Source organism: Haemaphysalis longicornis, unplaced genomic scaffold, assembly GCF_048455015.1.
Source record: "Haemaphysalis longicornis isolate Haplotype H1 unplaced genomic scaffold, Haemaphysalis longicornis Haplotype H1 scaffold_2, whole genome shotgun sequence".
Taxonomy (NCBI): Eukaryota; Metazoa; Arthropoda; class Arachnida; order Ixodida; family Ixodidae; genus Haemaphysalis; species Haemaphysalis longicornis.
The window spans coordinates 211,500,822-211,645,000 of NW_027526295.1; the positions used below are offsets into that span (position 1 = coordinate 211,500,822).

At 46.9% G+C, this 144,179-nt stretch overlaps 1 long non-coding RNA gene across 2 annotated transcripts; it reads left to right on the top strand.

Moving 5' to 3' along the window:
* Window positions 1–10,797: 10,797 nt before the first annotated feature.
* Window positions 10,798–77,144, top strand: LOC144167617 (uncharacterized). Of its 2 annotated transcripts, none has more exons than XR_013322064.1 (4): window positions 10,798–10,913; window positions 17,335–17,370; window positions 58,521–58,610; window positions 77,075–77,144. It is a non-coding gene; the product is annotated as an uncharacterized LOC144167617 (long non-coding RNA). The 2 variants fall into 2 exon arrangements; XR_013322065.1 differs by lacking the exon at window positions 77,075–77,144 and adding an exon at window positions 71,208–71,321.
* The last annotated feature ends 67,035 nt before the right edge of the window (window positions 77,145–144,179 follow it).

Sequence of the window (144,179 nt, forward strand, 5' to 3'; positions counted from 1 at the left end):
CTCACGCCGTTCAGAACCGATGCGCTCAGGACTTCGAAAGCTGCTTGTCAAGGTGTGTTTAACTTAATGGGCAGGGGTAGAAGAACGCGACAGCGTCGGGGGTCCGTAAATTGGGAACAGAGGCCCGAACCAGCAACTGAGTGAAAGTATGTTGCCGAGTCAGTTCTCGTTATTTGAAAAGGCTCAACAGCAAAGCAGATATACCGCCTGCGCGCACGTGACTTCTATGGTCCCGGCGATGCGTACTTCAATGCGCACAGGGCGCGCAAAAAGAACACACAATTGAAGTGTCAGGCATGGTTTGAAAGAAGTGCGGAAGGATTCAAACAGCATTATCATCGCGATCAGGTGGGCCTAATTGTTGTCTTCTAACCAGCTGACGCTACTTTGTAATGTTATGGATTTTACACGGGTATCCTTGGTGCGCTCGAGCTTCTTTTCTGCGCAAAAGAAAATAAACGACAGAGAAGGCAGTCATTGTACTCCTTAAAGTGGACCAGTGTGTTGATTTTTCGATGATAGGACAACGAAAAAATAGCGATACTTTTGTGATGCCCTTGAAACGAAATGCGGATGGCCAAAATAATTTCACTTCCATTCCCCCAACAGCCTTGCTGATCTAATCCGTGCTTGGAATTCTAGGTTTTTTGAAAATAGAAAATCAGGGCATTGTTCACCTACGGCAATCGGAGAGAAGCTAACCCGCACGTCACGTTCGCGTTGCCATTTCTTCGTTTCGGGCCCACTTCAGCAAAACAAGCTTTTGTTTTCGGCGTCCTCGTGAAATCAGTCGTTTAATGTCACCATTATAAAAACCAGCCATGGTGATTAGTCGAGCTTTACGTCAGAAGTCATAATAATTTGTAGGCTTTTAGTTCTGAAAAATGTTTTGCTAAAAAGAATGTTCACTGTGGGCGTCGACACCACGCTTAAAAACGTCTCCTGCACCAACTGACACCAAAAGAAATGTTGAAGTTGTCATTTCTTTTCCAGCGATGCTGTTGTTGCTATATCTTCCGTGCAGTTTTTGTGCGCTAGCATCCAGTTGCTGCACATGTCATTGAAGCAGGAGACGTTCCACTGCATGGGGCATTCGTGTGTGACCATTTTCTTGTGTGTTAGTTTGTGTGTTTTCTGGCTTGTATTCGGCTCAGCGCCAGCTGTAACTTGACGGGTTGCCGTTTTCTATTTCGAATTTCATGTCCATCTTCTCGTCGTAACAGGGGGTCCGCATAGCGCACCTACGAAGAGCGACGGCGAAAACAGATACGAGAGTACACTCAGCGCCGGCGGGCAGCACACAACAATGAAGAACATGCAGAAAACGGAAAACGCAGGCGGCAAGTCAGACAAAACGACCAATGTAGCGGGTTGGGGAACGCACAACGAAGACGCAAGGACCAATGCTGCTAAACTAAACTAGGACACGCCTACACACACACACACGCACCACACACACACACACACACACACACACACACACACACACACACACACACACACACACACACACATATATATATGTATATATATATATATATATATATATATATATATATATATATATATATATATATATATATATATATATATATATAGTTTGAAAAGATAAAAACTCACAGAGCGCGAAAAAAATAAGGTTATTAGAGACAGAGACAAACGAGAAAGACGTAGCAACTAGAAATAAGTTTACTGACGTTTCAGGGAGAGGACTCTCTTTCTTCAGAGGAGAAAGGGAGAAAGGGAGTCCTGAAGAAAGGGAGTCCTCTCCCTGAAACGTCAGTAAACGTATTTCTATTTTCTACGTCTTTCTCGTTTGTCTCTGTCTCTAATAACCTTATATATATATATATATATATATATATATATATATATATATATATATATATATATATATATATATATATATATATATATATATATATATATATATATATACAGTCGAACACGGATACATCGAACTCCAAAGGGATCGCGAAATAGTTCGATATATGAAAAATTAGTTGACAACTAATGACAACTAATGACAACTAATTCCGCACTAACGACGCAACAGGATGCTTTATTTGCGTGAAAAGAAATAGCTGATCTTGGCCTGCTTCTTCGTCCTGTACATGGAAAAACAGACGCTGGTCTCGATATTCTCGAGGCTATCCAGGTGTGACAGCCCAGTTCTTCCCATGTCGCTGCAACTACGTAGAATCAAGCTGAACGCAGCCGCCAGTTCACCGGCGGAGTACGATCGCGTAGCCGCCTCCTCGTCCGGACGATCTTCGCCACTCAAGCTATCAGCCTGGGTTCCTGCAACCGCAGCTACGATATCCTTGTCACCGACGCTCGCAACAGCCTAAACATTGCTGTCAGCGTTCACGAAGTCGCCGGCAGACTGTCCGGCTGGAACAGCAGCCGGGAAAAGGGACGACAGCTCGCGAAACGTGTCGTCCGTGACCTATTCGTCGTCGTCGCCGTCTTGGTAAGCTTCCGAATGTTCGGCCGTCACGAAGCCTGCCTTCCGGAAGCAGTTGGCCACGCTCTGCTTTACGCTTTTCCAGGCACCCGTCATCATGTGTATGGCCCCCAGCTGGTCAACTTTGAGCTCGGTGCCCACGCGGAGGTTCATCAAAAGCCTATCGAGGAGTCGCCTCCTGTACCCAACCTTGAACGACTTAGTCGAGTGGTCAAGCGGCTGCAGCCTGGCTGTTGTGTACGGAGGCAGAAACTTGAGCTCGATGTTGTCGAGCTCGCAGGTGGTTTGGTTGGCCGAGCAGTTATCCATGAGAAGGCAAGCGTGACGCTCCGACACCGCGGCTTCTGTCCCTCTTGTGTTTCGGCGAAGGCACTAAGCGACCGCGGAAATCGGGGGTGCAGCGACCGCCTAAGAGCACCTTCCAGCTCGGGCGGTGTTCGATATACCAAATGTCGGGAAAAATACCGTTTGATATAAACGTACGAATTCCTATACTTTTACACAGAATTTTCAAGGGGATAATTCATGAGTTCGATATAGACAATAATTCGATATACCCGTGTTCGATATATCCGTGTTCGACTGTATATACATTCTGAAAGCATTTAAGATTTAGAAAAAAGAGCAGAAATCATGCACCCCTCCGTCTAACGACGATGATGGTTGAACGCGAAGCTTTCTCGTGACGGATTCTTTGGTTGTCGTCTGAGTTTGTATTGAGCTTCGACCATGTCGAAATGGAGGAATTGGCTAGACACCGGCTTCATAACGCGAGGAACCGACGTTCAATTCCAGCCACTGAAGCGTCTTAGGGGCGAAGCACCTTAAGGCCGAGGTTTGTCCGGCGTCTGTGCTCACAGCACAGCACCATGTAAATCAAAACATCTGTGAACAAAAGGTTAACAAGAACAAAATAAAAGGTTCACAAAAAGATAGAGAGAGAGACAGGGGAGAGAGAGAGAGAAAGACGCACAGCACCATGAAAATAGAAACGTGTGAACAAAAGGTTCACAAAAGGTTAACAAGAACAAAATAAAAGGTTCACAAAAGGTTAGAGAGAAAGAGAGAGAAAGAGACTGGTCCTGGAGAGCCGGGCTGCGCATGCGCGAGAAGCATTGAACTGTATTGAATAAGATTTGGATTTGAATTTGGATTTGGATTGGATTAGATGGGATCGGATTCGATTGGAATTAATTGAATTGTATTAGATTGGATTGGATTGGAAATCATTTTGGCAGCAGTAAGCACTCTCACGGGCGATTTACGATAACAAAAATCCCCAGTGCTTCGCCCACTCGTCATGATTCACTTCGTGGAGATGCGTGAATTTTTTTTCTTTCACTTCACTCAGGATCATTCATCATTCATCGTCTTCGTCAGAGGAGGTCGACTTTCCTGCAGGGTGTCCTCGTGTTACACACGCACTCAGCGAGAAAAGTAAGCTTCGCTTTAAAAACGTGTTGAAGGGTTTTTTTAAAGGTGCGTGTGTGTGAATGTGAGTGCTGTATACTGTTCTTAGCTTGGTGTAGAGCCGATCATATCCTTTGTCTTATAAAGGCGTGCGCTATTTTTATTTGCTTAATGATACAGTTATGCATATATTTTTATTTATACATTTTTTTTTGTTGTGCATTTTCATTTGTGCGGGCAAAGTTGTACAGGAAATGCAATTTTCACCCTATGACGCGAATGACGTATGAAGCTTTCAGGTTATGCGATGGACATGGCGAAATCAGAAAGTCGACGCGTATACCACCACAGTTGGCCAACATTTGCGGTTTCTTCGTTCTATTGCGTGCTCCATGAGTCATTCCTTGTGCGCGAAGTCGAAGAAAACAAGCTCCGGAACAGCAACAGGAACAGCCTGCACTGTGCAGGTCCAAGTGAAGAATACAGTTTAACTTCTACCCTGTTTTTTCTTCCGCGTTGTCACACTGCGGGTTCCTTCTCGGTGCCCCCGTTTAGTCATCTCCGGTAACCCGCGGAGATCGTTGGGGCGCACAAAGCCGAATAGACGAACGAAGAGTGTTGTCTGTTTTTACGAACCGGAGTGGAGAAGGAATGGCGCCAGACTACCTTTCGGGAGGAGTCTGTTTTGCCTACCTGCATGCTGCACCCTCCAGCGCTGCTTAATCTAGATTACCAGCCTGCCTTTTTTGTTCATCTTTAGGATGGGAATTTACCGTTTTGCGTCTATGTGAGAGGATTGTTCTTGCCTTCAGGAATCTATGTATGTTTCATTGCTGGTCGAGGGAGCAAAAAACTGCTGATACAAAGAAACTGGGAGCGACGCTCGCTCGCGTAGAACGTCCTTCGTTTTCACTTAATGAATGGCGAGGCGGCCGCTTGCATTCCAACCCAATGAACTGAGAAAGAAACAACGCGAATGAAGACGAGACATTAATCTTTGAGATGGATATCTATAGCCGCGTCTCACCTTGAGACTTAAGTCAGAATTACAAAGGTTTGCAGTATAGGTAGCTGCGTTCTAAGTCTATATTTTATTTTCAAATTTTGTGGTTTCCGATATATCTTAAAGCCTGTTCGGATATTGCTGGCTAACAATGAAAGTTAATATATTCTCCTGTTCCTCACTTTTTTTCTTGTCTCGCGGCCAGTTATAGGGACAAAAACGATTAACTTTTATGGGCACATGGTATACCCGTAAACATTTTTATGCCTGTATTTCACTAAAAACGGCAAACTATAAGATAGCCAAAGTGTTCAGGAGGCGCAGGTTTACCTCCCAGTATCGTGTAAATGATGGAAAACAGGGTTATAAAGACACAAAATACTAACAATTAAAACCTGCGCACACGTCGCGGGGCACCAGCTGTGTAAAATCGGCCGCTACGCATCTTGGAAGCCCGCCTGTCGATGCTTCCACCACCACCTTCAACTTGATCAGAACTGTACACGTTTTAACCATCATAAGGAACTGCATATGCCTTGCTTGCTGCATCGATTACATTGACAGAATTCGGCAAACAGGATGGACCTGGCTGCGGCTTGTTCAACGCGGGTTACGGTCCCAGTGGCGCTTGATACGATCGTCAGCGATCCATCTATGCGCCGCTGCCACCACACGCGCATTATCTCGCTTGACATGCAGCTTTATTGCTGGTCGTTGCTTTGTGTTTCGTATCAACCCGCTTGTCGCTACACTTGTTCGCGCACACGAGCTCGCGCGCTTCTGTTTACATATTCTCACAAAGTGTGGACCTATGGGGGTGATTGTCACCTTTCTGCAACGTTCTTATTTCCCCTGAAATAAATAAACAAAGAAACATCCTCATCAACTAGTGTATTGGTTTCATTGCGCACCTTTCTGATGCCAACCTTCACGTTCTTGCCTCCTTGAATGTACTTACTCGGGGCTATACGGTGTCCGTCGCTCAAAGGTATGTGGGACCCAGCAACGCCGCTGTTTTAGCATGACGCTTTTTCGGCTGAGTCCTGAGAAGTTCGTTTTATTCAAAAATTCCTTTCAAGCCCCGAACGTTGCAGCGTCCAAAAACTCGGACGCTGCCCGGCTGAGGCCCCCTTCTTCCAGCTGCACCATCAAGCGCGAAGTCCGCCGAATCGCTTTCTAGAGCTCACGTTTCGATTCGGTTTCGTGTGGTGAAGTATTAATGTGTCAGGCACCTGGAAGCTACACGTCTATACTGTACTATAAACCGAAGCCTAACTTCTGGTTTCTTTGTGTGCAGGCGATAGAGGACCTCCAACTTCTTTCGCACTGTTCTTTTTTTTTTTCACCTTTCTTTCTGCTGCAGCATCGGAACTCACCCGAGGAACTGCAGGCAGCTTCCGTGTGCAGGAGCTGTAGGGGCACTGCGCAGTAACTAAGATAAAGTTATAGCCGTGCTTTACTTTGTTGGGGATTTCCCCGTCGAGCATCGTTACCTCAACCAAGCTGGTTACCTTCTTTTGCGGTAGAAGGAATTTGTCCGAATAAGTTGGGGTTTCAGTGGTGAAACCAAACCACTACCAACTTCCAGAAAACGAGCCGAGAAAGGCGATAACGCTGTGGTTGGAAACGATCCACAACGCGGTGAGAACTCGGTTGATCACGGCCGCTCTGAACGCGCTCGCGAGCTCTCCGTCCGCTCGCGAGCACGTCCCCATCTGCCGTGGTATGATTCCTTTCTGGTTCTCTAAACAGCTATTTAACTTTTTGTATCGGAGCTCCGGGGCCCCTTTTGTTCCTGGTAATACTGAACATTTTGTCCCTGTTGGTACTTACTCTACAATAGCCGTACTAGATGTAATAGAACAAGAGGGTAAAAAAACTTCTTTCCATGCGTGTTTTTCATTTCGTCGACTGTCTCAAATGACCGAAAACAAGCCTAGAACACACCCCCGAACATTCTAAGTGGCTACAAAAAAAAAAACGCTCAATTACAATCACGTAGAACCGGGAATAGTTGGGCACATTGTGTCGTTTCTGTCATCCTCTTTTCAATCTGCGGTATTATATCAATGCGTAGCATTGTGTGCCGAGTATCCCCATAGTCAGGACCGAGTAACGCCCTGCATTTCCACCAAATTGCAAATATTTCGAAAGTTCCTCCTGTAATACTAACAATAGCGTAAATGTTGATTGATTGTGGGATTTAACGCGCCGACGCAACGCAGGCGATGAGGCGCGCCGTAGTGGAGGGCTCCGGATTAATTTTGACCACCTGGGGATCTTTATCGTGCACCGAAATCTCGTACACACGGGCGTTTTTGCTTTTCGCCTCCATCAGAAAAGCGGCCGCCGCGGCCGGGAATCGAACCCGCGACCTCGTGCTCAGCAGCGCAACGCAATAGCGTAAATGTAGATAATTTGGTTAAGCGAATTTAGAAAAAGTGAGAAGTAGGAACATATAGGAAAAACACGGAAAATAGCGAACAGCGTACCACCCTCCATTTCCCCAATACTGAAGATTTAGCGGAAGCTACACCTGTAATCGTTATAATTGCGTAAATGAAGATGATTTGTCGAAACGAAATTTTTAAAACTAAAAAATAAGACAAATATAAAAACAGCGGGAAATGAACCGTGTAACGCCCTGCATTTCCAGAATAATGCAGATTTCGTTGATGTTCCACCTGTTATCGTTATAAGTGCGTAAATGAAAATAATTGGACTAGGCAAATTTCGAAAAACTGCAAAATAAGAAAATATCAAAATACGAAAATGGCGAAAAGGGTACTATCCTCTATTTCCCCAAGAATGCAGATTTCGCGGAAGCTACATCTGCAATCGTTGTAATAGCGTAAATGGATATAAATGATCGAAAGAAATTTTGAAAACTTAAATATAAGACAAATATAAAACAATTGTGGAAAATTGCGAACCGTGTAACGCCCTGCATTTCTACAATAATGCATATTTCGCTGAAGTCCCACCTGTTATCGTTTTAATGGCGTAAATGGAGATAATTGTACTAAGCAAATTACCGAAAAACCGAGCAATAAGAAAATATAAAAAATACATAAAATGGCGAACAGTGTTTCACTTTCCATTTCCCAAATAATACAGAATTCGCAGAAGTTACACCTGTAATCTTTGTAATAGTGTAAACAGAGGTAATTGGTCGAACGAAATTTTGAAAACTGAGAAATAAGACAAATATAAAACAATTGCGTAAAATGGCGAATCGTGTTACGGCCCTGCGTTTCCACAATGATCCAGATTTCGCGGAAGTTCCACCTGTTATCATTATAATTGTATTAATGGGGATAACTAATCGAACATGAAAATGAAAATCTAAACAACAAGAAACGAGAAATGGCTAACCGTGCAGCGCCATATATCTACAAAAAAAATGCAGATTTGGGGCAAGTAATACCTGTAATCGTTATAATAGCGTAAATGAAGATAATTGGTTAGACAGGATTTAGAAAAATCCAAACAGTTGGCTGTAAGGAACTCCTACACAAGAAAATACGCATAAAAATGCTACAAATTAGTAGACAATTCTCTGAATTTCTGCAGATCTTTTTGTTGCCGTTTATCATTCATTCTTTACTTGTGCAAAATGATTGCGAAATAATCCATGGGTTGGGTTGGTGGGTCTTTTTTATAGAGAACTCTGTTTTGTTTACTTTACCCAGTCTGCAGATATTTTGTTCCACATATTTTACAATTGCCTAGATTAGATGACTGCTGAATTGCTTTTTTTCGGAACCTCCGAGTGGGACCTTGGCTCTGCGTCCTCTTTTAATCACTAAAAAGGCTTTGCGCCCAAAAGGGACCCGATCTCCCTTACAAAATAGGCAAAACAAATTGTGTGCAACAAAACAACATCGACAATGGCAGCCATGGCCGCTGCAGATTGGTTTAGAGTAGACACTGTTGAGTGTCAAAATGACACGAGTTACGTATGAAAAATTATTTGGTTGAGGTCAACGATCTGACTGAAACGACAAAAAAAGATTGGCGGCCTGTCTGCTTATTTCGCTCCAAAGGACATTAAAAGACCATAAAGTTCGGGCAGACCCTATAACAAAACACAGCCTATTCTCTGCGACTTGTAGCACCCCCCCCCCGCTTCCCCGCCCACGCATCCTCGCCCTCTTTCTTCTCCTATTCGCTTTTTTCTCTCTGTCTCTCCTCCTGTGCTGTGTCTCTCCTCTGTCTCTCTCCTCCTCTCCTCTGTCTCTCCTCCTGTCTGTTTCTACGGGGTATCGCAACGGCGTGACTTTTTCATTTCACCCCTGCCAAAACCCTCTCCCTACCTACCCCTCCCCCCTTTATTTAAGGGGGTTCCTACCAACCCCCCCCCCCTTTATTTATAGACTTTTTCGTGTTCCTAAGACAGTGTTCACTCTATTCATCCTCACTCTCTTTCCGACTTTGTTGCTTCTTTTTCGGCGCATTGTTACCGAGCTCCGGCAGGTTCAATTTGGCAATACGTAGCTCCTTCTCACTTTCTTGGTTTCGCCTTCGTTCTGTCATTTGGCACTCACTTCTCATTTGAACGAAATCACACCCGATGCCTCCATCGATGCGCGCGACCAGCACTCTAGCCGAGTGAAAGAACGCGCAGTTCGTTTTCCGCCTTCCGTGTACGGGAACTGCACTACGTTATCGGCGCAATGCCGCGAGCTCAGAAATCAATGCCACGAACACGGGCGGTGCAGCCGAGGGAACAAAACGCATTGCTTATGCAGCGTGTCCTCGATCCCGAGGTATGGATGCCCCTAGTGCATCACCGCTATGGCAAACGCATCAGGGTTCTTTGGTCGCGTTCAGTTCAGTACTCTTTTTTGAGTGCAGAGCACTTCACGGGCTCGCCTTGTCGTCGAGGCTCGCTAACGTGCGATGCGACTGCCGCAATCAGGCGTCGCAGCGGGATAAGGGACCCAAGTACTGCCTAATGTACCGTAGTCAGGGCGTCATGCTGAGGCTCCGAAAACCACACGGATTAAAGAGTCATAACCGTTCGAGCATCGTGAACCTCTGGCGCGTGTCACGCATCTCCCCGTTGTTTAACGCAGAGAAAGCTGCAGGTACATTTCAGGCAAAATTTATGTATATCACCTGCAGCCCCCGCGTTCATTTAGTTAGGAACACACGTTTGCTTAGGTTTTGCGATAATAAGCCATAAAAGCGGCCCTGCAAGAAAAAAAAAATGGCGCTTTCCAAATGACGCAGAAAGGCTCCAGCCGCACAAGGAAATAATGGCGCGTTCGAAATGACGCAAAACAGCTCCAGCTTACAAAATTAAAACAAACACAAAAGGAACAGAACTCCCGTTGGCGCAGTTTCAGGTGAAGGCGCGCGAGCACTGCGAAAGCGGAAAATTTGAAATGCTTTGGGTGGCAGCAGTGAGCGGATGACGGCGCTGTATACATATCCCATTATGGCAAATCACTGCTCTGCACTTCTGACAGCTTTGCCATTGAGTTGAACGGGTTTAATCTTTTTTGCTAGTTTTATCATTCGTCCGATTCTTCTATTCTTGTTGCCTACGCCAGGGTACCTGCTGCGACCCCACACGCCAGCTCGGGCGCTTGGTTGTGCTTATCCCTCACGGCTTTCTTGCGGGTTGTAAGCCCGAGCCACAACGAGCACTTTTTTCAGACGCAGAGAGTGCGCCTGCGCGGTTACTGTTTATAGATCGCCGCTCGAAGGTACAAGCGCTGAAGAAAGTAAGACATGGAAAGGGGGGGGTGGTGGAATAGAAGCTCAAAATGGGTGCCGAAACGCACTTTTCCACACGTGTTTTCTTCCATGTGTTGGTAGCTATTATGGTTGTACTTATAAGAGGCTCTTGAAACAAATGGTGGATGGCAGGATAGGTGAAAGGAAAGGGAACGGGGGGGGGGGGGGGGGTTCGATATTGACACCGACGCAAAGCGGCGCAGGTTGCATCAGGGTGAACGCTGAGCGTTGCGCTGAAAACCGGCTGCCTGCATCATCCAGCAAAAAAGCGAGGGAAGCATCCATGAGGTAAGCGTGACTAGTCTTGCTTTGGTAAACCGAGCAAAAGCGGCAAAATGCAACAGTGAGGTGGGGCAGAGCACGCTTCAGCTTGGGGAATTATTGTATTCGTCGTTCTACTTTGGCCAGAATTCCAATTTTTTGTTGACATTTTGGCAGTTACTTAGGACAGCCATTGTAACTTTTATCTCCGATGTTTGAAGTAGCCGCCTTTGCTTTCTGTTGTAGCTAACCTCTACAATAAACGAATATTTCAGTCCTCCTTACTCACGCTGTCTAGATTTTTTTTTTTTCATTTTAATGAAGGAACCTCTTACTAATTCCATAGCCTGGGACAAATGTAGCGGGTGAGTGGTCAAGTTACGTTAAGAGCGGACCCCCAGCATGGCCCGAAACGCGGAGTGTTAGTGAAACTTGCCCCAAAGAAGCGACGAATCAACGAGCACATTGTTGCGTACGTGTGCCGTATACTCTTCGAAAGGAGGATTAGTTGCTCCTTCGCAAGCAGAGAGTGTGGGCTATTGCTGAATTCTGTGCTTACCTGATGGTGTAACAGGCCATCTCGCCCTTTGCCGACTGTTGTTTGTAAAGGATCCAACTGGTCGCCACATCCACAGGAATCGTCGCGCTCAAGATTATGGCACGCATGATATGCCGACCCGGTGTCATGCCCAACGACGGAGATGATCTGGCCCGTTCTCCTCTTTGCACGAATAAGGCCGAAATTACCGCCACAGCTGATTCCACCCCGATGCATCTACCATTGAAGGCCGGGGCGGGACGGCAAAACGGCGGAACTAACTATCTTTACTTTGCGGCTACGTTTCTACCCAAATGGGGCGAAACCCTTCCCGGGCACTGCAGGGATAGGCTAAGTACTTTGCCATGCGATGGGTTTCTTTATCGCCGGAGTCACCTCTCCGAAAGAGGCAAGTTGTTGCTTGTGATTCCTCGCGACTTGCATTCCGCAGTCTGGGCTCGTTTTCACGCGGAAGAGTAATGTGAACAAGAAGGCGTACATACACATACCAGTGATTGCCGCGGCCCTATTTTTGGCCGGGAATGTATACCTTTGTGATGCCCACGGACCTTACTGAGCCGCAGAACACTACAGGCATGGCGCCTTGTTTCTCGTGAACCATCCTGCCTGTTGTGCACCACTCTACCCTACCGACCCGCTGCTCCTATGTGCACGACCGTTTCTCAACTCTGTAGCGACGCCAGAGGGTGTCGCCAGCATGCCCCCGCTTTCCCTGGGAAGCCAAATCTGATCTGATTGTGGGGGTTTAACGCGCCGACGCAACGCAGGCGATGAGGCGCGCCGTAGTGGAGGGCTCCGGATTAATTTTGACCACCTGGGGATCTTTAACGTGCGCCGAAATCTCGTACACACGGGCGTTTTTGCTTTTCGCCTCCATCAGAAAAGCGGCCGCCGCGGCCGGGAATCGAACCCGCGACCTCGTGCTCAGCGGCGCAACGCCTTAGCCACTGAGCCACCGCGACGGGTTTGGGAAGCCAAATCGCTCTAATACATCGACGTGATGGTGACAAATAAAAAGTAGCTTTTCTTTTAAATGCAGAGCATTTCTTTAACTCACGATGTCACCCGGCGTTGGCGTGCCTCGTTGTCCGCAACAGCCGTTCCAGGCGCGCCCTCTCCCCCCCTCCTCCTCGCCTGCTCTCCGCTGCTCCTCGCGTGTTCTCTGCGTGCTCGGATTGCGTTCAGCAACAGGTGGGGCGCGCATGCGTCGTAGTTTGGCGCGGGAGCAACAACAGTTGTGGCGTGATCGTGACGTAGTCGTGACGTGGTCGTGGCGCGGTCGTGCCGTGATGGGGCGGTTCTCGGCGTTCGCTCTCGCTGTCAATTTCTTATGAACCAGATAAAATGCCGCAAAAGCGGCGCGAAGAACGCCTTTACAAGCGCGCGACTCCGTGCCAGAGAAAAGGAAAAATAGAAGACCACTTGCACGCACAAAGTGTCCAGCCTGGAAGCGCTACGCTTTAAAAACAACCAACAGCAACAACTGCAACAACATTAACGTAACCCAACCTACTTAACGTCGTGCGCCCCCCGAAAATGCTCCGCATTTGACCATGCCCCTCGCGAGGGGGATGTTTTTTTTTCTTCTTCGGGCTCCCGTATACGAACTAGTAGCCCCTTTATCTCCAGCAAACTCCTGTCCTGGTACCATGATCTATACCGCGTAGTCGAACGTACCTCGCCTGTAGAATACGTTGGGTTATGCGCGACACATCAAGCATTATTGCGATCCAGTCATCGTATCGCGCCTGCAAGTCGCCAGGGTAGCATCCTTCCCCCATACTATTATTATATAAATGGATTCACGGTAACTCGTCCCCCACTTCAACCGTTTTCTATCCATTCATGTTCGACAACTAGTCCCTTTTCTTGTAATTCTTCAAAAGGAAACGTGCTTTTATTCGGTTTCTTTCATGTCCTCACCGCTACACCTGTTGTCGCGGAATTTTCTGATCCTCGGTGTGTACGTCGCAGGGCCCAAATAACGCTTGAGACGGAGTTTTTCGAAGGAAACTAATGGCTGGCCTACCACTCGGGGCGGGGGTCGGGGGTGGGGGGCGGTGGTGGCAAGGATGCTTATAAAGTCGTGTTAGGAAAACATAAAGCTCCGGAAGCAATGCCAGGAAGCTTTCGGTGGTTTTTCTCTAATCCTCGCTGCCTTCGTACCGGGATCCTCGGCAAAGTTGGAGCCCGAGGATAGGGCGCAAAAAGAAAGTAGAGGGTGTAGAAGCAGGTAGTGGCAACGGCAGGCAACGGATCCCTCCGCCCCTATTTCTTGTACACAATACGCGCTCTTTTTGTACACTTCGCCATCACGGCGGCGGCGGCGACTATGATGTACACCAAGCGAAGGATCCTCCAGCGTTCTTCCTCGGGGTTTGGCTGCTTGTAAGCCGCTTGGGAAACCGTGAACGAAGCCGATTACGAGGAGGGCCTGCTTCGTCCCCCACACCGTGCCTGCGAAGCTCTCGCAGAGAGGGCCCACGCATGAAGGATGCGGTGCTGGTACCGCCTTCAATATCTTGCTGTCGGCTTTTAACTTCCGCTTCAGCCCAGTTGCAGCTGCTTACTTTTAACACTAAAGAGGGAGTCTGTAGCGCTGCAATTTGGACGTGTTACGAAAATTGCGTTGAATTTTACAGCCAAGCTGCAAATACACTCAAACCTCGTTTTACGAAGTTGAAGGGGAGCCGTGATAAGTTCTGTATCGCAATTATTCCGCTATATCAATTATAACAGTTTACGACAACGTAAGCTCAGTTGTGTGCACAACTACAAGCTTGCAAAGAAGGAAACCGGCTCGAGTCTGTGTTTGTAGGCGGTGCCATTTGCGGGCGTCGGTGATTGTGAGGGAGGGAGATGAGTCGCCGTGAGTTCCGGTAGTGGGCTAAGATGTCGCGGTAGGTTTGGGGTTGGGGGTGGAGGGTTAGGTCATCATGGGCCGGTACGCCGTTCGTCTCTTCTGGGAAGGCCCGGTAAGCGAGCTCGCGGGCGGTGGCGTGTGCCACCGCGTTCCCAGGAAGAGATGTGTGGCCAGGAATCCACACTATACAGGTCGTTGGGAGCGCTGGTCGATGTGCTAGGATGTTAGAGCTGATTCGAGTGATGCGTCCCGTGGCGTAGCGGCGGCAAGCTGATTGGGAGTCGTTCAGTACTATGATGTCCAATGAACGTGCGTTGGTGATGGCCAAAGCGATTTTAGCTCCCTCGGCGGTATCAATGGATGTCGTCAGTATTGTGGCAGACGCTGTGATGGCGTTGGTTGAGGGGATTGCTGCTACAGCAAGGGCAGGGTACGTGCGGTATGGGGCTGCATCAGTGAAATAGGCATAGCGATTGGCGCTGTACTTTTTGAGGAGTAGGCGAGTGCGATGTTGGCGGCGACCTACGTTGTAGACGGGGTGCATGTGTTTAGGTATTTGAAGGACATGAATGGCAGCTCGGGTTGATGTCGAGAGGCTGCAGAATGTTTCGGGCGTTGGCGCCGTAGGGTGGCGCAGACGTTTAAGGAGCTGTCGTCCTGTAGAGGTTATTTGAAGTCGTTGAAGCTGACTGATGTCGTTGAATCAGTTCCGAGAGGGTATTGTGGAGCCCAAGATGGAGGAGGCGATCTGTGGATGTGTAGGCTGGTAGGCCTAGCACTGACTTGTACGCTTTACGTATGAGGATGTCGATCTTTGCGCTCCTTGTGGTTTCAAAGCCAGATAGGGTGCTCCGTAAGTGATGGGACTTGTGAGCATGGCTTGGGGTATGCGAGATGTCTCTGCCTCTTTGAGGCCATGGCGGCGAGAGCACACCCGTAGGTGTGTGAGTTGAGCCACCGTTTTCTGCAGACATGGGAGGAACGGTGCCCCCAATGAACCATGTTCGTACAGCACTACCAGGATGCGTCGTGTGGGTACTGCGGGAACTGGTTGTCTATCGATTGATATTTAAGGGTCTGGTGTTGGTTGTGGTGGGCGGCCCCATGTTCTACTTCAGATTATTAGGAGGAACGACTTGGTTGGTGCACAGAGAAGTCCACATTTGAGGAGATGTGAGGTGACGGTGTCAGTAGCTTGCTGCATATTGTCTTGTTAGAGGCCCGGGGAGCCTTTGTTGGTCCAAATTCTAATATCATCTGTGTAAAGTGCGTGGGAGAGAGCTGGGATGTTTGAAAGCAGTGGTGGGAGTTCGGCCATATCAATATTAAAAACAGGGGGGAGATGACTGACTCTTGTGGTTTTCCGTTGGCAGGTGTGCTAATGCGATCGGATCAATGGGGGCCAGTGCTTATCGGGGCCGTACGATCGGTCAGGAAACCATGGACGCGGTTGTAGTGGACTGACCGCAGCTTCCAGTTTGTAGCGACTGAGAATTGCAGTGTGGGACACGTTGTCGTACGCTCCTTTAATGACCTGTGCCCATATGGTGCTTGGGTGCGTCTTGCTGAGCCTATCAAGTATGCTTTACGATATTCACCTACAACTTAAAGCATATTGGAAAGAAATAAATTAAAAAGAAATATACCTAAAATTGCTACTCCAGATTAGAGATATAAGTTTTCATGAAATGTTGAAGGGCGTGAAAAAAACAAGTTTTTCTTCGTGTTTCTTTTTTCACAAAAATATGAAAAATTGAAAAATGACTATTCCGCACGGAACCATAAAATTACGACATACTTCTTACGGAAGAAGCCTAAGATATCTCATCAAACGCGAAATGGCACCGTTGTCACTGGCAACTACACGAATGAAAGCAAATTACGACTGATGTAAAAGGAAAATCTATTAATAAAAAATACATATAGAAACATTTTTGAGTTCGAATTGGATTTGAACCCGGGTCACCAGAGCCGCAGTCAAGTATGGTAACTACAGCCGTGCCCCTGTATCGTGCCAAACAAAAATTATCCAGACGCGTGCCGCATGACAGGTGAAAGTGACGGCACCGCAAACACGATGCAGCAGTGAAGAAGTTTTCGATAATAGATGGCTTTCACCTTCAACGCACCTAAAAGGTTTAAGTGCCCAACAAATTTTTCAGTTTGCACTGAAGAGAATGTAATTGTTTTATGCTACATCACAAAAGTCCCTGAAGAGCTTCATTTCTCAAATTGTGCGCACGATTTCACGTCAAATCATTGATATCAGAAAGCGCTTCCATCACTGCATATTTTTCGCATCCCAACCAATTTCCACGGAGAAGCTCTGTTTGTATTTTTCAACGTTACCCTGGTTGAACAAAAAAAAAAAAAAAAAACAACGATTAACTTTAGTTTTTTCTTCTAATGTTTTTGTGTTTGTTTTTTCAACCACTCACATCTCTACCCCAGACCCGTGTCCGCGCACATGACATACGAGACACGCGAATTAACCAAAAAATTGAAAGGCTGACAGCGTGATTCGTTGTTAGTGAACTTACAGAAGAGTTTGCACATTTTGTTGTGCACACTCACAAGCTGCGATCCCAAAGGCAGCTTTCAACTTCCAACTTTAGATTGGTCGTTATTAACGGACCCGCCGCGGTGGCTCAGTGGCTAAGGCGTTGCGCTGCTGAGCACGAGGTTGCGGGTTCGATTCCCGGCCGCGGCGGCCGCTTTTCTGATGGAGGCGAAAAGCAAAAACGCCCGTGTGTGCGAGATTTCGGCGCACGTTAAAGATCCCCAGGTGGTCAAAATTAATCCGGAGCCCTCCACTACGGCGCGCCTCATCGCCTGCCTTGCGTCGGCGCGTTAAACCCTACAATCAATCAATCAATCTTTAGTAAGGAAAGCATGAAAATGACTTTCAGCGTAACCTTTATATTATAACTTACTCTGTTTTAGGCTTTACCACCTGACTATTAGGATTTAAGTGTGTATCTGAACTTTATCTCTTCAAATATCTTACAATTTTCCTGTCTGTGCAGGTTGCAGCAGGTGTACCAAAACCATGTGAGGCACCGGTAAGTATTTATTGCCTAAAAATCTTCAAACTAGTCACGAAAGAACTCATAAGTAGCCGGGCCAAGTTGGTCACGTTTATTGACGCATTTACACCTAGTATAGCATCAACAGCGTCTCACGATCGCTGCCTGCTATTTGAATGCGCATCGGGGCTATACAAACCGACGCCCGAGCAACGCGCTTACTCGAGCACGCCGTCAACGAATGCTGATTGCAGCGCAGAAGAGGCGTCATCGGTAACGGTTTCACATACGCTTCTTATATTTACATTCGCAAGAGGACCGCGAGGAAGCAAGCCACTAACGAGCAAAAAACGATTCGGGCAGGTGGCGTGGTTTGTTTGCCGATCAATGGTTAGCCAGGCCTATCACGCACCAGCGGTTGGGCCTCTTTTGCGAACCAATATGCTGCCTGCCCAACCATAGTGGTCGCCGTTGGCGCCGCATTCGCAGATAGCTGACCAAAGCGCGACCTTCTGCCTCCCTTGTTTGTGACAGCGGAGCGCACACATAATATTACGAAAAATTCTGCGGCAAATGCTGAGAATTGTCTACTCATGCGTAGCTTTGTAACACCAATTTTGTACTTTGCATGTTCTTTGCAGCCAGATTTGCCCATCGCTACCCAACCACGTTGGTCTATTTTATTTATTGTTTTGGAAATTTTGTTTTCTTTCTCTTTTTGATGTGAATGTACACAATTACAGTTATTAAGTACCTTTACGTTGCTAATTGTGTATTTTTCGCAAATACAAGGTGTACTTCAGGATTGGCCCGTTTTCGCTTTTTATTTGGGTTTATACGTTTTTTTTTTGCTGTTTTGCTTTAAGCCTTCGTTATGAGGGGAGATGTACAAGATTGATAATATTGATTTCGTCAGTTTATCTTTGTAAAAAATTTTTCTATTTCTTTGTATGCCCTGGTTTCTAAAAATTCTGTTCGGCCACGTATACTCATTCCCGTTATTACAGTGAACTCCCGTTAGGACGAACTCGGTTAAGACGAATCCTCGCTTATGCCGAACAATGCGGAAACGTTTGTTTGGTTTTCCGTAGGCCCAATGCAAAAAAAAAAAAATATCCGCTTGTGACGAACATCCTTGCGTTTATTCTTGCATTAAGACCAAGAACTTTTGGGGTGATCACCACAGCTGGCGATTCTGCGTAGCGAACATGGGAGTCTTGGCGGGGTGCGGCGGGTCATTCACGTGACCAGGGGGCAACAAAAGTGAAAGAAACCGCAGCGCGAAACGAATTGACGCTGCGAAAGAAGTGAGGGAGCGAGAAAAAAAGACATGCGGATAAAACTATCACTTCTTCCACCCTTCGTTCCGCGGAGCCAGCGGCAAACCAAAGAAAAAAAAAGAACGAGGGCGAGTTTTGTGGTCGCTCTGCTCTGGAGCTGAGAGGCGCAAAACTAGGATGATTGAAAAAAGTAAAAAAAATTCCGAACCATTGCCACTAACGTGAAACCTGGAGAGGCGCGCAGCATGGACTGTAGAGGTGGTATTCATTGAAAAGTTTAGCTGTCAATTTCTTCGCTTGGCAACACTGAAATGGCCACGGGCATGGCCGAAGCGCCACGGACATGGCGCGGCTTGTGCCACTGCGGCCGTACGCCGAAGAAAAAAATGACACCGGCGTGCGTCGTCTGCTCCGTTTCAACCCGATTCTCAACGGTGGTGTCAACAGAGTTGTTGTTAATCACACTTACATTGGAGTCGAGGCATTACTTTGCATTCGGCGGGCTAGAGCTTTGAATGTCCAACCCATATCAAGCGCTTAGCCTGGACAAGTACGGCCATCTAACGGAGCCCGATGTAACCAGTGACGGCGCACTCACATGGTTGCCTGTATCGTGCCCCGCTATTGAATACAGGCTATTGTATTCTCGGCACCTCGACGTTTTTGCCAACGGAGATGAAACCGTTGGGGGGTAGAGGTATACAGCTTTGTTGTAAATTCTCTTGTCTTTGAAGCACGAAGCTCTGTAGCAGGAGGCGCAAACGAGTGTCCGGTGTTTTTTTTTAGTACACGTTACGAAGCGCTTGACCGCGAGGCGTAAACGAGTGTCCCGGTGTTTTGAGTACGCCTTACGTTCTAGCGCGAGGCGTAAATGAGTTTCCCGGTGCTATTTTTAGTACGTATTACGAAGCGCTCCAGCGCGAGAAACCAGTGTCCCGGTGTTTTAATGCGTAGCATTCTTCCCCGAGTACCCCCAGAGCCAGTACCGTGTAACGCCCTGCATTTCCACAAAAATTCAGATATCGCGGAAGTTCCACCTGCAATTGTTATAATACCTTAAATGGAGAAGTTTGGTCGAACGAAATTTCGAAAAACAAGAAAATTAGGAAAAATATAAAATAATACGGAAAATAGCGAAACGTGTAATGCCCTACATTTCCATAAAAATGCCGATTTCGCGGACGTTACACCTGTAATCGTTATAATAGCGTAAATGGAGATAAATGGTCGAAAGAAATTAAAAAAAAAAAAAACAAAATTATTAAGACCAATAAAATAATACGGCAAATGGCGAACCGTGTAATGCCCTGCATTTCCACAATAATGGAGATTTCGCGAAAGTTTAAAATGTAATCCTTATGGTGACGTAAATGCAGATAATTGGCCGGACGAAATTTTTAAAAACTAAAAAAATACCAAAAATTTTAAAAAATTGCGCAAAATGTCAAACCGTCTATACCGCATGGAATTCCCACAATATTGCATATATCGCGAAAATTCCAAATGTAATCGTTGCAATAACGTAGCTGGAGATAATTTGTCGGACGAAATTTTGAAGAACTAAAAAATTAGAAAAATATTTCAAAATTGCTGAAAATGGCAAAACGTATAACACATGGCATTTCCACAATAATGTACATTTCGGGAAAGTTTAACCTGTAATCGTTATAATAGCGTAAATCGAAATCATTGGTTGAACGAAATTTTGAAAAGCTAAAAAAATAATAATAACAAAATAATTGCAGAAAATAGCGAAGCGTGTAACGCCCTGCATTTCCACAATAATGAAGATTACGCGAAAGTTTCCCCTGTAATAGTTATAATAGCGTAATTGGGGATAACTGGTTGGACAGGACTTAGAAAAAACAAAAAAATATGCCTGAAAAAATCTCACAGTCAGGAAAGGCGGCATAAGAATGCTACGCATTAGTAGATAATTCTCTCAGGAACTTCTGCACAATTTTCAAAATCCCTTATGCGCAAAGTTTTTCTTTTCGGTCATCGCTGAATGTAAGGGCCTTAATATTTTCCTTTGTTTGCTCACTTTGCAAACGACTGCGCTTACACGCGGCATTCTCGCCGTTCCCGCCTAGTGTATAAAGAAGAAAAGCATCTCAGTCACGTGAAGAATCTCCAGCTCGTATCTTTCGCTTGGGGGACGCTCTGAATTTAAACGTGTAGTCCCGACATTGTTGTCTCTTCTGGCTGTACTATCCACAACAACAAATGCGTACGCTATATGGACGATAGCCCAACGCGCACGTTCTCTATTAACTTTATCGTTCGCATATTTCCGCAAAATGCCTTTATAAACCTAGCAGCTGCAAATCTTTCTTGGGCGCAACGAAACTGTTCTTTGCTGCTCGTGTTTAGGAGAATAAAGTTGTAAGGTGAGAAAAAAAATACGGCCGAAACATAGAGGGATGCCTAACTTAAATCTCTATCTCATTAGATGTCATCAACCGTTATGAGACTTGTGGTGAGTTTTCGAGCTAGCAGTCTTGTTTCCCCGACGCTATTTTTATCGGTGCAAGGTAGACGCGTCTTGCATTTGTTTTTAGAATTGTACAGCACGTTTTCAACATCGCACGCCGCATACTCTCATCAGCTTGTCCTTCCGTCTACGGATTCGGACGTTATTCATGCGTTACTTCCCCGTGGTGCCAGCTGCTTTGAGCAGTTGCACTGTTTTTCCGCTGAAATGAACACTGTCGGTAATGTGTGCCTAGCTTTGAACTATAATTATTTCGCTTACTAGAAGAAGCCCCCATTCGTCCACCATACCATGCGCTTTTCCATTAGCGGTTGCGTGTGGACCGACGCGGTTGATTCCTCCTCTATATCGGTACATTGCTCCTCCTAGCTGATCGGATGATAATCTCTCATGCTTCTTGGAGTTTTGATAACGTTGCGTCTACACGCCTTATGTCTGATAAAGGGCACTCCCGAGAAAACGAGCGGCATACGGGCCGGAATCTTTCCGAAAAAAAAATGGACACGCAGTTAGTAGCAGTAGTAACTTTATTAATGGAGAGGAGGCACGAGGGTCCTGGGGAGGGAATGTATGGGATAAAAAGGATGCACAGGGAATTCTGCTTTGGGGTGGATTGGAAAGGATGCAGGGTATGCCAAATGATGTCTGTGCTCAAACAGACGTCAGTAGACAGACAACTCTCTTCAATCCATTCGAGTAGCGGATGATGCGCCATGTTTACCCGTGGGAAGATAGGGATGATAACGACATTCTCTTCATTCCGCTCGATTAGTTGATGGCGATGTCGATTCTTCATGATGGGAAAATGGCTGATTGTAGCAAGGTATGTCTCATCTTCTGAGATTAAATAAACGTACCCACCTTGCTGCACAGTAGGTGCTTCCTGTTGCTGAGTCGTTTGGCTGCTGAGGCCGGCATTATATAAAGGCCCAGCTTGCTGTTGATGTGGAAGTTAATACAAGGGAAAAGCTTTTTTGTTCACGTGATAGCATTGATGTGCATTAAAATTTCTGCGTTAATCTGAGTCATCGCATAAAAATTCCCTCTTATGCGCGTCATGCGCCATAAGCTGATTTGTTTTTGCAACACCGAACATATGTTGTACACGGGACAACCCAATCAGTCTTGAAAATATGGCCCTTTTTTGTAGTCTATTTTAGTGTGGCAAAGAGTGTTTACGGGGCCACGATGGAACGGCCGAAGCAGCATCATGAATACAAGCTGGGAAAAAAGGGCAGTGGATGAGCACTAAAAACAGTTTTGATAAAATTATTACGTGCTGAGCTGCCTGTTTTGATGGTATCGTAATGGTGGCCGTATGCAGTATCGAGCTACCTACCGCAACGTACAAGGCAGCGTAAATGAACTCACACACCTGAAACAAGCGTCACGGATAAGCTCCCAAACGTCTCCTAAAGCTTCAACTGGGGCTAGCTGATAAGGCATCAAACAGTTAACCTTGTGCTCAAGGAATTGCTACTGACCACTACGAAAGATGCGGGCAAAGATCTTAGAGATACTTGCAATTGTTTCTTATGCCCAGTGCAATGTACAATCATCCTCAGAATAAAAAGAAATGGGCAGCGTAGCTTTGCGTTACACTCAACCACATTTCCGAAAACGAACAAGCTGATGGTGGGGCACAGCCCTGCTGCAGAATCGTGTGAGCGTATTTTATTATGAAACATTGGAGTTTTACAATATATGGCCCAAGGAAGATGGCAGTTACGCAAGGGGGGGGGGGGGGTTATACAGGATTGGGGCTATACATAGTGGGAGTCTTGGATGATTTCTCTGGAGTGGGGGGTATACAGAAGCTATAATAGAGCCGCTGTAAAGGTGTTTGCTATACATGACCCCTCTACGAACAGCGCTTTCCTATAAAGCTGGCTTATCAACCGTGCACAGACGATGATGTAGCTGCTTTGTTTTGCGCGAGATTTGTGCTGGAACGCAACGTCCGCGTATACTTCGTATACTTCTAGCACGGCAGCACAGCCAATTTACACACAAAATAATGATAAATAATAAAAATATTAAAACAAGCAACTAAGCTCATCAACACTGCAGCTACAGGTCTACTAAAATAATTTAGTGACACCCCAGTGCTGTCCTGGTCTTCATTGGTCGCTTAGTGGATTGGCTTCATCTTGCGGGCTTTCGTGTGTATATGGGTAGGATGTAGCACTTGTGTGTAAACGTTTCTTAAAGTATTAATTGCAATTCTAGCCGAAGGTCTTCCATCTATAAAGCCGCGGTCAGCAGCATCCCGCTGTTCAACGAGAGCTTGACCTTCAGAGTCGGGTTGGGTCGCAGGCACAATCACGGTAATAGATGTGGTGGTACTGGCCATGGACCTTGGCAGGACATGCTAGGACAGACCATCTTTGTGTGTTCCTGATTGTTCGCCTACCCTTGATAGTACAGTACTGGCATTGCCTCTGGTGTGAGTCTGCGATGTATGGCACCTGGTAAAATGCCGTCTTGGAACGTGTTTCTAAGCGGCGCCAGGTGACAAGTAGTTCGCAATTGGCTTCTGGTCTGGTGAAGGGTATTGCTGGCGTTCCTTCCCTTAGTGTTTGAAAAGATTCAAAAGGATAAACCAGGTATTTTTTCTCTTTACTTTAACGCCGCAACAAGTGTTGCGTAAATGTTTTTGACAGAACAATAATAAGTAGAGAAGATTGATTCGCTAGCATTAACGCTCCGTATTTTCCTGTTTGTTTTCATAGTCGTAATTAAGAACACTTAGAAACAAAATGTAAACTTTGTTAATTGCCTCGTGCAATGTATTCTGTGAGTGCGCCGCATGGCAAGGGATGTTCTCTTTAAGATTGCGAACGTTTATTTCGCGCGAATTGCCACACACACCTTCGTGCCGCTTAGCAGCTTATAGTTGTTCGGTAGCCACGCCTTTTTTTTATTTTCTCGCCTGCGAAGTTATTCGCTGTTCCAAATTTGTCGGCCACATGAGTCACGTTCTATCGCCCCAACTGAACACACGGGGAGACAGGTGCGAAAGCAGTCACTGCCATCATTAGGTGCCGCAGATTAGAAATGGATCTCAAAGCAACGCCATCCTGCCGATACCGTTCCCGTCCCGCGCGGGCAGCACGGCAGAGGCTCGTTAAGCCAGAGAACATTGTGTGCACAGACTTCTTTGCGGCTTTATTTCTTTACAGAGTTATACTAAAATCACATGGACTGGCGTTTTTTTTTTCCCTTAATTTTACGAAAATTGGAGTGGCGTGCTCACGAGTTCCGCCCTTAAGTCGATGCGGAAACGTGCGCTATCTGACACCGGACTTAAGGTCGCGTGAAAAGTGGTCGTTTGCGCGACGTGACGATTATTCGCGATGAGAATTGCTTAACCTTGGGTTTGTTTCCGAAAATGGCGCTCCTGTCATAAACTTGCTACTACCAGTGTAGTCATCATACAAAAACATTCGTGAGGAACTAAAAAATTCTACCGTATTCTTTACTGACATGTTGGGCGCAGCAGGCTGACTGGGAAACAAAGTAAGTAAACTCCCTGATGTATATATTGTCGCAATTACAAAATTCGCGGTAAAAGGAGTGAACCTTTCTACATAACACTAGTGAGATTTATTGGCAAACTTTGCAACGAAAGATACGTGTAACACCTCGAATTGTGAAAAGAGACCGCCCTTTTAATAAAAAGGTGGAAGGCACTGCAGAGCTAAATAAAAGCTGGGTTACAAGACAAATAAATTTTTGTAGAAACTACTATGGCAGAGCGAAATTTTGGAGAAAGAAAGCGAAGGTGCAAATTTACGCAAGGAGAGGGTTTGCGAAGGCCAGTAAATCTTCTCAGTATTTATTGCTATTTATTTGCTAATTACATATGCTAATCACTGATGTCACTGATAGAGCCAGACTTGTGCACCTAGAGGGTTTGAAAGCCACCCGATTTTCATAACGATGTGAAACACTCCTTTGAACCATGCTTTGAACCACCCTACGTAACATTTAGTCTACGCATAGAGGCGTTTTTTAATGAGTTTGCAGCTGTTATATTATGGTCTGCAGTACCAGAGCGACGCACTGGCCCCTCAGGGTTGACCTACAGTCAGCATTGAGAGGTCTTCATTCACTTTCCCAAATTCTCCGGGCTTAATTTGTTCTCAGGAAGTTACAACAGCACCTTGAGGCCAATAAAAAATCCCTTTTTCTCGAATGTCATCAAGACAGCTTCAAAATAAGTTGATAATTCAGCTATTTGCACTGATGGTTACTGCGACAATTTTGGGGTAAACTCTGCGGCTGTCGACCATGTGTTTGTCTGACCACCTTCGTGGTCATTACAGCTTATTTATACGCCCGTCGAGAGTTTCGACACCTTCAGAGACATGTACAGCACTTTTTAACTCTGTTCCGTAATTTTTTTGTATGGTGAATTTTGGTTTGACGAATTACATCAATTTTTCGGCGTGAAATGCACTCAGAACGAAGTGTTTGCGTGGGAGGATGGAGTTCCGGTGAAAGTTGGCGCACTCATTAGATGGCCGGTATACCTTGCAACTATTTACAATAGAGATGCCTAATTGTAGTGTTTCATTGGTTTGTTTAGTCTTCAAACTGAAGCAAGCTTCTTCTTCTGTGACAATTTTTGCAGTAGCTCTAATTAAAACAACACCGTCCGAAAGAGCAAGTCACAACCAAAGGAAAGGAACACCACCGTAACTTCATTTTCGCGGTATTCGGCCTGCGTCAGCAGCGGGATAGAATTTCTCTTCCCAGATGGTTTTTTAGGTTTAGTTGGGTACTGAACCCTAGATTTAAAAGAAGAGCCTTCCTCGCGACATAAAAATTCCTTCATCGGCAGAAGAAGTCCATCAAGAAAAGTGTAATCCCACCAAACAGCCGCCACAAAGCCTGCAATATGTATAATGCACCAACAGCGCTCTCTAAACAAATTATTAGGTGCGGTGGCCTTAAAATATTTCGTCTCTCTGAATACGAATGTCCTGGCAAGTTGCCTAAGATTATTGCAACTTTAAAACGCTGTTATTTCGGTCGAGCAGGCTGATTGTACCACAGAGCAAAACAGGAGCTAAGCGCTGTTTCAGTATTGCTCATTTGTGTGCTAAAATGTTTTGTTTATTCTACTCGAATACTAAGCTCCCTTTAAGTTGAGTTTGGTAACACTAATCGGTGATTTAAAAATAGTCACCGGATTTGCGACAACATTTAGGTTTTACCTTATGTCCCCCTTTTTTTCTCACAGTACGGTTTTCAAACCACCGGTTCCTACATCACAACAATGTTACGTTCCGTAACTTTAGGCGGTACGTTTTTCCAGTGCTGTCATCGAAAGCGCCCCGTAGCGCTTTCAAACTATCTGCAGGCGTTTCTGCCACCCATTTATGGCGTCGCACGTGCTGTCAGAATATTGACCAGTTTACACTGCGCCCGACCCTTCAACGCCGAATTTCTGGGAACGAAGCATTTTGGTTCGGAGCATACAGCGCTCCCCGCATCCTATTAGTTTGTCGTGCGTGCAAACCTGGTTGCATCGTGCTTTTAGCTCGCCCCTAAGTGCGTCTATACATTCAGGCGCGTACCTTTTGAATTCGGCACAACGTAGAGTTACACAGGTACAGTTGCGCGAAGCTAAGCTCACCTGGCATTGCAGCGAAAAAAGCTATTTCGGTTCCTCTGGCAGCCTCTCCACCTTCCGAGCACTGCATTTCCCGCCCCAGTAAGCAGGCTTTAGTTCTTGGAGAAGGAAAGCCCCGGCTTTACCGACTGCCGGAGGCGGATACAGGGCGGAAGTTTCTTGTTTAGACTTCTCAGTTATCTATTTTGCATTCTGTATTTGCAAGTCAGAAAAGGTCGCGTTCAAACACGCATGCTTGGTGTCATGAGCTCTGTGCTTTGTACACAGGGCGGCACAGAAGCTACCGCTGTTACCTTGGAACGTGCCGAGTGCATTGAATTTCCTCACCGTATTTGTTTGTGGGAGCCGAGACATGTGCTGTCATGTTTATTTGTATGGGATCTGTGAGGGATATTCAGAAGACTCAAAGGGATGAAAAACAAGAATTTATTATTGCATGCCTCGGCTGACAATTCTAAAATCGATTCAAGGAAGCGTGACGAGGAAGGCAGCATTATTCGAATACAGCCACAAATAAAGAAAGGGTGTCGCAGATCAAGACACTCAAAAGCATGCACAATGTGCAAAGACAAAAGAAAAATAGCGGTGAAGCAACCGGAGTTGGGTGAACTAAAAATGATGTCGCAGTGGCGGATGTAAGGAGGCGTGGTCAAAATTATTCAGAATGAAGGAAAATCATTCCCTGAGTCTTATTCCTGGAATTTTTTCATTTCATGTTACGGTGCTTTACCTGTTGTTTAAGGTTTCCTAAGAAACGTCAAAATTTTAGCGATTATCTCATCGCTAGGACTTTCCTTGGTATGCTTTTTATTGTATTCGTAGAATATTAGTGTTGGTCTATTAATCTAGAGTTTTATGCTGAAAGCCGTTTCTTACTCTTTCTTTCTTTCTTTCTTTCTTTCTTTCTTTCTTTCTTTCTTTCTTTCTTTCTTTCTTTCTTTCTTTCTTTCTTTCTAACTTTCTGCATTTCTTTATTTCATTCGTTCTTTCTTTCTGTCTATTTATTGCTGGAAGACATTGTCGTTGCTCTAAAATAGGGAGAGCAAAAAGGTTTTATTCGCTAATTTGATTTTCCTCTGTTACTCTGAATGATATCAGGAGAATTATATTTGTCATAATAATATAATTAGGGGCCTTGGGGTCCCGAAGATTCCATGATGTTTCGGCAGAGCTCTGCCTGCTGCGCAGCTGAGCTTTCAAGGCTGGCAGCGTTGTGATCTAGACGGAGCTCTGAATTCAACAACAAAACTGACTTCAGTGTTACATGAATAAGGCCCATAAACAATTATGTTTGCAATATTTACAAGATGGCGGCTAGTTCCATGGGAGCGGGAATCAGTCAGTGGCACCAACAAAGCTGGCACACAGCGAACTACATCTTCGTCCTCGTTTATGACCAACCAGTTGTTTCGTAGTAAAGGCAATAATGATTACAACGCCGGCATTGGATGATTGTTTTCTGGCAATTTCAGCCTTTTACATTGCAACATACACAGTATTAATAAGAACATAAACAGCCTTCAGTTAATTCTAAGTGCTCTAACTTTCAAATACGACGTCATAGCTTTAACAGAAACATGGCTTAAGCCTGGTGAATCTGTCAACATGCCTGTTTATAAAGTCGTTTGTCGCAGTCATCCGACGAAAACTACAGGAGGAGGGGTACTGCTATTCATAAGGGATAATTGCAAGTTCAAAATATGTGTCCTTAAATAGCTTGCTACCATCAGAACATGACATGCTTTTTGTTGAACTTAGTAATGGAACGACTGTGGGTGTTGTCTACCGTTCCCCAAGTTCTAAAATCAATTCTTTTGTTGACAAACTCGAGAACGTCCTACATAATATTTCAACGAGCAAACGAAAGGCAGTGCTGTGTGGGGACATGAACATCGACTGATTTGGAAAATGTAGTATAGCGTATAAAACAATGTTGGAATCCTACGGTTCACTAACACCATTAAACTAGCAACTCTTGGGAGTGACACATCTAGCACACTTATAGACCACATTTTGTGAAACTTTAACACATCAAGTAGTTTTTCAGGCGTTATCGAGACCGATATAACCGACCATTACCCCATCTTCTTATTTGCCACTTCGTACCACGAACGAGCAAAGTCACCTTATCTGCCGATGACTCGAGTTGATGATCATCAGTCCCTGCGCGATAGCTTGTGCGCAACAAGCAGTGATATTATAAATGGAACTGACGTTAACAATATATATGAATGCCTCTTAAATGCAGTAACCAAATGCATGAAAACAACGGACTCCCGCCAAAGAAAAAAACTATGAACAACCGATTCGTCCTTAAGTATCAGCCAGTGCAATCGCACTTTTGCGCACAAAAGACTACTGGTATCGAAAACATAAAGAAACTAAAGACAACATCTATTACCGAAATCAGTATAAAATCCTAAGGAACAAAGTAGTAGCTGCCTTACGGCGCAATAAAAAGCAGTATTATACCCGTATGATTTTATGCAATCAACAAAATCCAAGAAAGCTTCGGGAGGTAATTAACTCGGTCATCAAGAAAAAATCCAACACGCGTAACCTTCCTGATATCGCTCTTTGCGGTTCATCCCGAATAAACCTTGCCAACTGCTTCAACGAGTATTTTCGGAACATCGGCCGCAATCTGGCCTTGCGAATGGCTCCTCTAACCAATCTTAGACTGCAAGCTCCAAACTGCTAGTTTTATCCCCTTCGAGAGAGCAGGGTCTCCCAGGGAGAGGAGGGTGCTCGCGGGCTAGAGGGGCAGGCCGGCGCGCCCTTGCCCTTGACGGCGGCAGCCCCGCCGGCGGGGCGCGTCACGTCTCGCGCGAGAGCGGGCGAGAGTCGAGACTCGGCGTGCCCTTGCTAGAGTGTACCCTTGCCACGGTGACGGCGGCGTCTCCGACGGCGGCGCCGGCCTACTAGGTCTAAGCAAGACATGAGGGCAGACGAGGTCCCCACAGTGTGTGTGTGTGTGTGTGTGTGTGTGTGTGTGTGTGCGTGCGTGCGTGCGTGCGTGCGTGCGTGTGCGTGTGCGTGTGCGTGTGCGTGTGCGTGTGCGTGTGCGTGTGTGTGTGTGTGTGTGTGCGTGCGTGCGTGCGTGCGTGCGTGCGTGTGCGTGTGCGTGTGCGTGTGCGTGTGCGTGTGTGTGTGTGTGTGTGTGTGTGTGTGTGTGTGTGTGTGTGTGTGCGTGCGTGCGTGCGTGCGTGCGTGCGTGCGTGTGCGTGCGTGCGTGCGTGCGTGCGTGTGCGGGCGTGTGTGCGTGTGCGTGTGCGTGTGCGTGTGCGTGTGCGTGTGCGTGTGTGTGTGTGTGTGCGTGCGTGCGTGCGTGTGTGTGTGTGTGCGTGCGTGCGCGCGCGCGCACGTGTGCGTGTGCGTGTGCGTGTGCGTGTGCGTGTGCGTGCGTGTGTGTGTGTGTGTGTGTGTGCGCGTGTGCGCGTGTGCGCGTGTGCGCGTGTGCGCGTGCGTGCGTGCGTGCGTGTGTGCGTGTGTGTGTGTGTGTGTGTGTGTGTGCGTGCGTGTGCGTGCGTGCGTGCGTGCGTGCGTGCGTGTGCGGGCGTGTGTGTGTGTGTGTGGGCGCGTGCGTGTGTGTGTGTGTGCGTGTGTGTGTGTGTGTGTGCGTGCATGCGTGCGTGTGTCCATCGCCAACTGAGTAGCAGACTAGCGCCAGCTATAAACGAATGGGTGAACTAGTTTTTTTTTTCTTGGGAGGGGGGGGTAATAATGAAGGGCGGATGACTTCATTACAAGTAATGGCATATTCCTTCACGTGTCTGATGGCGTAGATAGATTTTTAGTTTTGGAAAATCTGGTGCTGAAAAAATATTCGCTCCACCTGGCAGTTTCCGAACCACGGAACTATTTCCCACCAGGAGAGCACGCTTCCCGCTGCTCCATGCATGCCAGATGATTTGTGCATGCAAACAGTAAGAGATGATGGCTGTGTGACGCGTGCTGCTGTAAACGCCACAGTTGCTAGCATGCGCTGCACGTTGGAGCATGAGCGCGTGACTCGAAATCAGTCCGATTAAATGCACTATACACGCCGCGGTAGACATCGTCGTTGCTGCCACGCTTCGAATAATGCTGTGGGAACCCTTGTTCCTCGGACCCAAAGCATGCCGCAGTTGGGAGTTGGCGAAAAGTGGGGAGCGCGTGATTTCCTTGGATTGAATTAAATGAATTTCAACAACCCGAGAGTATGACATCATCAAAAAACTTGAAATTGGCTACGTTTCAAAAAGCCACGTTCGCACGTTCGCTATCGTGAATGGTTTATATTCTATACGTGCGAAGTACGCAGCGCATTTGCCTAGCCTCACATAGCCCTTCACTTTTCAAGTGGAACTTTGGCCTAGTTGGAGTTGAGTGGACTTCGACGTTGCTACACAGCGCGAGATATAACTAGAGCAGGAAGAAGAGACCCCAAACTGTGTGTGTCTTTCCCTTTTTTGCGCTGTCTAATAATGTAGAAGCCCTGAAACTTCGAAGTAAGCCTCTGTTCTATTGCATTGCGACACCAACATGCGGTTGAGGTCGGTGAACGCCACAGGCTGTTTTTCATGGACCGCCCAATTTCGGATTCTGGCTTCGCGTTTCTGAGTCCGGAAAAAATATACTCTGATTAAACTACCTCGTTACTAATGCTAACATTTGAAGTTTTCCGCCGGGTCTAATTTTGTGTCTAGACGGTATACAAACAAAATTGAAAGCGACAATTTTGCCGGTCTTTTTGGTATATCCCTGTACTGGGATGACAATCAGGTTGACCTCGCTGGCTGGAGTTCCTTGACCAGCTAAAAGGACAAAATGTTTATTGGGAAACCCAACGGCGCGCCTTTTCAACTCATCGCAGATAACTTGATCAATAAGTTCGGCGGGATTGTATTACTTGAAGCTGTTCGAATGAAGTCGATCGGGTGAACAAGTGAAGTTTTGAAAATATGTCGAGTTGAAAACCCCTTTGTTTGCTTTGGGCCGACATTTTATCGTTTTGGGCAGAATACAGCGCAGTGACTCCCAAAGGATTTGTTAGCATAGAAGTTATCACTCATTAAAGGGACGAAATGAAAATGGTCCCTTCAGCGGTGGCTTAAGTCATATCTCTGGGCTTCAGCCATGTTGTATTATGTGAAGCACAGTCCTAAAGAGGCTGTGGAGAAGCAGGTGCCCGTATAGCAACCAGTCCGCAATTAGTGACAGCGTTGACACTTTGTTGGAGGGGTCGCCACCCAGGTATGAAGACAGATTTCTTGTTAATACGCGCTGTCAATAAACTACAACATGCAATGTGTCATTGACCTGAAGGTGCGAGTTGTGCTTTGCCTTTTGCCCTATTGAAATAATATTCTGGATCCACAAAATTGGCTATTGATATATTCCCCTGAAGGAAGGTGTTAAGAACATTTACAAACTAAAATACATATTACGTAATTGTGGTGTTGCCCAATCGTTGAAACTTAAAGCGTGCGGATTACTATGTTTGTGGGTACACCTTGATCCTACTTCTGCACATTCGTAGGCCTATGCTTTGCATAATACATAGGATATGTATTAGTGACTGTGCGTTTGTTCTATTGCGTTCTATAATTGTGCTATTTCGTTTAAATTTGTGATTACACCTTTTGTTGCTGACACTGTGAATCGGGTAGCTGAGGCCTTTGCCACACGCGCCATTAGTCTGAGCTTCTCCTTGATTGGCCAAGAAATAAAAATAAAATAAAATAAAATAAAATTATGGAGGCTCTTTTCTTTAGGCGTATTTTCGGGAATGTCAGTTTAATGTCTACGAAGGCACGGAAAGGCAGCTGATTTTTACGAAACACAGCCGCAGTTGTTGGGAATTATACACAGCGATATTATGCGGCTTCAGAACTATTGAAACACAATATTCTACGTCAGGAAAAAAGCAAAGAACATCAGCTCACCTTTGTTGGCATTGACCACAAAGCTTACTAATGAGTAGTTCACACGGTTAGGAGCACCTTGTTTCGTCGAAACTGTGGGGGCGTGATGTGAACAAAATGTGAATCATTTTTACCCCCTGAACTACCGTGCACTGCAATCTTCAATGAAAGGATGCATGAATAACTGCTTCGCGCATGGGTTCTGCGCGCTAGCCAATCAAACCTTTCCAAACCGAACTCCACTTTTTTCAAAATTGGGTGCGAGGTGTTGGCAGTCTACCTCGCTTTGTGTTCCACCCGCACTGCCCCTGTCTTTCAGGGGACGGGCAGTTTTCTTCCGGGCGCTATTAATAAGAACGGGGTATTAATAACGCCATTGTAGATATGGAGGGGGCAAAATAATGGCTGCCAGCACTTTCAATCATTCATGTTTATGAATAGTTCCGATAAGCACGGATCCACTTGTTGCTCCTTCCCGGCCTTCAGCTGAAGTGTCGTGGCGTGCCCGCATCGCCAGAACTACTTCCAACCTTTACCCACCAGCAGTTACGCCCAAGATGTGCGTAGGTTCGAAAAGAATGCTAGGAGAATGGAGTGTACAATACGCTGCCCATGAAACAAATGAACCCCAGCAATGGTGAAAAAGAAATGGATTTGAGCTGGTCATGTACTGAGAAAAAATGACGACCGGTGGACAACCAGAGTAAAAGAGTGGATACCAAGAGACGGATCTAGAAAAAGGAGAAGGGCAATAAGACGAATGAGTTATAAAATAAGGAGATGCGAAAATAAAGGATGGACTCAAGTAGCTGAGGACAGGAGGGGTTGGAAGTCAAAAAGTGAGGCCTGCGTTTTGCCGTGAACCTGAGTAGGCTGTTGATAATGATAATGAATGGCTAATTCCAACTAACTGCTTTGCGCGTATAAAGAGTGATGTAAGAGAAATCCTGGAGATAAAAAGTGGTCTACTGGTCAGGAAAAGCTAGAAACACACTACTACCTTCAATGAGTATAACCAAAGCTCACGGGTCGTTCATGGCCAACTCGGACATTTCAAGACTATCCCTGCTTCCTCCACTCGATCCTTCGATCGAGGAGATCCTTGAAACCAATTTCCCCATGCAAAAGCATTGCGGAATCCTCCCGCCAGCCCAGTAGAGGGAGCAAAAGGAGTGACGGAGGGACTATGAATACCGCCCTATAAATCACATTTTGACGCGTACACCGCAACGATTAAAGATAAAAGCACAACTGCAAAAGTTTGGTGAAGATAAGAGAAAGCCTGTACCGCGAGTGTGTATGACGGGTTCTTGTCTTTCCAACAAACTACACTTTTGCGGGCGCACTCCTTATTACAGCGAGATCAGCTAAAACAAAATACTCCGGGATGATTCCGATGGCTGTATCAGGTATAGCGCTGGAATAGCAGGAATTTTAAAAACCTTTCGAAAATTCGTAAATTCGGACATCTCCCGCACCAATGAAATTAACGGCGCCGTGGAAGGCATAATCCGGATGTGGAGTGGCCTGATGGGACGTCATTATTTCCGGCCGCTTCGAAAGCACGAGCCTACGAACCAAGTGTTTGTGTGGAGGAAAAATGCCTTTAATCCTTCCATCTGTCTTGACAACTTTAATTATGAAAGTGCGGTACAAAAGCTATGTGCTGCAACTTAAGTGTGTTGTATGTATTTATGTACAAAATATATTGCCTCATCTACTCTATGAGACACCAAAAAAAGCATCGTTTAAAATTTGTTTCTGGATTTTTTTATTTATGCTTTCAACAAAAAGCATTCGCGACTCCGGAACCTTAGAATGGTTATTTGTATTCTGCGGTAGTGCTAACAGAGAAAATGGGTTTTTTTTCAACGGCTTCCGGATTCTATGCCAGTTTAGGGACTATGTCGTTTTTTGTTTGCGGTTCCTGCCCTGAACGCAGACCGGAAATATCCATAATGGGCTTGCCTGGCACGTCTCATCACACGCGTTCATCATCTCCGGGGCACAAGGCTGCATCCTGGGAAACCCCCTACCTCGGAAAGTTGGTTTAATGCCCTTGGGATGGTATGTCCTCGCATTTAGGCTCAAAACGGGTGTGATGATTTGCCTCTAAAAGCCGTTATGGTTGTCGAAAAAACGTTCATTTCTTATTAAGCCTAATGAGAGTAAAGCTACTATAACTTCCTGCCTTCCATACCATTTAGTTTGCATGCCAGAGAAAAAGTAGTTTTAAAGCAAGCAGTAAGGCGTAATTCATTATAAATGCTTTTCAAAGAAAACTGGATCTTCAGATGCTCGCAAATCGTTTTATTTGATCCAGAAAGACCTGGTCGCAGGAATATACTTAGACGAGAAAGCATCCTGTATAAAGCTCATTAAGTAGAATAGGACATACGAGCACCAGTCGGCTTAAGTGGAAGAGGACATATGTCGACTGTTGCTCGTCTGCACAATATTGTGATCTTTCAGACTGCACACCAATTAAACCTTGCCCTCGAAAGCAGCATATTTCGCAGCTGCAAAAAAAGAGACTGATTTCATTAGTAGAGAACGCAATGACAAGAAAGTAGGACTACAGGACAAGTGACCCGTTCTATTAGCAGGATTTTCTTCGTGAGAGGGACCAACATCAAACACGTACGCTTGCGATCGTCGTATTTATCTTCACAGAACATGAAATGTTTGCGTTTGAACCTTACTATTAAAAATTTTCGTTAGAAGTTAAGGTTAAGAACCGATAGTGTATGAGTAGACTCTCGTTGAGACGAACTCGGTTAAGTCGAATTTCATCGTTAAGACGAGCAACACTGTTGTTGTCTTGTAAAGAGCACAACGCAAAAAATGTCCCGCTAAGGAGAATTTCTGACAATACGAAAGCTTTTTCCCGGCCCCTTCCAGTTCGTCTTTACCCGGAGTTTACTGTGCAGAAGAAAATGCATATTGACGCACGCACGTACGAAAATAAAACACGCGAGCGTATTTGAGTACCGGCATATAACAGGCCAGGACAGAAAGCACCTTTCGTAACAGGAAGCGTTTAGGTGTTGACAGCAGAGTCGCATTGGCGGCCGTGGGGAGAACGCCACCTTGGACGCTATTGACGCAGCAAACAGCTCAGTCACCGTCAGTGTTTACCGTCGCTGCATCAACTGCAGTTAGAACAGGGCTTGGCGAGAAGACCGACAAGTGGAGCATACAGAGAGTGTTAATGAGGCTCACAAACACTAAAACAGCGAATCGGAGCAACAGCACAGGTTCTGTAAAAAGAAGACAACTCTTGCGACTGCAACCTTTATTCAGTTCTTCGGGGCTTCGAATGGATTCCTTGCGTTATCTCTCTGATCTATACGGCTGCACTGGAGATGCATGTGCTCTCAATCTATACATTGAATGGTATACTGTGCAGGGTTGCTTTTAAGGACGGCACCATGTATGGCCTGGTTGTCAAGTATTTGATGTTTTCATTTACAGTTTCGCTTGACACGGGCAGTTGAACCATGATCCCGCGCCCTGTGCAACAAATCAGGTTAGAAATCGACTTATAAATGCCCCACACGAGTATTGGTATTATATTTGATTGATTCAGGCACGCGGACATGAGATGGGGAGGCGAAGGTGACGTCAAAGCTATGTGTGTTACCCGTGCATGCAGCCGCCGAGTGGTGATAAGTGCGCTCTAGTGGTGTTTCCTTTTATAAATTTCTTTTTTCTTTCAAGGAAGCCGAGCAGATGCGAACCAAGAACGAGAATCGATTCATATGCGCTGTGTTGTTTGCCGATCGATGGTTTTCGAGGCGTATCGCGTACCCGCGGGTGCGCCTCGCTAGTTTACCTAGCGCGATGGGTGGCTCTCCGAACGACTAGGCTGGGTAAATATGCCGGGGTGCAAAAGAAGCTTCTGAAAGTGCGCCCAAATTTCTCCTTCGCCCCTCGTGCCTCCTCTGTGGCTGACACTCGATCGACAGCTTCATGAAAATCAAAGAAGCGAGAGATCCTTTAGTGACGGCGTTGAGGGGCGATGGAAGAAGCGCCGAGTAGGGTCGGTGAATTCAAGGCCGTGAAGCGAACTGACAACGACAGAAATGCGAAAGTTTTAAACCGTGGCTAGTGGGGATACCCTTGGACATTCGGGGATAGCACAAAATTGGATCAAAGTAAGGGGCTTTGTTTGAAGCCCTCATACTACAGGAAGTTTTGCAGTCTCTTCCCTGAGAAGTTCCCATCGGACCAGCATTTCATAAGTCAAAGAAGGGGAGCCAGCCAATTTTTCAGCGGTAACGCGCTGTACCTCGTGCCACATTGAGTGGGCGCACAAGAGCTCGAAAGAAACGGGGAATAGACCAAATCTAATTCATTTCAGGCAAATAGTCACGAATTTTGGGAAATGGCACTGCTTTGTGTAGTACAGGGTAGATGTATTGCTTGAATACAAAACCAAATGTGTCAAAATATGGCCAAAGAAAAACGAAAACAAACGGAAGAATGCATTAGTTTTTGGATGAACGCGGTCGTTACCACAAAGAAAGCTTTCGCTTTAAAAACTACTGCATTTCACTTTGGGCCGGTTGGTCGACCAAAAGGCTCTGATGAGATCTCTGGACACACTGAGCGTGAGGGAAACCGCCTTCTATTGTGTCAAAACGGTTATCTAAAAATCACGGGAAAGAAACGGTTCTAGATGAGGCAACACGGGCATTGGTCATGCAGGAGTAGTACAACTGTATACCTTTATTTCATAAACCTCTTGTTGGTACACATTTAGATCGTTCGTAGGTGCGTTTACTCAGAGCAGGGAAAATAGTCGCATGGGTTCGTACTTTGTTTGCGATTTGGGCCTTTGAAGGTTTGACGATTGATGGGACGCACTTTCACCGAACGTTGGACGCACTTTTAGCGAAGGTTTTCACGCACTTTTGAAGCAGGTTTGATGTTAGAAATCTTTCGCGCTTCCCTCAACTTTCTTTAGGAGAAGGGATGGTATTTTTTTTTATTCCATAATCCATTCGCAAAATATTAAAACCAGTTAAAACAACAAACGTTAACGCTCTCGTTTAAAGGGATGTTTACCGCCTCTGCTACGGCATGTGCAAATCAGCGTTTCCTCTGAATGAATGAAGCATTGACAGCCCAATTTTGAGGTATCTTCCTAAGTGTATGTAGATAATCGTCGCCTCCAGCGATCCCCCACCCTCTACGTTTCGCAGGTATGTGCAAACTCACGTGCGAAGTAAGACACGTCACATCAAACGAGACGTGCATATCTGGAGAAGGAACAGATCAGTCGGTGCAGCAGTTGGACCCCGCCCTAGATTAGAACACACCGACAGCGAAACCACTCGGCCGAACATATTCTCTTCGCACGCCTGGCTGCACGCCAGCGGCTCGTTAGGCTAGCACACTGTGCGCTGCGCCCGCTTGGCCGCACTATGGTAGACTTCGTTATTTGCTCTTCTCTACAACGTACTAAGGACACACTGTACGAAGGATTATTCTCATCTTGCAAAAATTGGTTAGTTCTGATCGATAGTCGGGTGTAAACGTGGGCGATCTGACAGGGCACTTCGGTTTGCGTGAGCAGCTGCCGCCGACTCAACAGGGCGATGGTTCTCGACGTAAATTTCTTCACATGGTTTTGGTTTCGGAAGCGGCGTCTTCGTTACAAGCCTGCTGAGATTTCATAAATGCTTAAGAAAAACTTCTGGGAGGCTTGCACTCACGCGCAAGACATTAATGGCGGAGCTGTTGTAGGTGAGCACTGCCAGACACGTAGTTGAGTTTCAGTATCATTGTTTAATTGCATAGTTGCTGTGCGGGTAATCGTCGTTATCTGCATCGAAGAGGTCGTAGTCTTCTTCGCAGCGAGGGGTGGATGTAAAGACCTAATCAGCATTGTAGACTTCCACCAGCTCTTCGTCATCGACTTCAGGCAGCGCTGGCGGGACTGGCGCACTCGTAGCCATGTGTCAAATTATGGATAATGGCTGCTTGAGGATGCGGCGGTCGCGGTGACCTATCCCTAGTAGTTTTATCTTTTCATGATTGGCATCAGCGCTGGAGTTCGCTTACATGCGCGGTACCGCTTAACGACAGCGCTGGAGTTTCTTTTTTTTTTTTTGACAAATCCAGTGGGCAAGCCGGTGACTCGGCGGTCGCCGCGAGGCATGCGCTCACGAGCGCTGGGAATTTCCTCGCTCCTCAAGGTTTTTGACATTTTAGAGACTATAGCCTTTTTTGGGCTACTTAAGCGCAGAAATTTTGATGTCTGTCTGTCTGTCTGTCTGTCTGTCTGTCTGTCTGTCTGTCTGTCTGTCTGTTCCCCGATTCATCCACCCCGCCAAGATGAAAAAGAAGCTGCACAATAGGTTTATATGCCCACGGCCGAATAGAAACGTTTAATTCCGGTGGCGATCTTCATACTTGTCAACATGTTGAACAAAAATAAAACATCACGATAATATGAGGTATAAAGTAAAACATAAGTGATATCGGTAGTGTTCCTGTTTCAAAAAACTCATGCATACTTGATTTTTGTGATAAAAAATCAAATACTGCATCCAGTGCAGAAAAACATTCACTCTGTCGTCTGCTGTAGCCCGCGTCTCTACAATTATTGGTGGCATTTTAAGAAATTAACCGGCAACAGTAACGAAAGGTTTCACTAGATAGGTTCATTGTTCCGCTTGGAATGCGCGTGGAGTAGGGCAACGTGTTTTTATAAACGCTGTAGTAGGGGGCCTCGATTCACGGGCGTCTCCGCCGTACGGCGGCGCTGGCATCTAGGCACCGGACTTGGAGCAGTGAAATGCGGTAAATTTAAACTGACTTGAGAAAACCTCTAGTGTATTTATTTTGGGAGAAGCGAGAAGGGAAAGGAACAGCATAATAGGGGAGAGGGAAAGAGAAGGGATGCATTTACTTGGCAGTGGAGCCAGAAAACCATCGTCTTTCGTCGACTTTTGCAACGAAAAGAGCAGATACGCGGCCATTTTTTCTATAAAGGAACCGCCTGCGGCGGCGACGCTCGGTAGTCTTCCTGAGGCTTGCGCTTACAAGCTCTCGGCATATTCTTCGTATTTTTCAAGCAACGGCAAACGTACAGCTTGTACAACAGTTCCGTGGGCTGAAGATTCCTATTGGGGAATTCATTGCCCCATTTGTACATTTGTTTTCCTTTTTATTGCTTATGTTTTTTTTTCCGCAGGCTAGAAAACGTGCTGTTACGTTGTATCAGTTTTGATACGGTGCTCCCAGAACTACGCTTTTTCTTCCCCTCTGCGAATGTTCTTTTTGTTACTCGATGCACTGTCTTTTTTTGCTCTTTTTGTTCTTGTTTTTTGTTTTAATGAAATTTTGATTTATCGTTTCATCATTGTGTTTTGATGTACACCCTACGTAATATGCTCCGCCGGAGGGCCTTTTGGAATATTTTGAAATGATAAATAATAAAAAATAAAATTGTTTTTCCCGTGGTTATTTATGGTCGAATTCTCTCGTTGACGGTTAATTCTTGTTCATCACGTTTGATTTTTCAGGATGTTTTTTTTTAAAACTGCGTTGCAGCCCTCCAGCAGACCCCGCAATAACAGAAAAATACGCATGCCTTGTTTTCTTTTCTTAACACGTTCGAAGTCTCTAGCATGAGCGTTATTGGGTCACGATACTGGGTCACACCAGCTGCGAGGCTCATTTATTAGGCTAGCGGCCTCAGCAGTGGGAGTGTGCCGCTCCATAGTTCCAGTATATAGCTCCCCTGAGATAAATAGAGTATATAATTACTCTATAGCGCTTTTTAAGCAGCTTACTCATAGAGCGCAAAAAAGTTCTGCTGAGACCGTTCCGTCCCATGGGTGTTATCCAGCGCATTTAATCATAATGTACTGCGATGTCACCCAAGGTTTGCAGATTTGTTGAGATCAACGAAAAGGCAAAAAATTGTTGCAGTTGACAGGACCTCACGTTGAATGCCTGGAAATGTATGTATTTAGGCGCGCAGCCCACGTCGACCCATGCAGCCCTGTCCGTACAACTTTACAGTGTGCCATATTCTAGGCTCGCCTGTACGTTGTAAAGGTCGCTGTCTACTACAGGAATACTTACAACCAGTTGCATGGAACTTGCCTAACAGGCGCTCTCTAGCGATGTAGGCCCTTCTGGTTTGTCGACCAAGTGCTTTATACATAATATATCATTTCCAGCAGTGTGGGCAGGTTTTACCCTTAGTCTCCGTTTTATTTACTTCTGCGGATGGTGGCAGCAAAGACGTTACATTTAGGGCTAGCTGGAAATGCTTTCTGTTCCCAAATTTTGAAGTCATGAAAGACAGTGTTCGCGCAACGCGTGCGTGTGGCTATAACCTGGGCTTTTATAACTAACCGCCTGTGAGAAACAGAGAAGCTGTTTGTTTCCTAAAGGCGGAATGCGTTAATTCGGGCACGTATACTCCACTGGTATATTATGTGTTTACGGGGCATGGGCGTGGTATCCAGCTCCACCGCTTGCTATCCCATCCAAGCGCAGGACGAATTTCATACCTGTTATAAGGTTGTCTTTCTTTTTCGAACTGGTTGGGTACACAGTCTCGTTGAATGTTCAGTCTGAAGCGGCGCATATTTATCATCATCAGCAGCAGCCTATCTACGGCTATTGCAAGGCAAAGGCCTCTCCCACACATCCCCAACTATCCCTGTCCTCTGCTAACTCCGACCAATTTACCCCCGCAAACTTCTTGATCTCATCTGCCCATCCAACGTTCTGCCGCCCCCTGCCACGCTTGCCTTCTCTAGGAATACACTCTGTTATCCTTAATGACAAACAGTTATCTCGCATTACATACCCTGCCCACACCCATTTCTTCTTGTTAATTTCTAGTAATACGTCCTTAACACGCGTTCGTTCCCTGGCCCACTCCGCTGTCTTCCTGTCCCTTATTGTTACACCTATACTCGTCCGTTCCATTGCTCGCTGAGTCGCCCTCAATTTGCGTTGAACCCTTTTAGTGAGCCTCCAAGTTTCTGTCCGGTAGGGAAGTACCGCTAAAATGCAGCTGCAATACACTTTCTTCTTCAGGGACAATGGTAGGCTCCTGTTCAATGTCTGAGAATGCCTGACGAATGCACTCCACCCCATTCTTATTGTTATAATTATCTCTGCCTCATGGTTGGTATCCGGGGCCACAACGTGGCCTAAGTAAATATATTCGCTTACCACTTCCACTGCGTATTATACTAGGCCATCTCTGTTTTGATATTGTGCCTTGGGTTTGCAGTTTATGTTATCTTCTATTTTATATTTCTGGCAAACACCGAATGTTACACCCAGATAACATTTAAAAAAATTTGTAGAGACACGTCATTTCTTTAGCCATCAGTGCAGATTTAATTTTTTCATTCGCGTTAACCGTAAGTGACATAATTTTACAAGACGTACACACAAACGAATATGCAGGGCTTTCTGTTTTGAAAGTTTATAGTAATTTGCCTAAGAACGTTGCAATGAAAGGCCAGTTTAAATTTTTTCCAGCTTTTTTTTTTTACGTTCTTCAGGCTAGCGCATGAGGGGCGCCCTATAATCCGAAGCGGGGAACTCTGACCTACCACGCATCGTGTAGACAAACCACATGCCAAATCCATCTTTCTGAAATCCTGGAGAAAGTGGGCGAAGGGACACGAGGGGAAGGATAAAATATTTGCGTCCCTAGATGCTGTAAATGGAAGCGCGGGAGTGGATTCCCGTGTTTAATTAAAACCGCGCATCGTGCCGCATTCCATTGCACACATAATTGCCCAGCCTTCGCCTTGTCCTCGTGTCGGATGGTGGGCATGTTTAAGTCTTGAACTAGTCCTTTGACGGTTGGGACCTCACATTGGATTGAAAGCACTCGCTGGTGCTCAAAACAAATTTCCCTCTCAGCGTCGTCAGTCCCATCATATAAAATTAGTTCGGGCTAATATCTTTAACTGTTTGCCTGCGAGCTTTTTAAGATTTCAGGCTGCAAGGTGTCGGATCTTGTGAAGGGCGTCAAAACTCGTGCAGAGTTTACGTTCGCGTAAAAGGGAACTTAAGGTGGGACGTGTTCAAAACTTATCGTACAGGTCATTTCCCATATTAATACGCCTGCGTGCTTTGAATGCGAAAACATAGTGGCTGCCTTTGGCGATGCTTTCCAGCTACATATTGTGTGTTAGACTGGTACAATGCAGCTATCACAATGCAGATTCGTAGCCGCCTCTGAGTACGGTGTTCTGAATGGTCTACGGGTTCATAACCGATAACGATGAGGAGGAGGAGGAAAGGTGAACATGCACATTATTAGCAGTAAGTATGCGGTGAACTGGCGTTGTCGTAGTTGGTAGTTCATTATCAACAGCGGTAAGTGGCAAGGTAAGCACGCACAATAAAAGGGGAGCGAGGAATAATACGCTGCCCTCTGTATAAAGTATTCACACGCCGACAGTAACTGAATCGTTACACAGCGCGGAGCCCGTGTAAAGGCCACGAGAGACAAGCAATTGCCGACGCCTCTTTCAGTCGACGTCGGCACTAATGGAAACAAATGAATGCCCAGAACGACGAAGTGCCAATGCTAATCGCCAAGCCCTCCGATAGTGTTGTTGCACGCATGTCACTCACTGTGCAGGGGTTGACTCATTGACAAGGTGGGTTTCGTCTCATACGTCGTGATGAGCCTATCTGCCTCATTGTCGCTAGTGAGTTGACCCTTGATTGTGCCTTTGTTTCTAGCGGGCGTGACCACTAATTGAGTTTAGCCCAGTTGTCCTTTCTCAGCGGGCATGCAAGAAGGTAAGATAGGTCATACATAGACTGCTGTCCTATTTTGAGGGGTTGGCATCCTTACGATGTGTTGCGTGGTTTCAAGTAAAATCAAAACTATGTACCATACGTTTAGCTAAGTATTACATCATGAGAGCAACGTTTTTCTGGTAAACACACCTCGATTTAAAGGTGGTTGTCATGTCACCCAAGCGGTATATGAACGCAAGCCGAGATCTGTAACGCTGCAGCTCCACCACCTAAATTACCCGGCTGAACCATCCATGATCCATTCTAGCTGTTAGGCGCACTCTTTTTTTTTTTCATTTCAGGCCGCACTGTCAATTTTGCCCTTACTACACGGGCGTTGTTTAACTGTGTGACGTATTCTCAGAGCCCACCGTGCGACTTATCTCGGCCCCTCTGGCCTCTTTTGCTCCAGCAAAACCGGCTGGAAGAAATAAATTAGGAAGAGAGTGAGAGAGACATCTCACCTACTTAGTTTTTTGCCAATAATTTACTTTTCGGCCTTTATCACCATTATGATCTGGGAGCGGCATTAACAAATGTGAGCCTTTATTCCACGTTCGGCGATACACAGCGACTCAACTGAAGCTCATTCTTCTGCTTATTTGGTATTCTGAGCTTAATTTACTCCTTTACTTCTCCAACCACGCTCCCTCCCACTCTGCAGTGTGAGTATACGGAGGCATTCAGGAGCACATAGGGGCCCGCATTTCCTTCGTAGTTGTATGGGCGCACACGGGCCGTGCCAAAAATAGTCTCAGCCAGCCTTCGATCCATGTCAGCCGGTGAGCGAACGGAAGGGGAATGACATTATAGTAATCGCGGCTCTTGGATCAAGAGGGAGAGAACCCTCGTGAACGACTGACGAGAAGCCGGAAGTATTATAAGAGGTGCTGTCGACACATTTGCAAGGTCTAAACGCTTATAGACCCCAATAGAAGTCTAATATTGCACTGGTGGGTTCTTGGCAGACAAGTTACGTCATCCTGATGTTGTTGCCGAGGTACAGCAGCGTGCATGTTGGTATCATACGTAAATGTGTTTCTGGCTACATTGGCGGCTACATTATTGGTGGCTACATAGTGTTACCTACGAGAAGGCGTCCCCGAACCGGGCTCCGTCACCTCCGTCATGCGTCTGGTAGCATGGGGGTGAGCGGCCAGCACAGGTGGCTGCCTTGGGGATGACGACAAGCCGAAGGCAGACTTAACTGGCTTACTGCATGGCGAGAGATGAGACGCAGCAATGCAGGAACGGTACCCTTCCGGGCAAGGTTACAGCATACTCGAGCAGAGCAAGAGCATGGATTCGCTGCTGCAAAGTGAATGAATTCTGCGCACGCAGGCAGTGCGTATTTATGCCCGAAGCGCTAACGGTCAAACAGGTCTCCTATGGTTTTTGCACACGGCTCGAACAAAGTACCGACACACGCAACGCTCTTTCCGAATTCTTGAGGGGACGGCAGCAGCGGCGCTTATTTAGTCTGACAGAGGGGTAGAGGATTCCTGGGCTGCAGCGTCTGTCCCATCAGGACATGTTTCAACTTGATTGATTGATTGATTGATTGATTGATTGATTGTAGGGTTTTAACGCGCCGACGCAACGCAGACGATGAGGCGCGCCGTAGTGGAGGGCTCCGGATTAATTTTGACCACCTGGGGATCTTTAACGTGCGCCGAAATCTCGTACACACGGGCGTTTTTGCTTTTCGCCTCCATCAGAAAAGCGGCCGCCGCGGCCGGGAATCGAGCCCGCGACCTCGTGCTCAGCAGCGCAACGCCTTAGCCACTGAGCCACCGCGGCGGGTTGTTTCAACTTGATCTGTTGGCTCTCGGTGCAACGGCTTGAGTCACCGACAGCGAGGCGCCTACGCGGAAAGTGCACGTAGTGGTAGGCTCTGCCACAAAGCACGGCATAACTGCACGCATCTTGCAGTACGCGCGAAGAGAATGGCGATGCTAATGAAAGTAACAACAGCGACGTCGGGGTCTCCTGTACAGTAACCTCAACTACGAAGTTGAGGCAAATCACCACGCGGGAAAAAGTTGTTCGCGTTGAACCGTCTTTTTTGCTGCCGTCTTCAGTGTTTTGCAAATTCTACTCCTAAAAAACGTGTTATATATGTACTCACGATTTTAGTGCTGTTGGGCACCATAACGTACGTCTGTCTTTTTTTTTTCGTTACATTTCCAGATTATCATCAGCACTCGAATGGTGAAGAAAATTCGCAATCAAACTTAAAAATGGAATTTCTTGGCTGCAATTTAAAAAGTGGCACCGAGTGAATGCATACTGCGCGATAGTTGGCTGTAAGATCGCAAAAAGTTTCATGTAGTAGGTGAAGCCATATAATGTGCGCGTTTTGGCGGCTGGATTAAAATTACGCGGGCCCATCAGGAGAACCTTGCAGCTGACTTCCGAGGGCCAGCTTTTAGCGACGTCAGTGAGCCGCATTTTTAACTAAGCCATCTCATGCTTCTATAATTAAGTCCCGCAATCAGCGACGCCAACCTTACAAGTGTCTAAACAAGTACAGGCAAACTTCCTGATGGGTTGTTTCGAGCGGTCTATTAAATATACCCAGCGAGAGGAGTGGGAGTCACGCCTGTGCAAGTAGTTAAGGAAGCACTGAATGTGCTGCCGGTCAAGCTGTTAAGAAGAAGCGAACGTAGATGAGGTCACCCTAAACATGAAATCATCAGCGATGAGCGGGGCTGGCTCCTGATGTTACGAATATTCAACGGGAACCATACTCATGCGTCGCAAACTTCATCATCAATATCAGCGTCATCGCCGTAGTCATCAATATCATAATTATCATCATTATCATCATCAACAACAACAGATAAATTAGGTCCACTGCCGGGCGAAGGCCTCTCCCGTTGACCTCCAACGGAGAATTGAATCGCTAGGACAACGGGGCAAGCGAGTCAACACACACAAGGCGATAGTGTGGGTTAGTGCCTTGTGTGTGTTGGCTCGCTTGTCCCGTTGTCCTAGCGATTCAATTATTTGTCAGTTCTACCAACAGGCCCAAACCAGCACCTTCCAACCTATTGTGTCCTGTGCTGGTCAAGTCTCTTCTTGTGACAATCAAGTGGTTTCCCGCCCATGCGGGGAACGAGGTATCGGAACTCGCCACCAACCACAACGAGACGGCGAACGCAGTCGCGCGAGGATTAGCTGGCCGCGCGGCAGCAGTTGAATCAAATCGTCTGCAGAGTGGTGGACCGAGACGAAGGACAGGTACGATACCTTTCAGGGTATCACCAAATATTATAGAAATTGTAGGAGGATGCTGGCACCGCCTCACCCCGAGCTAACCATGGAGGAAGCGTCCACGTTCAGACAGCTGCAGACGAATTCACTGATGACCCCGGTCGTCATGAAGCACATACAGCCAGAACTCTATACGGACGACACGTGCGTGTTATGTAACACTGCTAGGGCCTCGACCGCCCACTTACTCTGGGACTGTGAAGTGCGACCTAACGAGGCGGCAACCAGGACAGACCTACCGCCGTGGATCCAAGAAGCAGTGCGCAGTTGTGACAAGGACACCCAACTATCAGCCGTCCAGCAGGTCCTGGCGGCCCTCGAAAAGCAGCACCGGAGCGAAAGCTGCGGGGCGGCGCCCTCCCTTATGGTGCAGCGGCGTCCAACCCCGTAGGGAGTAGCGAAGGGGTGGTCCGAGTAGGGGTGACGTCGGGATCGACGAGTGGCTACGTCCAGGCGAAGTGTACACACTGCGTCTGTTGCAGGCATTCAACAAAGTCTTTCTTTCTTCCTTCCTTCCTTGCCTTTCGTAAACAAATTATACTTAAAAATTCCAAGATAATGCAGAATGCAGCTTTCTTTTTGCTTTGGGCCGACCTTTTAATCCGTGAGACGCAATAAAACCTACAATATTCTGAAATTAGCCCCTACAGTAAGCCCAACAACTGAGCCTATGCACCGCAATTGTTGTCCAGATACCTTGTCGTTTCGTGAAATGTCTGCTAAAATTCTTGCTAAATTGAAAAAAAGACGACAAGAGTGATTGGAGGCTTAATTAAAAAAACTTATTTGATAGGCACTTGTATATTATAATTTAGCTGTCTTTGACGTATTAGTAACGTTGACGTCATTGCCCTGCAGTGCCCTGACTCTCCCCACGATATTTGCCATGGTTACCCTTGGGCTTGTAATTAAAGAAAGCAGGAACGCAACAGCTCACCAGCGCACTTGGCCCCACCTTTACTTATTTTCTGATACTTTCATGCTACGACTTTATCAATTGAAAATATAAAATCTCTAAGCCCTATTTTGAATATCCTCGGCCTATGTACATGCATTGATTTTGCGAAATAAGCTTGTTGAAAAGTGCTGTTTCTGATCACCATTCTCATTGCAATTTTTGTGACGTCCCTAGGTACAAATTTAGCGATTGTGGAAGCCTGTACCTTGCATAAGCGGAGTGTACAAATAGTTGTCATTTACGCAAACTAGGTGAAAAGCTTGAAGACTGTGATTCCATTAAGAAAACAGTGCAAAGTAGTGCGTCGTCGTTGCGGTAGTACTAGTTAGACTTTTGGGACTAGGAGGACGACGACGACGACGACGACGAGGAGGAGCAGGAGGAGGAGGAGGAAGAGGAGTAGGAGGAGGAGGACAGTACTTCCCTGGAGGTTCACCAGCTGCAGAGCTTTGCAATTTAGATGGGGGGCAGATATTAAGGTGGAAAAGGAAAGCAGAAGGAAGGGGAAATCTTGCTTTCCTACTTTCCTTTCTTCGTCTTGGTTTCGCACTTTCTTCTCTTTCGCCATAATTAAACCTCCTCTCATATGCCACGTGGTAAAAGCACGAAGCTAAAAAAGGAAAACAACGGCGTGAGAAAATCGCCGACATTAAAAGACATTGCATGAACAATTCTAAGTACAGGTTCTATTATTGTGCGCTGTGTTCAGCAGTTCGTTAAAATCAAGAGCACTGGTAGCAGGATCCTAAGGAGCAGGATAAGGCTCCATTTGAAAAGGAAGCGAAGACAAAGTCGCAGTCGGTAAGAAGAGTTCGAGGAGGTTGAGGATTTCACAGTAACGATTCAAAACAAACTCGCGGTTTTCACTTCGTAAAAGGAAGACAGCCTGGACATGCTGAATGACAACCTACCTACGATACCCACAGTCAGCAGTTGCTGCGGGAGGAAGAGACCCTTGAAATAAAACCGATAAGGTGTCCCAAAAAAACAAAACAAGAATACCTATTGCGAAACACCGGAGTATGAAACCAGGGAGAAATCCAATTGGGAAGGAGTAATGTTGTTAAGACAAGTAAAACAAATATTTTTATGCAAATATTCAGACTACACTACACAAAGGAAACGAACACTTTGAGGGTGAAAATTAAGCACTTTCCGAAAGGGGTGCGGAAAACAAATTGCAGAGGTGTCTTGACAGTGTCGCCGAAATAGACAGTTCCAAGTTCATAGCACGTCCTTTAAATTTAATGGCATGTTCTTTTGACATCGTTGTTTATTTACGGTGCGGGGATCCACCTGTCAGATAACGCACCTCCTTTCGTTGCTACCAAAGCAATACCATAAAGGAGCCACATCTCGTAGCCAACAACACGTCGCCAGCCTCTCCGGACTGCCGTCAAACCATTGAGAGGTGTCACCACACCATCAAAAACTAACCGATCGTAAACTCCCCGAGCAAGAACAGAGCGGCTACTGTGACAGATGAAATGTACTGTAAAGAAAATTGCAAATTCAAAAAGGAACGAAAAATTTGCTGGTGATTACGATGCTCCCTAAGGCGATATTTGGGCGCAGCTACAGTGCGCTGAGGCAGCACTCACTCGTGGGTTCTCTCTACGGCAGCGATGATGAGCCTCTGCGTCGGCGGCACGAAGTGCGTCTCACGAAGGGACCGCGAACTGTGTCTCAAGCGAACGCACATCTAGTGACGCCGCGCCCCCATCCCGTTTTCGCCAAGCGTCGCACCGTCGAGCGCCTCGTGCGGGCACAGCATACTGCCCCTCCCCTCCGCCACCGCACACTTACGGAGAGCGCTGGCTCTCGCCGCCACAAAGAACTGTCGCGAAATTGGGAGGGCCCTCCCAATTTCGCGACACTTCCCTCCTTCGCTTTCTTTCATCGTTCCCTTTTTCTTTCACTCGTCAGTCCTGCCATCGTTCGCTCGGTCACGACGATGGCGACGCGGCTCAACCCACGAACGGGCGACAAAAGTCTGCGTCCTAAAAGGAAAAACATGACCGTAGGAGTCACACAGCAGGGTATGTGGCGAAGCATTCCTGATGGTGCGATGCGGCGGACCAGGTAGAGCATATTTTTGCGTAGAAATACAGATGACCTTCGACACCGTTTGTTTTGACAGGAGGAGTGCGAGTGCTACACCGTATTGCGTTGTTGTTCTTTTTATGTCTATGCCTTCCTGTGCTTTTTTTTCTGACGGTGTTGTAGCATGTACTGCGCGTCAGACGCGGTTCACGGGGTCCTCTATACGCAGCAGAAGCAGAAGTGGCAGTAGAGGCACCAACAGCCTCAGAGTGGGGCGCTCATTTGTTGACTCGGGAGTTTCTGGCGTGCTAATTGAACGCTCGTGTTCAAGCTCTCTAGCTGCTTGTTCTCAAAGCAATATCCGGACCATAAGAGATTCCTAAGTCCAAAAGAACACAGCCTCTATCGCAAATCCCGGCACGTCTTCTTGCCTTTTCTCTCTTGTATTTCACTTTTTGCCTGATGGGAAAAGTAGGCTTAAGTAATGCCGCTGTTTTTCGCCCCTCAGTTTGTGTGAGTACACAGATTATCGTTCCATGTGTATTCAAGCTGTTCGAAAAGAACAAGTGGCAGTAATACCAAGATGCCGAAGACCAAAAAGAAAGAAAAGATGGTTAAAGCCGACATCTAAAGCTCCCTGCGGGTTCATGCGTGAATGTGTTTGTATTTTTGAGTTCCGTGTGCGACATTTCTGTCGCTTTACTTCATTTTCCTACATATAATTGTTTGTGTGTCACGCTTCATTGGCTGGTGTCCTTGTAAATAGCTTTTATTGCTTCCGCTCTGTCTTCGTAGGATTGGAGGAACTGAAAGAGCAAGGACAGGCTAATTTTAAATTCGACAGTTGTGGAGCACGGGGGACGCTACCGGGATGTTGGAAAATGCTGTTTAAAATCCTATTGCAGCCTTTTCCCGTTTTTCTGCTCTTGCGCTTCCATAATGAGGTTTTAACGCGATGGCGTGCCGTACCGAGAGGAGTTTGCAAGCTTAGTCGAGTAAACAAGTTTGGTTATTAACTCGTTAAACGACTGTTCTCAAGTGGAGAAGCGTTCCGTGCAGTGGCTTTAAAAAATAAATTAATAAATAGAGGTACTGTAGGCGTGGAAGAACGTTCAGTTTACGTTGTAAACACTGACAATCCGGGATGACAAATAGCAACGTTGTTTTATATTTAAAAAAAAAACGATTATAATCATTCTTTCCCTACCTCTCTTTGTTTTATTCCTGCTTCGTTTTTCTCTTACTACATTCTTTCCTTTGTCCCAACAACATGTTTTTTTGTAAAAACCGCGTGGCGGCATAAAGGTGGACAAAGTCTCTCAAAAACGAAAAATCTGGAAATTATTTCTCTGTCTCTCTCTTTCACTTTTCTTCTCTTTCTATTTCTATTTTGCTCTCTCTCTCTCGCTCGTTGTCACTCTCTCCATCTATCTTTCTCTGACTTCTTTGTGTGGAACGACCTACGCAAAAGATAAACAGATTTCCTCGAAAGCCTATCTGGGTCTTGACACATACGCAACTCAAAAAAACGTGTCAGAATATTAAAAAGAATGAAAATGTTTCTTCTAAATACTGGATAAACAAAATAACCAGAAGCTAAAATGCGACGGGAGTTTAGGGGAAAAAAAGAGAAGAGCTTTGGGAGTAGCGGTAGTGAGCGTTTAAATCCGCGCCTCATCCGACGGGCAGAAAGACGGGATGAGCTAGGCTCACCGTCTACCGCTTGGCGTCGTCAATGCGACGCATCGGTCCCAAAACGGGGACGCGGGATCCCGCCTCTCCGCAGCTGCGTATCCAAAGCATGGTTTTTCACGAAAGCACGTGCGGACCATCCTTTACACGGCTGGCAGAGATATCTGTTCTGACTGTCTACCAGAGACGTGGCACAGAGACATGATTGATTGCCACCGGCTCCAAGATACCAACCCCGTGTCACACAAAGGTTGTGTTTGTCTGCGCCTCACGTCTTTTGTTATTTTTTTTGTCGTCTTCAGCATGTGTCTCTCTCTGGAGCTATTTATTGCGTTGCACCCGATCAGCGACGCCGTTTCGTCGTCTTGGCAACATCGCACACGTACCCATACACACACTCAAGCCAACGAGGATTCGCTGACGTGTACCTGGCACCGTGCGGTGGATCCTTCATGACGGCGACCACGGTATGGAGAAGACGCGTGGTTGGAAGGACAGCCTGTTTCCAGAAAATTCTTTAATATTGTTACGTGGTGGCAGGACAAATGACGTGAACCATGAGATGGGCGAACAATGTATTCTCACTATTTACAAGATGTCGGCCATGACACCGAACCGGCGCTGGCCGCGCGCCTGCCCTACTTCTTCCTTGTCCTCATCCTCGTCGTCGTCTTGTAACATTACCCCGCCTTCGAGGGAGACCGTCCCGGTCGAGGCCTTAGTAGATGAGCGAGTGTAGTGAGTACGAACGATGAAATTATAATACAGAGTGAATACGTCGTTGCCACCACGGTGAGGATGAAGAGCTTGGTGAACACTGGCCCCAGAACACCCATGCCCGCTGACGTCATGAAGCAATGTCCAAAGCCCTTGAGAAGACGCGCCGGCGAACGGGGCAGGGGGATGGCATCGTCGTCTTGTCGGGTCGCGGCTTCTCACGTCTTGGCTGATTTCGGCACGTCATAGGCTGGGGCTCGGGCTGGGGAACAGATGCCGTGATGGCTCACCGGGGCTGGGGCATGCCGACGCGTTCCAAGAGCCTGGAGAAGATCGCCTCAGGAGTCAAGACGGCGAGATGCTGTGGGCCAGGATGAAGGTGATCGCCCCGCACACTCCACCAAACATGTTACGTGGTGGCAGGACAAATGACGTGAACCATGAGATGGGCGAACAATGTATTCTCACTATTTACAAGATGTCGGCCATGACACCGAACCGGCGCTGGCCGCGCGCCTGCCCTACTTCTTCCTTGTCCTCATCCTCGTCGTCGTCTTGTAACAATATCCACGTGGCCTTCTGTCTTCTCTTTGTTCTAGAGACAGTGGCATGTTTGGCCATATATACATTAGGCAGACAGCTGTTATTCAAAATCAATTACAACTTGCACATCCTGCGATATCACGAATACTCATATAACACCAATTACGTTAATCAAATTTCATAATATCGCCAGTGCATCTTTCCCTTCACATTTCAATTTGAATCAAAATCATTCAACCTTTTGTCAAACGATGAAGATTGTTGAACGTGAAGCTTTATCGCAGCGGGTTCTTTGGCGATTGTGTAAGTTTTGAAAGCCGCTTCGACAATGCCGAAATGGAGCAATCGGACAGACGCCGGCATCATAGGGCTCCCGCGCTGCCCAGGGGGCGCTGCGAAACCGGCTTCCGAGTACTTCCCGGTAGTACAAAGCTCAGGGGTCCCATAGGATCCCGAGTTGACATAATAAGAAAAATAAGCACGGTACTCCACATTGTTTTGCTACGTGGTCTCCAGCCCATCTCCGACGCGTCCGATCTCGTCCGACGATCGACTTGGTATTACGGAAAAAAAGCTTTGCAGCGATAAATACGTTTACAGCATCGACGAAAGTGCTTGGACGGTGACGGCGCTCTGCCACTCGCAGATTCACAGATCTATGGTCGTATGAAGAAAAATTTGAAGTGAAAGCTTCTTGTTTAAACTAATACACTTCGTGAATAGGACTTTTCAACAACAGCCGATCAAACAAGAAGAGTTACGCAATCGGCGATGATCCTGCGTAAAAGCCAGCGAGTCTCGCGGACCGCAGGCTCGTCCGCTCCGGTGAGCCGTGCTATTGCACACCACCACACTTATGCGTGCATTTTCAATAAACACTGCTGTTTTGCGTCAGTTACGAGGACAGATTGCAGCGCTAGCTGCGGTTTTTTTCGGGGCTCAGTCACAAAATGCAGCGAGCATCAGAAGCGTAAAAAAGGTTTGTGATTGCGAAGGTAGCGGCCGTAAAACAAGTGGTCGGGCGAACTGAGTGGCCGTTCTGTTTCCTTGATGCCCTCTCTCACTTTATTTAATAACGGTATTGCATCATATATTCCCAGTTCGCACTGAATAGACTAGAATAAGGGTCAGCAACGTTTTCAGGTGTAGGGCCGAGTTGTATGAAGCCGACACGCAAGAGGGCTCGACGGTAAATCGGGTGGGAGAGGGGGGAGGGCTTTGAAGGCAAAGAGAAAACGTTCAGCGAATTGCCAATAATATTTGAGAATAATCTGGCGAAGTGTGAAGATGGGGGACAGTGCAACAGGAAGCGACGAATTGTCTGTTCTTGTGTCACCGTCTACCCCATTTGAGGACAAAACTGGCATGTCGGCGTTCATATTGTTAGCGACGACCCCTGCACTAGAAAATAACCAACACAGTAAGTGACTATCGTATGTAAATATTTAGGTCGCGCACCGTGTATGCGGCTGGGTTATGGTAAATTACAAGCCCACATCTAGGCAGGCAACGGAATTGCGATTCGGTGCTTGCTTCGCGTCCTTTAAATGCGCTCAATTTGTTTATTTGACGGTATTGCCTCACCTACTGGCTAGTATACGTGTACCCTGCCGTTCGTAAACCATGTGGCGTAAAATGTTGAGCAAGAATCATTTAGTTTGCGAAAATACAAAACAAATTTTTCAATCGTTTTTAAGGCGGTGCCAGGCAAGCAGCGTCAGCTCAATCGGCTGTGCTTCTCGAGCAGCTGGCATGCTACCGCTGAAGCAACCATTTACAATTACCTCAGGCTCAGCAACGTTCTGTTTATGCTACTTCTGAACTTTTCTTTGTCTACCGCACGTAATCAGAACGAACGATAGTTAGTGTCAGGAGGTTAGACCACCCGACCTGGCGATAGTGTCCCATGCCGCGACGATTACGACAGCTCGCTCAAAAAAAAAAAAAAAAAAAAAAACGCCGATAAATCAGCTTGTTGTAGCGAATATTATTTTGTTTAGTCTCTGCAACTACTTTACGGTCTGGTTCATTCAGTATGCAGTCATTCAAACGCGCCGCACGGTGATTAAAATGGTTACAACCAACTTTCGCTCTAGCTTGTAAGTGAAAACACATGGAGGGCGGCGAGGATCGTCTGCTTTTGTACTACCCAGACGCGTTGCACACGGGGCGCTGCATGCCGCCAAACTCCAGCGCAGGAGCCCTATACCGAAAGAAATCCAGGTTTGATTCCGTCCACCATAAGCGTTTTTTTCTAACACTTCCGCGTTTGCACTTTACAGACACCGTCAGTGAGGACACTAAAGCTTCGTTTTAATAAGCAGAAATAACAATGATGACATACCTGTTGTGCTGGTGGGAGATTGTAAAGGTAACGTCTTACGGCCGACATTGCTGCTGTCCTCCGCGGTCAAGCGTTTCTGGTTGTTCCTGTTATACAGACAGTAAGAGGCCTACGACGGGGGGAGGGGGGGAAGGGGGGTAACGGACAGCCCAATGTTTTTTGCTAAAATAAAACTGTAGTCCTACCAAACTTTGTTCAGGTAATTAGCCAGGAAGTATGGTGGATCACAAAATACACACAAACATGTTTTATTTCTTACACTTCTTGCACTGCGCCCATCTTCGGTAGTCATCCTTCTTCATATAGTGAAGGTGAAGCGATTTTTTTTAGAAACCGGAAGAAGTCGTATATACCATCTGTTATGTTCGGGCACCTCACTTAATTAACTAATACCGCCCGGAAACTAGATTATCCTTCGTTAGGTGTAGCGGGTTTACCTTTATTGTGTTTGTTTCATGTCGGCCGAGCTGACTTAGGCGGGAGAGGCGTGGGGAGAAACCGCGGAAGCTTCTTTTTTGTTCGCCGCGCTATTGTGTTCACCCGACGAGCGGGCCCAAAGAGGACTTATACAAATGCGTCGTTCATTCCAAATTAGTAGCGATGTTAGCTTCCGAAGGAGGATTTCCTCTCGTTCGTTTGGAAAACTGGCGGAGGGGGACCGTTGACATTTTAACGACCGCAATTGACGCCATGAGAATGGCCGAAGAAGACGGCGGCTGGAAGTCAGTCAAGGGTTCAAAAGTAGGAAGAGGGCACCAGACGTTCTGTCTCCACGGTTTACACAGCTGAAAGCTACTGGGCGAAGTTTCCATGCGCTCCACGTCTGGCCCTGGTGACTGGGTGGCTTGGATGCGTCAATGGGCAGGCGACTAGCATAGTTATGCACTCGACGTGTTTACAATGCAAAGGAATTTTGGAGGCGCGTGGCACAATCATAGGCGTGCATGGTATTGACAATACTTTAATACGAGGCCCCCACAACTGATGGTCCGCGGTAGGTGTGCTTTTAGTTGGTTGGTTTTCACTTGTGTTATATTTGTGTTTTGAGGAATACCTCCGGGTTTCTGTATAAGAGTGAGAGAGGTAGGTCACGTGACTATTTTGAACAACCTAGCTTTGTTCTTCACTGTGGCCAATCAGGGACCTAGTGGGGGTTAGTCAATAAGCCATCCTCACGCTCAGGTTGTGACGTCCCTTTTGTGGGCGGAGTTTTGGTGGTAAAACCGAGGGGTTTGATGTTTTAGGGGGGAAAGAAGAAGAGGAGGGGGAGAGAGCGGCGAGCCCGCTCGGCGCGGCCCCTTGTATGCGATCATCAGCATTGAGAGCTGTAAATACGTAGTGTAAATAAAACGTACATATTGCACAAACGTACATATTGCACACAAAACGTACATATTGCACAAACGTTCATATTGCACAAATGGGGAGGCTTAGAGTAACCCATCGTTTGCCACGTGCCGTCGACCACGAGCCATCGTTTCACCGGATCGTCGCTTCGATCACCTGCCGACCAACCCACCGAAGTGGGTCCCATCTTCGTCAATTTAACTCCATCCAACAAAAGTACCTTCCTGCCGAACGACGTGCTTGTACTTACAATGCGAGCATTTCTGAAAATGACTGTCAACGAAGTTTCTGTTCATTCTTGGATCCATAGCTTAACAGATAACCTTCAAGACTTCCCGTAACTGGCTTACGGGTAACTTTCACACGCGCCTATCAATCGCTGAGTCCGGTTTTTTCTAGATTCCCTTCTAGTGCTCCCGCAGAAAAGTGTTCGCCCTTAGACATTTTTCTATGACTCCGTAGCGCCTGCGTTCGCTGTTTACGGCAGAGAAATTTTGCTTGTGCTACGGATAGTTTGTTTCCACTCACTCATTTGGCTGTAAACTTTCTCATTTTATGGTTATAATTCTTCCTGCTTGCAAAGATGTTCGTCGTAGTTATAGATAGTTTGCTTTCTTTTATACATTTAGCACTTCGTTTCGCAGATAGTGGAACTGAGGGAGACAAGCGAACGTGCATGCTAGTAACATTATAAGCCAAAAGTTAAGAACTTTACTGTTCACCCTGTCAAGTCTACCTTAGTAAACACACTATTGGGTAACTTGGTGCATAGGTCGCCTAAGGAAATTTAGGAAACGATAAACGCGATGAAACAGAAGGCACACGAGAAAGAACCGTCAACTGTCAACTAAATCTATTAAAAGCATTCTGCCATATAAATAAAATCGTACATCTCAGAGGGCATGCGCAGTTAGAACCACAGACGAAAGGGTAAAATGGGGAGGTTCAAAGCGAAGTTTCTGAAAAATCAATCTCGTCTCCTGGCAGGAGCACAGACGTTCGGCTTCTTTTCTTCATAAAAATGCTTTTAACCGTCCCCATTGCTGTTCTTGGATGTTCTAATTTTTCATAACAACTCAACCATACTGGTACATATTATTCAATAATGATACCGTTTCCACGATGTGCCACATTCCCGCGGGACACAAAGCACCCCGTATAAATATTCTGAGGCAATTGAAATTTGTCTTCAACTTGGGGCTGTAACAACCTAGTAGGCAATGTTACGCCATCAGTGCCAGTTAATTCTGCTGCTGATACGTTAAGTTTCCGCGTTGAACCAAAACTACAGCTGTCCAAGCTACGAATTAAGGGAAGCACCAAAAGCTCATTATCGTATGCAAGGGGCGTTCTGCAGGCTTGCAAGTTGAACATGAACCAATATCATTCCTTAATTAGTTTTCAACATCCTAAAAACAATAGGAGTGATTAAATGAGCAAGATTGCGACAGGCAGATCACCCGACCCACAGCAAGCATTGCGTTCGGTCTGATCTTGAGGGCACATGTCACAAATAAGTTTATTACATGAATAAAATATTTGTTGCGGCTTACAGAAGACCATTTCCGGCAGCAGATTAAAGACTTGGCTAAACAAAAATTGTTGCAGCATTTATCAGAGCTAACATACAAGCGAAATTAAAGATATTGATTAGAATTCTATTATGGCTCAGGAATGATAACGACAGTCGCCTCCAATTTAAGAGATAATTAAGACATGACCTTGAAAGCAGCACAAAATTATGCCCTCTAGTCAGCTCCATGGAGGCCTCTGCTGTTATTATAACTTCGCTTGAACGTACGATATCCCACCTAATGTGTTAGAGGTCTTCTTGCAGAATAGCTAAGCTTCCTTCGCTATACAATGTTCGTGCGTTGCATGTTGCCAGGGTCAAGTTACAAAGGCGGTCTCGTAAGACCCAGAGATTCTTAGCATCCTCTGATGTATCGCTGGCCTGACCGCCGCCGCGGTCGGGTAGCCGACAGCTGCTGGGGACTAAGGGCCGAAATTTGCTTTGCCAAGTCATAGGAGGTGCGTCCAAATACTAGGCAAGGGTGGTCAGATACTTTCCTGGTGAAGTAGTGCTGTTTGTGTACCAAAGTGTTCCCAGATTCGTTTAACCTATCTTGTTTACCCTTTCAGGTATCCGGGATGATGGTTGCTTCCGGTGCTGCCAGAACCCCAAACCTGCGTGGGTTGGGCTCAGAGAGCCAGACGAAGAGCGAAGAAACAGTAAGATGGAGATCGAGAGAGAGAGAGAGAGAGAGAGAGAGAGAGAGGAGAGAGAGAGAGAGAGAGAGAGAGAGAGAGAGAGAGAGAGAGAGAGAGAGAGAGAGAGAGAGAGAGAGAGAGAGAGAGAGATGTATCCCGCGTATGACGTCACGCACACGGGGAGTACGACTGCCCCACCGTTTGTTGAAGACTATCAATAATGGGCGACATTAGCAGCGAACTAAGGAGATAGGCGACCAATTACGTCTCCTATTTTTCCGTCGTACACAAGCACTTCGGAGGCAGTCGCTGAAATACCACCCTTAGATTTGGGGATGTGCTGCTCTCGTGAAGAAATCGGTTGCACGCCTTGCACGGGATCCGCACGAGCTCAAACGACTCCGCTCTACTTTTCGCTCTTACTCGCTCCCTCTCTCTTACTCACTCACTCTCTCAAGTTTATGTATTGTCTACAACTTTTAGACCGCAAATTTTTGGGAAGTATTCTTTAGTCATTTGCGCAACATTTGATTGAATGAATAGGTTTAGTGCGGTAGTTATGATTCAAAAATGCCTTTCTACAGTTTTCGGAAACAACTTTTTTCAGACGGGAATAAAATTTGCTCCTTCTGTAGACTTTCCATAAAAATGTTTGCCTACTTTTCACACACAAAAAAAAAAAGGTTTATCAGCTGTTGCTTCTTTATTTGTAGGTTTTAACGCGCCGACCCAACGCAGGCTATAAAGGCGCGCTGTAGTGGAGGGCTCCGGATTCATTTTGACCACCTGGGGATCTTTAATGTGCAGCGAAATTTCGCACACACGGGCATTTTTGCTTTTGGCCTCCATTAGAAAAGCGGCTACCGCGGCCACGAATCGAACCCGCGTCCTCGTGCTCAGCAGTGCAACGCCTTTGGCACTGAGCCACCGCGGCGGGCCGCCTGTTGTTTCGTAAACGAGCTAAAATCAGACCGCGTACTCCTTGTGTATATCACATGCCCTTCTGATTTCATGCGTTTAACAAACTTCATGACATAAAATACGTGACTGAGCCAATTTTCTTCTGAGCAATATAAACTTTTTCGTCTACCATCCATTCTTACCTCCATGCATCGCTTACCCGGCAGGTCCTAAAGCACGAGATACAGGCAAGACAAAGCTTTTCTGGTGCCGTTAGACTGTATTTTATTTGTGTAACATTCCCAACACAAAATTGAGCTTGTGTAATGCACGGAATACACCGAACGTCTCTCATATCATTGCCAAACTTTGAATCCGCCCTTTGCTTCAGTCAGTTATTTATTCATCCCTCGAGGCTATTCTTAATTTTAGTATTCTCGCCGACAGCGCATTTCCATTGTTTACTTAGGTTTTTTTTTTCGGGCTCCCTTTTTATTTTTATTTTTTTCAGGTTTGCTTCGACCAGTTTTTTTTTATTTTCCAATGCTCCACCATATCGCAGCTTTTCCACAGTCAGACCCAACTTGTTTGGGGGGCTATTATTTTCAGATGAGGCCATTCTCCTCTAAACTTCTTTTTCTTCGTCTGTGCTCACCTACTTGATTTGCATTCCCCGTCCCACGAAAGAGAGCCGTCCAGCGCGGCTTCTCTTTTGTTCCGGGTCTACTTCGTCCCGTTCCTTATTGCTTTCCTTGTCATGTGAGCCTTCCTCAGGCCTTCATAATCCCCACGTCTCGCATTCCTCCTCTCCTTTTTATCTGCCTTTTCCCTGCGCAGACAAATTCCGGGAAAGCTATCCAGTGCGTCATTTCATTTCCTCCCGGATATGCAGGAGCGCGCGGAAGCGATCTCGGGGCTCTGTACGCGAGGACACAACGATACAAGCTTCCGCCAGGTGTGCTTCCGGGTGCGGGGCATAAGCAGACGGCGGGCTCGCGAAAGGCGTAAAAACCGGACGTGCCTCTCAGCCCTCAACGCAACATTCAGAGTCGCTCTTTTTGTTCTCTCCTGTTTCATGGAGCCGTACCATCCCGAATAATAGCGTCGTCACATTCTCGCTCATGACGTGCGTGTCATTCCCGTCGCAATGCCAGGGAGAGAACGAATCCCAGAACCACGGGCACATGTTCTTATTGCTACCTCTGGTCCATCACCACTGACGAGTGTTGTCATGTGTCCGTAGAAAATTGGCTGCAGTATCCGTTTGAGCCAGAAGAATTACACGAGAATTTTTTTTGTGCGGATCATATTTAGCTACGTTCATCGCGAAATGCCTGCAGGTGTGTCTGGCCACTGTAATAAAGCAAAATGTAAACTTGCGCCGCCCGAGTGCAGAGTACCTCAGTGTGCACTCGTTCACCTTCGCATCCTCGTCGAAGAAGTCAGAAAAAGGGCGACTAATGTGGCAGAGCTCATGCGACGCAGTGTGCACGAAGCAAAAAACACGTGGAAGGCTTGTGAGAATTGCCTCGGATAACCGAACATCCCACTGCCGGCAGGTTATGATTTTTCTGCTTTTGATAACAGGAGAGGTAAATTGTTTACCTGCATTAAGGATGCCATATTTGTACTGAGTGTTATAATTTTGGGTGCTATAATTCCAGGAGAATCAGGCCTACACGGTATCAGCATGATATATTGTTGTACACGTGTATAAGTTATAGATGTTGTAGTGTTCACGTAACGATTCCACATGATTTCTTTAGCGCAGCTAGCAGAAAGATACAGTCGGGTGAATCGATCAAGATGCCTAATGCGTATACGGAGAGTAGGTTTCAATAGAGGTTAGCAGTGGCACAGGCGCATGCGTCCTGTTGTTGAGCCGTTGTGCCACTGAGCATGAGGACGTAGGTTCGAACCCGTTTTTCTGGCGAAGGCGAGAAACGCACATGCCGTGTGTCGACATTTCGGCACACATTGAAGATCCCCATTTGATCTAAATTATTCCGTAGCCCTTCACAACTTCACGTCTGATAACCCGCGTGCTTCGGCTTCTAAAACCACAAAGCCAGCAATAAAAGTTAAGGTAGCTACTGCGAAGGCATCAGGTCGGAAACCAAAAATACACAATCGACTAGAGCGAACTCGTGTAACCCTAGATTGTCACTGGTTTACCATATAGAACCTGTACAGCGGGGCTTGTCTACATCTAAATCACCCTAGCTTTTTGGAGTTGTGCAAAAGCCTCACCAGTTGCGCACAGGCGTGTAACTAAGTCACCGTATTTGACAAGGCTTGAAACTCGGGACGAAAAAATTACGATACGCTCATGACAATGCCTAAGATGGGAAGTTGGCAACTTTCTGAAAGCTGGCATCAGAGGCATAGACGCAATTCCTTAGCGATTTTTATGTCTGATGCTTTGTGGCCATCAATTGTTTTTGCAGCATTTCAAAGGGCTTTAGTTAAACCACCAACCCAGCATGAACACTAACATATAAAAACAATACGTGGGACAAGGCAAAATGTGATTACGCGGAGAACCAAAGATGTAAAAAGAGGCTCGCCACTGTTGATATTAGAAGTCGTCCATCTTTTGAGGTCCATCCTTTGAGGACGGGCATTATATGATTTGTAAGTCACCTCATCATAGAACAAAAAAAATCTGGATGGTTCCCCGTAGCTGATCCGGTAGCTGATCCGTAGCTGATCCTGAGCCGCTAAACATAATCCGATGATAACTGTAATCGGCCGCTCTGTGCAACGCCGGGCACTGCTTAGTTGTTGCTGTTTACCCTTTTGCCGACTGCGCATCACCATATAATGTATCGGCTATGCGGACTAGTGCGAAGTCAAGGCCTTTTAAAATGCTTACCGTATGCTCTCATCTACGTTTTGCGCCTTCCGCAGTACTACGCCCCTTCGACAGAATACAACTGACAATGTTTCTTGGTGCGAACAATACCGCAACGTGATGCTAAACGCCCAACTAAGACTTTATGGGTTCATGGGCCTGCTACCAGCTCAGCTTATCCCTCCAGCGTAAGCAGAGCATGACACCGCTCCTCTAAAGGGACTACGCCCCGTCTTTCAACGTATTTCTTGTTCACCACAGTGTCGGCCAGGCTTGCGCATGGCCTCGCGCCACGGGAGGAGCTCGCAAAAAATAGCGAGAAAAAATACCGAGCGCCCGTGAGCGTGCGCCTCGTGAGGAGCGCCCGGACTCGGCCAGCTCGGCCTTCGCGAACACTCTGCTTAGGGTTCGTGGCGTGATCTCTAGTGGGCTCTTCTACGCCCCAGTTCACGTGCGTTCGCACCTGAAGTGGGGAGAGCACAGACGCCGAGTTCGCGAAGCCGGTTGCAGCGGGTTATAACACGCGCTAACGCGGTTCACTTCATGAGAGGCCTGGAAGGCTGTGGACTAAGCAAACCGGGCCTGCCGGTCCGAGAACTTCCAGCGGCAAGTTCGGAAGTCCACGTGCGGTGCAGCAGCAGCGTGTCTGACGAACAGAGAGGGGCCGCGTCTCTGTTTTTTCTCCAAACTTGCACCATTTTTTTATATGTGGTTTCTAAAGTGTGGTCAAAAGAGCTGTGAACAGTCCGCTCAGATAAGCGTTCAGACCGTGCTATAGTCACAATTGTTGAGTAGTTATCCACCACGCTGCCTGAGTTTGCACCGCTCCTCTAAGTTTGCAAACACGGTTAGTTGCAGTCGTCTACCACCCTTTTTGTCCCCGTTTACTCATTTTCGTCGGATTTCGTTATTTCTTTAATATTGAGATCTTATTACTCTCAGCTGATACGAACCTGTCAAAAAGGCAACAGCGGGGGCGAGGACCGTATCTCATTCCCTTTTCAGTAAACAGTGATAATAAGCTGATCAAGAAAATGAAAGAGAAAAAAATCAGGCGCGAAATTCAGGGGGTGGGCTAGTTTTCATGCAGCTATACTACCAAAGCCTGATTACGCGACTGCTGCAAAATCAGGACCTCATCCATCTCTTGCAGCGGTGTCCCCCGGGGCAAAAACCTCGGCGTTTCCTTAAATGGACTTTCAATGAGGAACAATGGTGATGTTTCGAAGAGTTTCTGCTTACATTTTACCGTTTCTCCTGAATCCCTGCCCCGTGAGCACGCGCTCCCATACATTCATAGCTGGAATACCGACGACAAGAAACCCTGCCTTCTTTTGCTCATTATGGCTAGTAAAGACTGCAGAACAAAACCTAAAGGCCCAATTAGAATGCGATGCGAATGCCGCCCACCTCACACGGGAAAAGCAACGAGAAGCAAAATGAAAGCAAACAGATCGCGCGGTGTACATTCCAGGCTCCAGCAGGAAGCAAAAAAACGTTCCAGTTTTTGGAGCACCCATGAAAGTGATATAGAACAAGAGGGGAACAAAAATTTTGACTAATAGGAGAGAAATAAACCACGAAAAATAGGCGGAAACCTTGGCGTTGTATGTCACATTAACGAATCATCAAGCGCGCGGAGCAGACGGCTGTAAACAAAAATAAGGGATCTTTGTGATTTGCTCCCCTCTGCTTTTTATTGAATGAGAGACAATTTAACTCGCACATGCGGAAACCTAGGGTCGAACACGAGACCTTTTTTGTAACTAGCTCCTCTCAGCTCTGCCAACGATACTATGGTTTCTCTTCGCACATCGCCTTCCATTGCCATGGAGCTAACGTCCAGCAAGCTATGGGAGTGATATCTCAGGAAGGGTGTACAATAGAAACTGTGTTGTTGTTACGTAAGAGAAGACTCAACGAAAATAAGCTTCGATTAAATTGACGTAGGGAATGAAACCAGTGCGAGGTAGGACAGGATAGCAGTTCAGGCTACTAAAAAACATGGACAATAATGTCAAAAGTTGAAGCTCTTGTTGCAAGCTTGCAAAGCACTTTGCGAGCGCCTAAGCAGAAGCTTTTTCGCAAGAAGGTTTTTAAACGGATGTGAACCTCTCCTTTTTTGTCATGTATTTAAAAACAAGCCCTTTGTTCGTGCCAAGAAACGTCCTCTTTGTTGTTGTTGTTGTTGCTCACAAACTAAGTGCGAATGAAGGTTGGGAGATCGTAGTTCATAATCCCCAAATAAAAACTGAAGTTGTATGTGTTTTTCTGGTGAGGCGAAAATGTTTTGTAGAAAGCATCTCTAAAGAGACCCTCGCACATTTTTAATGTATATACGGACGGTCTGTAGAGTCTCGCAGTACAAACGAAGTGGCGCAATTTCGCCAAACATTGTCTGACGTAAAGTCATGGACAATTCAAATACGAACCGCGGAGCGCACGACCGAAGGTACCGGTGCTGTCACCTGGCAGCGGCCGTCGAAAACGGACGGACATGCGCAGTTGAGATGGCGGGAACGAGGCTGCGTGTCCCACTGCGATATGTTGCCATCTGCTCACTCGCAGGCTTGCCTTGTCACCATGCCCCAAGAGCGCTAAAAACAATTGTTAGCGAGGCGGCGCGAGATAGCATCTACGGCCACTGTGTGCTCGGATAACACGAGCGCCTGCTCCCCGTGTGTGCCGGCGCAACGCCACCTGTATAAACATTGCCTAACGCGTGAGCGAAAAATGGCCAAACAGACACTCTCCTGTTGCTCTCTCCTACCCTTCCCCGCTCCGTAGCCTTCCAGCGTGCTTTCGTGTCCGCCAGCCAGCGCCGCTTCTCGGAAACTATGCAAAATAGTGGAAAGTTTGTTGAGCGTTCCCGAGGCGGCGCTCCTACGCCTTCTTGTTTTTCACCATGCCTGTCTGTCTTGGTCTGTCACTGATAAAACTTCCTTCATCACGAAGCAAAATCCCTTGCGCTGCCGCAAGCTGATGCCGGCTTTGCGCGCTTATCTAGTCGGATCACAGGCCCTGAAATTTTCTGAATGGGGCATCTCACCTCTATCCCCTCCACATTTAGGTATTGTTTTGACCCCCGCTGTTCGCACTCCGCATCGGTACGCACTTCTAAAATTGAGGACTACTGGAGAAGCGCCCGGACAGCGTGGCGGGATCCCAGCTGCTTATCCTTTTGTTTCCTATAATTTTCTAAAATTTACAAGCACGTGATATTATTGGAAAGTAATCGTAGAAGTGAGCGCCTGAACAAAAAACGTGCACGCAATTTTTTCTTCTCTAAATACCCCAGAAAGAAAAATATCAGTAAAATAATGGCTGCCCCATCCTAAAATATCGTTTTTCTGTTAGCTATATGTCTACCCGACAATCAGTATGTTCTTACACTATTTCAGTCCACCTCCGTCTTTATCTTTGGAAAAATGTAGCAAGTATGAAGCGAGCGACACGTTGAACGAAATCCCCCAGTGCGCCACAGCGCCCCGTCGCGGCTAAGATGTAAGCGAAACGGCCCTTGAAGCCCAACAGGCAAGCTGACAGACACACGTCGTAGAAGTGGGTGCAGCGTTCGCGACTCGCGAGCAGTGACGTAAGACGAGATGTCCGCCGGCACGCGCTACATAGCGGATCAGTGCCTGAACTAAGCGTCCCTACCCTTCCCATTGAAAAGCGCGCGACGCGTCAGGCAATGTTAATACAGGCGGCGTTGGCCGGCGTCACATTGCCGACATAGTTTTACATATGGGGTGCAGTAAATTGCGCAAAAAATGATGGACACCTGGGTTATGCCAAAACCATGATCAGTGCTGCCCGCTTCGCAGATTTCTACAAGCACTGGGGTGCCTGCAAAAAAAAAACACGAAAAAATCGGCCGCCAAATTGTTGTGCAAGGGCAAGTGGCCTTAGAATAGTTGGACCTGCCAACCTTCTTAATTTTTGTTAACATTAGAATTCTGCCAGTAACCTTCCCAGCCCACACAATGCTTGCAGTTAATGTATATTGTATAATGTATGTAATGTATGTATATGTATGTAATGTATATGTGCTGTATAACCATAATGTATATTGTCAATGTTAATGTATCTATCGTTTGCTACAAGCCCCGAACTCAATAAATGACTCAGCCATGACTCCGTTAAACAAAGGCGCATTCTTGGCGGCCAGCTCATTGTTCAATTCCCAAGCCACTGCATCACGAACGCAAAACATTGCAGGGCCGTCAAAATTTAGGCGGCATGCATTTATTTTTGTCTCCATTTATGTGCGCTGGTTTTCTTCAAGAAAGCATGATGAGCTCAGCAGTATGTATACGAGAGCGTGCTCGCGGTTCCCGCGCAAGCACTCGCCGCAACTGCAGGCAGTTACGCGCCGCATTGCTCTCAACGCGACCAACACCTTCAGCTGCAGCGGCGGTAGTACTTTCAGTGCTTGCAGCGCTCTTGTGGCATAGCGACAAGGCAGGCATGCGAGTGAGCAGAGGGCAACATATCGCAGTGGGACACGCAGCCTCGTTCCCACGATCTCAACTGCGCATGTCCGTGCGTTTTCGAACGCCACAGCCAGGCCACGGCACCGGTACCTTCGGTCGTGCGCTCCGCGGTTCGTATTTGAATTGTCCATGACTGTACATCAGATCTATGAGAAGCGATTAAAGCAATTCCGTTGCCCTCCAGCTTGCCTCCCGTTCGATGTTTTGGATTTTCAGCATATCGCAATAAGCGAGTGTCTAATATCAGCTGGCGCATTTTATCCATGTTAGGAAACTGAAACGGTCTCTCCACAGGAAGCGATCTTTTGGTTTACTGTGGGTACCGTGTGGCATAGCTAAGAAAATCCGACTAGCGGCTTGAACAAAAATGAAGTCATGAGCGAGGGAGGATAAAAACGGGCAGCGTATTAGGGGTGTTTCTCTACGGTATAAGTGGGTAATACGGGTACTCGCCAGATATCGCGATGAATACATCTAAAATTATACGTAAAGCCCACAAGGCTCACACTCCTTTTGAAGGGTCCGCACTATCCACTCTGTCCATTATTTGCGTCCTCAAAGAAGTAAAAAATAGATGCTTGACATGCACGCTGTAACATTTGGAAAGGCGTCTCCGAACTGGGCTCCGTCGCCTCCGTCATGCGTGGCAGCGGGGTGGTGAGCGGCCAGGAAAGGTTGCTGCTGCCTTGGTGGTGACAACAAGAAGCCGAAGGCAAACTTAAATGTTTTACTGCATTGCGAAAGATGAGCCGAACCAATACAGGTACGATATCCTTCCGGGCAAGGTTACAGCGGAACTTGAGCAGAACGACAGCATGGATTCGCTGCGGGATAACGAATAGAACTATCCACCGTGAGTGGAGGAAGGGGGGGGGGGGTTAAATACACAATACACAGTAGCCTTAACGGCTGCACGGCTTCCTCGGTGCTTCTGTGCACATGTCCCTAAAATAGTGCAGACACACACAACACCCTTTAGGGGTTTGCGAGGCCGGCAGTAGCGGCGGTCGTTGTGACTGGGAGTGCGAGGAGGAGTCCTCGGCTGGCACGTCCGCTTCTCCAGGGAAAGACTCAACACCAAGAATCGTTTGCAGCCGCCGAGGTTGAGTCACTGACAAGCAGGCACCTGCGAGCCGGCCGTTCTCCGCCAAGCTGTAACGTGTCCGAAGCAGCTTTCTTATACAGCACCAGAGCACTGAGCAACTTGCAGCACGCGCGAACATGGTATCGGAGCACGAAATCGTAACATGCCAGATTTCGTTTATGCGGTAAAGGGGGCGGGGTGGGGGTCCAGCGGCTAGATGTAACTAAAATTCAGATTTATCCAATGCATTTTGAGATCCGTCCGTTCGAGCCAATGAGCCGCCATGTCGGGTCACACAGGGCTAACTCACACTTTTCACTAATTCAGTAGCCCTGTGTGAGACAGCGCGGTGAGGGGAAAGTGAGATACCACCGTGAAGGACATACGTGGAATTTTTCGGAAGCACCGGAGGTGTAACCGATGCGAACGTCCTTTTTTTGCCCAACGTGAGGTTGCTGAGGTTTTTTGCCCAACCACAACTTTGAGCAGTTTAAATCCGTCGAATGGCTCACTGATTGCTGTTAATGCATTTCTTCTGTTAGACCAAAAACAATGTGTTAGACACGTGATGAGCTATCTTGGTAGCCTTCAGTGCTTCAGACATTAGCTATCCCGAAACAGATGGGCACGGTGCAAACAAACAACGGGGAACAGCGGTTGTCGCAATTGTCTGGCCACGTATTTTCTAGCTTTTCGTCTTTACCAACAGTCTTCGGTTTTATGCCTTGCCACAGCCAGGACGATGACTTTTCGCGCAATTCTCGATTGTGCAGAATGAATTTTGTAAGAAATGGGGTATCCCTCGCGACATGGCAACGTCAATGCATTCTTCGATGCATACACTTGAATACTCTTCTTGCACCTTCTCATTTCTTTTTTATCGTATCCGACACACCCCTGCATGCCCCTATTGTTCCGCACCACACGCTAATTTACAAAATTGTAGTTTCACCTCGCCCGTTGCAATTCAGTCCCACATTTTTTACACCCTCCTCCTTCAACATCACCGGCTTGGCTAGTCCCGTACCAGCTCACGTACCAGTTGGCATTGGTGAACTTGACCCGGGACATTCGCGACGCTAAATGTTGCGTTTAAAAATTTTTTCCTCCTCCCCCCGACGCCACTTCCTCATGAATGGGAATCGTGATATAAGAGGAGACAAAGGGCCGTGACGTCACGGTGACGCGTTGGTGTTGCTCTTTACACAATGTCGATGAGGCGAAGACGAAGCAGTTTGAGCGAGAGCTGCTCACGTGAAGGCGGACACCGATGATGACAATCTCATTGGTGCCATGATGATGATTATTAAGTTTCTACATCTTCCCCGCCCGCAAAGAATGTGGTCAGTCCGCGTCCACTGGGTAGCTTAACTTTGTTCTTGCCAGATACTCTGAGGCAGTCGGAAGGCGCAGCTGCACCAGGGGCCGTCTTCTGAACACATGCCTGTAGTGTCGGTGCAGACGACGCGGCCAGGTGGGATTTAGAAGTCGATCTTCGACGCCTATCAACTCAGGCGTATATTCAACCAATTCATATACATCTCGGCCTGACAACAGCTTCTTAGCTCATTCATGCTTCTTTCTGGACGTTTGCACTTTCCTAGTTCGGCTGTCATTGTGAGATGCATTCCGCTTCTTGAAAGGGCGCGTGCCGCTAACTCTTCGGCTGTATTTTAGAGTGTGTGCAAAGGCAATCCTTATGGGACGTTCCTCAAAAATTTCAGTATCCCGTTCTTTAGCGTCATCCATCGATTCTCTTTAAGTTGCCAACACTTGTGTCACATCCCGCCATTTTAGTTCTCCAGGTATTACGTCCGTGATCTCAGTTGCGAAACACTCCCGACACGTAGCTGGTGCGGACGTCAAGGTAGTCGGCGAGATACCTGAGTTGACCGCGGTCACGTCGGCTGATTCTTGGAAGACACACGATAGCAAGTCATCTTCTGTCTGAATATATCGCGCAGCCAAGAAAGTTGTCGCATTTTCACGCTCTGCTTGCGGTAGGAACTGTGACGCATGCGGAGTTTCTGTCATAGAGGCTTTTTTGTCATAGAATCGTTGTGTCTGTGTCACAACATCTCCGAAGCTTGTTGATAACTTCAATCACTCGAAGATCTGGCTTTGCTTTAGGGCGTCGCATTTCCTTCCTTTCAATTGATAACATATTCGGCCCATAACGGGATTAATTTCGTCTTCGATCATATTCGATGTTGCTACAGAATTCCTGGTCTATGCGGTCAATGTACATAAATGGTTCGACTTCTTCGTTGACCAATCTCAATCTAACCTCAGTTTTTCATAGCTCGCGCAGAAAGTTTGCTAACACATTAATAACATAATTGCTGGTCAGGCAGAGACAAGAATAATGTTGCTCCTGCGTCTCTGCACAGTCTTTGAGTAGTTACCTTCTGTTGTTCCCTTTTGGTCTTTGGTTTATGAAGGCGCATCATAGACGCATTGGTACGCTGTTCGTGCGCAAAATGTAGCACGTGTTTTGTTGCTGGAGGCTCTGCTAGCTTTCCACTAACCCTTAAAGGAATCTCTGCCTGGACCCATTGGGCAATCCTCGAAGGTGAGGGTGCATCGTCGTCTTGTTTCATCGCGTCGTTCAGGTTTCGGTAGCACCACCGTCGTTCTGTCCATCATGACGGTCCGTCATCGGCATTGAGGGGTCTTCACCCTTCTAATAGGCCAAACTTAAGATGAGTCTGAATCGCAGGAGGGCCTTCATCCTAGGTTTCTCGAGGAGGGACCAAGGGCCGCGACGTCCCGGTGACATCATGGTGTTTTAATTTACAAAATGCGATGAGTGGAAGATGAAGCAGCTTGAGCTAGAGGTGCTCACGTAACGACGGGTACCGATGATATTAATCTCATTGGTGCCGCGATGATGATTATAAAGTTACTACAGGAAGTACAGGCTCTTAAGCAAAAACGAAGCACCCTTAAATAGAAACCACTTATTCCACAACTACATCAAATTAAATAGGTTACAATCTAGTTAACCGAAGTAATGGTAAAAAATGAAGCACATGCTCTAACTTAAGCGCAGTGCCTCTTAGCAAACGAATTTATATTCCCAATGTAGACAAGCAACAGTCATCGGAAAGTTTCCCGGTGGCCGGATAAATGTCTTTACGGTTGATGATTAGGGACACCTCTTTCTTACCCTTCGAATCTTTAGTGAAATGAGCAGCCCGTAACTGTGTCAATATTGCACCAGTGCATAGGCATTACGTACGTTTCAGATGAAGTGACTAATTAATTTTGCTCTCTTGTTGAAGGAAAGCGAACAGCACTTCTTGGAATTGCGGCAAACACCGGGGCAGAACGAACGAAGGACAAAAACATCCCTGTGGAAGTCAACAGCCCATGTTGCTTAACTTGGCTAAGCAAACACGCGAAACATGGCTTAGAGCGGAAATCGATATCATTGCAACAGAATCCACCATCATACCGCAATATACATTGGTTGTGTTATCTACGCTGTGTTGAGAATAGATTTCACGGTGTCATAGTGATCACTTTGTCCTGTGACCTTCAAAGACAGTGGCTCGAACGAGGGCTGGAAAGAAAATCTATTTGTCCCCTCCGCACTGTGATGTGCCAACAAAGACCGACCGTATTTTCACTTTGTTTCTGTTTGCAGCGGCCCCAGCCACGACATTCGGTTCGACTTAAGTAACATAAAATGTTAGCATTGGCAACAAAGTAACCTTATCAGAACTCTATATATATATATATTTTAAATTGCTGGTGTGAGTAAAGGCGCCTTTGTAGTTTGTCTATTCATAAATACGGAGCCATTATGTGGCAGCAGGCGATCGATGACAGGTGGCAAGGAAAGCCCAATAACCCTGAGCCCACCTGGTGAGGGAATGATTGTGATATTCGCACATTATTGTAGAAAATGGCTATACAAGCTTATGTATTTTATTTGTTTTCTTAGCCTAAAATCCCCCTGAGTTTACAGTTCCAGAAAAGCTCCAACTGCGCGGTAAACATGCCGGGAAGGTGTTGCTTCAAGCAGACGTCGGCCGCTTCGCCGCCCGTCACGCGGGGCGTAAGTTGCTGTAAGTTGGGTCATGCGTGACAGCTTTCCGTACCGATGTAGGAATGTAGTATTTAATATTATAAAGCAGAGTCGATACAGCTCTTAGTTGTTTGCACTCATGCAAAAGGTGCGAATTCCAAGAGAGCACTCGCTATAAATATGGAGACGGAGATACTGTACAGTGGGCAAATGTTTGGTAGGTTTACAGATGCAACAGGAGCAGTCCGATTATGTAACAAAAACGAATAATCAAGATTCACTTTTAGTTGCGACAGCATCTCATTCACTCGCATTGTCCCTCCATACGGCGTTGTTGTCCGTCCACACCCCTCCCCCATTCTCCTCGCCGCGCGAGCTGCGCTCTCCGCCGCTCACCCCCTCTCCTCTCCGATAGCGAACACTCTCTCGCGAAGGGCATTGGATTGGCTTGGCTTGGCTTGGCCTGGATTGGATTGGATTGGATTACAGTGGATTGTGTTGGATTGTGTTGCGTCATAGTCGCGCAACGTTGCCTCATAGCCGCGGCAGGGGATTCACGGCACGTTTCACGCGATGGGAGAATCAACCTAACGGAAACAACAACGGAACCCCCTATGCGTCGCATCTACACTGGGGTTCCTGCGAGGGGAGGTGGGAGTAATTTTTTTAAATGATTATGAAAGCAAATTAATTGTGTCTTTGGAGCATTTACTTTGAGTTATTTCTAAACCAATGCGCTACTTATTGCTTCCCGGTCACAGTAACAACACCGCATCCTTGTGCTCCTTAGCGGAAGCTATAAGAACGTTGTCATCAGCGTATTGAAATAAAGTAACTGGCACAGTGTTGACAACATTATTCACATAAACATTAAACAATAACGGGCTCAGAATGGAACCTGGAGGAAGTCAAGCTCTTTTTAATGAAGTAACACTTTTACATTCCCCTATTTTAACTGATTAGTATCTGCTCTGAAGGAAATCCTTAAGCAACAGAAAGAAAGACAACGGTAGCCAAGTAAGGAAAGTTTCTATACACACCGGTCATGGCGAACGTTGTTGGAAGCCTTGCTCACCTCAAGGAAGAGACAGCAAATACATCATTGCGTTCAGAAGAGTTTAAGAAATCAGAATATTCTTCCAGTAGCGTCTACGTTTCCTTGCCTTCCAGAAAACCATACTGTGTAGGGGATAAAATCTCATGTTTGTCTAGGAAGCAACGCATATATTAAGAACAAGTGTTTTTGTAGTATCGGGGATATGCTCGATAAGATGGAAATAGGCAGGAAATTTTCCTTCTTAAGACAAGAACCGCCTTTATAGAGTAAAAAGAGAGTTTGCGTTTTCAATTGCACTGGTATGTCGCCTGTTGCGATGATGTCTTAGAAGAGATACGAAAGAACATTTTTCACAACTTCCAATTTCTTCGCAATTTATTCATCTTAATATTGTCAACAGCGGACAATTTATTAGCTTTGAGGCTATAAATTACGTTCTTAAATTGTTTTCACCCCAAAATGGAAGAAAGATTGACTCCGAAACGCTAGAACGGAGAGTTCACGCTCCTGTGCTGGAAGACAAACTACCCGACGGTCGTAAAAAAGGGGTATTGAAATCATTAGCGGTGCTTTGATCATTACCGGAAACATCAAAGGAGAAATGACTACTCCTGCCGCCGTAATCACCTTAAGTCATCATACTCTAAATTTTCATGCTATACACAATCATTCGAGGAAGTTTTTTTCTTTTTTTAGGGGGGGGGGGGGTGGAGGTGGGGGGAGGCATTTCGGACGAAGTCGCTGTTGAAAGCTGAAGTAATGTTGATTTAGCTACTAAAAGATGAGCAAATAAGTCACAAAAAGGGTATATGCTAATTCCTCCAGGTCAACGTTGGACTGAGAAAAACAAAAGAGAAACATCAGATCACTCGCACGATCATGTCACCGACGTGATTACGCTTGCGCGAGCGGCGGTGATGGTTTTCTCGATGATGTGTTGCACGAAAAAGCCGCCCAAAATTACGCTGCATCGCTCGTCGTAAATGTGACGCCGTGATTTTTCCTATAGCGTGCTTCGCGTACCCTAGAGAACAAGCGGGGTGCTGCCAACTAGATTTTTAATTTGCAGATTTTGTAGTCGCGATGATGGGAACAACGAAAAACTACGCTGCCTACCTGGTATTGGGGGACTTCCTCCTCCCCACGGCAATAGTTTTCCCAGAAGACGCACTTCGTGCGAGGATGCCAGCGCGACGACGGAGTTGAATGTGGCGTTGTACTCGCAGTCGCTACACCTGGGCATCTGGCGCGTCGTAGTGGGAGGATAGACATTAATCGAGGGCGAACATACGCAAATCTTTAAACTGCGCCGGAACCTCTACACTAAGTCGTTCTTGTTTTTCGCCTCCGGGTAGTTCAGGACGACGTTTTCGCTCAAAAGCTAAACCGTTAAAAAATCTGATAGACCTCACAATGTAGAGAAACACTTCCCATCAGAGTGAGTTCGTAGACAGCAAAGTATGTTTCCTTGTTTCGGTTTGTCGTGAGTATCATTCATGAATCAGTTAGACAGCTCTATGGATGAGATCGCCAAAGAGTGTCGTGCCAGTGCCAAAGGCTCACATCAAGCAAAAAGCTCAAACTTGCAGCAGCCGTAAGACCGACACAAGACGGCGTTGACGACACTTTCTGCCCTTAGGCATCCGACCACGCCGAATGAGAAAGAGGCATCTTTGCCAAAGCCGATTACTCGCCCAGCCCGGCAGAAGCAGTGCTGCAATCAAGGGCGCACGCACTGTGGCAATTCTCCAAGGTGGGAGGTGAACACTGCGTGAAGTGGCACCGGACACTCCCTATTCTTATAGAGGCGGCTCCCCAATGGAGGGAGCGCCACATTTGTGCAGCAGCGCCATGACTGCAGGCTTAGCCATCACCATTTGCCCTGCGCTGTTACGGGCATTAATTTGCTTCCATTAGTACTGCCGCTGACCGGGAAGGTTCAGATGATTGCTCACTTTCTCTCTTCCCCGCATAGGGCTTTCAGCATAGCCAGCAGCCACCACTCCCTAACGACTTCTGTACTTCCTGTTCTGGACGCACTGTTACGTGTAGTGACGTTCCCCTCCAATGTTTGCGCTTGCGTGCTTCCCTCCCCACGTCTTCACCATCGCACCCGAATTAAGGCTCCTTTTATTTCATGAGGCTTCAGGTCTTGTAAATCGTGTTTGAACCTCCCCGGCAATAGCACGTGGTTCGAATGAGCCGCGCCGCAATGGGGTCGGGAAGGACCGATGTACGTGCAGCATGAAGAGCGTGCAAGGCGTTTGTGGTTTTTGTGAATTTGAAGAAACAAGAAGCTCGCTGATATGAATGCCTGGCTTGGCGTCTCCTTTCTCGGCCGCGACTAGACGCCAAGGTGCGGCTTTCCCACATCAGGTGGACAGTCCCCCTTTCCCACTTTGTTATCTAGGCACGGTGGAGGACATTTTTTTTTCCGCACACTTCTTCCACACGAGAGAAATGAACAATAACGGCATATTGAGCGTTAGCTTAGATGAACATGTTATTAGGACAACTGTTAACAAGATATACACGTCAGTAACTGTCACGTTATTTTTCGGCTATTCTTGGTTACTTCAAGGCGAAATCTTCAGTTGTTTTTTAATAAAAAAAAGAAGAAGCGGAAACGCGCATTCTTTCTTAGTTCATGCTAAAAAGGCTTCATCAACATCACATTTCTATCACTTTGCTCATTCTGTTGCTTCTCACATTTCCCCCTTTCTTGTCATACCTCTGACTCTTTATGAATTAATTTTTATTGTTGTTGTTGATCTTTCATTCCTCTTTGTTTCTGATCAGCAACATTAATGTGAGACAAGTCTGAAGGGATTTTTTTTAATGCCCTGAGTGGTTACAAAAGGCGAACTAAAAACGGAGGGTACATGCACAAGAGAAGCGCATTGTTGGTTTTGTGTTTTATTTGTTATCATTTCCCTTTTTCTTGCTACATTGCGCTTCCGCATACCCTGTGCACGTTGGTTGCAGGCCGGCCCGTTGCGCGACACCAAATTTTATGTTCGCTCAGCATTTCTGCAATACGTACCAAGGCATAGCAGCGATGCACTTAGATACTCATATGAATTATTAGGCACTCGATTGTAAAATTGTGCAAAGTTTTCTGACGGTAGATTAGAGGTCGAATAGTTTCCAGGTACGGGACAGGGTTGGGGCAGTGGTGGGATTTGGAGGACATTAAGAAATGTCGTCGGCGAGCGTAGCTGCTCAAGAACTCCAGCGGCAACTTTGGAGAGCTAATCCTTTAGAGTTATGTCCGATTACCAGCGATTTCCGTCCGAGTTCTGGTGGTCGTAAATTGTCCCTTGGCTGTTGTCGCTGCCATCAGTGCATTTGACCACAATTAAAATGCTAGTTTATTCCTCTGACTCTTGTGATAACGGGTGGAGAGTTCGAGCAAACTGTTAGAAAATATTGCTGAAAAAACTGTCGTTGAAATATGCGTGGAAATTTAAAACTCATACACCTTACAATTGTCAAGTAGGTAAAACAACATGAGCGTGGGAAAGAAAGGAGATACGCGGAAGATTATCGAACAGCCAAGCATTTTTTTTAGCCTTGAAATTTCGGGTTGATGACCCGGCATCCATGATGACCCTGCATCCATAATGCTTTCCCAGCAAAAATATATGCGTTCTAAAACATAAGAATTAGGTTTAAGTGTGCGTGTGTGCGCGAGCGCGTGTGCGTGCGCGTGTGCGTGCGCGTGTGCGTGCGCGCGTGCGTGTGTGTGTGTGTGTGTGTGTGTGTGTGCGTGCGTGCGTGCGCGTGTGCGTGTGCGTGCGTGCGTGCGTGCGTGTGCGTGCGTGTGTGTGTGTGTGTGTGTGTGTGTGTGTGTGTGTGTGTGTGTGTGTGTGTGTGTGTGTGTGTGTGTGTGTGTGTGTGTGTGCACCCACACTTAGTCGTTGTTGAACGCCAGTTATTTTTTCATAAACGAGCTTTTTTGCATAGCATTCGTTACAAAGCAAACTGCAGTAATGTTGAGGAAAAATCTCGTTCCCGGCGGCGAGCGAATGCCGCGATTATGGCGGATTATATTGTTACAGGAAGGGCAAGTGGGCGCTGGCGCATAGCTCCTTGGGAGCCATCACCGACGACGACGGAGCAGTGCATGGCCACGGCCGCTGGATGAAAAGCGCACCTTGCGTGCGCTCTCATCCAGCGGCCGTGGCATGGCATGGACTCGTGGCTCGAGGGATCATGGCCGCTTGTACATAGACCGCATCGCTCTGCGGCGCCATCATGTAAATACATCGCTCACATTTTCCATGCTTCGTCTCATTTGCCTTGCTGCGCCGTAACATATTTTGGTAGAGGTTGTGGCCTTAACCTTCATATTGGCCCCAGCTTCGCCCCCTCGCGGCTCCTGGAGAGATCGCCTCAGCTCTCCGGTTGCGTCGGCCGCCCCAGCGCCGGTGAGCCATGGACGCGCCCATTCCCCCAGCCGCGTCGCAAGACACGATCCGCTGAGACCATCTGAGACGTAATCTTCCGTGACCTGACCAGATGACGATACCGTTCCCCTGTCGCGTCCTCCGGCGCGTCTCCAGGTGCTTCGGACGTGCCCTCATGGCGTCAACGCGCACAGCTGTTCCGGGGCCAATTTTCATCAAGCTCACCGTCATCCGTGGCGACAAGGACTTTACTGTATATTCCCATCTCATCACACCTCACTGCACCCGTCCAAGTACTGTGACGTTGGCCGGGCCGGTCCCTTTCTACGAAGGAGTAATGTTACGGGAACCGAAAATGGGCGCTGGCGCATAGCTTTTTGTGCCCTACGAAACAGTGGACGGCACGGACACGTGGCTCGTGCGATTACGGCGCTTGTAAATAGCAGCGCTCTGCGACACCATCATGTAAATATATCGCACACATCTTTCATGCTTCGTCTCATTTGTCTTGCTACCACGTAGCAATATATGAAGAATAATCTTAATTGAAGCTCGCACTCACGCGCAAGGCTTAAATGACGAAGCTGTTGTAGGTGATCACTAACGGACACAAAGCTGAGATTTAATCGTTGTTGTGTCGTGGTTGACGTAAGCTGCATGGCATTTCAATGACCTTAAGTTAAGCAGAGCCAGAGTGAGCTCGTCGTTTCCGTCGAAGTTTTCGTACGCCACTCGGCAACCGTGACTTATCGTCTCTAGCGGATGCTTTGCACGCCGAGCCTCTCGAAGCGCAGCCTCTTCCCCGGCTGTGCGAACTATCCGCGGCCGGGCCATGTGGAGTCAATGATCACCTACTGCAGCTTAGACCTTCAAGCCGCTGCTTTTCTGCAGTACAGAGCGCATGCGCACGACGACACTAGGAAGAACAAACAAGGGGTGTACATTCTGGCGTGTGTGTCTCGTTTAGAGCAAGTGATGGCACGGTACGGCGAACACTGGAGTTTTCGTGTGACCAATGTTGGCCAATCTCCCTAAGTGGGTATGCTCAGCGTGACGAATGTGCAGTCAAGTTACGCGCGCACGAGCGCTCGGCCTTTCCTTGGTGTTTGTAGCAGCGGACACTATGCACAAAGGTTTGCTCAACAGTTTCGCTGTTAAAATGTAGTTCCATTCAGAGTGTGCCGCCGTGACAGTAAGTTGCCACTACGCCAGATACATATATTCCTTTATGGGTATTTTTCTTCGGTAACTACATCTATGGTAGCGGGGTTTTAACAGATCCACAACTTCCGGAAACAAAACCAAAGTTGAACAATTTAGGTCGCGAAGCCACGTCACATCGAGCCAAGGACAGCTGGTCACACGACCCGGCACCAAGTCAGCTCACCGACGCTTCGTCACCACCCTCGACTGGAGCTGCGGAGCACGGGGACCTCTTTTTGCGAAATAAAAATAAAGTAACTATTTGCAGCGGGCTATCCTAGCAAAACAGAAAAAAAGCAAAAACGACGCAACAATGTACATTCTACTACTGCCGTGGCAAGGGCGCCGCAAAATACCTAACGCTCAACCAGCGGGTTGGCCGCAGAACGGTGTGGGCAAAAAAATTTTGCTGCGCTCCGCGTTTCTGATTTACGTGGGGTAATAAAAGCCGAGGATTCTCTGGTTTCCATCTCGCCTTGCATGCATTTGCATGTAGGCGGGAACATGCCGGAAAACCTCTCTGCTTTCATCTAATAAATACCTCTCTCTCTCTCTGTACCGATCGAACGTGACGAACGTAGTTCACTGGTTTATACGCCCAGCTGGTTGGTTGTGTCGGGTACGTGGTTTAAACATGCTTTTAAATGTTACGCGCACGCAATATTTGAAGTCATCACTTGTAAAATTTAGTACCTTTGTACCTTTGTGCGGGTTCGCAAGGTTGTATTTTTATTCTCAGCGTCTCGCTTCATAGTACAAGAAACACTTCGACCACGTCCAGCTGTCTCGAGAATGTCTCGGCTAACACTCGAGCAGCCGGCGATAGGCGAGCTTTGCCCAGAATTCGCACTGAATTACCTTCTACGTAAAAAAAAAGCCGTGGTCTAAATTGAAGGCGACTCCTAAAAAAAGCACTGTCTATTTCACATCTACGAACGAAGACAGAGAAAAAAAATGTCTCAAGGAACGGAGTGGACATGGACTCCGATGTGTGCAAATTTGTAGAATGGGATTTCTTCGCACTTAGCAATTTTTCATTTCTTTATTCCTCTTGCTGCTTGTAGTGCTGATGGGGACCATTGTCCCGCGCTAACCTCCTTACCTCAGTATCGATTCGGTGGGAGCTGCCTGACCTTATCACACTCTGGTGGTGCATATTCCTTGTTTCTTCTAGGAGAAAAAAATGTCTTTCTCGTCGTCGCAGCCACCGCGTGGAGCCATTACTACCTCTGCGCCGCACTCCCACACGGGAGCTTTCCTTCCAACCACCTAACTTCGTTTTCTAGTCCACGTACGCGTAGCAGTACGAGACCCTGTGATCTTCTAAGGGTCAACACATTCGGTAGAAATGGTTGGCTACGAAGTAGGTTTCATAAAGAACCAGGAGAAAACGAAAAAGTTAGCGGAGAACAACCTATTACCCGCAATTTGTTCATAAAGCGAACGAAGTTGACCGAACTTCTTTCCTTTTCATTATTTCTTTTTTCTCTCCTTTTCTTTACGTTAAAAATTCCGTTAACTTATTGATTCTGTCTAAGTCGCCTCAGGGAGACTGACGGACGACTCGTTCTCGGCGTCGTTCGAATTCAATTTCGCTGCCGTTATTGCACACCCCTTCCTTTTAGTTTAAGTTCATTCTATCCGTATTTTCTTTATTTGGATAAGCTATTATTCGCGGTTTTAGGGCGCGAGAATCGACTTTACGCTTCTCACGGTGGCTCTAGCGCTTACCGCACTTGGTCTTCCGTAGTAGGCTACGTAACTGCTGCAAGAACATTTGGTAAAAGAAACGGGAAGAAATACGATTCGTTATTTGGGACATGCGACAAAAATAGTTCTGATTCTCACGTGCGGTTAACCGCAAACCCACATAGTAAATGTTTGGATTGAGTACCAAAAAGAGGCGATATTTATTTCCTTCTACTCATAAAGCATTTAATAGACGGGGCTTGTCTTTGTAAGGCGAAAATCTTAAGTGTCTAATTCTGCGGAAAATTGTGGTTGGTGTTGAGGTCCAGTGCGGAAAATGTCCATTGTGGTAAAGAGTAAACAAAAACACATTTTTGTTCGTATGGTATTTAATCCCGGGGATGCAGAGTAGGAGCCGAGTGCTTTATTACCGCGCAAGCTCCGCACGTTGGCCCCGTGGAAAAGAAGTTTGAACAGTGCATGCCGCGTGAAACGTGAATGTGACGGCAAGTATGCAGAACAGCAGCCCCGAAGCTGAGCAGAACACTGATTCTGGGGAAGCCGTGGCGTGTGTTAGAAGTCGGCTTGTTGAATTATTCCGCGCCAAAAGACCCGGAATCGAAAACAAAGAAAGAGCCACAAACACAATGTACCAGTAAAGGAGCCTGTCGACGCTTGTTGCTGATGTGGTGTATTTCTTCGTCGTAAAAATTCCGGCTTTCATGCTTCCATGTTCTCGCGTGCCAATCTGCGCCAACAGCCGTGTACATGTTACCTGCAAGTGCAGCCGCCTAAAACGTGATCATAATTTTAAGAACGGGAGATGTAATCTTACAATAAAAGCCGAAGCCGAAATACAATATACTGTACCTGAACAGAAGTCCCATCATCGCAAACGCAGCAGCGACAACCAAAACATGTAAAAAAAGCGCAAGTTGAAGTGTTGCGTCTCGCAGGCTTAAAAGAAAATGTCGGCGAAAAGGAGTCGCGTTCAAGGCTAAGTAAACATTATCTCCGATCTCAAGTCGACCATAGGGGGGGGGGGGGGGGGGGTGAAACTGGTAAAGTGCAGCTGACGGCACCATGGGGGTGGAAGAGAGGAATAATATTGGAATCCGCGGAAGTGAAGGCGAGGCGATGCAAGTACTGTTTAAGAGGCTAAAAAAAGCTCTACGAATTAAGCACTAAACACGAAAGCCGCGTGTATTGCACAACGATAAAAAAACAAGTGGAGGAAAGCAGATCTGGAGCTAAAAAAACACTCACCGCAGAGCTCATAACGGTTGATAGCGTCTAAGGAGATGCAGATTTAGGTTGTTACCCTCCACGGTTTCCGACATTGTGTTCTAATCTCGAAACGTTTTCTTGAATTGAGTTACCGAGAAGGAGAACGGTATAGTGCCTGAGGGGAATTTTCAGCCGCTCTCTCTTTATAAAAAAAAAAAATAAAGGAAATTGTATTGGAAGACTTGGGATGAAAGTTGCTCGAGAAAATGCGTGCGGGTCGATCTCAAGTCATATAAACTATGCTCTCCCTTATGATATTGCATTAAAGACAACGAACGCGAGTGGCAACAACACCGACACCGCGCGGTTAGGCGCTGAGTGGCTGGCGCCCCAAATGTGGCTGCGGCAGATGGCTGACGTGGTTTGGTTACTTTTATACTTTCGCTATCACGCCCGAACACCGCGGATGCTGCGCACCCACGCTGGCGGGGAACATGGAGTAAACAAAGAAACGGGAGGCTTTTGCACTCCGTGACGACGGAAGATGGTGCCTTGGCTTCAGCGGATGACGAAACATTACGGAAAAGCAATCGCACCGTACGCAGACTAGTGTTGACGCGTCGAAGTAATAAGGTGCTGGAATCGTAAACTTGACGTCCTTAGAACATCACGTCGATGATATGATAGGTAGGCCCACGTAAAAAGTTCGCAATAGTGTGCACCATTTTCTTTTCATGTACTCCAGTTCTTCGCAATACTTTTTCCATGCCTCCAACTAACCTCCCTCCCTCTTCGCTACCGAGAATAAGAAAAAAAAGGAACGGAGGAACAACACCCATCCAAGCCAAGCTACGCAGGTTCAGACCTTCGCTTGGATATGGCCGTAAACCCTGATGTGCTTCGCTCCGATGCCGCTTCGCTGTATAATGTGCCGGTATGAAACCTGGAAAATATAGGAACGTGTTTGAAATTATGGCCCACGCCAGGAGAATAAAACCAAAGCACTTTGTTTATAAAAAAAAAGGACATGGGTGGTCAACATTGATCTTTGCATATTTCGCTATGACGTTAAAGATCTCAACCTTTTATTTCCCAAACTTGGAAAGCCATCAATGATATCTCGTCTTTAAAAGTGCGAAATATCGACTAGCTCAGCGTCTTGTCCTTGCACCAATCTCTGTTTGCTTGTACATAAGGCCCAACCACGTGGGCGCGTAATAACGACGTACTCGAACAACGTAGTAAGCGATCGTAGAAGTGCGCGCTGCCAGGCACTACACCCGCCGCGGTGGCTCAGCGGCTAGGGCGTTGCGCTGCTGAGCACGAGGTCGCGGGTTCGATTCCCGGCCGCGGCGGCCGCTTTTCTGATGGAGGCGAAAAGCAAAAACGCCCGTGTGTACGAGATTTCGGCGCACGTTAAAGATCCCCAGGTGGTCAAAATTAATCCGGAGCCCTCCACTACGGCGCGCCTCATCGCCTGCGTTGCGTCGGCGCGTTAAACCCCACAATCAATCAATCAATGCCAGGCACTACGCAGGGGAGGGCAGGCGAACCCGTAGAAGTTGCCGTAACTGCGACGGCCGCCGTTCGGCGTAGGCCTAACGCCACGGGACAAGCTTCAACCGAAGCTTGCCTTCACCCCGTCACCATTTCTAACCATTAAGAGCCATCCGAACAAAGGACGATCAAACCAGGACTGTTTTTTTACATGATGACCCACTTTCCACCTGGGCAGGAACGAGTTCGGAAAACACTGAGCCGCGTTCTCGCTACCAGCTCCAACGGCCAACCAGTTGTCCATTCGGACACGGCAGCGGAAATGGCTACCGCGCGCGTTGCGTCGTTCAGTGCGCGGATATTTGGTTTGGACAGACTTGGGCGAAACAAGGCGTAGAAATGCATTCGCTTGACGTCGGAGTACGCCCATTTTGCGGGCGCTTACGCTGACCTACATCGATGCGCGAGTACATCGATATTACGCGTTCATGTGGTTGGGCCTTTAGAGCTCCCCGGGTAGGGATGGCACAATCAAAGCGAGTAAGCAATGCGGGTGTGGTAAGCAAGCGTGTAGGATGATGAATATAGGTGGAAGGGAAAAACGACATTACTGTAACGACTACCGGCAGTCTCTACCCACAGAACACAAACAAGCCGAAATGGGAGTAAATAACTTGTTGCATAACTCAATACCAAGACGAAGTATCCGAAATTCTTTTGAATGGCAGTATCGCCATACTCCCAGTATTTCAGCCGTTTATTTAGCAGTATATGGGAGTTTTCAAGGTGAGCATTGGGCGTATATTATTTTCTCCCGCTAGGCGTTTTCACGAGGAACGTTGGGAGATGCATGCGGAGTAATTTTTGGTGTCTTTTAGGTGCTTGATTGAAGCCCTGTGGTGGAATTTGTGACTGAATTGGGGAGTTGTTTTAAGATTCATAGACCGTATTCATTTTGTTTTAGGAGTGTCGAGTAAACACTTTGGGCGTAATTTCTAGTATTTCTGAAAATTTCCACAGCAAAACGTGAAAGGTCTGTTTTCTATACACAGATGATTTATTGCATAGCAATTGCATACATACAAACATGCTTCTAAACACATACAAAACCACACAATTTAAAAAGCTCAATCTACAAAACACGTGCATCGAAAATTCAAGGTATTTTGGGAAAAACTTTAACTACGACGGCTCTCTTAAACGAAAAAAAAAATGTAAGCCATTTGAAAACACTGAAGTCCATCAGGCATTCATAGTTGCGCGGTTCGCTTGCACTTGCTCCCCAAACACTGATTTTGCCGCCGCCTCTTGGCATGTTTCCCACGAAGCCACGGAAGCAACGGCATTACAGGGATAACAGAGCCCTTTAAATCTACTTCAACACTAACAGGAGCGTGTTGTACAGCCGATCTGAAAAAAAAAGAAAAAAGAAACGGCATTGTAATGACGCGGCACTTGTCATTCTGTGCTCATATTTCTATAATGCAGGAATTTTTATTTTATGCTATGTAAAGTTGCACTTTCATCCAAAACACCCCCGCTGAAAAGCTGGTCAAGACCACGGAGGTCAACATGAAGTTTTGTTCGAAACGGAATGCAACCTTTGTAGCGACCAACTTCTCAAAATTCTTTTCCATCGCCCTCTTTTTCTCTTGTGTAGTGTTGTGTTAGCGCCTCCCCCCGCGCCCTTCTCTCTGTCTCTCCCTGAAGTTGCGAAAAGATTCCCGTCATTGTGACGCGTCTGCTAGATGAATATGGTTTTCTGCTGCCAAACAAAACAGACATCCACCGACCCCACAGAATGGTCCCGCAAATAGCTCCGGCTAGTTCAATTTGCGCCCGCCTATAGCTAATGGAGAGCTCCTTCTGTCGACCTCCCCCTACGGCGTCCCGACCCTCTGCCTCCGCAGTGAAACCAATGCGGACGCCAGGTGCACCCGGCCATAATCCACCACGTACGAAGCACACGGCACCGCTCGTACTTCCCAAGAAAATGGGCTCCGCTGCGCTCGCTCGGCCAACTTCAGCTTCTTCAGCAAATGATGAGCAACGAATACAGCGTAACAAAAACACTTAGCCTTGCTAGCTTACTTTTCCATTGTTGTTCATATTTTTCATTGTGCTCTCGTAAACTGGTAACATTCGCTTTGGTAAACTGGTAACATTCGCATTTTGAATCTGCTGATTTTATGAAAGAGCTTGAGTCCCACATTGTAAATTTTGATGGTTGAACGTTGCTATAGTCTTCGTGTTGTCTTGATTGTTGTTACTAATCTTCATTATATTGTATGAATACTGTGTAGCACCTCCTGCCAGGGCCAAAATACTGGCCTGGAGTATCGTTAAATAAATAAATAAATAAACATTCGCATTGCTTTCACACCGTTCGGCCTCCCCAATGACGTTCCGGGCATGGCGCCCTCTCTTACGCGCTGCGCTCTGCTCGGCACGCGGAGAATCGCCTGTACAGTGACTCGGGAAACAGTGAGTTTAATTTGACACTACAAGGGCCACGGTCACCGAAAATTTTGGTTACAAAAAAAAAAAAAAGGTGCAATGCTTACCTTGAACCGGCTCGCAGAGGTGGAGCCACATTGTTTTTAACGACGAGCCATTCTCCGTTTGCTGTTTTTAACGACGAGCCATTCTCCGTTTGCGGTCAATGCATTTAGGCCTCGAGTTAGTTCGCGGGCGCGCTCCGTCGGCTCGAAGGTCGTTCACTCGGAGGAGACGTTGCAGTGCGTCGCACGTTAATCCAGGTCGGTTTCACATATTCACAGCCAGACACTTCGTTTTAGCGGGTTGTAGAATAGTGGTAAATGCGCCTACTTACGTCGGCTCTTGGCCACCGGAATATAGAGATAGTTTTTCCGCTATTATACTACGGAACGTGGGTGTGGGCCTCCTGCCATGAGGAGCTTCAAAGACGTATTTCAGCCAAACTTCACCCATTTAAGCTAATTTGTGTTCTATATGTAGTGAACCAAAAGCTGCCATATGCAACTAAACTGACAAACGATAAACGATAGCCTGTTTCGATGAGACATGTTGGCCTTCACCGGAGCGAAGCAGCCAAACTCATTTTCCTAGACCGCGTCCCTCAGAATGGGGATATTGTGCAGGGAATTGCGACAATATTCTAGGCACTTAAAAGTGATCTTTAGGAGGGGATGGCTCGTTTGTTCACGCTCTGTTTCGTATGAAGGCCACGTTTTGTTAACAGCTAGATCGACAATTGAACTTACCTGGACATTTTATACATATGAATAAAATGCAGTTTTCACTTATGGGGAATCGGCTTCTGTGAACATTATCTATACATTGTAAATTGTTTAGTTGTCAGTAACTAAATCGTTTCGGTGTTGAAACAAGAAAATACAGAGCACTCGTGTGTGCGTGCCTCGCGGCGACCGCCCAGCGTCGCACAGCACGTTTGTCAAGCAAAGCATACTCATTTAGGGAGATTGGCCAAGATTGCGCCGACCGACCAGCAGTTAAAAAATCCCGGACCATCTCACTAACGTGAAACCTGGAAAGGGGCGAAGCATGCAGTGTACACGTGTATTCTGGTTGCCTTGGCGTTTTCGCCCACGGAGATGAAACCGTTGGGGGGTAGAGGTATACAGCTTTGCGGTAAAAGTCTCGCGTCGTTGAAGCACGAAGCGTTCTAGCGCTAGGCGTTGGAAAACGAGTGTCCCGGTGTGTTCTTTTAGTACGCGTTTGTGCCCACGGAGAGGAAACATTCTACCAGCCCTATACCGTATCATAGCGCTACCATTGCTACATTGGTGCGCATTCCTGCAAGGAGACCGTCGATTGTGTTTTGATTAATCTGGAGGGGAAAGTGCATGAGGGGGTACGACGTTGATGGTACCTAAACCAAAAAGCCCGAATGGCATTGACTGCGCAATACAAGATAGTTTTAGCTGCCCATTTTCGACACTCCGCTATGCTCCCGACGGCCCGCTAAGCACAACCGGAGCGTCAGCGGCAGAAAGGCTTTTAGCTAAGCGACAACGGTATCTCCCTCGAAGGGGAATGATTCGCGTCACGGGTCGTGCCCTGTGCGTGGGCAAACCAAAACGTCCTGGCAAAGTAAAGATACGAATTGGAATTTCGTCGCTCATGTAATGTGAAGTATCGTGCTTAGTGCCTTATTTCACCTTTTTTAAACAATTGTAGTCACTTACACGGTATGATGGTTCCAAATTATTTTAGAGAAGCCGATAAACTTTGGAGTAGCCAGGGCAAGGCTGTCTTTCTCGGCGCTGCATAGAAGCAGCCCCGCGCTTCGGTCGACGTTTTTCGCTTCCGTACTAAAGCTTGTTGAGGAGTGTGACACCTTTGCCTATTCGGAAGAGCTTTCGCTATTTCGTCGCTCGCGTTTTAACTGAAGAAATGGAGTTCGCGGGAGCGCGCTCGGATCGCGGGGCAGCCATGTTGATATTCCGCACGGTAACGTAAGCTGCGGCGAAGGTCCGCTAAGAGGCCCCGGTTAGCGGAGCGGGGCCCCGCTCCGGCATCGCCGCTAGCGCGTTTGCGCGCCACGCATGCGCAATGACACTCCCGCTAGCTATCGGAGCGGAGCGGACCGTCAGAAACGGTCAGCTAAAACTCTCTACTAACAACGGACGGTCGAACCGTTTCGTCGTAAGCCGGTAACTGTTATTTCTTTTTTCGGTTGAATTCCGGTTGGTTTGGGTTCAGCCTGCTCAAAAAATAACGGTTCAGGTTTGGGTTCAATTCCGGCAAAAATATCGGCTCGGTTCCGGTTTTCGGTTCTGTTCAGTTCCGGTTCGACACCCTGTTCTTATGAGAAAGATAGTTAAAACACGAAGCTCTCTTACATTCTACCAGAGTCAAAGTCAAAGTCACAATCCAAAGTGCTCCGATCGTGCCGGATTGGAGCAATCAGACAGACGTCGGCTCATAATACGAGAGACCCACGTTCAACTCCGACCACGGGAAGCGCTTTTTCTTGAGGCGCCTGTAGGGCTCTAGCTTATCAGAACCATTGTTTCGTGAAACCCATTGTGTAAAGTTGGATTTGCTGGAGTGCCTTTTACTCGGAAGAACGGCGCCATGAGTGAGACACAAAAAACTTTGCTTTAAAAATGCCACCCGCACTTTCATCTCAACCCTCTATTGCAATAACGCCCGTGCAATAATGTCAAACGTTGCAACTTGAACTCCATTGTGCAGTTTGGAACACTGAGATTAATGACGATGTGAACAGCATTGAAAGCTTCGATTTACGGCGATTCCCACATATGCCTCGTTTACGCCAATTTCTTTCCTTCACGTCGCCTTGGCGGCCGAAGATCGTGTCTCGACTGAACGTTGAAGCACAAGCATCAAAAGGCCAAGCAGACATCATTGCCTGCTGCTGATGTTGTGAAAATTAGGGTGTAAAATCATTACTACAAGCATATGTGCCTAATGCGTGTTTACAACTTACAACCTGTTTTTGAGGCTCGCGCTCCTGATTTCCTTTTACCTGCAATGTCAAGCTGCCCAGCCACAATTGACACGTAGTCTTTCAAGAAAGTTTACCAATGGCAATGTCGGCTGCCATGGGGATTTCGGGGCTAATTCACCACTCAAACTTTGACTACGACGCGGACATAGCCACCCCAGCTTCCCGTGTATACCCGTTAAGGGGAAGCGTATTTCCGAACTTTTCGCTGCGCAGCTCCCCCACGTGACCCACGTGACATATGTCACTTCGCGTGATGCAGAACGTTAATTAAATATGGTTACAGGCTACGTCCCGATCATAAAACGACCTAAAGGATACCAAATCACCATCAAGAAAGATAATGACGTGTATAATTTATTTATTAAAGCAAAGCTTTCTAGCTGTACCAGCCAACGGTTCTAGCTGTACCAGCCAACTCCCAACGCGGCGGAGGCGGCGGCGGGGGTAGGGGGTAGGGGGGTGAGGTGACTGTGAGAGGGAAAGAGGCTCCCAGCCTGCACCAATATGTATCGCAGGGGGAGAAAGGGAACGGGAGGGGGTAGAAATATGGGTTGAGGTAGTGGTACAAAGGTGGTTGGGGCAGGAAAAGGATGGGCGGAGGGTTTCACTCACGGAGCACACTAGAGATGGCGCAGCGAATTTACCCAGCGTTCTCCGCGCGGAAGTGCCTGTTCGCCGGCGGTGGCGTCGGCGGTACGGCTTTGTCGTCTGCTTTAGCGATGGTTGTTTTGGGCCTGTTTTGGTGCAGCTTCGCGTCCATTGCGCGCTGCCTTCGCACGGCTTGGTTTACTTGTTCGACAGCACCTCCAGGGTAACCCGCACACGACGTAATTAAATGGTCGTACGGCAAACATACGTAAAGTATTAGTTTGCAGGGTGGGAATATAAAATGTGCAAGCCACATACAGACATCTGGCCGCTATAGAAACGCTACCTTTTGCGCACTGCATGCCATGAATGGGACTCCGTTTTCTAACTTGGTCAATACCACTTCGGTTCTGTATTAACAGGCATTACAAAAGGCGAATTTAGCAACTGGTTCTGATAAAGAGCGATTATAAAAGTCCCCTCAGCTTTCTCGAAATTCTCAAACTTACTAAACTAACTAGTTTAAATCGGTATAAAGGGGAATCACTAAGCTCACATGCCGAATTGTTTCGGTGTTTGCGCTTGTGTCGTACGGTGGTGTAGCCCCGAGCTAGCACATCAGGCAGGCTAGGTTCCACTGCCTCACTCTTCGAGAGAAGCTCCTCTCCGCTTTCCAACCACCTTCACAGCGTGGATTGGAGTCAATTTCTTGTTCAAATAACCGCATCTGGTCATTTCCCCGAAACTCACCCCCCTTTTCTGTATGATGTAGACTGTGACCTGAGAATGAGGCTCCCAGAGCGAATCCCACGTCGACTTGAGACGCTCTACCATCGGCTGCACCTCAAAGCAGCCCTTACGAACTCCTACCGACATCGCCCCGGTCACACCACAAACCCTTACTGTAATAACTGTGGTTTGCCAGAAACTGCTGAACACGTTTTATTAGAGTGCCCGGCGTACAACCAGGAAAGGAACCACCTCGCCAAGAAGATCGAGTGCCTCAACAATGGACTTTTATCTTTGAAAGCTCTTCTTGGACCATGGTCATCTCCATCATCCCAGCGAAAAGTGTTAGATGCACTGTTTGATTATTTACACGACATCGGCGTCGCAGAGACAATGTAGAACTCTACATCGTCATCCTGTGAGACCACGAGGACTTTTACGTGACCCACGGAACACTCCATCTTGCCTTCTTTTTTACCTCTTCCTTTTTCCCCCTCTATGTTGCCCTACTTCCTTTAGGGTGTTTACTCCCTCCACCCCATCCCCGCAGAGTAGCATGTAGGCGAATACATGCCTGCAGGCCTCTCTGCTTTCTTCTAATAAAGAGCTCTCTCTCTCTCTCTCTCTCTCTCTCCTCTCTCTCTCTCTCTCTCTCTCTCTCTCTCTCTCTCTCTCTCTCTCTCTCTCTCTCTCTCTCTCAAATAAATAAATAAAATAAAAATACCATGACCCCCTAGGGCTCCAACCAGACCGTCAGCGGCAGTACCAAGCATGCTACCTCAACTCCACAGAAGCCGAACAGGCGGGATCTTTTTGGCTATTCTACACTGCATTAGCGCGCAATGTTAAATTACACATGTCACGAGTGGGTGGTATTCAGCGAAGCGTTTGGAAACGCGCTGAGGGCGACGGTAAGTAATGATGACAGCAGCAGTCACAGGCCATTTACCTATTCCTATTGCGAGTGGCGTCAATACACCAACCCACAAGCATTTTCTCACCCATAACTACATTAATGTAGGAAGCCCACTAACGTCGCATTTTTTTTTTTCTCTATTCCAACACGTACCGCTTTACATGGTGACCAGCAAAAGTCCTCCCGCACGGCAACAGGGGCGCGCCTTTTCAACTTTCAGGGTGCCTGCGAGTAGTTAATTACCGTACTTAGTGACCGAACACTAAATCCGCCACGTTCTTCCAGACCGATCAAGAGAGTCCACAAGCGCGTCGCTTCAAGTGTCAACGCGCGCCGTGAGGGAGAGGAAAGTGCAGTCTATCGGACCGGTAATATTCGTTATGCATCGTATGTTTCCAACTCAATACTCTGCTGAATGCCAGTTTTATTCACAACCCGGAACTGTACCTCATATTAAAATACAGTGCGATTGTAATCCCAGACTTCCGCATCCCCGATACCCTCTTCCCACCCCTGAGCAGGGGGAGAACCTGGTGACCATCGTCCATGCTCAAATGAACGTCTCTCTCTCTCTCTCTCTCTCTCTCTCTCTCTCTCTCTCTCTCTCTCTCTCTCTCTCTCTCTCTCTCTCTCTCTCTCTCTCTCTCTCTCTCAAAACACGCGCCGCTCAGTAACCGCGGCTGTTTCGTCGACTCAGAAAGCTAGCGTTGGCTGACCGAAATTACCAGCAAATTCATTATGTACACGATAATGCAAAAGCACCGATATGCCAAAATGAAACCCCCAAAATATTTGACTGTAACACGGTTACCGTTCAAATTTTTTTTTTAGCAGTAGAGCTGTTACAGCTCTAGGTTGCGTCCTCAATGAACAGAAAAAGTATCACAAAAATGCCAAGCACACGGACATACGTTGGCGATTGGCCAGGCGTCGGGTGTAGGACTAATGCGCGAACTCCACAAAACTGTAAATTAGAAACTTAAGCATTTGAATGAAGAAAGTGTATGCGGGGTGCCCAAACTATAATGCACCAAGCTATCAAGAAAGAGCAATGTCGTTGCTCGAAGAAAACCTATTGGATAATATTTCCGATACAGTGGAGTAGCGGGAAGTAATTTATAGATGCGAAGCATCTCTTGCTCTAGGCTCCGTCGTCCGTCGTTCGTCCGTCCGCACATCTCCCCCTACACTATAAAAAAAGAAATAGTTAGCGGCGCCCGGTTTCGATCCCACGACTCTCTGGCCGCAACGGGAGGTACGTGGTGCTCTTCCCACTGCGCTACGAAACCGAGACAGGAGCAAGTGCTACGAACGCGCCTTATGTCCTTGACTCATTCAAACTACGTCAAGAAGCCACTGATACAACGAAGGCACGCGAAGCTGAACGTCAATGGAAACGACGAACTGAAAACTTTAGAGGAGGATGTTGAATTTCCCGTGGGAAAGCTGTGGAGGAAAGCGCCACGCGCCTTGCAGCTCAACCAGAGAAGAGGACGAAGAGGGCGGGCAGCGGGGTAGGAGCGTGAGCACGCAATAAAGAAAGACGAGAACCAGGAGGTGTTCGATCAGGTAACGCCGGTGTCGGTCTCTTCGCTGTCTCTACATTTCTCTACATTTCTTTGTCTCTACATGGGGGTTAAAACTACGTTCCCATTCGTGCTGCGATAAATGAAACAACATAACGGCAACCCAATGTAACCTACACGGAACCCCTATGATGCTTCGCATCCTCCTCATGGTTCCCCACGGGAAGATGGTGTAATTTTTTTGTTAATGATAATTAGTTATTATGTTGTAATAAATTATCTAACTTGAGAAGTACTCTCCTGATAATTAAAACAGCTTATGATGAACTTGTCGGTACCCACGAGAGGCATCTAACAGCGGTATTTTAAGGGACGAACTAATTCCCCACTCATTTATTCTGCCTCATAAAAAAACCCGTAAATTGTAAAAAAAATATCACGTAACCACACTGCCATCCGCATATTAAACCAGTCCCCTCAAATAAGCTGATTTAAAAGTTGCGCTGCTCAGCATGAGGTCGCGGGTTCGATTCCCGGCCGTGGCAGCCGCTTTTCTGATGGAGGCGAAAAGCAAAAACGCCCGTGTGTGCGAGATTTCGGCTCACGTTAAAGGAACCCAGGTGGTCAAAATTAATCTGGAGCCCTCCACTACGGCGCGCGTCGTCGCCTGCTTTGCGTCGGCGCGTTAAAAACCTACAATCAATCAAGAAGCTGATTTAAAAGCAACTGCCTTTCCTGTCCCACGCCTGAAGAGACAGTTGATAACTTGATAATGGCTTGCAAAGAACAGCTACAGCCAGTATCGCGGGGTGCGTGTAGCAGATAAGATACAAACTCGCTCGCTATTTCTTCTTTCTTTCTCATCTTTATTTCATTCTGGCTAACTCAGAGGCAGCCTGTTGGAGGGCGCTGCTTTACGATGCGGGCGGGAGCGCCGTCATGTGGTATTTTTCATATTTCGCGAGGTTTCTTTATCAGTCATAACTAATCAGTACGCAGTTAGTTCGTAGCTTAAAATTCCGTACTTTGATTCCTGTCGTGGAAGCCTACAAGTGCCTCATTGACACTTTAAGGATTAGGGCAGTACTTCTCGAGAGAAATGATTAATTACAAACAATTCTCATTAACGAAAAAATCACATCCCGCTACTCCACTGTACCGGAAACAGTATCTTCTAGGTTTTCTTCGAGTGCCACCAATGCTCTTTTTTAACATCTTGTGGCCTGATAGGTGGGACTCCCTGTATAATCACAAGCGAGAATTGGTAAAACCTCCCCTCGCGGGAACCCCTGTGTAGATGCCACGCATAGGGGGTTCACGTTGCAGCGTTGGACAGCGGAGGAACGGCGCTGGAACGATGGAGCGGAGCGGCGCAGGCACCACGGTTTATAGCGCGCATAACGGTGAGGGGACGCGCCGGCGCCAGTGCGTCTGCCGCGGCTATGACGCAACACAATCAACACAATCCACTTTAATCCCATCCAATCCAAATCTAATCCAATTCAATCCAAGTCAAGCCAAGCCAATCGTATCCAATCCAATGCCCCTCGCGAGAGAGTGTTCGCTATCCGAGAGGAGGGGGGGTGAGCGGCGGAGAGCGAAGCTGGTGCGGCGAGGAGAATGGGGGAGGGGTGGACGCCGACGACAACGAGGACGACGCCGACGCCGGATGCAGGGAGAAGGCGAGTGAGTGAGATGCGTTCGCATCTAAAATTCGGAAGTGGTAGATGTTGGAACAACAGATTGAGCTTGGTGAACAGGAAAAGAAAAGCTGACGGGGACGGCGCCTAGTCTCAGATACATATCCAGGCTTGGCGCGGGCATCCGCCTCGTGAGGGGCTCGGTAAAAGAAAATAAAAAGTACCGAGCGCACGTGCCAGTCAGCGTTTGATCAAACAGCGTCGCCGAGAAAACGACTCTCCTCTTTTCCTGATGTCACTCACTCCGCGTTGCTAGGGGAAACCACCTGCGCTCATAAAACTCGGAGCCGCCGCGCCGGCGGCGCCAGAACTCTCTCTGACTCTGCGCCGCGCACATGGAGGATGGGGCGACCAAAGAATCAGGTGACCATCTGGTTTGATCAGGCGACCACCTGATGGAGCGACGCGGCTCATCAGGAAGCGCGCCGCGCTACCAGGCGAGAATGCAATCGCCCGAAACAAGAAGATGAAGGGGAAGTGCAGGTCTTCAACGTCGGGGGAGTGCTCGACGATAACTTTGGCCCGGTGGACGATGAAGTATGCGAAGACTGACGTGGGCAGGGGGCAAATAAAGTACTTATACAATTTCCGCGCCTTTTGTCTGGTCTGCTGCTGACGAGCGCCATATATATACACCGGGTAAATGGTTCTTGGTGACTTATATGGTGCTCGTCGAGTTTAGCTTAGTGAGACGAACACAGGTCTGGAGTGACATCACGCCTGCACCATTGTGCAAGCTGGCTTTGATTTTTTATCTTGCCACGCTGCTGCGACAGAAGTGAAACAACGTGTTCATGGCCCAGTGAGTCTGCTGCTCCACTCTGAGCTGTCAAGCAGGAGTAACTTACCCGTGCAGAACCAGCGCAATAAAGCTGAAGTGAAATTACCCCACCAAAATAATGCAAAAATATACTTTAAACGATACGAGAACTAGAGGTGCGAGCACAAAGCAGCAGGTCAGAGTACCTAGAAGGCGCTGGTTAGTGCTGCAGCTTGCATGCAGGGAAAGTTTCGCGCACAGGCGATAGCGGCATAGCGATGACGCCCGTGTAATCGCGTTCGTTCAGGGCTTCCAAGCGGATTACATAAGAGCCAAGCCGTGGGGTAGAACGCCGCCATAATCCGCCGCCTCGTTTTACACTGTAGCCGTCCCGAAGGCAGGGAAGAAAAAGCGCATATGGTGCGGAGCAAAGTGCGGCTGGCTTCCCCTCAACGCCATCCCGCTTGCTTCCACGTCACTTCGCGTCCTTGGTGCTGCTGCGTATCAAGGCGAGGATACACGTACGAAGGAAGCGCGGATTAAAGGAAAAGCCGCCGAAAGCTTCCTGCCGTCGCTGCCGGGGATTTTTAATGCGTTGTTCTTCGTTCTGAACATCGAGGCTAAAAGCCACCTTTGTTACGTTCTTGGATGAGCAGCATAGCGACCATTATTTTCCGTCGCACAACCCCCTTTTCGACCTTCTTTACCTCTCGGAGATCAGGAAAGCGTGCAAGACTCTGCGTACCGCTGGGGAAAAAAAGGGGCTCACTAAACAAATGTATGTTCTTTTCGCTGTGAGCAGCGGGAATATCCGTCATCTTTTGAACCGGAATAGAATATATTGCAGTGCCGTTTCGCAAGGGCTAACATCCCTTTCATCTTTCATGTTTATTTTTTCAGCTCACAATTTGGCTCGTGTTTTTGCTCGGCCACAGTATGCGCAAATATTTGCTGAGGCTGCTTGAGCAATAAAATGTGGTTGTTTTTGGGAGCCTCTAACTCTCGAAGACCGTTACGTGTAGCGCCGACACCTTATTTGATATCGCTTGGCGCGGAAGTGGTAAAACCTACCGTTTTATTTATTCTTCGCCGCAGTTATTTTCCTAAGCGCTTCCCCGTTTCGCATATTTCAATAAATCCCGAAAAGAAATCATGGGTATACAAGTATGGGCTTGGAGGCATTCGGCATGCACGCCCAGGGACCGCTGTCACTTAAGAGGAAGGTGTACAACCAATGCATAGTGCCGATGATGAATTGTGGAAGAGAGCTTTGGTGCCTTGCATAAAACCTTCACAGGAAAGGTAGGGCAGCACAACGAGCCGTGGATAGGTAAATGCTAGGTGTAATGCTTTGCGAAAGGAACCAAGTGTCTAGATGAGAGAAAAACTCCGGCGGAAGACATCATAGTTCAAATTGCGAGGGAAAAGGAGACCTATAACCCCACCAAAAATATACACTGTGTGTTTGATTAGAAGAACTGACAACCTGCGGACCATCAGGGTAATGGATTGATCACACATAAACGGGAGTGGAAGGAGAGCAAGTTGGATAAGTATTCAATGGAGGGATGAGATAAGGAAATTAAGCAGAAAAGAATTTATTCGGACAGCTCAAGATAGCTCCTGCTGCTACTGATGATGATGACGACGACGACTGTGGTGATGATGATGGTGGTAAGGGAGACGAGGTCAGGATCATTGTCGTATACTTCTGAAAGGACAAAGTGAAAGCGCTAGGGCAAGATCCCTGGAAGCACAAGAAGCGGCGTTTCGTAAACATTGACGCCTAAAAGCTAAACTGTTTTACCACTCGGCAGTGTCCCGATGGCTGTTTTTTTTTCGAACACGTGACAGTTCACCATTGTGCGCATACCAATGGTGTAATTCAGCTCACGTCGGGATGACGGGAAATAAACTGCTGATTCATTACCGTGCATCGCAACCAAACAGCGCGCGAAATTTCGAAATGCAAAAAAAAAGAGTTATAATATCGTAAAGGGACAAGAGGTGAAACAGCGGGGCGCCACGATTTCTGGAACAGGAACTGAAATTGACTGCGTGTTACTCGATAGAACGGTGAGGGGGATTGTAAGAAGTTGGAGAACGAGCGTCAGGAAAAACATAGTCATCCGCCAGTTTCTTAATTCTAAACCGGAAAGTCTGGTTTTCTGCAAAACGACTAACTTAGTGGGGAAGCGCCCTAAGTAAGTACAGTGGAGAAGTATAGGCGAAGTATGTTTGTGATAAGGTAGGGAATAAAAATTTTATGCACAAAATATTTGAAAATTGGTAATAGTTGAATAAATAATCATCAGAAGCATCATCACCAGCCTATCTACGCCCACTGCAGGGTAAAGACCTTCCCCATTAATCTCCAAATACCCCGGTCCTGTGCTAACTGCGACAAATTTATCCCCGCAACTTCTTGATCTAATCTGCCCCTCTAACTTTCTGCCGCACCCTGCAACGCTTGCCTTCTGTAGGGATCCACTCTGTTAACCTTAATGACCAACGGTTATCTTGCCTTCGCCTGACATGCCCTGCCCACGTCCATTTCCTCTTCTTAATATCTACTATGTCCTTAACACGCGTTTGTTCCCTGACCCACTCCGCTCCCTTCTTGTCCCTTAATGTTACACCTACCGCTGAGTCGTTCTCAATTTAATTTGAACCCACTTAGTGAGCCTCCAAGTTTCTGCCCCGTAGGTGAGTACCGGTAAGATGCAGCTGTCATACGCTTTCTTCTTCAGGGACAATGGTAGGCTGCCATTCCATTGAATAAATACGTCCGGCCTTATTTGTGTTGTTACGCAGTTATTTTTATAGCCTACTGCATCAAACTGTTCGGCCAATACATTCCCACGCAGACTCCTCGTTCACAACTGCGATCCATTGGGGCTCTCGCGGCTCGCTATTACATTACCATCTGTTTTGAGAATGCAAAACTCAAAGAAATACTATTTTATGTTTTATTTTTTTTTGGGGGGGGGATAACGGTGATGGAAAGCTATTGTCCCTGAAGAAAAAAGTTTATGACAGCTGCATCTTACCGGTACTCACCTACAGGGCAGAAACTTGGAGGGTCACTAAAAGAGTTCAACTTAAATTGAGGATGACTCAGCGAGCAATGGAACGGAAGATGATAAGTGTAACATTAAAGGACAAGAAGAGAGCGGAATGGGTCAGGAAAAACACGCGTGTTAAGGGCATATTAGTAGAAATTAAGAAGAAATGGACGTAGGCAGGGCATGTAATGCGAAGGCAAGATAACCGTTGGTCATTAAGGGTAACAGAGTGGATCCCTACAGAAGGCAAGCGTGATAGGGGGCGGCTGAAACTTAGATGGTCAGATGAGATCAAGAAGTCTGCGGGGATAAATTGGTTGCAGTTAGCACAGGTCCGGGATAATTGGAGATTGATGGGAGAGGCCTTTGCCGTGTAGTGGGCATAGATAGGCTGGTGATGATGATGATGGCGATGATGGACAGCTTAAATGGCACCAAGTGGAGGATGAGTCGGCGTACAACTCGGTCTTCATGCGATGCATCGAGTTAATAATGCCTAATACGACAAGCAATGCGTCCAAACAAACAAAATGTAAACATGACCGACTTGAGGAGAATGCTCATTGAAGATGTGACCGCTTTCTCAACTCGGAACATCGTAGCACTCTGCACTCCACGAAAACCCACTGATGAATAAAAAATATTGGGGCTTGAAAACGGCCGCAGAAGCCATAAAACACTCGGTTATTCACTCGTTGTGCATTCGGTGTGTATATTGATAATCATGGTATTATACGTTACGTATACAACGTCGGAAGCAATTTATAAGTGCTAACAGGCACTTTATGCGTAGATTTGTACCCCAGGGTTGAGACGTGAGCTAGAACAGTGGCAATGAAATAAAACCAATGCGCATAACCTGTGCGTGCATGCCAGGAATGGCAGTAACAGAGCACAAGAAGCGTAACGGAAAGGGTATTCTACATACTTGTTTTGTTTTATTCACAAGCAGGGGAATGGATTCTTGCATGCGGTATTGTGTGTCGATCAATGTTTTCCAATATACAATGAGCTCCATGGCTGGCTTTCAAAACAAGCGAGCGGCGACAAAGACGCCAGGATGCCCAGACAGTTTCTTAAAGCCTGCCCTGCTTTCTTTCCCTTCTTCACCGTGCCTCATCTGCGTCTAGCGCTTGCCTGCACGCCTCGTGAAGGAATATTGTGTCGCATGCTTGCTGGACTTTGTCCCATTTTTTTATCCATCAACCAAAACAAAATTAGAGAATTTTTCTGCGAGGAGTGCTCGGTGAATGCGCAGCATATAGTTATGCAATCCAGCGAAGTCTCCCTGGCTGGATTGTTAGTTTCCTTTGGTAAAGCAAGTATGCACAAGAAGACTAGGGTGAGTCATAACTAACTTCGAGGCATTCCTGGACCAACTAATTGATGACGCATGGGGAGCAAGAATATTTCTGTTCAAGAGATTTTGGGAGGGTTATTTAACCGTATTACCAATCAGCCCATCCACCGGAACGCTGCGTCTGCTGGGAACACGCAATACTGGCAGCAGAACTCATAGTGACGCACCTATTCAAACAATGCCTTCGGCAAGGCGCCAAGGCTGGAAGAAGTAACCTCCTTGCACATTTAAGAATGCCCCCCCCCCCTTCCCCCTTCATCTGGCGGCGAGCACCTGTTTGAAGACCTCCCACCAGCCGAACCTACACCACGCGATGTGATTCCGAACCACCACACAAAAGGCCGAGAAGCCAGAGACTAGGTGCTGGCCCGGCAATATGAAGAGCGGTAGGGCACAATATCCACTGACGCTGGAGACTACACCCGCAAAATCGTGATAATAGCCATGGCTGCCACTGCAAGAAGAAATACCAAGAGCGTGACGGTCCCCCGGGCAACGAAAAAGGTATGCCTCGAATATAAATAGTTTCAGAATAGCAGCTCTGTGGGCTATGAGGCTATTGTCAAACACGCCGCACAGGGAAAACCCTTATTTTGACCTGATACATGCTTCATGGTTACGCAAAGACATCTAATTGCACAGAGGACCACTTAGTCACACTGAATATCAGTTTCTACGCAGTTTTTGTTTGAAGATATTCTGCTGACTTAGAAAAAACGCCCGAAATCACAGAGGTGGAGCTTACCTTTTTTGCTTGTATTCTGTACCGATCGCTATAAACTATTTTTTCATCAATTAAAGCTGTGTTATCCTTTGACGCCCGCATTTTAGTGCCTGTTTAAACATTTCCGCCTGTGGAGAATCAGTTCACAAAGTTTCCATTTGTTCTGCACGAATTGTTGGAAGTTTAAGACTCTTTTAAAGTGTCGCGTAATATGCCCGTCAATTAAAGTCTATTTCTGTAGCTGCACGGGATAGAAAGGCCTCACGCGCCGGACCATTCGCGTCGAGAGAAGATGAAGTATGCCGCTGTATTTGACGTCAGTCCTGCATTGTTTGCGCCTGCTTTCTTGCCTACCTAGCTGTCGCGGCGCCCTCCGAGTAATGAAAAGCATTCGACTCTTGAGGAATTACGCGTCTATGTCAATGGTTGCAATAGAGATTTCTCCAGGCAACAGCACCCTTCCAGCAGGTGCTTAAGGAGAAGACGCGTGGGCGTTAATGAGCTTCGCGATGAGTATCTTGTTTATTTCCCCTCCCTCTCTGTTTCGTGCTTTCTTCTTCACTTCTTGCTAATATCATAAGAGGTTGCTGCGTGCCAAATCAACCGAATGAATTGTACCTGAGTTCCCATGCCTTGACAGTATTTTTCGCTTGCCTAATTTATTTGGACACTAATCTTAGTGAGAAAATTAAAACTTAACCGGTCACACTAGCCTTGCACGCGTAATAGCACCTACTTTTTGTTACAGGGACGTACTAAAACGACAAACAATCCGTAACACGACCTATATTTACAGCGCAGTACGCATGAGGACGGTAGGGAGTACGACACACCAGGAACGCTGCCTATCGTTCTGGCGTACACTGCGCTGCAAACATTTGACATGAACAACCAACAAGTCTAAAAAGTTGTTCGTGTAACATGAAGAATGAAGTAGTTCTTAACCGCCAGTTCTGTGCTTTCGAGACCCCTGCGAATACTTTTGAGGCGAAAGGCCTAAATATTTGTTTCAGACGTGTTGTGAGGTACGCAAAATAGGCGGGCCAAAAAAGGTTGAAGTTACACGAGCCGGGAATCGCCTACCAGGAATGGGGAACAGCCGTAGATGAGCAGTGTCTGAAGAAGCATCTGCGAACGGGGAACGCAGCGAGCACCTTGAAAAAAAAAAAAAAAAAAGCCGAAGGATGGTAGGCCATTGCCGAACGTTCATTACAAGCCGCCTTGACAGCTGAAGGCAGCGAATGCGCCGAACAGGTTGTTCCTGGAGATGGCTAATGAGCGGAACGAGCTTATGAGGCTTCTGGAGATGGCTAGCCAGTGGAACGATCTTCGAAAGGAGGTGTCCAGCGGGCTGGTCAGGTGGTGATTGCCGCGCCCGCAAAGTTCAACCGAAAGCTCAAGAGCAGACTAAGAAAAGCTCGAACCAGGTTATCGCCTACTCATTATTAGAAAGTTCAAAGCACCCTTCGTAATATCTCCTACAACTGTCGGCACGTATACTGACGCCGACTCCTTTTTTTCGCAGAATGGGCCATGGAAAGCTAGCAGACGCATATATACCTCGTTTTTATTGAAACTATATTAAACGTTTATTCTGTTCGCCTAGTGAAACTATTATGATCCACTTTTTGAGCGCTGATGATAACATAAAAAAAGTATTTTACTGTATATTTGTGTGCCGTCTATTCTCGGTGGGCGTTAAGGTAGCGAACTGTTTACGTGCATAGCTTCGTTGGCTATTTTGAAACTAGTCTTTATTCTGTAGGCGATCTTCCTGCTTAAACCTTTCCAGTACAGCAACAATGCAAAATCAGAAGAACCTTTTACCTGCATTTGTTTTTAATCAACTTTTACATTACCCTCCTACTGCTTCTTCTCCTCCAGAACTAGAATTTTAATGTATCCTCTCATGCGGTGCTTAACGATGGTCAGAAGAATTCCGAACACTGCCCTGAATCCTTAAAAACGAGTTGCTCCTCACATTTTCATTCATGTGTTCTACGTGGACCGAAGACGAAAGCTGTATTTTGTATTGTACGTGGCCTCTAAACCTGAGCTTGCAGACAGTGAAAAACAGACTTTCAATTATGATGCTTGAATTTCATTCAGCTGAGGAATAAAAGCACATAATCGCCAACTTCCTTGCGAAACGCTCGCTGATCGATTACTTTTAGTCTGGAACTGCGACGTAGTAATCCCGTTTTCACGAAGGTATAACGGTGAACTTCCCAGACTCGTTGAGGGATCTAAAGTAAACAGTAATTGCAATGGAAAGTCTGACCAAGCAAGAAAGCAAGCCCAGCGCTGATTGCGGAAGCTACGTGGAACACATTGTTCACTTTCCTACACAGCGTAGTCCACAATGCGCCGCAGTAGTTAAAAAAATGACAGATGACAGAGTTTTTCTGCCGCAAGAACGACGTTACACGAAAAGATCCAACAGATATTCGTACAGCAAGATACAACAAAAAATACAACAGAGATATTACTGTCTCATACGAGCAGCACACGCCAGGGCCTTGTGTAGAAAAATTCAAAGGAGCAATTCATCACCCACGAAAGTAGCTATTAAATATAAACATCTGCCTTGGTTCGTTAATTCATGTTTTGTGCTGCTCCCTCACGTTAGACCTTCTATTCATTTCCGATCATCAAATTCTGACGGAGTTTCTTTTTTCTTTTAAACAAAAAAAAAGCTAAGGAAAATACTCCCTCATCTGGTAGTCTCAATGTAATTAATAGTTTTTCAGTGCAATAAACTTTGTGGGAATGGCGAAATTGTAGACATCTGCTTCATAGCAGAAAATTTCTGAAAAAAAAAGATATCATGTTATAATGCTTTCGAAATCCTTAAATGTGTATCTTTGAAGCACTCACGTTGTGAGGTTTAGCAAAATCAGTAGTCAAACAAAGTTGAAGTTGCGCGAGCTGAAGAGAGTGAGCTGGAGATCGTGAGCCGAAGATCGCGTGCCAGGAGAGCGATAAATCAGTGCGGGAAGAGAGGCGGATGAGCAAGAGAGAGAGAGAGAAAAAAAACGTTTATTGAAACAGCAGGGACGGGGTGCTCTGAGAAAAAGCGACGCAGCGCGCGCCAAGAAACAGCGATTGGTTCGCGAGCGGAATGAGCTTCGGCTGTCCAGGGTGCTGGGGTTGGTCAAGTGGTGATGCGCGCAACAACCAAAGCTCTTACAGTTTCCACGGAGTTCCGAAATCGCTTCTTCTCTTTTCCGCTGTAAGCTGGAAATAACAACGAGTACAACTGCCACCCAAAAGACCTAATTGGGTATCATCCGCGGTTTCGAAGTGATGCGTGAAATCCCACGTTAGTTTTCTTCTTCATGTTTGAGCGAATTGCCTTTTTTGAGCATCTTTCTTGTTCATCTCTTAAGTTTTCCCTTCATGGCCTCCTTGATCGCTTTCGGGATTGCGCTGCAAACAGCGCCAGCAGCGAAACCGTGCCGATGATGTTGTGTCTTTACATAAAATACCGGGGATTGTTCTATCTCAAGGACCCCTTATTGCTCTTCATAAAACACGTTATGGGAGTGCAGTAACGACAAGGGCAAATTTGCAAACAGCTCCAGTACCCTCACGTCACCGTCCTTGTTGTCACTGGGCTAAGCCTTCTTCCATAGTCATGAACCGACTCACCCACAATACGTTTTATTGTAAAGCCAAAGCGAAAAATAGAGTGAGAAACACAAAGAAAATCAAGCAATAAAAAGACAACTAAAGAGAAACAACTGTTCAGCTTTCTCACCAATAGAGACCTTACCGCAAAAGCATGTATTTTAGCTAGGGAGTTTATAGTATTAGCGAGCATTAACACAGGGACAAAGCTACAGAAGAGACATGTCTCTTCTGTAGCTTTGTCCCTGTGTTAATGTTCGCTTGTACGATTAATTCCCTAGTTAGCAACCAACTTGCCCGAATGTCCGCTTTAAAAGTTCTTTTATCCTGTCACATACGCGCCAAATTCCGTTACTTTTGCTGCGAGCGGTATATTTTGACAATGTCGCGGATATGTACTGGTTCACCTTTGAACGGACACACCTGTTTTCGCGTGCAAATACAGTAGGACACACGTGGCCCTTGTACTAGTCTCATCAACAACTGCCTTCCATCATAGCGTTAAGTAATCAATTCTGGCAACCGCCCGTGCCTCTTAAGAATGTCTGTGCCCACAAAACTAAAAAAAAGAAATGATACTCGAGACAACGTTTCCTGTCAGAAGAAAACTATGCGTTATTAGTCAGCAACCAAAATATTCGAATTGGTGCGTCCGAATATGGTCGCTCCCTGCTAGAAGTAATACTGCACTGTGCCGCACGTTCATTTGCGCTAAAAACTTCAAACGCCGTTCTTCCGTCATCCAACAAATAGAATCCGCAATCAGGATTGTGAACCCGCCAACCTGGTGCTCGAAACCCACTCGGAATTCTCATGATCACAAGTTTCATTCGCGTTAATTATGTGACTTTGCTTTCGGCCTTGCTCCGGTCTCTGTTTTTTTTCTTGCCATAAACTTAAAATCACTAAGTAGTTACAGTCTTATTGTTGGAACTGCAAAACACAAAAAAGAACAGGCCTCTCCAGGCGCATTGGCAGTAACAACTTCGCTACTCAGAAAAAAAGAATATAGGATCGCGGGATAACACAACGCATGTTCATCATCATCATCATCACCATCGTCGTCGTCATCATCACCACCATCATCATCACCACCACCACCACCAGCGTACCTACGTCCACTGCAGGGCAAAGGCCTCTCCCATAGATCTCCAATTATCCCCCTCCTGTGCTAACAGTGACCAATTTGTCCCTGCAAACTTCCTGATCTCATTTGCCCATCTAACTTTCTGCCGCCCCCTGCCACTCTTGCCTTCTATAGAGATCCACTCTATTACCCTTAAGGACCAACGGATGTCTTGCCTTCTCATTCCATACCCTGCCCAACCCCATTTCTTCTTAATTTCTACTAGTATGTCCTTAACACACGTTTGTTCCCTGACCCATTCCGCTCTCTTCTTGTCCCTTAAGGCTACACCTATCATCTTCCGTTCCGTTGCTCGCTGTGTCGTCCTCAATTTAAGTCGAACCCTTTTAGTAAGCCTCCAAGTTTCTTCCCCGTAGGTGAGTACCGGTAGAATGCAGCTGTCATACAGTTTCTTCTTCAGGGGCAATGGTAGGCTTCCATTCATTATCTGTTACACGTGACTAAACATGCAACGCATTTTACACTAACGAAACCATAAATTTGCCTTCCTAGGTGCCGCAATGTAAACGATAGTGACTGCAAAAAGATGCGAATATCGGCCCTTTCTGCTCTAGTAACTTAACCATACCACACCCGAAGGTTCAATGGTTCGTCATTAGACAAAAGCCCTCGTCCCTGGTCGATTTAACGACACTCAAGTTACATCAACACCGCTCCGTGGAGTCTTTAGTTCAAGGTGGTCTTTTCGCAAAAATAGAAACTGACATAAAAGTCTAAAGAGCCACGAATAAAAATCTCCTCAGGTAACGATGAGGACCCTAAACGGTAAGACGCATGGTTGTCTCAGGAAACTTGTAAATAGGGGGCAGCGGATATGTAACACAAAAAAACGACGTGTAAAAGTCTACAGTTGGGAATAAAGATAGGAAAGCTGAAAACGTCTTTTTAGAGGACTTCAACCCGTAGAGATGCAATACCAACACCCGTTCACATTGAAAGTTGCTTCCATCCTTGTTTATGTTAGTGGATATTGACCACGCAACTGCTCTTATGCTAACAGCAGTTGTGTCCCTGAATGCATTTGCAGGGCAACTGCAAGGTCTTGCAGCCGATGTCATTCATAGGTTAAGCCGCGTCCAGTCCACTGTTTGCCAGGATGTTGTTGCAACTTCCTTACACTTCCTGTTGAAACTTCCTTATCCGAAAGCAATATCCGGCCTGTATTGATATTGACGAAACTAGAACATCAGTAGAAAGGTTTAGACTATCAAGTGATTTCCTTTTTAGAGCATAACTTTTCTTCGTTCCGGAATATTCTTTATTAAGAAGGACAAGCGTGAAGCTTGGAACAGGAAAGTGTTAACTGACTCATTGATTGAGTGGACGAGCACGTTCAACCCTGTATGTTTTGTTTTGCTTAGTGCTCTGGTGAGCTCACTTTTTTTTTGTGTGTGTTTCGCAATGCTATTTTTTTCCCTCTTGCCTGTATCTTATATTCAGGTGATGTGATTTCGAATCTTTTCTTAGCAGAAAGATGTCTTACTGAACAAGTTAACAGGATCTGACATTTCGGTTATTTTTGCGTAGTTAAGAGAATAGTGCGCTCCTCTAAAGTTACGCCAAAAATTCTCTCACAGAAATTTCGCTGCTGCCGGACCGGAGTTCACTTTTTTTCCTTGTCTGCGGCTCATGAAGTTAGGAAAGCAAAGGCGAAGAAAGCACGAAGAGTGGCGAAGAAAGCACGAAGAGTAGGCGTGATTTCTTTCCTAACAATAGGCTTATGTGGCGAAAACGTATGTGACAGAGAGATAGTAATGAAGTATTCCTCTATAAAGACCTGTTAGGTCACCGCATGCACAGCGGGTCATGCTTTTAACTCTTCAGCTCCTTCTTGTCTTGACGTTTTTTTGTAAGTGCAAAATTGTGTAATACTGCAGGTACAGGCAGAGAGCGGGCGAGGAGGCCCCGTGAGCGAGTGACAGCATTTTAGGTAAACGTTCAAACGTTTTATGTAAAAATACTACAGATGAAAAAATGGGATGGACAAGCAGTGACATTAAGCATCGTAGTCTACTCTCTAAGTAAAGGGCTGCAGGCATAAGCGACTGAGCAACGCGTAGGCGACAGATCAAAACCATTAGAAAGCGCTAAGGCGAATCGCAAAGAAAAGCTTCTCATAGACAAGGTTGCATTTACCTTCTACGACAACGGCGAAACAAGGCATCTGACGCATCCATTTCGACATCAATTCTTTCGCTTTCACAACCCATCAGAATCGCTTAGGGGCACGTTCTCGGATTTTTCTTGCTTTGTTATTTCTGTTCATAATTACAAGTTAGCGTACAATCCCAACTGCGAATTTACAGATGCTTGCGCGCTAAGGCACAGGACGCCTTTTTTTCGGTAAAAAGAGTGATTGCTGAAGAACGTCTCACCTCACCTCGCGACATTCAGTAGCGCCAAGAAATCCAGACCCAATGTTGTGACCAATAGTAATATGTAAAGAAGGAACGGCCCTGTAAGGGTAACCGCGTCTACGCACCCTCTTAAGCAAGACTCGTACATAGCATCCAATTGATCCCCTTGTACCTTTTTCTCTACATTCAAGGCTCATGAAGGAAAGCAGAATTCGAGCTCCAAGAACAGAATTTTAAGGTATGGCATTCTCTATCTCTTTAAAAATTTGTCCAATCCCCATCAAGTGACGGCTCAATCAACACCATTCGCTCACAAAAATGTATACTATCTCCTTCCCCTCTTTCTCTCTCTACAAAGTTTCTGAACCATAAAAAAGAGCGCATCTTGTTGGGCGAGCTCTGTGTCTGTACTGTAGAAGTCTGTTACAGAAAAAGGAGCTTTGCAGGTGGCCTAACTAGCTTGTCAGGTACAACATGCACATGTGGTGACAACGGGCTCAAACATGGATCAAAATAGAGAGCACGACGAGTTTGTTTACGCTCATTTCGGAAAGGCACAAAAAAAAACACGCGCGTATGTTGGGGAAGTAGACAAACAGGCCTTTTTAAGATTAAGGTTTTCAGTATTCTAAACTTGCGACGCGATACCGTACATGCGGACTGGATCCGAATTTTGGTGTTTTATGTGTAGCATTGAACGTCACATTGACACTGCCATAAATCAAATTTTGTTGACTGTGCTTTGACGAGGGCTGCTAAGCCAGAAAAGAAGCAAATACGATGGCTTTACTTGCTTAAAAAACATCTGGAGCCAATTGCAGAGCCCTAAAACGTCCGTAAGTGCGTAAACCTTTACGCACACGTGCGTAAAGGTTGCAATTATAAATTACGAACAAAAGCTTCAGGAAGTTTTGGCCAACAAAGCTCCACCCCGTTAGAAGCGAGTGTTAACATGGCCTTTTAGCAGGAGGCCGAATATGAACTATCCGTCAAACTACTCCTCGCTTCATTGGCAGTCTTGTGGCACAGGACGTTTCCGTTTTCAAGCATCAGCGGACGAGTTCACCCCTGTGTCAAGACTGCGATATACCTGACAACATCGATCATGCTGTATGTGTGTGTAAACGGTATGAAGCACGTAGACTTTCCTTGAATGAGACTTTGGACAAGATATCCAAGTCGCGCCTCACGTTTCACTATGTAGTTGGTCCATGATCATGCGCAAAAATGGCTTCACGTGCGACAAAACGCTTTTTTAGCTTCGTTGGCAGTTCAGGCCTAGTCTATGTTTTCTGATAGTGCTGTACATCAATGGTACATGTTGTACAGGACAGTGTTTCTTATATTTCCGCTTTCAAACTCTGCGGGGTGTCAAAACAACCTTTCTTGTATCTGTTTAGCATGACTGCTGTTTTAGCCCTGAACAACCAGCGCTCACGTGTGATTACTCAGCGATATTGAGAACTCTGCTCAACCTGAAAGCGTACATTTTCTCGAGTGTACTTAACCTTTTTAAACCCCGAATTACTGCACTCTCGAGGCCTGAACTCTGTTCGTTCCTTTTTTCCTCTTTCTCTTTTCTTTCTTTCTTCCTTTCTTTTTCTCACTCTTCTCATTTTTCACCTGACGTCGTATGTTCGGCTCTCTTCTAGACAAACCTCGTCAGCATCAATAAATTCATTCTCATTTTGGAAGTTCGTTATGCCCCAATATTCCAGATTTTGAGTCATTAAGCACTGACATGACAGGCAAGCTCGCTTGTTCCGCGTTCGTACGACACACACCTATTTCCCCGGAGCACCGCGTATTCTTTCCAAGAAGTAGGGCAGACACGAGCGCGTCCCACATTCAGCTTGTTGAATTACCGCTGGTTCATTTTAGTCTTAACACCGTTTTTTCCCTTTCAGATGCATACACGCTCTGAGGGAACAAAGGTGCAAGGAAACCTAGGAGCATCTTGACATCGCATTTCTCACTCTTATCACACAGCCCGTGCACATTCAAATATATAGCGCTTAGTGAACGCAGTTGCGTGGATGTACGTGGGACTAGAAAAACAGCTACCTCTTGCGTCCGGTAGTGAAGCAAAGTTTCTTACCTTTCCGCAGTTTCATGGTGATGCGCACGAATGGCTTCTTTTCAGGTGCAAACAAGAAAAAAGACGTTCGCGTGTAATATCTCCTGTTCCCTTTGAAGCATACTGTAAGACCTAATTTATTCCCGGGCCCTTTGCTATTGTGCAGCTTTGCAGTTTTGGCGCGTCAGATACGCCTTTTTGAATGTGCCCAACGTGAGATTACTATTTCGCACTTCAAGCAGTTCTTTGTTTATACAATTGCCACTACTCGGCTCCCGTTTTTCTTGAGTTAGAAGAAAATGAATTGTTTAACAGAGGCTCTACCGGACCACCCAACACACGGCAGACTTGTTTTGTTCCCAGTGTGTTTTCGCCACGCAAACCATAATGTAGGTATGATTAAATGTTACCACCATTTCACAAACCGACAGTTGCTGCATTTTCTCGACTGTCAATGTGACCTCAATCAAGAACCACCTTAAGTCAAGCAAGTTCCATTTATCTTTCCTGTTTGCTGATGAATCGTTGCCGTGGCAGGTGACCGGGATTAAACCAGGTAGTTAAGTCTAACGCGTAAGCATTAAACCTAACAGGTACGGTCCTATTTAAGGAACACCCTCCCAACAATTTTGATGAAGACAGTTAAAACAGACGCGCCTGGAATTTGCTTCAGCGGCAATAGGTATAATTTTGAAGTCCCTTCCTCACAAATCGTGGCAGATGTAAGGTCTCCTGGTCAACGCACAGTTTTTATCTTGCTCGCTGAAACAGGGTCTGGCTATCCTGGTGAACTAGTTGGCAGAAGAATCGCAGTGATATGGTAGACGCATTTGTCCTACAGGGGAGATAAATAGGCTGATAATAATAACAGCATGTACCATGTCACGACTCAAAAGATTTTGGCATGGTTGTGGTAGTTCTCCCACTTCAACATTTCCACCGCCGCAGTGCGTCTTACAGCGTTCGATGGATTAGTTTCAAACAAGAGGCATCGAAGCATTGTTACTCCAAATCGGAAGCATTACTCAAAACTTTTAGCTACCAAGCCCATGATTCTAGGTTCAAGGTAACGCATCTCCGTCCAGAGACCCTACGAATCTTACACGCGAGTCATATCGGTGAGTGTAAATATATGTCAAGGAAAAACGTAGAGTAAGTATATTTGAAGCTTTTATGAAGAGTTAATAAAAATTGTAAGATACTAGGCAATGCGATGTGGATTCGTTCCAAGTATGCGAGAAGCCTCGTTTGGTTCAAATGCGTCATTAATTAGCCTTGTAGCAATGAATCGTGCTTATTCTCTTTTATAGACGTCTGTGCCCCTTGGACAAAAATATTTGTGATCAGTGGCAGATCCTGTGGTCACCAACGAAAAAGAAGCTCGTCTGCGTGAAACAGTGAAACACTCCCTTACTACAATGGTCTACGCTTGGTGTTTACACATAAAGAGAGACAGCAACACTCTGAGCAGTGCAAATTAACGTACCTGCGAGAGGTTTAGATTGCACAGCCAGCAAAACCTGAGCCAATTATTACACGTGTACGGGCAGCGGTGAGCATGCAAACCGCTGTGAAAGACGCAGAATAACCAACCGCGCTCTCTTCAATTTCCCTCATTATGCACAACTGCACCGTCGAAATGACGTTATTTGTGCGTGGCTGTCCTACTGGCTGTCACTGGTCAACTTCAGGGCTTATTTCTCGCATTTCCTATGACGATTCGCCGTGGGCGCTGTGCACCATATATGCCTGAACCTGTAGGAACAGTTCTGGTGTGTCTTTTGTGTTTTGAGTGAGCGCGGAGTTTGAGTGACGAACTCAATACTTTCTTTTCAACCAGACCACTCGACAAAAACGTTTATTGTTTCAAACACGCCCTTCAGCCTGAGCGCGCGCTTGCGCGCTGGCAGCCATAGGGCTCCTGCGCTGTAGTTTTGGCGACATGCAGCGCCCACTCGTGTCCGACGCGCCTGGTTAGTACAAAAGCAGACGACCCTCGCCAGCCTCCACGTGTATTCAATTACAAGCCAGAGCAAAAGTTGGCTTTACAAATTTTAATCGCGTTGTGATCCGTTTAAATGATGGCATACTGCATAAAACAGACCTTAAAGTAGTTGCAGAGGCGAAACAGAATATTATAAGCTACAACAAGCCGATTTGTGGGCTTTCTTTTGAGCATGCTGTCGCGATTGTCACGATGGGGGTAAGTATCGTCAGGTCGGGTGGCCTAACTTACTAACGATTGGATTAATGCGTTCAGCGAGAACAATTAGACGAAGGGTGAAAGAGAGTGGCTACACAGACAGCGCTTGTCCGTGTAGTCACTCTCTTACGTTCTTCGTCTAATTCTTCACGCTGAAGCATAAACTCAATGGAGTAGTAACTCGTCCAAACTCTCATGTTAATTAGTTCCTTATGATAATTATCGTTCTTTCTTTTCGCGTACGGTAGACAAATATAAGTCACAATTAGCATAAACTCTGAACGTTGCTCTCCCATAGCCTGAGATAAATGCAAAAGGTTGCTTCAGTGGGAGTATGCCACAAGACGCAAGAAGCGCAGCCAACTCGGCTGACACTGCTGGCCTGGCACCGCCTTGAAAAGGAGTGGAAATTTTGTTTTATATTTTCGGGAACTAAATGATTCTTGATTAACACTTTACGCCGCACGATTTACAAACGGCAGGGTATATGTATGCTACATTCAAACCCGGTTATAGCGAACTGCAATATGTGCCACGATTTGTTCGATATATCCAATAGTTCGAAATAGCCGAACCCGTCAATAACGAGTTTTTTGTTACGAGTTCGCCGTACGCGGGACCCCCCTACCCACCCCCCCCCTCCTCCTGCCATCCCCGCATGCAGAAACGAACATAATAGAGTAGGCCAGTACCATACAGAAAACTATATTTATTGCAAGCAATTAAGCTACTTTCTGCTGTAACTACCTACTTTCCCAAAAAGCGGCGATTCTTGTCCTCACTTTCGTTTTGGCGGTGTCAACTAGCATAACATTCTCTACATGAGACATCATTTGCATCAGTTGCAGTCCGTGTCCTTCAATATCGAAGAAATATTGATGGAGCACATTGACTGCCGAAAGCGCTTCATTAAGCATCGGACGGCTTCCGCTCGCGACATCCCCCGCCTCTTCGGTGCTTCAAGCAGCGCCAGCAGCCATGACATCGGCGACGGTGTCGGCGTCCGAGGGGCTCACAGTGAGGGCAACGTCGTTGTCGACACGAAGGCAATCCTCGAAGGGCCCTCCTCTCAGCTCAACATCGGGAATGTTGACGGGATCTTCCCACAGTTCGTCGATGCTTCCATCTTGGTCCGGACTCGCTGACTGGGAGGGTTTAATAGTGAGTCAGTCGCGTCGTTAACCGTTATGGAAATTGCCGGGAGTCACGTCGCTCCATGGGAGGCTCAAGATCTCCATCGCAGCCAATCATCATCTCGATCACCGCTCCGAGACCATGCATTTTGGCGGCAATTGTAGGCGCGCCAAGTTCGATATATCAGATGTGAACTTCGTTATAACGAATATGTTTGGCGTGTATTTTCGTAACTGATCTTTCTTTGTTCGATATATAGCCTAATTCGCTCTATCCGAGTTTGTTATAATCGGGTTTGACTGTAGCGAGTAGGTGAGGCAATAGTGTCAAGTAAACAAATTAGGCGAATTAAAAGCCGCGAAACACGCACCGAATCGCACCTCAGCTTCCTGCAGAGATATGCACTTCTATATTTACATAACACAGCCGCATACACGGTGCGCCGCCCAAATATTTACATAAGGTCGAAACTGACTGTGATCGCTACCTTCTAGTGCAGGGGTCGGCAACCTCCGGCCCGCGTGGCTCTATTATGCAGCCCTCACGACGTGGTCAGAATCCCCAGCCCTCCCCCTTTCATTAACTATCTGAAGGCCGACACGCCAGTTTTGACCTCAAAAGGGTTTAGAACCGAGAATTGATCGCTTCCGGTTGCGTTGACGGTTGTCCCCTGTCTTCACACTTCAGCAGATTATTGTCAGTTATTATGGAATATTATTGGCAATTCGCTATTTTTTTTTCTCTTTGCCTTCAAAGCTCCCGTCCTCTGAGGCAACAAAACGGCCAAAACGAGGCAACAAAACGGCCACTCAGTTCGCCCGCCCACTTTGTTTTACGGCCACCACTTTCAGACTGACAAAAGAGATTTCACGCTTCTACCGCTCGCGGCATTTTGTGTCTGAGCCATGCAATACAAAGGAAAGCTAGCGCTGGACCATGTACTCTTAACGGCGACGCAAACAAGCAGTCTTCAATGAAAGTACACGCATAAATGCGCAGGTGGGCAAAATCGCAGCGCACCGCCGCAGACAAGCCTGTGGTTCGCCGGACCCGCAGGCTTTTACGAACGATCATCGCCGATTGCGTTTGTATTTTTTTTTTTTGATCGGCGGTCGTTGAAAAGTCCTTGTCACCAAGTGTGTTATTGTATTGTGTGTTATTGTGTGGCTTTGTACTATCCGATAGCCGGTTGCGCAGAGCCCACTGCGCAGCGCAGGAGCGCTATTTCTGCTTTTTTGTTGCACCAGGCCGGAAATAGGCCCCTCCACGTTGCAGAGAAAAAATGGCTGCGGCTTAGCTCCGCTAACCTTGGATATGCAAAGCAAAAGCATGGCTTAGTCTTGTTGAGTCTTAGTTTCACTTGGTTAACCTTTGAGCAAACGCAGCGAACGCAGCGTTCATCCATGGCGAACGCACCGTTCCTCTTCGCCCGGCGCGAGACGATTCACGTTGCTCGAAACGACCCAGCGCCGCATGCATGGGAGGCTGCGGGGGTGGTTGGCTACCTCGGCCGCAGCGGCGATGGCGGCTGCTGTCGGTGCCCGCAGGCGCCAACAGCGGACCTGCCGAATCACGCGATGCGCTTCGAGGGGCGTGTCGCCGAAGGTGGGTCTCCGGTCAAAAGGTCATTTGCGCATCCTCCATGAAATCGCTGGACGAAAGTAGTAATGCTTTGCTTTAAAAGGACAAAACTCCCCGGCCTCTGATATACGATGGCCGCCGAAGAGAACGCCACGAGCCGCCCCACTCTCACGGAGAGTGCGCGCAGATTTCGTCGCGTTGTCCGCAATCGAGTTGAGGGGGAACGATTATGCGCTATTTCTCATCACGCTTAGTTTGGGTGATACTGAACGGATTTTCGTAATATTTGGGGGAGGAGGGTGCTGGGAGAATTAACTTTATCCCACAATACTTTCCGAGTAGTCGATGCTAAGTGCTGCAGAGTCCCTTTAAAAGTGAAACGGTAGACGTCGTAAGCACCTAGTTTTGATCACTGCCTCGGGAACGATACATTAATCATTATACCCGCAGACTTTCTTGAAGCTTCTTTTCACAACCTACCATATGATGGAACGATCGTGTTTGGTCAAAACGCAACCATATTTCAATTTTGTGTCACTATATAAGACACAGAGTACCGTCACTGAGGCACGCAAGTGAGCAACGGCGGCCATTTTGTTGTTTATCAGTGTTGCCAGATTGGCGCTTCTGCGGCCTCACCGCTAACTTGCACGAGGTCATTTGTAAACAACACTACTGAAGACGCAGCAACACGGCATCTTCGGACGCATTTCTGCAGCTGAAATGTTGCGACGCGCATCATCTTTGATTCGCATTCCAAACGGCAACAGCCGCGCGCCGCCGCAGGGCAAAGACGACGAGCTGAGTCTACCACATTTGATCGACAGAAAAACGCATAAACAACAAAATAGCGCGCCCACGAACCGTCGCAGTGTCAACAAAGTGTCACGGGATGCAAGGTGACCAATGATCACGGCGGCGGCAGGGAACAATGGGAGAAAAGAATGCCGATACTTTGTAACCTTATCTAGGGACACTATTTCAACTCTACTAGTGTGGACCACCCGCTGCGTGTATTTCTGTTTTTCCCAAGTTACTACTCCCCTTTGTCCCAATCGTTACGTAGAGTAGCTGTGTTAGCTCGTCCTCTAAGCCCTACGGCTGCAAGATACCACAGAACTATTCTCTGTTTACGTTCTCATATGCGCATTCGAAGTTGAAAACGCTACCCATTTGAGCGCATTCTCAGCCGCCGAAATTTTCATGCGCTTTGCTGACACAAACATATTGCCGCGAACCATGCATTGGTTTGTGTATTTATTATTTGTTTTTACTGCCCGGCCACGCACAGCTCTGTTATCTGTGTCCCAAGAGAAGCGCGTCTTCCATTCTTTATTTTTATTCCGCACGGGCTACCTCATTCAGATAAGCAGACTGTTTCGTCTTAACGTCACTAGCCCAGAGTAATCACCTCTGATCTACAATGTTCTGGATGTAAATCGACGGTTCCAGAAACACTCGCGCCGTAAGATAAAGGCCTGCAGAGCAGACGCCGCGGCATTCGAATCGTCGACGCTCACCTTCGCACGTCACTTTGTTGACTGCTGCTTCGCCGCCTGTATTCTTTGAGTTGTTAGGAAAGCACACGTTCGCTCCAATAAGCTTGATTTCCTCGAAGACAACTGTGTCGTCTTTGGCCACGTGACAATATTTTACAAGCGCTTGCCCTGTCCAAATACACAAAACTACTGTTCCCCAACCATTTTTTCGATTATTCCCCTTAGATTATTTTTACTCTATTGAGCGTATTACGAATTCATGCAATATTTGATTGTTGTGTGGGTTCGCAAAGCACAAACCACCCTACGCCCTCACACTGATCTCTTTTATGCGTCTTGGTTTTAAGGTAAAATTGCCTTCTCATTCCTCCGTGCGGCCTCTCCAATCTCCGCTATAGTGCCCCCCACCCCCTTCCTCTTTAAAGGGAAAGTGGGGGCCCAATATAGGGAAGGCCGATACCGACGGACCAAAATGGTGAGATAAACCGGCCAACAAATTATAACTTGTTGGATCATCCCAAGAATTCCTGCAGCATTGAAAATTCTTGGGGACACTTAGGTCTGCCCACGTGGATTATAAGGCGCAAGCCTTATGGCTTGTGCTGTAATTGTACGCTTGCTGCACTTCGCAGTTGTTCGCGTACAAGCGTGGTTGGCTGCGCTTAGCCGACGCAGAAACTTTCGGTGCGCGTGACGTCCAAGCACTTTCTATTCTGTGACGCGGAACGAAACAATATGACCTGGCTACTAACCACGTGCACAGAACACCCCGATGGAAGCCAGGTATACTGGCGGTTTACCGTGACGCGCTTTGACGGCACGAGTCGCTGTCGTGGAACCACGCTGGGCTCACGCTAGGTTTGATTGCGCTTCTAGGCAGCGCCAAACGCCAGGCAGAGTAGCTGATCTGGAAGCTAATGGGACGCTATAGGGTTTAGAGTCGGGCGTTCTTGTGGAGCGATGAGATGCTCGGGCTAGTTTTTTAAAGCAAAGCTTTACTACTTTCGTGCAGCGGTTTCGCGGAGGATGTGCAATTTAACCTTTTGACCAGAGACACACCCTCGGCGACACACCCCTCGAAGCGCATCGCGTGATTCGCCGGGCCCGCTGTCGGCGCTGCGCACCAGTTCTGCTCACATCGCGGCCACTCCCGTCGCGGCGGCGACGCAGCGGCCGCTCAGCTGATCGACCGCCGACCTAACCCGCAGCCTCGCACGCATGCGCCGCTGGGGCGTCTCGGGCGATGGGACTCATCTTGGGCCGCGTTCGCCGTGAAAGAGAAATGCCGCGTTCGCCCAGAATAAAAGCGAGGCCGGGCCTCCTTCTGTGAGCCTTGCACTGGACCGAACGGCTTTGAGCCGTGGTTGGCAATAGAGCCACATCAAAGGTTACCCAAGCGAAACCAAGGCTCAACCAGACTAAGCCAATTTTTTGTTTGCATATCCAAGGTTAGCTGAGCTACACTTCCATTTTTTTGTTCTTGGCTACACTTCCATTTTTTTGTTCTTGGGGGCGGGGAGGGGGAGGGGGGAGGGGGGGGGAGGGTGCGGGGAGAAGCTTTTCTACTTGACACCCTTTCTGTCAGAAGGACTCTTTTACACAGGGTCGTAACATTTGACGGTCATCCGCTACTCCGAACACCGGTATTTTTCCTCATCGGGCACATAAATCTTCTGCTTTAAAATGTCTCCTCTTTGTGTGCGGACATTTCGTGTAAATTTGCTCTATTTCAAGGGCCGGTATGATTTGAAACAAGGTAGTGGATTTTTATCAGATGCAGCCCCGATCGATGCAGCTTGCAACAATTTGAAAATTTTCCACACTTGCCGTCAATATTACATCCGTGTCCAGACAGAAAAGAAACCTCGATCTGCTCTTCAACGTCGGCAGGTTCTTAGAAACTCCCCCATGGTTTGCCCTCTGCAGTGGCAGCCCACGACTCTGCTCCTAAAAAATTCAAGCGGCAAGAGTAGAACGGAGCTGCTGTCGGCTTTTAGACGGGCCTTGAAGCTAAAGAAACACCAACAACGCAATTGATAGAGTCAAACCACTTTAAAAGAATACCAGCAAATTTCGAGAAAACAAAAGATAAATGTATAAAAATATTGGGAGAAGAAATGTTAGGGCAAAGATTTTACGATGCGTGACCAGACGACGCTAAGGTCAGTGGTGATTCATGTATCTGGCTGCGATTGAACCGAGAGATCATTGACCAGAGTGCGTTGGGCCGCTCTTTCGCAACGACGCTTGTTTGTTGCACCTCTCGCTTTCGCTGACGGTGCGTGACTTTCGTGTGGATCTCTACTTTCCTCACAAGCTGTTGAATTCGATTACAAACGAACGTTTTCAGATGGAAAAACATCGGTGAAAGAGTCGTAATGGTTCAATATTAGGCGTCGCGTTTTTTTGCGTGCGTGCGCGCGTGTGGGTGTGTGTGCGTAAGTGCGTGCGTGTCTACGGTCTTATATCGGCAGGTCGTCATCTTCCCACCGAAATACCGTAGTTTCTTGCTTGATTTAAGCCGGTAAGGAACTTCGTGGTGATGTAGGATTCCTGCCAGTAATGAAACGCAAACGTCTTTTCTTCAAACAGAACTACGACTTTCTTATGTATTGACTCTAATGATGCCCGGGGGACTAGAGCAGGGAGTTGCATCTTCAAGCTCTGCGGAAACAGAATGTCATCTGTTCTGTAAGCAACTCTTTAAGAAATACCGAAGCAAAACTTTGCGCTACCTCTTCTCCACATTTGTCTTTGAGTCAGAAGGCAGGACGGCCCAAAATGGGCACAGACACAGAAGTATGAAAATGGAAAGAATTCACTCAACCAGCCGATATTCGTAGTCAAGTAAGTTTATGGCGGTTTGGCTGTAAGAAGTTCCTGTTGCAGTTTAGTGTCATCTTATGATTTGCTATTGTAGCCATGGGTGGAAAAATTAGGTTCGACGCACCAGAATTATACCCGGAAAGATCTCAGCAAAGTGCCTTCACGCAACAAAAATCGTTCAGCACAAGCAGCTTCCTGCTTCGCATGTACGAAGCAGGGAGAAATAAGCTCTCACTAAGTGGGACAATAATGGCGAATTGGTGGGGGTGGGTGCTTATTCAAGTGCGTATTTTAGACTAGAGCAAGCGAATTAAGGACCTTCATATTTTTCTACCCTATACTTTTCCCAAAAGTGGAAACTTAAGGGCTCCTTACATCGAATGCACTCTCCTAAAATGTTACTAAGGCAAAGATATACGGCAAGCGAAAATGAAACTTGTCTAAAGAAGCACTTGAGGTTGTCTGTGTTTCCAGAATACGCAATAGGCGACCCAGCTTATCGAGTGAATAGGCTCGTCAGCAGGGACCAAAATTGCACAAAATAATTAAAACTTGCCAGAGAAGAGACGGCTGCAAATATACGCAAATATCTTTTATATTTTGGTTATTTTAACATAAATGTAAGTACCAATGAAAAGGGAGAAGAGAAAAATTATCAGTGACTTAGCTCGGCCATGCCAGGATATACGTAGCGTGAGCTAAGGTTCAGCTGGTTATTCTTAGGTTTCCTGGTTGTCTAGAATTAGCTGATTATTACTGCTGCTAAAACGATTTACAATCCAGTCCAGTCGAGTCCAGTCCAGTCCAGTCCAGTCCAGTCCAGTCCAGTCCAGTCCGGGCCAGTAACTGCTCCTCGCGGATGCGCTGCACCGCTCTCCAGGAGCCACGCGAAACGGCTATCAAGCGGCTCCGGCGCAGCGTCAGGCTTGGCTACTGCGCAACGGAGGCGCACAGCTGGGCACGCGCCGGCGCCAGTGCATCTGCCGCGGCTATGACGTAACTCCTCTAGAATGCGCAGGCCGGCGAATGTGCAGACCCAATTCTCTACACACCAGTATTCCAGTTGGATTGGATTTCTAATCGAATACAATCTAATTTAATCCAATCCAATCCAATCCAATCCACTCCAAACCCAACCCAATCCAATGCTCCTCGCGCTTCCGCAGCACGGCCCTTCAAGGTCCACGTGAAACTGCTCAACCTCGGCCAGTGTAGCTTGCGCTACAATATCGCGCCCAAACACCACATCATTCTGCGTCGGATAGGTGGGGCGTTGCTGTATGGCGGCCATTATCTGTGGCATTCGCGGAAATGGGTAGTTGTGGCATTGCGATTGTGTTCACGTTTATGCTTTTTTATAATTTACGCCATTTGATCATTTTAGTTCGACGTTTATTCTGTCACGATTACCTGCACAGCGAATAGCAGATAGCAGATGGCTGCCTTTGTTCAGACTCCTCCCAGACCTTATATTTGTGTAGTCTGGGGAGGCACCCACCGATCGCTGAGTTGCGCGAGGTATATGGTGCTGACATATTTCTTTATGCACACTTGTTTTTTGTTGCCTCAGTCTATGCAACAAAGTAACACGAAGCAAGCGCTGCTGTCGTGAACTGCCCATATTTCTTGAGTGCTCGTGCTTCGGAAATCACAGTAGGCGTGGATAATATCGAAGACTCTAAACGGTTGTGGCTGGGCGGCTTCTTTGTTGTTTTAGTTTGGCACTAGAGCTTCTCGACCCTCTTTAAAGACAGGTTCAAGGCGCAGCAGGTAACACACGAAGCGTCAGCGTAAAAGGGAATTTAATTGCTCAGGTTCGGTGGCATGTATTCGAAGAAGAGTACCTTCTGTATGACAAGCGAGTCAACTTTCGGAGGTGGTAGCTATGATGAAGTACTTTCGACAACGTGGGTCGTCAGTGTCTCTTGGTGTCTAAACAGATGACCTTCTGACTTTGTAGGTATTCGCGGCGACGACCTGTTCGCACGCTGAAATATGGGGTGAGAGCGTGCATTTGCTTCGTTTGGTCGAAAGCAGCCGAAGCAGGATGAGTGAAAGCTTCAAAATATAAAGAGAAAATGAGACGGGTAAAACGCGCTTACCGTTAAATTTGGCATTCATGGTCGCCGTCAGCACGGATGAAACATGAAACATACGTTTTTCTGTAAGGACTGTATGTATACCGGAAATAAATAGACAAGGAGGAAAATGTGCCAGTCCAGACTAGTTCCAAGTCATTATGTTTGCAAGAGCCATTAGCAGTACCTAATGGCTTTCCCCGATTATGGGCGTGGTAATGTCTTCAGGAGATATCTGAAACGACAAGTTTGAATTCCGGCTCGGCTGCCTAGCTAAACATTAAATTCAGCGAAGCCCTCACAGCCGTCTTATGTTCGCTCGCAATGAAAAATCTGTCATCGGAATTTATGAAATCACGAGCGCGAAGAAGTCGCCTACTGGCTGCTCCGTGCTGCTGGTCAGGCTTTTTGGTAGCTGTACTACTTTAACAAAAATTTGCTTGAAGGGGTCTTTGCAACACTTCAGATAAACGCCTTTACTGTTTTCTTCGTGTCTGGAAGTGCTGCTAAAGTTATAGTTATCGCAGGCCGGGAGCAGTACTGCGTGATTTGCTCGTCACAGCAGATACGCCTTCCTTTTCGTCTTTGCTTTTGTGGCTTTGTTGTTTTATGAGGACATCCAATGTGTTCATCGCTGGAACTGTAGCAAAGCCGGCAATCGCCGCTAAACCGCTGAAATGTCGTAATTCTAGCCGTAGAAGAACGCCAATACCGGGAAAGAGAAAAATGTTTTGAGCAAGCGTCTGCGTTATCTGATGGGCACAGAGCAGTAATTTTTTTACTGTGGCACTTTGCGACCTCGTAATCTAAGTACTGGATGTGTTGGTTGACTACGTTCGGCAAGCATTTAGGATTTCAAAAAAAGTTGAAAAAAAGTGCTGCAGCGTCCCTGTAAGCAATTTTAGGCCTCGTGAATTGTAAATTCCAAGCGCAATATTGAAGTTAATGTTCAGAAATTCGGCATTCTTTTATTTGGTCAAGCTCGAGAAGAAAACGAACTTGAAGACAGGAAGGTTAACCATGCACCAGGCATGGTGTGATATCCTACACGGGGATTTGGAGAGGGGAGGGAGGGGATTGTTTTTGAGGAAGATTAAGACAAATAAAAGAAATAGGACTGAATAGCAGCTCGGATGCGTACGAAGGCAAGGTGCTTCCAACAGGCGCAATAACTAAGCGTTTACTTTGGCTGGTATCTTCCGCTTTAGGCACGTTCGACGGGACTGATTGTTGTCACAAGATCATCACCACCGTCGACGGCTGATCACCCAAATCAGCGACCTCTATATAAAAACGGCTTGAAAGGATAAATTGCAAGGAATGACACAGCACGTGTTGAATTGTCATTTCACCACCATAAGCATCGCAGGGCGCGTTGACAGCCATACGACTGAGGAGTGAATTAACACATGTAAAGCTTACTCTGGACCATAGACGACAAGCTACAAAACGTCTTGAAAGAGAAACGCTACGATTGCAACACTTAGGCAGGCCTAGGCTTAAGACAGTTAGTATAGAATTCGTGGTAAATAAATGGACTGTTTCAGAGAAAAAATGACACGACATAAGAGGAGAAACAACGTTAGAGTAAGGCGATGCGGAAACGGATGTGTTCTATTTCAACAAATGGTAATTGATAACGTGTCTAATTATATGCGTATGAAAGTTTACGTGCTGTTTTAACACATATGCTATTGAATAAGTAGGAATGGGGGATTGGTGAAACCAAAACAAAATTGAGACAAAACTGACAACGGGAAATAACAATTATACTAAGCAACATCCACGATTATATCAACTAGTTTCGTTTCGTTCACTCTAAGGCAAAAGGGAGCAAAATAGAACTAAAATACAGCCATTAGTCTTCGCGGGAAACCGTTCATCCTCAAGTAGAGTAACTGTGGCAGAGTGTGTGTCATGTGCACAAATGCGGACTGTATGTTCGTCCCCGCCGATCTATAACGAGTAGCGGGAAGCCGAAACGCATGTATTTACTCTAGTGTCTTTGCTGCGTCGTTAATCCCCTGTAATGGCGTCGTCGTTGACGTTTCGCGCATGCCTGTGTACAGTTTGGGATTTCCAAAACAGAAGTCATTGCAGCCAGTGGGTCCTTTAGATAGTGCCATGGCAGAAAATATCGATGCTAAATATAAGAAAAGCACCTAGGTTTAATCGAGCGGCGGGTAATGGCAAGGAGCGGTGAAGCGCGATGGACAAACGCTTCTCGGTGAGGTTATTTTAATACGCTGTGTTGCGCACGATTCGCGCGAGTTAATAACGGCCAATGAAATATTTGAAGCATGTCAACAATAAAACAGATACTAGGGACAATAACAAACGTTGATCCCTAAGCGTAATGAATATGTATATGTTTAACAGACGAGAAAAACGCATTAATTGCTGATGACCACAACTGCAAATCAAAAATGCTCGCGACAGCTAAGCGTCTTAAAGAAGTCTTTTAGACTCGGTACATGCATAATTGCCTTGCGCACCAAAGCTATGAAAATGCTGCAACTGCTGTAAAACCCGGTTGCATTTTCCAGTCCCGATCGTCCAGCAACGCTAAGTTGAAGAATTCATGGCTAAACAACACCGAATTTGGTTTCGCTATGCAGAAAAATATGGTCCGTTTCCCTATTCTGACCCTCACACTAACGACGGCTTTCACATACGATAAATAGAGCACTTATATGTATCCATCACTAAGCACGTGCTTAGTTTGGCCTAATTTGTGCGGAAACAAATGAGTCGTCCGATCACCCAGCCACCTGTCTCAACTAGGCGACAAGTTGATTGCTCTTTACAAGAAAAAACTACGGTTGTGAGGCTCTACCTAGAATCGAACTGAGCAATAGCCCTTAGCATTAGCAAAGCGCAAAGCGCAAATCGCAATTACGTTCGCTTGCACGCATAGAAATTCGGACACCAGTTGCAATGAATCTGTCGCGCTGTGTACAGTACTGCACGATGTACACATCAATGCATATTTTCTACTGTAACTTCCAGCCTTCCAAGTGGCCTAGTGGTAGGGTATTGTATTTCTTGGGTATTGTTGCGGGACTCGGTCGTTCGGTGCCTGGTGATGCTGTTTTTTCTTTTACTCCCTTTCAGCAGTTCGTCTTAGGGAGTATCGGAACGGGCTAACCGGGTGACAGACTAACCGTTCGTCCACCCACATTTAGTCGACAAAGGGAGTAATGATTGTGGCGAAGGCCGTTAGTCGCCCAGAAGACAAACTTTTGCTCCTTTTTGCCTACGAGTCTTGGATAGATACAAATTTAGTTAAGTGAACGCAGTACCGTAATCTACGCCGACAAATTGCACACCGAGGACCAATTAACACCTTCATTGGCCCGGGGTCACTTGCAATGCGCGTGCCACTCTTTTCTTTCTCATTGGTCGTGCAATAAGGTGGTGATCCGTGTACTTTGGAGTCTAGGCGCTCGACGTTATACTACGAGTTCAGAAAATTGGTCCCGGTTGGTCAATAAACCTGCTTTTACATCTCTTTACAGCGACCGCTGGAAATAGTTTCTTACAGAGTGTACTTTGTCTAAGCACGAAAGAGGAAGCGCGTTTGCTTTGCCTTGTGTACATCACCAGCATCTTGGGCGTGTTCGTGGCCGGTATAATGGCGATTTCCGCGTCCAGGACGACTCGAAAAAATTTCTCGGGATGGTCATACGAAGGAAGCAAACTTTATTTTCCTAAGCACCCTTAGTCCAGGGCGCGGTAATACAACGTTCAGCGCCGGCAAAAATTGGAGCGTTTTAATTACGTGCTAACATTGCATCTACGTCACGGTACTAACAAGAATTGTTGTGAAGCTGAACGTTGTAGTACAATTGAGAGATCATCCTTTATTATTTTTAAGCTATGATTTTTGCCATGGCGCCATAGAATGACAACAGCGTGCTCGATAACAGAAATATCTCGCGCCTTACATATTCTTTGGCATCTCTTACGCTTTTAGTGGGTGTGGCAGCATGAAAAAAGCTTTCAGTGCCTGGTGCGTGATTGGACATGTTTTTATCTACGATGTAATAATGTCCCTCCATTCTTGCCCCTTTTTCTTTGCAGTACGCTTCTAACAATATCCCTCTCCCGCTTTTTTCTTGCTCCTATAAAATAACGATACTTTCGAAAAGCAGTTTTAGTATACAAGAATTTGCATCATTGGGGCGGTATTTTGTAATTGGTTAATCTGGATTACGCTAACGTTGGGCAGGCGGTTACCTTGCAGCACCATATTACCGTAAAGCTAAGAGATAACTGGACACGACAGGTGGGAGGGGCATGACAGGCGATGATACCTATCTTTTTGGGGTAAAAATGGCTTATAGTTATTGTAAAATAAGTAACTGGGGCTTTCCAACGAATAATATTTCAATATATATGTGTCGTGTCACTATGACACACAGCGTAGAGTGCGTCTTCATCTCTATATTTTAACTCCTCTTCAACATATGCTGTCACCACACAATACTCTTGTATTGGTGCGACAAACACCCTTTTCACACAGGGTTTCTTTGCCTGCAATACCTTTTATTAAATCTCGTTCATAAATGGCTTCCGGTAAGTCATTTCTGGCTCATTCAAACAGATGGATAGGGCCGTTACAGCTGCCGCAGTACGCCACAGAAATCAAAACTCTCTAGTCGAGCCGAGGGTGCAAGTAATCCTGCTGTTCTTTTTTTTTTCAGAAATAAGTTACTTGACTCCCATCCAAGTCAATCAGCGCATTTTTAACGGCATCCGCCAACACTTCATCGTACCACCCATGCCGGGTAAGACGCTTCTCACCTACAAATCCGGAAGACGGCGAGTGCGGGTTGTTGCCTAATGCACTTCTGCCACCATGGACATGACACCTGTAGCACAGACGCCGGCTGTATTTCACCAAGAGCCCTGGCGCACTCACTATGACCACCACCACCACCACCACCAACAACAACAACAAAAAAAACGAATCCCTCATGAAAGCCACGCTCAAGTACATTGATGCCGACACGTGCGAAAAAACGGATGTTGCCCCGGCTGCCCCGACGGGCACAGAATACACCACCGTCATCTCCGACTTGCAAACTGACTGCAGCAATTTTCAAGCTGCCCGCATCTCCCCACCTGCTCTCCGCATCCTACAGCACATTCACCCGTTGCCCGAATTCCACATCGAGCAGACCCCAGGCCCCGAGTCCTTGGAGAGGAACGAAGGCGTCCATGGCGTTACCCGTGAGCTCACACAGCAGGCATTAAATGAAGAAGGTACAGAACCTGATTCATCCCACCCAGGCTTCCCTCATTGATACGCCGACCTTCAGCACCCTGCAGACAGCATCTTAGCACGTTACCTCACCACACGCGCAACTATGCAAGGCAGACCAATACCACGGCATCTTGATATGTTCCCTTGTGCAGGGCGCCTACACATGCTCCGATGCATTCTTTATCACATTTTACGAAAGTGCCCACACATCCAATCTTTTATCTCTCCCATTCTTTTTAGGCTTTTTAAGCTAGCAAGAGCTTGAATGCGTAGTGCATAGTTAAAATTGAGCGAGCATGCAAAAATGGCTTCAAGGAAAATCAGGGGGAAATAATAAAATGAAATACGTCTCGGGGAAAGAAACTGCCAGAAATAGAAAATAAACCAAAAGCAAGACACTTTTATCCACTGAGGGGGTCTTCGCTATCGTCCTCATAATTATACTTCCTGGTTTTCTCTCTTACACTTTTCATGAGGTAAAGAAATTTTACCTGCAGTCATTCAAATTTTTTTTCGGATCTGCAGCACCCCGGCAGGTTAGTCGCTTTACACATAATTTCATTTGGCTTTCAGCGTCAATCTCTTCTCCAGCGCTTAATATTTTCACACCTTAGATTTCCATTCCTCGGTTGTGCCGCCAGTTTTGACGATGGTCGACCGCGTCCCGTCAGGGTCGCTCAATTTCCAGTAACTCATTCTTCATCGCAAAATTCTCCATTTTTATTTTTTTTTTCATTTCCGTCTCCTTCCCTAGTCCTGTATGTCAGGCCATATCATAACTTCTGGAAGTAAATGCGATATTCACTCAGAGAAACTAAAAAAAGAATTTAAAGAGTAAAAAAAGACAAAATTTCTAAAGGCAGGGAGGAAAGGAAGGCCATTTTCCTTTTTACCCAACTCACCACAAAGAAAAATACCGCGAGTTAGCGTGCCTTTCGCTCTTTATACAAAAAAGGAACACCGCAGGTGTTATCCCCGGGCGAAATATTGTTATTTCGTTCTTGCCTGGCGTCCATTGAAGAATTTCAGGTTTGCTGCCAGCTTTTACGTCCTTTTGTTGGCACGAAATTTCAACACCATTAATTGTGTGTTCTGCATCATCCCCTGTTGAATTAAGGGGGAAAAGAACTTTACGCTCTTATTGGGCGCTGTCTTTCGTGGACATTTTGTCAAGTGTATGACTGAATGTAGTAATATGGAGTGCAAGTTGAGAATTTCGCTTGGCTTTATCGAACCAAAAATGCGCACCCTATAGCGCCGTATTTATTTCACATCACGGCGACCCCTTTATCAGTTATTTCATCGTTGACTATGTTTTGCTTAGCGTAGTTTTCCCTCAGCGAAGCGTGACACAGCCAAGCTCTACGGTTAAGAAGAAAGACGGCGTTTTGTTCTCGGAAGGGTGATTATATCCTGAAAAAAGCTACGGCAATTGTGTCAAGTAGAAAGCTCAGAAAACAAACGGCGCCCTCTTAATAAAAATAGGCGCCATCCCGCCCTCCGAAAGTGGATGTCCAGTGCAGCTGTTGTAAACCACTACACATGCTGATGGGGGAGGGTATTTAATGTTCTTCGTTGTGTCGGCGGGCTTATCCCTTGCACTTGGCTTCTGTGGTGGCAAATTCTGGGCCCTGACGCATGTGCTCGGCGTGTTGGGCAAGACCTGTTGGGTCCTGCCTAGCCTTACGCATGCGCTAGTCCTCGAATGACGTCAATTTCCCTCCTTTTTCACCAGCAACTGCAGACCTGTTCATTACCGACACACAGGGGAGCGGGAGGGGTTTCCATTGTTCATTGGCGCCTTATCATCCATCATGCGGCTTCCATGCTCAGCCTGTTGAGCGCGCACTGCTGGGTCTTGCCGGGGTATTTTGTTTAAGACTCAAAATTTCCCCACCAACGAGAGGCTACTAGCTTCGTTTTAAAAAATGAGGGAAGCTTACACTAACGCGTAAGACTTGAAGGTAGCGAAGCTGAACGCAACCTTCATGACCGTCACGACTGTAAGTCCGCGATTGGAGCCAATTTGCCTGTTCATTGCTGTAACGACCGTTGATTCATCTTTGTTAGTATAAGTGTGAGCTTCCTTCATTTTTGGAAGTTGTAATCATTGGTCATTAAACAATGAGTATGCGTTACCACGTTTCACCACACTAACCCCGTTGAGTTGTGCATTTAGTAATCATAATCGAGTCTAGTTGAGTTCTGTTTATCTCCATTAAACACTTCAACTAATTCTGGTTCTTCTCTCTTTGTGACCACTTCCATTTTCTGTGGTGGTAGTGGTTGTGGAGCCGATGCTGGAAGTACATCGTCGTGTCATGTACTTTAACACATAGGTGTTTTCTTCATAGTGTCTTGTGATCGCTATGGTAGAGCGGCAGTGGCTGACAGTTACACCACTTATTGTTAAGGGAACTCATACTGAACGTATCCATCACGCAGTCATCCAGCCCCGTGTCCAGCTTGGCGTTCACCTTAATAAAGCCTCCCATCCCCAGAATGGGCGCACGTTCCTTTTCATACATGTGTCTGAGTTTGAATGCGATGAATGTTTAGCTTCCTCTTCAGTGTTGGAGAGAGAGAGAGAGTTGGGAGGTGCAACGTAGAGTACGAGCATTCTAAAGCCGCCAACGTTCGATTTCAGCTCCAAAGCTTCGCCCGGATAGAACCCACGGGCTATTGGTAGGTCCGGTACAGGCGCCTTTCCTCGAGGCGCCTCTAGCGGATTTCGCCTTTCTTCGATCTATAGAGAATCGAGGCACGGCCGACACATTCGCATCACCCCATGGTTCTCCGATGCGTCCAGGAAGATCTCACACACCACGCCAAGACCTTTCGTGTGTTTCGGGTCCTTGCGAATAGATTTGATCATCGTTAGATTTTAGTCAAACAGCAGCCTATCGCACACTCGACACGAGTGTCCAAATTCGACTGAGAGAAACCCATGGTTGAACCGACCGTCGGCTCCTGTTACCGACGGATGTGGGCGCTGCTGACGAGCGGTATCAGCTGGTTGTTGCCGGTACCGCTCACGCACCGCCACCCGGTTGCGTTTAACGGATTCGGTTTTTTGGGCCCACCGACGTCTCTTCGCCGCACAATCTGTTGCCAGGTGGTCCATGTTGGGTCTCTGAGCTCGTTTCTGTCCTCTATCCCGAGAACCACGAGCCTCGAGGTGAGCGGCTTCATCATTGGGCGTACGCACGACCCCTCGGGGACCCATTCATGCGCCTGAGCAGGCGCACTTCTAAGACGCATGATAATGATGAACGCGCACAGCCCTATATCATGAGCGGAGCTGCGTGGTTGCGCTAGTGAAAGTGTTGGCACGATTACACTGGAGTTTCTTTTTTGGTCAATCTTGCCTAATCTCTCTAAGTGAGTGTATTTGGCGTGACAAATGTGCGCTGGGTTTTAACTGCTCGATGGTCGATTAGCTTCGATTTTAAAAAGCTGTTTTACATAAACAGGCCCGTATTTAAATTCATTTGACTCGTTTACATATCACAATGCGTTGCTAAGCATCTCCTGAAAAAAAAAAAACACTTGTTACTCCTATCAATGTTTTTACACATGAAAACCCAGACCATGCTTGACCTTACGAGGTAAATTTACGATTAGGAAACTGAATTCCCTAAACTTACCCACCGAGCTTTCTTTCTTCCATGACCGACACTCTTCCAGCCATTCTCCCCCTATCCCTTTGCTGTTCCTCGATTTCAAGGTAAAAGAATTTCGCCCCCTCCCCTCGTTTTATTTCCTTCGATTAATTCGTAAATTAATCTTTCTTTAAAGTTCAAATCGACATCCTACAGCACAAAATGGTAGATAACGAATGACGAAATTGTCCTCTATAAAAAGGTCCCATAGCCGCTCCCTTTACTCTCCCTCTCCCCTCTTGGTGCTCATCTCTCCTCTTTCTCCATCTTTCTCCTCACCATCTCCATCTTATTGGGCTTTAAGGTCAAATTGGCTCTCGCCCATTCCCTCTCCCGCCACTACCCTTTGTTCGTAGTATTTGCTGACTGTTTCGCAACACTTTTGCCTCCTCACCCCGCACGCCACCTCATCTCTCCCCGCCCCCCTCCCCTCACTCCACCCGCCCTTGCTTCAAAGTCAAACCAGAGTCCAACATTGAAGGACTCTGGTCAAACCCAGGCTGTGCCACGGGGAAATGGTTAGGTAAAAAACAGTTCGACAGATGACGACCGACCACCGAACCAGGTGAACAGCGTTACAATGGTAATAGCATTGAAGTTAATGGCTAAACTCAAAACCTGCTTTGATGGTTCACGCAGAAGATAAACTTGCTTCATTCTCGCACCTAGAAATCAGAGTAGCGTGCTCATAGGCCCAGCAACCACGACAATGAAGACGACAGGATTTCTGAAAACTACGCCTATACCAAGGACCTTGTTCCATTGCTTGGTTAGGCGAAACAGAAATTATGGAACGGGGCGCTAAAGTATACAGCACTTGCATCACAATTGCGGCAAACTTGCGCCACCTTTAAGTGGAGCTTCCCTTGGTACATTAGCTACATGCAGTGACGGCAAAGAGTTGAAAATAATAAAATAATTGATAAGAATAAGACGTGTTCAGGCAATGACTGCCTCTAGGAGAAAAGCACAAAGCAAAAATGTAACAGCTTCTAACCATTACCTAACTTATGGGTTTTATCTTTCAAGAGACCTTGGTTCCTTGAAGCAGTCGCCCACTACCCCCCTTCTTTATTGATTGTTTCCCACAAGGGCGATTCCTGAAGACGTGTGGAGCAGCTGCAATGGTTCAACTGAGTGTGCCTTCGGCGTTAAGCTAAATGTATAACAGGCCTTCCCCCGTTATTACATGCGCGAGAAGTCTCTCCACTTATTCGGTGTCCATCTGGCTTCAGCTCTGTGGACAGTTCATTACCGCGAGAGTTTGGGCTCTCGGAAACGGCTCTCGAATTGCCAAAGACATGCTTACTGTTCTGCGTCCCATCGCGTATTTGTATTTGACCACGAAGCTTCTCGGTTACACAAGGCATTTTGCAAAACGCCTTTACATTGTGAAGCCACCGCATTTCGTCACCGCGCTCTGACTTTCCAAGTACCGTTGCAACAAAAATAGAAGAAAACAAAAGCACGGACTGCCGTTAGCGCTCCATTTTTTTTCTCTTCACTTTCGACCGTGGTCAGCAAAAAGATGGCAGGGATAACCATGGTGACCCACATGCATAACACACAGCCAGAACGGTGGCTCAATGACGAAGAAACGTGCCCCACGGCCCCCTTGAAGTGAATAAATTTTAGTTTATTTTTCAGCTGAACACACGATGCTTGATGTGACGTTAGAGCAGTGTTGCATAATTTAGGGGTGATTGATCGCAAACTGATGCATCCTGACGCCTGCGGCATTCGTGAAACAGTTGGGCTCTATGGGAAACTCACCCACGAACCGAAACAATAAAACCTGCAAAAAATTTATGGTTAGGAGATGAACAACAGTAAACGCGGGAGCACGGGCCTCCCACTAGACACTGATCAGTCTGCGGAGTGACCACTGTTACATCGCGAAAGCACGTAGCGATGCATATATATATATATATATATATATATATATATATATATATATATATATATATATATATATATATATATATATATATATATATATATATATATATATATATATATATATATATATATATATATATATATATATATATATATATATATATCTGAAGAAATGGAGTCCTCTCCCTGAAACGTGAGTAAACTTATTTTTATTTTCTACGTCTTTCTCGTTTGTCTCTACTAACCTTATATATATATATATATATATAGGGAATGAGGGGCTCGGTGAAAATAACACAGAAATAAGAGTTGGCAGTCGAGAAAACCTCGGAAAGCAAAGGGGAGGATGTGGTGGATCATTGAAACAGATTAAGAATTTGGAAAGAAAGAAAGAAAGTGAAGAAAAAATGCCCGCCAGGTGGGATCCGAACCCACGACCTCCAGAATACCGGTCTGGTGCGATAACCACTACGCTACCGGCGGGGCGATTTTCCCATTCACTTTCTGGGGTATTTATGTTAGGCATGTTTTGTTTCCTGTGCTTGGGGGTGGTAGCCAGCGCCACTCGGACTACTCGGGGTGAAGGGGACCGGATCCCCTTGTGGGTCGTGGGTTCGGATCCCACCTGGCGGGCATTTTTTCTTCACTTTCTTTCTTTCTTTCCAAATTCTTAATCTGTTTCAATGATCCACCACATCCTCCCCTTTGCTTTCCGAGGTTTTCTCGACTGCCAACCCTTATTTCTGTGTTATATATTGTCACGTAGCCAAGGACGAAGCAGTTGTTTGGAAAAGAAACAAGTTTATTGGAGCGAACTTGTGCTCCCCTAACAACTGAAAAGAATACAGAGGCGGCGAAGCAGTGGTCAACAAAGTGACGTACGTGCGTCGGCGAGCGTCGCAGAATCGAATGCCCCGGCGTCCGCACTGCAGGCTTTTTATCTTACGGCGCGCGTGGTTCTCGAAACGTCGATTCACATCGAGAACATAGTAGATCCAAGAAGATTATTCTGGGCTGTTCACGTAAGATCGGAATGCTCTCCCTATCACAACAGATAACACATGCGGCACAGAAAGAAAGAATGGAACACGCGCTTCCCTTGGCGCAGAGATAACGCAGACCGGCGCAGCCGGGCGGTAAAAGCAAAACACAAATAAACAAACCCAATGTATGGTTCGCGGCATTACCCCCCCTCTAAGAGTGCATCGACCCGATGCTAACATAAGCGACAGTCCGAACCAATGAAAATAAAAGTTTGTCATCGTCCGTAGAAAGGTTTTAGGCGAACCACGTGGACGACTTCAGGCCGCCTGCGTTGTCGTGATGTGCCGGAGTCACCATCAGGGATCACTTCGTAGGTAAGTTGGCCAACACGTCGTAGAATCTGGTAGGGTCCGAAATAGCGTCGCAGGAGCTTCTCACTGAGTCCGCGTCGTCGGATGGGAGTCCAAACCCACACACGATCCCCTGGTTGGTACTCGGCGTCTCGGCGTCGGAGGTTGTAGCGGCCCGCATCCACCAGCTGCTGGTCCGTTATACGAACTCGAGCGAGCTGGCGGGCCTCCTCCGCACGTTGAAGATATTCGTGGACGTCGGCGTTGAGATCGTCGTCTTCTACGTGCGGAAGCATGGCGTCGAGCATCGTAGTCGGCCTTCTACCGTAGACAAGCTCGAACGGCGTCAGCTGCGTCGTCTCCTGGATAGCCGTGTTGTACGCAAACGTGACATACGGGAGCACTTCGTCCCAAGTCTTATGTTCAACGTCAACGTACATTGACAGCATATCTGCGATTGTCTTGTTCAGACGTTCTGTTAGTCCGTTCGTTTGGGGGTGGTACGCCGTCGTTCTTCGGTGATCCGTGTTGCTGTAGCGTAATACTCCTTGCATCAGCTCCGCAGTAAATGCCGTTCCGCGGTCTGTGATTAGGACTTCCGGGGCTCCATGTCGCAGCACAACTTGGCTTATAAAGAACTTCGCCACTTCTTGTGCAGTCCCCCTCGGAAGAGCGGCGGTCTCTGCGTAGCGCGTCATGTAGTCTGTCGCTACGACAATCCACTTGTTCTGTGATCTTGACGTAGGGAACGGGCCTAAAAGGTCCATTCCAATCTGTTGAAATGGTCTCGATGGGACGGCGATCGGTTGCAGAAGTCCGGCGGGTCTTGTCGGCGGCGTTTTTCGTCGCTGGCAGTCACGGCAGCTCCGGACGTAGTGGGTGACGTCAGAGGTAAGGCCGGGCCAGTAGTACCTCGCCTTGATTTTTCCAATAGTGCGGGCTGTGCCGAGATGTCCGGAAGACGGGTCGTCGTGGCACGCTTCCAAAATTTCGTCACGAAGGTCCGCGGGGATGACGAGAAGGTAATTCGCTCTTGTTCCGGGGCTGAAATTCTTCTTCACGAGGACGGAGTTTCTTAGGCTGAATGCTGGTAAGCTGCGCTTGAAGGCCCTAGGAACGGCAACGTTGCATCCCTCGAGGTACTCGATTATGACGCGTAAGTCGGGGTCGGCACGCTGCTGGGCGGCTAGGTCGCTCTCCGTCACGATCCCGAAGAACGCGCTGTCTTCATCAGAGTCTTGTGGTGGTGGGTCGACGGGGGCGCGGGACAGGCAGTCGGCGTCGGAGTGTTTCCTGCCGGATTTATAAACGACTGTAACGTCGAACTCCTGCAGGCGCAAGCTCCACCGCCCAAGACGGCCAGAGGGGTCCTTCAAATTGGCGAGCCAACACAGCGCATGGTGGTCTGTTACAACCTTGAATGGCCTTCCATACACGTATGGGCGAAATTTTGAAATCGCCCATATAATAGCCAGGCACTCTTTCTCAGAGGCAGAATAGTTTTTCTCCTCCTTCGACAGACCACGGCTGGCATAGGCGATTACCCTTTCGCAGCCGCTTTGCTTTTGGACAAGGACGGCACCCAAGCCTATATCACTGGCGTCCGTGTGCATTTCCGTTTCGGCATTTTCGTCGAAATGAGCGAGCACGGGCGGGCTTTGCAGGCGTTTTTGCAGCTCGCAGAATGCTTTTTCTTGGTCGTTTTCCCAGCTGAAAGGGGTGCTGTCTTTCGTCAAGCGCGTGAGTGGCTCTGCAATGCGTGCGAAGTTTGCGACGAAGCGCCGGTAGTATGCGCACAGCCCGAGAAATCTTCGCACGCCCTTCTTGTCTTTCGGCCTAGGGAAGTTCGCGATAGCTGAAGTTTTTGCCGGGTCAGGTAGGACTCCCGCGGCGTTGACGACGTGGCCCAAGAACTTGAGTTCCTCGTATGCAAAACGGCACTTTTCAGGCTTCAGCGTCAACCCCGACGTACGAATGGCCTCGAGTACAGACTCCAACCTTGCAAGGTGTTCGTCGAAAGTCCGGGCGAATACCACTACGTCGTCGAGGTATACGAGGCAGGTGTGCCACTTAAGGCCAGCTAGCACAGTGTCCATGACTCTTTGAAACGTCGCTGGTGCTGTGCACAGCCCAAACGGCATCACCTTGAACTCGTATAGGCCGTCTGGGGTTATAAATGCAGTCTTTTCTCGGTCTCTCTCGTCCACTTCAATTTGCCAGTAGCCGGTCTTCAGGTCCATCGATGAAAAGTACTTCGCGTGGCAGAGGTGGTCGAGGGCGTCGTCAATTCGGGGGAGGGGGTACACGTCCTTTTTCGTGATTTTGTTCAGTCGCCGGTAGTCAACACAAAACCTTAATGTGCCGTCCTTTTTCTTTACGAGTACGACGGGCGCAGCCCAGGGGCTTTTCGATGGCTGTATAATGTCGTCGCTGAGCATGTCGTCGACTTGAGTCCGGATGGCTTCCCGTTCGTGTGAAGAGACGCGGTACGGTGACTGTCGGGTAGGTCGGGCTCCATCTTCGGTTATTATTCGGTGCTTCGCTAGAGGGGTCTGACGTAGTTTTGTGCTCGATGAAAAACATTCGCTATAGCGACGTAGCAAAGCCAATAATTTGTTCCGTTGTTCTTGCGGTAGCGCCGGATTCACGTCGAAGGGCTGCGGGAGCTTGAATGTTTCTACGGGTGTGCGTTCAAAGTCGGCGACTGCGATCACATCACTTGCTTCTTGTGTTTCTTCGAGGAACGCAATTGCAGCTCCCTTGTTTAAATGCTGGTACTCTTCGGTGAAATTAGTGACCAAAACGTGAGATTGGCGTTGCTTAAAGTGCGCAATGCCTCTTGCGACGGAGACACCGCGGTCGAGAAGCAACCTTCGATCACTTTCTACGATAGCGTCGATGTCAGAAGCAGCATCCTCACAGTAGACGGCGATCATCAAGCTTGCGCGGGGTGGCAGGGTGATGTGATCGTCGGCGATCCTGACAGCAGCACGGTGATCGGGGTTCGGCTGCGGCGTCGTGGAGTGATTGGAGGAAAATGTTATCGACTTGGTCTGCAGATCAATTATTGCGCCGTTGTCCGTCAAAAAGTCCATTCCGAGAATCACGTCGCGGGAGCAGTTAGGCAGAACGACGAACGCCGCAGGGTACGTTGTGCCGTCTATGGTGACGCGCGATGTGCACGTTCCACTTGGCGTCACGAGGTGGCCTCCTGCTGTGCGTATGTGCGGACCGTCCCATCTGGTCATAACTTTCTTCAGTTTAGACGCAAATGGTCCGCTCATTACCGAATAGTCAGCTCCCGTGTCTACGAGGGCGACTACGTCAAAGCCGTCGATGGACACCTTGACGTCAGATGCAGTCGTCCTCGAGTTCCGGGTTCGTCGGGGCGTCGTATCTCTGCTTGTACGTGTTGATGGTCGGGCACTGTGCATCGTCGTGGTCGTCGTCTTCTCAACGGACGTCTCGGTCAGGTCGGGTACGCGTCGCGCCGTGTAGCTGTCGTCGTGTTCGGGAGTCTCGTAAGGGTTAGGTCGGGTCGTCGGGATGAGGGCATGTCGTGAATCACTGTCTTCAGCGCGTCCTTGCGTCGTTGGAGGGTTTCTAGTTTTTCGCCGTAGAGCAACTTCACCTCCAGAAGTTGCCGCCTTTAGTTTCCCCCGCGTGGGCTGGGGGACCTTCCACGGGCGAAGTCAGCGTTGCTACGGCGGTTCGGCGATTGGTAGGGGTAGGGCGACGGCGAACGGTTGAAACGCGCTGGGCCACGGCTGGTTTCAGATAGATACTCGTCGATCTCACGTGGTCGTTGGCCAGGGAGAGGGCGAGGTGCGTCGACGGAGAAACCACGCAGTCCGAGTCTCTTGTATGGGCAGCGACGGTAAATGTGGTCGGCCTCTCCGCAGTGGTAGCACAGAGGACGGTTATCGGGAGTTCGCCATACGTCCGTCTTCCTCGGCGTCTGGTTTCGGGCTACCGGGGGTCGGGCGGGTGACAGTGGGCGGCGGTACGGCGGGGCCTCTTGACGGCGTGTTGGAGCAGGGCGGGGTCGACGAACAGCCGCGGAGTATGTCATAGCTTGTGGCTCTCGGGGTACCTCGGATGGCGTAGAAGTTCCCAACGCTTGTTGCACTTCTTCTCTAATCACGTCGGTGAGGGAAGCGACTTGGGGCTGCGGCGGCGTTGAGAGAAGTTTCCGCAGCTCCTCTCTCACTATTGCGCGGATAGTCTCGCGTAGGCTGTCGGCCGGGATCCGCGTGCTGCCAAGGTCGTTCGCATTAGCCGCGCCAACAAAGTTGCGGTCATACTGCTTAGCACGCATTTCGAGGGCTTTCTCAATGGTGCTGGCTTCGGTCACGAATTCGGCGACGGTTTTGGGCGGATTTCGGACAAGTCCAGCAAACAGTTCCTCCTTCACTCCGCGCATTAAGAAGCGCAACTTCTTTTCTTCCGTCATTTCGGGGTCCGCGCGGCGAAATAACTGCTTCATCTCCTCAACGAAGATCACGACACCTTCGTTGGGGTGTTGCGTGCGCGTTTCCAACAAAAGGGCGGCTCTTTCTTTTCGCACGACGGTAGTGAAGGTCTTAATGAACTCGCTTTTGAACTGAGCCCAGTTTGTCAAGGAGCTCTCGTGGTTCTCGAACCAAGTGCGAGCCGAATCTTCCAAGTAAAAGAAAACGTGCCGGAACGTTTCTGCGTCGTCCCACCTGTTGAATTTCCGGACGCGCTCCAGTTTCTCCAACCATTCTTCTGGGTCTTCGGCGGGGGCTCCTCGGAATGATGGCGGTTCCCGTGGCTGCTGCAGAACGACAGGAGGGTTGGCTTGGTTGAGCATGGTGCTGGTTGCGACGTTTTTCTTCTTCGTCTTCTCCGGTAGTAGACCGAACTCGGGTGGTAAATCTTACACGCGGAGGCTGGCTCTTGTTGGACTGGCTTGGCGGCTTCCAGAGGTTGTAGTGGGCATGAAGGGTGCGTACCCCGCACCTCCACCAGATGTCACGTAGCCAAGGACGAAGCAGTTGTTTGGAAAAGAAACAAGTTTATTGGAGCGAACTTGTGCTCCCCTAACAACTGAAAAGAATACAGAGGCGGCGAAGCAGTGGTCAACAAAGTGACGTACGTGCGTCGGCGAGCGTCGCAGAATCGAATGCCCCGGCGTCCGCACTGCAGGCTTTTTATCTTACGGCGCGCGTGGTTCTCGAAACGTCGATTCACATCGAGAACATAGTAGATCCAAGAAGATTATTCTGGGCTGTTCACGTAAGATCGGAATGCTCTCCCTATCACAACAGATAACACATGCGGCACAGAAAGAAAGAATGGAACACGCGCTTCCCTTGGCGCAGAGATAACGCAGACCGGCGCAGCCGGGCGGTAAAAGCAAAACACAAATAAACAAACCCAATGTATGGTTCGCGGCAATATATATATATATATATATATATATATATATATATATATATATATATATATATATATATATATATATATATATATATATATATATATATGTATATAGGGAGAGAGAGAGAGAGAGAGTTTGCCCTGCTATAAAGGCTCAAGGATTGATAGTGGAGGGGGTATTCCTGTACTCCCCAAACACTGTTTTTGCGTGCTGGTGAACGGTTAATGAAGTAGGCTAGTTGACTAATTATGGCTGCATCCCGGCTTATGTCTTTCGAGCGCTTCCGTATGGCGAGTTTGAGCTGTTTCTAAGGCATTCTAAGGGGTTTGAACCATTCCGCCCAAGTGCGCTGTGCTGCCCCTTGCGGGGTGCCTGTTACAGCGGTGCACATCACCATTACGGCCATCAGGCGTGCTTGCACGGGACCGAAGGTTTCCAAGACCGCCGAGCTTTGTTAGTCAAACAATATGATCTGGTTTCCTATTGTGCCCTGTTAACGCACCCTTGAAACATTAAAATCACTTTAATTCACGTTCGCAGGGAAACACGAACATTGAATAGTCTTTACATGCTCCGGCTGTACGTTATAAAATGATGAACAAAAAAGCAACTCAAATGCCAGAGAGCGCCATTAGCTTTCTGGTTTCCATGAAAGACATTGCCTATTTCGCAATCTCCAACTGTGTTCGGTCTACGTGCTTTCTTGTTGAAAACAAAACATGGTCAGAACAGCCCATTGCACACTCGCTGCCGTAGGCTACGCCCCAGTGGTGACAGAACCACATTCGCCAACACCTGGCGCCATTTGTAAAATATTATCATCTCTATCGCTGTTGCAGCAAACCGTGGGGCTGTTAACCGCAGGCCCACTGCACGAACGGACTTACACCGTCCATGTGTCACAGAACGCGTGTGCTGCTCGCTGGAATGTTCTTTCAGTCCCGAGCGGCCCATGCTCCCGTATTTGCTGACCTAGTGTCGACGATTGAACATGTCTTTTTCTGCTCAGTGGGACCACGTGTTAAATACGAATTACACGCACGAACGGTACCTTATAACCACTCATTACGTCTCGAAGTACATAACGAGCTTTAACATTATATAATATGTAGTAAGGTTTAACGCGTGGAAGGAACACGTGGGCTATGAGAGACGCCGTAGTGGAGGCATCCCGGATAATTTCGACTACCTGAGGGCCTTTATCATGCGCCAAAATCTCGGCACACGGGCGTTTTAGCGTTCGCCTCCACCATATCTTACGTTTTAAATTGCCTAATACATATCATAAGAGAAATCCTCATTTTATGCAGAGTGACGGCAACCGGTATTTCCGAATTGCAAAGTGGAACAGTATTCAATAAAGCCTCCATTTTCTGAAGTTTTTTGGACACAATAAATCAAACTAGCAAATTATACACAATGGCCATGTCAAAGGCGTCAGTGAAGTTTATTTGGCAACGCTTATTATCCGCTCGAACTTAGCTAATAAGTTCCCATGCCACGGTGGTGACCCTATTGAACAGCTCCAGTAACCGTTAAGACCCAAGTCCTGTACGTGCAGGTCGGGAATCTCTTTAATGCTGCAATAAACAGACAAAAAGTCCCAGGTTTTGTCGCTGGTTGGTTCCAAGCAAAAAAATGAATGTTTGCTAAAGTGCAGTGAAGCAACGTTATGCAGGATTTTTGGTGCAAGCTTGTATACACAAAAATTACAAAGACGTCGGAACTCCTGTCAACGTCAACGTCATTCGTACCAGAACCCGTACTGGTGCTTGGCTGATACTGTAACCCTTCTTCCACTCATTTGGAGAAAGCATAATATGAAAACTGACGTTGACTTGCCACAAGAGTCCTTTTATCCAGCAAGGAAGTTTCGACGGGCGCTTTTGCGCGCTTGCCGCCATCGTCATCACTGTGTTAGGGGTTTGTGTTCCTAGTTTCCCTCGCATTGTCGACGGCCCTCGTATTTTGTGTATTCCTGCCCTTCTGACGCAATCTTGTGTAAGATTGATGCGGCAGGGCCTCCCCAAGAAATTCACAGGCAACTGGACGGACATAAAGCCGCGGCACGTGCGTGTGCCGGCCTTGAACCTTCAAGAAGGGATAACGTGGAGAAGGTTGTAACGGTGCCACAGGCCTGTGAAGGGCCAAGAAGGTCATCGCGTTGAGGCTTGGAGACGTCGTTGCCCGCATGCGAACTGACAAGGCCTTCGGAGCACAATTTGCCTTCGTCTGAGCTCACTTTGTTTCCTGTGTGATTGGTGCCTGCCGGGCTGCTCTAGACGCTCACTGAGTTTGTTCTGTAATGCGGTAAAAGCAGTGACACATTGCGTGTTGGCTAGCGTGTTGCAAGCGTTACTCCCTTATTATGTACGAAGTATATGTCAGCGAACTTAAGCACGTGTTTTGCATCACGTTTTGCATCGTGCATCGTGTTTGCATCCTGGTACAAAAAAGAGCACAAAAATAAAGTATAGATATGTAGGGGCCTTTCCAAACTACATACACTGGTGGTGTGGCTTAAACGCGTTACCATTATTCAGCGAAAACAAAAGGTTTGGAATATTTAAGGCAAAATCATAATACTTAACCGTGTTCTTTCAACGTGTTCTTTCAATCACACGTGTTCTTTCAATCACAAATACTCGACGCATTGGTTTTTAATAAAGCAAATGGCAAAAACTTCTTACTTTACCACGATTACAACCGGGTGTAATTCAGTTCGGAGCACAAGTGTAGAGATGTTTTTTTATTGCGCTAATGTCACGTGGTATTGCGATTGCATATGGCTCAGAATAAACACGAAAGCAAAGACCACTACAATGAAACTAAGAACGGGCTATCGATTTCCTCTATTGAGCAGGCAAATTACCAAACCCACTCCCAACCTCATGCCCCTCTTGCAAATTATTCAGCGAAACCCATGTGCCAGCGTACAGCGAAAATTCCTTGAAGGCGCTCTTGGCTACTTTCACATTCCACGTTACCACCTCCTCTCAGATACATTAAGATTTGTAAGTCGTTCTGATATTTTCATTTTTTTAAGGACGATCGTGCTTCTTTGGCGACTTAAACGCGAAAGTTTTGGTCTGTCTGTATGTCTGTTTGTTTGTCGAAAAGAGAATTTATAAAAACTAGTTAAAGCTAGGACCCGCTGTAGTTACCTGCTACACGGGTCGACAGGACACAGGATATGCGCAGTGTGCTGCAGAGTATTCCGCAATAAATACCTCTACTCTCTCTATCTTCCACAAAAAAGGTCAAGCGCACTGACGGCTGTTTACATTAATTCCCACGGCACAAGATCTGGGCACCAGAGTTAAAGCGTGGGAGTGGACATAAAAGCCACAACAGTTCACACACAACAGTTCTCCCCTGTACTGATGTCTATGACTGTACAGAGAAGCATGGTCAGCAAGGCTGCGAGATCTGCGCCTTGGCCTCTGAACATACGACTCCATTCCCTAGATGATTATGCAAGCGTTAGACATTAACAAGGCACTACACACCAATGCGCGGTGTTATTGACAACCTTGATGAAGCGAGTCGATCAGCGCAGCAGGAAAGATTCTCCCTTTAGCGCCCCCAGGTCATGCTACAAGTGCTCTATTGTCAACCTACGAACACACCCCAACTATAGTGTACTAGAAGTTTTAGAGTGGCCCGAGCGGCGGCCTCTCCCATTGCTCCGCCGGGTCGACTTTCGCGCAGAAAATAAACCGGTATAGCGGCGGCGCTGCTGTCCTCAACCACTGAACAGCCGCCGCTTCCCGGCCCCAGCTCCTAGCCTGCGCGCGGCAAGATTTCCGCTGCTCGCTGCGGTGTTTGGCGCCTGGGCAGCTGATTTATTGATCGATTATGAAGTTTAACGCGCCGACGCTACACAGGCGATGACGGGCGCCGTTGTGGAGGGTTTAGGATTAATTTTGACCATCTGGGAATCTCTAGCCTGCGCCAAAATCTTGAATACACAGCCGTTTCTAGCTTTTCTTTTCCATCAGAAAAGCGGCCGCCGTGGCAGGAAATCAAATCCACCCCTTTGGGCAGCTAATTTAGAGAGTAAACGCCGTACGTTGTAATTCCGCTTGTGAAAATTTTAAACTAGTACGACGCAACATCAAATTATCGACGCCTTCCACCTAACCATACTTTCACATTTCCTGATGCGTATTCTGAAAACGCTCTTGATATACAGCTCCCGTTAACTCCCGTTAAACCCGTTAACTCCCGTTAACTCCCGTTAAAGTCGTAAAATTTCCTGAAAATTTTAAGAAATGTGGAATGCCAAAAGTTTGTGGCCAGGTCACTGAAATAACGCTGGTGCTACTTATAGCTCCACTGCAAATAGGTGCTTTCCTAATAAAGGGAAACTATAATTTGCAGGGAAAACAATTTCTAATATTGCAAAAGAAAGAACTTATATGATCCTCGCCTTTTCTGCGTTCGCATCCGCATCCCAAAAAAGCGTTCTCAATCTGCTCAATGCATCCCATCGGTTGTTGGTCGCCAACGCTACTTTCTATCTTGTTGTGAAGCAGACGTTGCATGTTTGGTGTTTCTTCTGTTGTAGGCACTTCTGAAGCCTCCTCGTCGTCCGCATGATCAGCTGCGTTGTCCACATGTAGCTATCTCAAATCGATGTAAGCGACAGACAGCATTCCGGTAACGGGGAGGTCGGTTTTGCACAGCGCGTACTTCGCGTAAATTTGCCATTTACGACCGCGTTTGGCGCGTAGTAGTGGGAGCTAAGCGTTCGAACAGGGACATTATCAACTGCCTGTGCTAACTTTGCTTTGTGTCCTCTCTGTCAAGATTTCAAGATATCCGTGGTCCTAGGAAAAAAAACGTTTCGAGAGAAATGGGGGCAATTGCGTACCGCCTATGGGAGGTAATTATGCACGGAGAAAGAAGTTTCGATTTGAAAGATATTTCGAGATTACAAAATCGAGTTAATCTTTCACGTTCGGTATCGGGAAAGTTTTCCCCTTCACCGGTATTGGTTGCGGCCAGCACAGTGAGACCTTGACTGCATACTTGGTTGGGTTCTACGTCGTGACACGGATGCATTTCTATATAAAAAGTCTAAACAAGTCCTGTGATTACATGCGAAGTTCTGAAAATGCGTTCGCCCCAAAATGTAAGCAAAGTATTTTTGTCCCAGGTAAATCTGTATGCTAGCGTTCTTGTACTTTTCTTTGTTGAATAGATTTTGTGTATGATTATTTGCGTTACATTTCATTTTCGTTGCCATCGAAAATGCGTGTGTATTTAGTACCAGTTCCGTTTATTTGAACTTTGAACTCTCTTTTATAATAGACTGTATAGTTGCCCGCGTTATATTTTATTTTTGTCGCGATGAATATATTTGTTAATGATCTTATCTATGTCTTGCTTTGGTTTTATGTGCGTGTAGTTGTTCTGATCAGTATACTTGTGAATAAACTTTGTTTCTTTGATTCGACTTTTCTTAACTGAATTACGCTGTTGAACTCAAGGACGCGGCTTCGATTCCCGGATGCGGCAGCCGCTTTTCTGATGGAGGAGAAAAGCTAGCGGAACCCCCTTTTGCTCGAGATTTCGGCGCAAGTTAAAGATCTTCAGGTGGTCGGAAAAATTAACCTGGAGCCCTCCACTACAGCGCGGCTCATCTTCTGTGCAGCGTCGGCGCGTTAAACCACACAATCAATCAATCAATCAATCAATCAATCAATCAATCAATCAATCAATCAATCAATCAATCAATCAATCAATCAATCAATCAATGAACCAGGTTAAAGGTGGCAAGAAAAATATAATGTTGGGAGAATAGTTGCAATAAAACAAGGTTTTGGGGACAACTGGGCTAACAGCCAAGATAATCCTTAAGTTAAAACAATTTTTCGCTTGGGTGTGTCATTTTCTGCTGGGTCAGGCGACAGCATGCATTAACACCACGCTGATCCTTAATTATTCCAAGTGGACCACGTAAATTACACCTTAATGAAAAATCTTCTGAAAAGCCATCATTCCAGGCCTCATATTTTTTTCATTTTTTTTGTGTGAACGATATATGTCCATCCAGCAGCATAACAAGGACAGGATCATAAAGCAATCATGAACTCGTTCATATTAGGCCGTTTCACGCAAAAAAAAGTTTTATTGGGGAATTTGTAATAGCGACAATGTCGCTGCAAATACTTAATTTACAATCCTCT